This window comes from Salvia splendens, chromosome 14 (assembly GCF_004379255.2).
Source record: "Salvia splendens isolate huo1 chromosome 14, SspV2, whole genome shotgun sequence".
In the NCBI taxonomy this organism is placed as follows: Eukaryota; Viridiplantae; Streptophyta; class Magnoliopsida; order Lamiales; family Lamiaceae; genus Salvia; species Salvia splendens.
Genome location: NC_056045.1, coordinates 3,613,916 through 3,755,189, shown reverse-complemented (window position 1 = coordinate 3,755,189; position 141,274 = coordinate 3,613,916). Strand labels below are relative to the sequence as shown.

General features: G+C 38.1%; 15 protein-coding genes and 1 pseudogene across 19 annotated transcripts; 10 read left to right on the top strand and 6 right to left on the bottom strand.

Annotated features, from left to right (window-relative positions):
- The first annotated feature begins 9,890 nt into the window (after window positions 1-9,890).
- Window positions 9,891-11,224, top strand: LOC121765692. The gene is made up of 3 exons (XM_042161898.1): window positions 9,891-10,512; window positions 10,614-10,662; window positions 11,170-11,224. Exons 1-3 carry the CDS (start codon window positions 10,164-10,166, stop codon window positions 11,222-11,224), a joined length of 453 nt encoding a protein of 150 aa, XP_042017832.1. The 5' UTR covers window positions 9,891-10,163.
- LOC121765058 (cleavage and polyadenylation specificity factor subunit 3-II-like) lies at window positions 11,072-21,061 on the top strand. 4 transcript variants are annotated; one of them, XM_042161103.1, is made up of 14 exons: window positions 11,072-11,228; window positions 11,363-11,663; window positions 12,527-12,609; window positions 12,696-12,946; window positions 13,046-13,160; window positions 14,775-14,848; window positions 15,855-15,991; window positions 16,255-16,318; window positions 16,813-16,878; window positions 16,958-17,027; window positions 17,378-17,482; window positions 18,589-18,730; window positions 19,203-19,302; window positions 19,998-21,061. In XM_042161103.1, exons 3-14 carry the CDS (start codon window positions 12,585-12,587, stop codon window positions 20,742-20,744), a joined length of 1,896 nt encoding a protein of 631 aa, XP_042017037.1. In that variant the 5' UTR covers window positions 11,072-11,228; window positions 11,363-11,663; window positions 12,527-12,584; the 3' UTR covers window positions 20,745-21,061. The 4 variants fall into 4 exon arrangements, with proteins under 4 accessions (XP_042017037.1, XP_042017038.1, XP_042017039.1 ...); XM_042161104.1 differs by having other exon boundaries at window positions 11,074-11,228; window positions 11,321-11,663; XM_042161105.1 differs by having other exon boundaries at window positions 11,091-11,663; window positions 12,696-12,743; window positions 12,825-12,946.
- A 1,272-nt stretch (window positions 21,062-22,333) lies between these two features.
- On the top strand, window positions 22,334-24,586 carry LOC121766164 (acyl carrier protein 1, mitochondrial-like). The gene is made up of 2 exons (XM_042162516.1): window positions 22,334-22,603; window positions 24,163-24,586. The coding sequence occupies exons 1-2, from the start codon at window positions 22,409-22,411 to the stop codon at window positions 24,337-24,339; spliced, it is 372 nt and encodes a 123-aa protein (XP_042018450.1). The 5' UTR covers window positions 22,334-22,408; the 3' UTR covers window positions 24,340-24,586.
- A 2,684-nt stretch (window positions 24,587-27,270) lies between these two features.
- Window positions 27,271-29,379, bottom strand: LOC121763630 (10 kDa chaperonin 1, chloroplastic-like). Its single transcript, XM_042159689.1, has 7 exons — window positions 29,229-29,379; window positions 29,048-29,106; window positions 28,768-28,818; window positions 28,187-28,252; window positions 28,028-28,075; window positions 27,870-27,899; window positions 27,271-27,527 (listed from the first exon to the last, which is right to left on the bottom strand). The coding sequence occupies exons 1-7, from the start codon at window positions 29,314-29,316 to the stop codon at window positions 27,459-27,461; spliced, it is 411 nt and encodes a 136-aa protein (XP_042015623.1). The 5' UTR covers window positions 29,317-29,379; the 3' UTR covers window positions 27,271-27,458.
- A 603-nt stretch (window positions 29,380-29,982) lies between these two features.
- On the bottom strand, window positions 29,983-33,727 carry LOC121763891 (uncharacterized RING finger protein C4G3.12c-like). The gene is made up of 7 exons (XM_042159987.1): window positions 33,455-33,727; window positions 32,519-32,758; window positions 31,764-32,408; window positions 31,213-31,383; window positions 30,817-30,962; window positions 30,366-30,476; window positions 29,983-30,286 (listed from the first exon to the last, which is right to left on the bottom strand). The coding sequence occupies exons 1-7, from the start codon at window positions 33,590-33,592 to the stop codon at window positions 30,208-30,210; spliced, it is 1,530 nt and encodes a 509-aa protein (XP_042015921.1). The 5' UTR covers window positions 33,593-33,727; the 3' UTR covers window positions 29,983-30,207.
- Window positions 33,728-34,833: 1,106 nt separating this feature from the next.
- LOC121765754 (probable dolichyl pyrophosphate Glc1Man9GlcNAc2 alpha-1,3-glucosyltransferase) lies at window positions 34,834-38,332 on the bottom strand. Its single transcript, XM_042161969.1, has 4 exons — window positions 37,596-38,332; window positions 36,951-37,157; window positions 36,390-36,627; window positions 34,834-35,412 (listed from the first exon to the last, which is right to left on the bottom strand). Exons 1-4 carry the CDS (start codon window positions 38,322-38,324, stop codon window positions 35,048-35,050), a joined length of 1,539 nt encoding a protein of 512 aa, XP_042017903.1. The 5' UTR covers window positions 38,325-38,332; the 3' UTR covers window positions 34,834-35,047.
- An 11,791-nt stretch (window positions 38,333-50,123) lies between these two features.
- On the top strand, window positions 50,124-50,933 carry LOC121763842 (FCS-Like Zinc finger 3-like). Its single transcript, XM_042159930.1, has 2 exons — window positions 50,124-50,348; window positions 50,449-50,933. The coding sequence occupies exons 1-2, from the start codon at window positions 50,233-50,235 to the stop codon at window positions 50,627-50,629; spliced, it is 297 nt and encodes a 98-aa protein (XP_042015864.1). The 5' UTR covers window positions 50,124-50,232; the 3' UTR covers window positions 50,630-50,933.
- Window positions 50,934-61,557: 10,624 nt separating this feature from the next.
- Window positions 61,558-63,972, bottom strand: LOC121765843 (probable serine/threonine-protein kinase PBL19). Its single transcript, XM_042162105.1, has 5 exons — window positions 63,838-63,972; window positions 63,243-63,649; window positions 62,492-62,752; window positions 62,287-62,409; window positions 61,558-62,206 (listed from the first exon to the last, which is right to left on the bottom strand). The coding sequence occupies exons 2-5, from the start codon at window positions 63,591-63,593 to the stop codon at window positions 61,667-61,669; spliced, it is 1,275 nt and encodes a 424-aa protein (XP_042018039.1). The 5' UTR covers window positions 63,594-63,649; window positions 63,838-63,972; the 3' UTR covers window positions 61,558-61,666.
- A 6,495-nt stretch (window positions 63,973-70,467) lies between these two features.
- LOC121765691 lies at window positions 70,468-71,658 on the top strand. Its single transcript, XM_042161897.1, has 3 exons — window positions 70,468-70,698; window positions 70,850-71,065; window positions 71,365-71,658. Exons 1-3 carry the CDS (start codon window positions 70,468-70,470, stop codon window positions 71,656-71,658), a joined length of 741 nt encoding a protein of 246 aa, XP_042017831.1.
- An 8,858-nt stretch (window positions 71,659-80,516) lies between these two features.
- On the bottom strand, window positions 80,517-88,910 carry LOC121763405 (eukaryotic translation initiation factor 4G-like). The gene is made up of 11 exons (XM_042159415.1): window positions 88,755-88,910; window positions 88,424-88,653; window positions 88,075-88,196; window positions 87,555-87,716; window positions 87,329-87,387; window positions 87,179-87,235; window positions 86,020-86,802; window positions 85,505-85,894; window positions 82,486-85,409; window positions 81,245-81,442; window positions 80,517-81,163 (listed from the first exon to the last, which is right to left on the bottom strand). Exons 2-11 carry the CDS (start codon window positions 88,573-88,575, stop codon window positions 80,833-80,835), a joined length of 5,178 nt encoding a protein of 1,725 aa, XP_042015349.1. The 5' UTR covers window positions 88,576-88,653; window positions 88,755-88,910; the 3' UTR covers window positions 80,517-80,832.
- A 1,760-nt stretch (window positions 88,911-90,670) lies between these two features.
- Window positions 90,671-92,174, top strand: LOC121763623 (60S ribosomal protein L37a-1). Its single transcript, XM_042159682.1, has 5 exons — window positions 90,671-90,792; window positions 91,323-91,362; window positions 91,585-91,673; window positions 91,757-91,839; window positions 91,919-92,174. Exons 1-5 carry the CDS (start codon window positions 90,790-90,792, stop codon window positions 91,980-91,982), a joined length of 279 nt encoding a protein of 92 aa, XP_042015616.1. The 5' UTR covers window positions 90,671-90,789; the 3' UTR covers window positions 91,983-92,174.
- Window positions 92,175-92,574: 400 nt separating this feature from the next.
- LOC121763515 (casein kinase II subunit beta-1-like) lies at window positions 92,575-96,236 on the bottom strand. The gene is made up of 5 exons (XM_042159541.1): window positions 95,759-96,236; window positions 94,367-94,588; window positions 93,791-93,900; window positions 93,538-93,703; window positions 92,575-93,034 (listed from the first exon to the last, which is right to left on the bottom strand). Exons 1-5 carry the CDS (start codon window positions 95,991-95,993, stop codon window positions 92,904-92,906), a joined length of 864 nt encoding a protein of 287 aa, XP_042015475.1. The 5' UTR covers window positions 95,994-96,236; the 3' UTR covers window positions 92,575-92,903.
- Window positions 96,237-100,254: 4,018 nt separating this feature from the next.
- LOC121763216 (rac-like GTP-binding protein 5) lies at window positions 100,255-102,738 on the top strand. Its single transcript, XM_042159168.1, has 7 exons — window positions 100,255-100,629; window positions 100,755-100,842; window positions 101,158-101,267; window positions 101,378-101,441; window positions 101,868-101,932; window positions 102,126-102,191; window positions 102,402-102,738. The coding sequence occupies exons 1-7, from the start codon at window positions 100,471-100,473 to the stop codon at window positions 102,498-102,500; spliced, it is 651 nt and encodes a 216-aa protein (XP_042015102.1). The 5' UTR covers window positions 100,255-100,470; the 3' UTR covers window positions 102,501-102,738.
- Window positions 102,739-105,097: 2,359 nt separating this feature from the next.
- Window positions 105,098-108,061, top strand: LOC121763732 (tubulin-folding cofactor A-like). 2 transcript variants are annotated; one of them, XM_042159797.1, is made up of 4 exons: window positions 105,098-105,255; window positions 105,361-105,515; window positions 107,025-107,111; window positions 107,802-108,061. In XM_042159797.1, the coding sequence occupies exons 2-4, from the start codon at window positions 105,363-105,365 to the stop codon at window positions 107,901-107,903; spliced, it is 342 nt and encodes a 113-aa protein (XP_042015731.1). In that variant the 5' UTR covers window positions 105,098-105,255; window positions 105,361-105,362; the 3' UTR covers window positions 107,904-108,061. The 2 variants fall into 2 exon arrangements, with proteins under 2 accessions (XP_042015731.1, XP_042015732.1); XM_042159798.1 differs by lacking the exon at window positions 105,098-105,255 and having other exon boundaries at window positions 105,272-105,515.
- A 2,874-nt stretch (window positions 108,062-110,935) lies between these two features.
- Window positions 110,936-128,996, top strand: LOC121765690 (annotated as a pseudogene).
- Window positions 128,997-131,607: 2,611 nt separating this feature from the next.
- Window positions 131,608-132,729, top strand: LOC121764959 (carnosic acid synthase-like). Its single transcript, XM_042160991.1, has 2 exons — window positions 131,608-132,303; window positions 132,370-132,729. Coding segments are annotated over exons 1-2 (690 nt in total). The 5' UTR covers window positions 131,608-131,614; the 3' UTR covers window positions 132,371-132,729.
- The last annotated feature ends 8,545 nt before the right edge of the window (window positions 132,730-141,274 follow it).

The window sequence follows — 141,274 nt, the reverse complement described above, 5'->3', positions numbered from 1 at the left end:
CAAGAACTATGGCATGCCATTGTAACCAGCTTTAAAGCTAAGATCATGCAATACAAGCTCCAGCTGTATGATCTCTGAAGAGGATCAGATCATGCACATTTTAACACGACTTGGAGGAGGATATAGCATTACCAAATGTTTCTAATGAGTTTTGAATCAAAATCTCTTTCTATAAACTCCTCTGTGAATTTATCAGAGAAAGGAACCTAACTACAGAGATGGTGCACCACATTTCACAAGTGATGGAGCAAGGATCTTCAAACTTGAGAGGATGAGGAGCTCGTGGAGGCAGGAAACAAACTCACCTGTCAGTTATGGCTGACAAATGTTGGAACATTCAGAGCTTTGTCCCCAATGTTGCTCTGTTAAATGGCTAAGAAGAAGGATTATTTGGTGTAATGCTTGACGTTTATTACTTTCATAAGAGTCCCCTTTAAATAGGGTGAATTGAACATGTACATGGAAAGAGAATAACTTATTCTATACAAAATATTTTTGTCAATTTCCTAATTTAGAGAATTGGTAATTTTCTCTTCTTTCCTTCTTTAACACTCTCTCTCAAATTGAGTAGTGGGATCACCGATACTCAATTTGCCAAGAGCTCCTTCGAAACTTTTTGAGGTAACTGCCTTTGTCAATATATCTGCCAACTGGTCTTCAGAGCGCACAAATGGAAACTCAACAATGATCTTTTCCTTGATAAAATGCCGATCTACCTCCACATGCTTTATTCTGTCATGTTCAACTGGGTTTTCTGAGATACTTATTGCAGCTTTGTTATCACAATATAATTGGCACTTTCGAGGAGGAAAATCGATCTCAGTCAACAATTTTCTCAACCACAAAATCTCGGTCAAGCCACTCTTGATTCCTCTGAACTCTGCTTCTGCACTTGACAATGCGACCATTTTCTGCTTCTTGCTTTTCCACGTCACCAGATTCCCGCCTACAAAAGTAAAGTAGCCAGAGGTGGACCTCATATCCATTGGGTTGTCTGCCCAGTCAGCATCAGTATACCCATGGACTTCTAGATTTCCATTTTTCTTAAACACTACTCCATGTCCAACTGTTCCTTTAAGATATCGGACTATTCGCATCGCAACTTCCAAATGCTCAGCCCGAGGCTGATGCTGACTTACAACTCCTACAACATAAGCAATATCAGGTCTAGTGTGGGAGAGATAGATGAGTTTCCCAACTAAGCGTTGATATCGCCCACGGTCTGCCGATTCAGCTCCTTCTTTTATCTGCAACCCATGATTTAGCATGATTGGTGTATCAGCCGGTTTACACTCAAGCAGACCCGTTTCTACTAGAATGTCCAAGATGTATTTCTTTTGTCTAAAAAATATTCCTCATGGAGATCGAAGAACTTCAATTCCAAGAAAATACTCGAGTTCGCCCAAGTCTTTCATCTCGAACTCCTTGAAGAGGTTCTCCTTCAAGCTTTTGATCTACTCCACATCATCGCCTGTAATGATCATGTCATCGATGTACACTATCAAACAGGTAGTCTTTTCCCCAAGCTTCTTGAAGAGTGCTTGGTTTTAACTGTGTGCGCTTTTTAGCTAGGTCAAGCTTCTAAAACCTAGAGAATCCACTAGATCACGAGGTCTAGGAACTAAGAGGATCCTGGAAATCTTAGTCGTTGGACACAATTTACCACTTCAAAACCCTCAAACCGTTATACTATGAATTAGTATAGGGAAGCAGGGATCGATCCCACGAAGACAGATGCGTAAGAAGGCATTTAAGAGATTCTGGAAAAGGGTTTGGCTGCTGCCACGCAATTTTTGGATTGAGAAACTATATCTAGACTGGGGAATGAAAATTAGCTGACTCTAGACCTAGGAAACGAAAAACTTCATGCAAACATAGAACGGCATCATGACTTCAATATCTCAAATAAACTTCCTGGACCTAGCGAAATTACTACCTAATCTAGCTAAACAGAGCACGAACATGCAGTGGGGACCATTTCCCAAAACGGCAAAGTACGGATGAAAAGCTGCAAATAACTAACTAAGAATTTAACCAACAACGAACTGTATATCGTCTCCCGATTCAAACACGAACATGAAGAAAATAGAGCAACAATCCAGATTTAAACAGAACAAATCAAACCGGATGCGGAAAATGACGATTAACCGGAAAACGAACAGATCTAACTCCACTAGACGAAGCAAACAGAAACACGGAAATGAGACTTCAAATTCATGCACAATCGACCAATTCTGCTTTAGATCCACACGTCAGACGCTTAATCCACTCCGGATCTAAGCAATCCGAACCCAACTCCGATCAAATTCAACTCCATAACCTCTGATTTAACAAATCTACTCCAATCAACAACAAATAAACCACGATTCAACTCCAATTCCCCAGATCAAGTGCAAAAAGCATCTATCAAAGTAAACAACTCCAATCTCAGAATCAAACAACATCAGAACTCAGAATTAACACCATCATGACAGAAAACATAAATTCCATAGATAGATAAACAGGATTCAGCAAAATAACCAACAGCCGAGCTTCAAACAGCGAAGTCTCGGTAGAATTCTGAACAGAAAACGAAATGAAAGCAGGTAAATTGTTTCTTCACCCTACATGAGGACGGTGATACACGATAACTATTGAAAGTGAGCCCCGAAAACCCCCTGAATTTCCTGATCACCCAAGTATGTGTAGAAGTGTGTGAAAGTGAGCTGAGAGCAAAATGTGTAGTGAGTGATGATCATGAACGTTGCGTGCTCCCTCTTTTATAAGTGCGGAGGTGATCTTCTAGAAGCTTTTTATTGAATTCTTCGTTCTGCCCTTCAGCTTATGATCTTCCTCCGTCTGGCAATTTTCTTCATTTTTTGCTCACTTTCTCGCCAGTTCCCTTCGTCAGGCTATCTTCTTCCTTTCTTCCTGGGCCTGGCGACTTTCTTCTATACACCTGGCTTAAAATATGTGTTAGACCCCGTAAATTGTGAATTTTAACCCCTTAACCAATGCATGAAATTAGCCTTATCATCTGGGTATATCCTTTTGCCACAAGTCGAGCTTTATATCGCTCAATCGATCCATCGGGTCTCCTCTTGATAGTAAAGACCCATCTGCATCCAACCGGCTTCTTCCCTTCAGGCAGCACACATTTTTCCCATGTCTGGTTTCGGAGTAGAGCATCAATTTCCTTTTTCATAGCTTCCCTCCAATGCTTGTGTTTCATGGCCTCATCCGCCGAGTATGGTATTTCTTCCTCATCATAGAGTGCTTCCTCGAATGCCTGTGCCATTTCTGTTAGATGTCATTTCACCAAATTTGCAACGGAATATCAAGCCTTCTGGTTGATTCTCTCTGGAGTATGTCTCTTCGGTGGAACTCCCCTATTTATCCTTGAGGGTAATATATACCCTCCAGTGTCGGGATCAATCCCTTCAACTTCAACTGTAGTAGGTGTATCACCTGACTGTTCATCACCTGTTTCCTGACTTTCACCTTCAGCAGGGGAAGAAGGACTTACATTAGATATCAGAAGCGGAGAAGTAACAGGAGATATGTCACTGTCGGCTACGGTTTGCACTATATCAGAGACTTGCTCAGCGGAATTACGTACTACTTCCTCTGGTAGGTCCGCTTCTGGTACACTTGGCATTGACACCCAGCTTAGTGGGTCACTAACATTACTCCTAATATCTCTCTCACTCTCCCCCTGACCGCTAAGGTGGGCATAGAAATATTCAGACTCGAGGAAATCACAATTCATTGTGGTGTACATGCGATTAGTTTTAGGATCAAAACATCTATACCCTTTCTGGTTCACCCCATAGCCTACAAAGACACATTTAATAGCACAAGGGGATAATTTTGTTCTTTCATGCTTGGGTATATGAACAAAGATAGAACATCCAAAGACACGAGGTTTTAGAGAAAGATGTTGTGGGATATTAGTATGTAAGGCTAGGGCATCGAGAGGGGTTTGAAATTTTAGTATGTGAGTGGGTAATCGGTTCAAGAGGTAAGCGGATGTGGCAAGGGCTTCGGGCAAGAATTTTTTTGGTACTTGAGATTCAATGAGGATAGCACAGGTCATTTCTAGTAGAATTCGATTTTTCATTTCGGCTACTCCATTCTGTTTAGGGGTATGGGTACAAGTGGTTAGGTGTATCATTCCTTTTTCTAGGACAAATTGTTTCATTTTGGAGTTGACAAATTCTCCCCCATTGTCGGATCGGAGGATTCGGATTGGTTTCTGGAATTGGGTTTGGATTAGGTTATAAAAATGGACAAAGTGTTCAAAGACTTCAGACTTATGTTTCATAAAGTACACCCAAGTCATACGAGAGCAATCATCAACAAAGATAAGAAAGCATTTAAAACCTTGCCCCCTAGTTACTGGTGCGGGCCCCCAAACATCGGAATGTACTAAGGCAAATAAGGTTTCAGTACGAGAATTACCTAAATGATAAGAGTTTCGATGGCTTTTAGCTAAAACACAAGTCTCACAATACATGCTAGATTTTGTAATAATATTAGGAAATAACATTTGTAAATAACTCGGAGATGGATGGCCTAAACGTCGGTGCCAAAGCCAAGCTTCCCTGTCAGCACACCCGTGAGTTAGCATGGCAGCTCCTTTTTGAGCTATCTCATCCACATAGTACAACCCGTTGTTTTCAGTGCCACGCCTAATAATCTCTCCGGTCCTGATATCCTGTTACTGACAAAAATTTGGTTGCATTAGCAATGTACAGTTTAACTCTCGGGTCACATGACTGATTGACAGTAATTTATGGGAAAGCGAAGGAACATGCAAACAATTTGACAATTCTAATGTAGGAGAAATTTTCACAGTCCCTGCCCCCTTGACAACGGTAAATTCCCCACTAGCAGTTTGGATATGCGACAAGTGCGGTTTATGAGGTTTGGTTATATCTGACTCATCATATGTCATAGTATCAGTTGCCCCGCAATCAAAAATCCACCTATTATTTTTTTCAGACTCTGAAGATACGAGACAAGCTGTCCCGACTTTTTTAGTACTTGAAAACGGTTTTTGCACTCAATTGGGGAATTTTTTGAGTTTTCCAAGAGTTTTAGGGTTTTTCTATAATTTACAGAGAGCTGTGGGGCGGAAATTGGGATATTTTTTAAATGGGTATAAACTCTAATTTATCAAAACTTGGAGGATTAGGTTTTAAAGATTTTAAACCTAATTCTAATCCCCTTTTACCTCCCGCCGCCTCCTCGGTTGTCTTCTCCGATTCCATTCTGACTGTGCCGACGGTGAATTGAGCCGCTCCGGTTGTAGAAATGGAGAAACCAAACACACATACTACGAGATTGAGCTACACACACAAAGCTCACTCGAGCAACATGAACATATACCAACCAATATGAACAGAGACTGATAAAACCAAAGAGAGAGAAATGAACAAAGGAATTTTATTTGAATATACTCAATCAAAGATTACATTCGGTTACAACGTGCTTTTATAGCTGATCAAACAAGAAGGAAAAGAAACTAAAAAGTGCCAGCTCATTTGTAACTAATTATTCAACTAACTAACTAATTGGAAAATATCTTCCAACGGTCACCAACTACTTCCAACGGTAACTTGTTCTCTGCTTCTCACTTCGAGCTCTGTTTGATGTATTTCAATACCCCCCTCAAGATGGAGTGTACAAGCTGTAGAAACTCATCTTGCTCAAGATCCTTTCAAAAGCAGCAGCACCAAGAGGCTTTGTAAATATATCTACCAGTTGCAAGTCATTCTTGATGTGCATTGGTTTGATGACTCCTTCCAAAAACTTTTCCCTAACTGTATGACAATCTATCTCTATATGTTTAGTACGTTCATGGAAAACCGGATTCACACTAATGTGTACCGCAACTTGATTGTCATGAAAGAGAGGGACTGTCTTCTCTACTTTAACTCCAAAGTCATTTAATAGTGCAACAGCCCAAGTCACTTCACAAGTTGCTTGAGCCATTGCTCGGTACTCAGCTTCGGCAGAGGATCTAGATATGGTTTGTTGCTTCTTAGATTTCCAAGACACCAGTGAAGATCCAAGAAATAGACAGTATCCAGTCATAGATCGTCGAGTATCTGGGCAAGCTGCCCAATCAGCATCCGAAAAAGTGCTAAGTGTTGGTGTTGCTTTGCTAGAATAGAACAGCCCATGACCTGGTGTAGCTTTTATGTATCTCAATATTCTCTCACTTGCTTCCCAATGATCAACACATGGATTTGATACGTACTGACTCAGTTTATGCACAGCAAAAGTAATGTCGGGTCTAGTAATGCATAAGTATAGCAGTCTCCCTATTTGTCTCATATACTTAGAAGAGTCTTCCATCACATCACCCGCTTGCTGTTGCAATTATTTTGAAGGATCCATCGGCACAGAAGATGGTTTGCAACCAAGCAAACCTGCATCTCTCACTAAATCCATTGCATATTTTCTTTGGGAGACCATGATGCCTTTCTCACTTCTTGCTATCTCCAAACCAAGAAATATTTGGGAGCTCCTAAGTCTTTAAACTTGAAGAATTGACTTAGAAATTCTTTGAAATCTTTCATAACCTCAGGCTTGTTAGTGGCTGCCATTAAGTCATCCACATATACCACCACTGCAAAGAATAATGAACCCTCATTCTTGAAGAAGAAAGAATGATCTGAGGCTGATTGTTGCAATCCGAATTTGGCTAGTACTTCAGTGAGCTTCAAGTACCATTGTCTTGATGCTTGCTTCAATCCATATAAGGATTTATTGAGCTTGCATACCATTCTAGAGCTACTGTGATTGCCCTCCTCAACAAGAAGCCCCGGAGGAATGTTCATATAGATCTCTTCTTTGAGATCACCATAAAGGAAAGCATTATTTATATCCAGGTGATAGAGAGACCAGCCATGTATAGCAGCTAGAGCAAGGATGAATTTGACAGTAGTCAATTTGGCCACGGGTGAGAATGTGTCTAGAAAGTCAATGCCTTCTAGTTGAGTAAACCCCTTAGCTACCAAACGATCCTAGCTCACCTATATATGTGTGGATAACCTTCCCCCTTATGAGGCCTTTTAAGGGGTGAGTGATCCATTTCTAATATGGTATCAGAGCGGGCCCAAGTCTATGATGGATTATATCTCTTTATCTCTTCTCTTGCCTACCCACGTGATGGAAGTCCGATGTGTCATTCCGGCCCACAAGTGAGGGGGGTGTTAAAATTCATAATTCTTGTCCCACATCGACTTGTTAACGATCCTAGATATAAGCGAAGCGGATATATGGAATAACTGCTGATACCATGTAGAAATGGAGAAACCAAACACACATACTACGAGATTGAGCTACACACACAAAGCTCACTCGAGAACATATACCAACCAATATGAATAGAGACTGATAAAACCAACGAGAGAGAAATGAACAAAGGAATTTTATTTGAATATACTCAATCAAAGATTACATTCGGTTACAACATGCTTTTATTCAACTAACTAACTAATTGGAAAATATCTTCCAACGGTCACCAACTACTTCCAACGGTAACTTGTTCTCTGCTTCTCACTTCGAGCTCTGTTTGATGTATTTCAACACCGGTTGGTTTGGGTGGTGCATCCGCCAGCTGTTCGTAGCCCCGAGCGTATGCGGCCATTTCACGGTTGCCTTCAGTGGTGATGACAGTCGCTGCCCCTCCATCTGCTCCGACGGCGGCCGCGGCGTGGCCTTTGCTCCATGGCGGACGATTGGACTCTAGCTTGTGCTTGGACTCCCACCATTCCGGATACCCCAACCGCTCGAAACATTGATCCTTGGTGTGTTTTCGTTTGCCGCAGTGTGAACATTGCAATTTGGACTTGTCTTCCTCCATTCGCCGGTCCTCGGAGCGCCGCTGATTCCACCCTCCATATTTTAAAGAAATTTTAAAGGCTGAAATTACATATAACTTCAAAGAAATTATCCAAGCCTCCTAGCTCAACTGGTTGAGAAGGGATGCAAGGATACCGCGTCATCCTAGAGGTCGCGTGTTCGACCCCTGGGGCATAGTGGATTCACTGGCCTGACTCCAGAGCTAGCCTGACTCCAGAGCTTCGGGAGGTGATTAAGCCTGTACCCGTGCCTGGACCCAGGAGCTGGGGGAGATGAAAAATCCTGGACCCGTTCCTGCGGGGCTGGTGGACCCATTGGGTCCCACCTTGACAACGAAGCGCGTCTTGGTAAGACGCTTCACCTCCGACCGTTAGGCCGGAGGTCCGAGTCACTTCGGGGGTAGGTGGGAAACCACCGTCGATTCTCCTTTAAAAAAAACTTCAAAGAAATTAATCGTGTGGAGTAATTAATTTCTATCATTAAGAAGTAAGAACCAACAAAATTTAACTTTAAACAAAATGCAATACGAAATATAATTATGGTAGACATAATTTCTTTGACAGTTTTTGACAATTTTTTTAGTGTAGATCTACATTTTTGCAATTTCGTATCCAAAATTAATTTTTGGATGTAGATCTAAGATTTAAACTATAAAAATCAGAATGAGAAAAATACATCATTTTCAAATCAACCAAAAATAAAGCATGCAAAAATCGAACAAATTAAATTTATAACGTTAAACCTAAGTTTATTTATGTAAATGAATATTGGTATAGGTATAAATTATTTTCAAACAATTTTGTTTAAAAAATTGGAAATTTTAAAGGCTGAAATTGCAATGAAGAATCGAAGTGGGGAACGGCTGAAACGAAGAATCAAAGGAGAAAAGGGATAGTGTATTTTATTCAAATCATATGTGAATATATTTGTAAAATTTTATTTTAATATTTTGTTTTTCTAATTACACATTGTATAAAATTGCCATGTAGACTAGGGATGTGTATTTTTTAATACAATATGGATGATTCGATCGTCGATAACTTTTTGGCGTAGCATTTTATTCAAAAATTTGATAAACATTGGGTATTTTAGGGTAATGGCCCGATGGGACATTTTCTGCCCTTTATCCTTAAATGAATGGTTTAATAATAGATCTAAATTAGCGATTAAAATTAATTAATTATTTTAAATAATGAACTAGTAAATTTAATTGACTTATATTACATAAAATGACATATATTATGAAATTTAACATTATAATAAGTCAATTGAAAAAACGTTTAAGTTTGGAGGTACTGTACAATATATAAGCGTGTTAACTTGTGTAAAAAGCTTTTTGCCTTATCTGCATATACTTTCTTTCCTAGTTAAGTCATCCCCAACTATTTACCCTAAACTCAAACCCATTTTTCCACTTATGTCACATCAAACAGTAATTCTACTCCACCATTTACATCAAACTTAAACCCAAATGAATATTCCATATTTACCTACTTTTTTTACTTTTTCAATCTTAATTACATATTTATTAAAATTACACATTCACCCCACAACACTTTGCCAATAATTTTCCAAATATAATTAAATAATTTGATACAATTGTTTATAATAATATACTATATTTATATATATTAAATATTGTGTTATGTTATGTAATAGGAGTACTTACTAAATATTGTACTATTATTTAATTTATTGTATTATAATAATAAATATAATATTACAATTCATACTCAATAAAATAATTAATACTAATATTTTTGAGTTAAGACAAAATTGGTCCTAAACATATGGTCATTTTACCTTTTTGGTCCTAAACTTTATCTTTTGAATTTTTTGGTCTTGCACATATGAAAATTTAATCATTTTGGTCCTCCGTCAATAGTTCCGTCAATTTTTTGACAGTCAACGCGTTTTACCCAATTTTGACCAAATTAGAATCTTAATTCTGATTTTAAGTCACTAATTAATTCCTAATTCTTGTAACAAATATTATAAATCAGAAATAAATAAATAAAAAATAAAATGCCTTGTATTTCATTTTTTTATTTTCTGACCAAAACGGCATGTTCCCCTGGCCGGAAGGGATGCAATCCTCAATCCCCGAACTGACCTTCATCTCCTTGCCCGATTCCCCCTGAATCATCCCATGTTTTTCCTCCAGCAAGGTCACGAGCTCCTTAAGCAGCGCCCCGGCGCCGGCCCTGTCGCAGGCGGAGGTGTGGAGGCAGAGCGCGAGCACCGAATTTCCGGTGTCGGAGGAAGGTTTGGGATTCTGCCAGGAGTTGGTGTTGAGCTCGTGCTCGAGGATGAGGTGCAAGGGGGGGATGGGATTGGAATTGGGAGACGAGAATGTGAGAGGTGGATTGGGAATCGAAGGGGCGGATTTGGAGGTAGGGGGATTGGGGGGTGACGTAGGAGAAGGAGTTGGAGGAGGGGTCGAAGCGGAGCCTGGAGTTGAGGATGGGGTGGGAGGATTGGAGGCTTCAGAGGGCGTTTTCAAGGAGGGAGACGTCGGGGGCTTCGAGAAGAGGAGGGCCAGGACGGTGATTCCGGTGCCGGTGGGGATGGCGCGGCACCAGCTCAGCTCGGTGGGGCACACGGCGCGGGAGGAGGAAACCGACATTATTGATTCCCGACCAATCATGCTCTTCGACGGTACAATTAAACAACTATCAGTTTGATTGCTTTAGGAATAAATAATTTCAGAAAATAGTGTTTCATTTATTTGATTTTATGCATCTGCTTCTTTTGGTAAGGTGTGTGCAATGGAGGTGTGAAGATTGTTCGAGATAATGACAGGAGAAGGTTTGATTTTCATTTTATTTATTTATTTATTTCTGATTTATAATATTTGTTAAAAGAATTAGGGATTAATTGGTGACTTAAAATCAGAATTAAGATTCTAATTTGGTCAAAATTGGGTAAAACGCGTTGACTGTCAAAAAATTGACGGAACTATTGACGGAGGACCAAAATGATCAAATTTTTATATGTGCAGGATAAAAAATTCAAAAGATAAAGTTTAGGATCAAAAAGGTAAAATGACCATATGTTTAGGACCAATTTTGGCCTTAACTCCTAATATTTTATAGTAAATATAATTTCACAAATCATACAAATTAAATAATTAATACTAATAATTTATATAAAATAAAATAAATATTACTGTATCAATTAACTTTTTGAACTAAATATTGATGAAACCGTCAATATCCTAAAACAAATAAATACTCTGCATCATCCCCTAATTTTCTCTCTCTCCCATCGCCGCTATCTCTTCAATCTTCTCATTCTCTGTATTTTCGTTTTCAGGCTGCATCATCAAATTTTCTTCGCAAGTTCTTCAACCATCTACAACTCTCTATAATCAGGTAAGTCGTTTCTTCATCAAATTCTTCTTCTCCATTTTTCCGTTTCTGAACATCTCTCATCTCTCTTTCTTCTTCGAGTATCATAAAAAAAGGACTCAATTGCAATTTCGGATGAGTTTTGCGTCGTGCTACAGTGCCACTGCAAAGATGGAGTAATGCTGTTCAAAACGCAAAAAAAGGGCGATTTGGGATGCGTTTTGGAGTATGATTGGAGGTGTTTTTCACTGCAAAATTGCGTTTTGCCGATCGTTGGAGATGTTATAGGATGAATTTTGGAATTAAAAATAGAAAAAATCATTCTAGCGCTCTCTTTCTCCTTCCCCTTCTCCGTCGCTCCATCACCAAAGGCGCCGGCTCCGACTGAGCAGCGTTGCGGCCACCCTCCGGCCTCCACCTGTCCACCACATCGCCTCAGAGTGCCTCACCGTCTTTCAGGTTGGTGAACTAAATATGTGTGTATGAGAAATCGTAGCTCATAAATCAATTTGGTGTTGCTTTTCCTCAATATGCAATTTGAGATTGTGAGGATAGATAAGTTTTGGCAGATCAAGTAGAACTAAGCATTCTCTTGTTCAATTGTGCGAACAATTCTATATTACATTCAATTAGTTTTAGTAATAGGAGAACAGCAGCAATACAATAATCCAAGTATGTCCTTTTTTTTGACTTGGAGATTAAATTTAAGGATGAATATATACGTGGAATTTATATTTAGCCAACGATTCATAATCTGCTTTGTTTAACAGATTGTAGAATGTGGGTTTTAAGTCCTCATGACATCATGTAGAGTGGTGGTTCCGTGATCTTTCCAATATTATAAATAGGCAGAGAATGTTCGATGTATTTTGTTCACAGTGTAGCCTATTTATTGTATAAGAAAATATGATAATGACCTTAAGCTGGCTATATAGCTGTGCAAGTTTTGTTGCAATAGTTGTTGTCTTGTTGATGAAATTTGTTCTAAAGCTTATGTGAAGGGAGATGTTCTGACAGTCTTGTTTTTTCACTCCACTATTTTATTTTGCTAACTCTCTCAATTACAATTACTTGTTTCTCTTCATTACTTTTTATTGCTATCTCTTTTTTTGATTCACTTTTCCCGGGCCTTTTTAGTTTTATGGCTTCTTTCCTTACTATTCTTGATTGTTGGGTTGTGTTTCTTCTTTGTGTTTAGAAACTAACAGTAATATTTCGATATAGGTTGTGGCCGGAGTTCAAGAGTTATATTTTTAAACAGTTATAATTTGTTCCATTATGAATTTTATGGTGATGCTTTATTTTTATTCTTTCTGCTGCAGAGATTAAAAGTATAAAACAGAATTTTAGTGAACGGGTCGTGAGTGCAACTGCCTAGAGATGCCTATCGAATGCCTTGTGCTCGGTAACTAATTGTATTTAGTCGGGACACTTTCTAAACTTTCCTAGAAACCGTTTTATGTTTAATTAATTGTCCATGTAATTGGACAGGCGCCGGGCAAGAAGTGGGGAAGAGCTGCGTGGTTGTGACAATAAATGGCAAGAGAATAATGTTTGATTGTGGAATGCACATGCGCTACAAAGATCTTCGCCAATACCCGGATTTTTCTTTGATTTCAGATTCTGGTGACTTTACCAGTTCACTCTCTTGTGTGATCATTACACACTTCCACTTGGACCACATTGGAGCCCTTCCATATTTTACTCAAGTTTGTGGATACGAGGGCCCCATTTACATGACGGTACCAGACCCATAGTCATCTTATTTTCACTATAGCAGTCCCCTTTTCCTCAATTTTATGTTTGGCTTTTTAAAATTGAAACAATTTTTACTGCTGTAGTATCCAACGAAGGCCTTAGCTCCACTTGCGCTCGAGGATTATCGAAATATGCTTGAAAGAGGAGGAGAGAAAGCGCAGTTTACTTCTGAGCATATTGCAGAGTGTATGAAAAAAGGTACTCCCTCCGTCCCAACTAAATTGAGTCATTTCCTTTTTTAACGAAAAACAAAATATCCAATCACTCATACTTTATTCCACCATCTATTTTAGTCTCTCTTTATCTTTCTTACTTCATTCCTCTATCTTTGCAACACAATTTCTTAATCTTCGTGCCTAAAAGTTTTGTCTCAACTTAGTTGGGACGGAGGGAGTACAACCTTTTATGAACTCTCTATCTTTGTTTTGCCTCTTAGTTCAAGTTTATGCAAGGAAATTGTTGTTTTGCATCTAACAGAGTAAAAAAGTATTGAGGAGCAAATATATAGAATGAAAACTATAAAAACTAAAGAATTTGACCTAGAGAATCCAGTCCAGCCTGAAACTCAATTATGAAATAAAATAACAAATACTCCCTCCGTCCCCCAAAATTCGTCACCATTTGACCCGGCACGGGTTTTAATAAATGTAAAAGAAAGTGGGTTGAAAAAGTTGGTGGCATGTGGGTCCTACTTTTATATATTAGTTTTATAATAATATGTGAGTGTGAATGAGTTAGTGGAATGTAGGGTCCACTACCAAAAATGGTAAAAGTGAAAGGTGACAAATTTTTAGGGACGGACGAAAAAGGAAATAGGTGACAAATTTTCAGGGACGGAGGTAGTATAATGAATTAAAATCATATAGATACAGCTAATTAATCAAGTTGTTGGTCACTTGGTTGCCAAGGGAATCTGTGGCACATGTAAACTTGATTTGGGAAAAATTTACTAATCTGTGGGCTCATAGGATGAGATGCATATTGCTTAGTGAGCTATGGGTAGGAACAGTTCAGTACCAAAATAACATGACAACAATTCAGTTAAACTTAAACCACCTACGTCTTTGGAGTACTGTGCCCAAAGAAACAACTACGTATTTCACAATTAATAGTTACCTATGCATATCACAATCACACACACTCTACTGCTAGCAGATATTACACTGCTAGAACATTCGCAGAGCAGGCACAAAAGAATCTCCCACTTCATTGTAAGAGGTTAATCATTGGTTTACAAATGATAAAAATATACTTCCTTTCAACCTGTTGGCTGTTCTGTTTAGGTTTTGATTTGTATCACTTCAAATCGTTTTTTTTGTATGATTTTACTTGATACCTGATAATAAAAGGGCATACTTTTAAGATTACCTTCTCTGGGCATAATTATCAGAAAGGAGCAGAAATGTTTAACAGTTAAGAGCATTCATGTCAAATACTACTTGCATCATTAAAATGCCAACTGCATGCTTAAAAACTTTCTTTTTGAGAGGTCTTCTTTTTCTTGATAACTCAATTTGGTTTGCAATGTCATAACACCTTTTGTTTCCTCCTTCTCTCCTCAGTGCTAAGAACCATTTTCTTTTCTGCTTGGTGCCTCCTTAAATGATATTTATTGCTCAGTCATTCCCATCAACTATTTCGACAGGCGATCTTGTGGACCTTAGGTAATAGAAACACTAAATAGTTTCCTTTTCAGATACTATTTTAGTTGACTCCTGGCATGTGCTGTTTGATTGTATGCACATTTTATATCTGTTATTTTTAGTAATCTTATTGCTCTTTTTTACATGTGCTACGGCCGATGCAAACTAGTGACTGCAGTGGATCTAAAACAGACTATTCACGTTGATAAAGACCTTCAGATTCGAGCCTACTATGCAGGGCACGTAAGGCTTTAATTCCTTGCTCCACTCGTGTTACTAATTATTCTTACACACACACACACACACACCCCACAAACTTGTGCTACTTCTGCAAATGACCTGCAAGATATCTGTGTAAGGTTTATAATAATGTCATAATTAAAAATACCCAGCCTTCTCCCTCAAATTATATATTGATGTGTAGAGAGTCCCTTATAGTTCCAGTCCCTACATAATACCTCTCCATCCTCCCAAGGTAGATATCACACTTCCTTTTCTAGTTTGTCCAACAAAAGATTACACATTTCCTTTTTTTTGATAAAGTTCACTCTCACATTAATATATATACTTCCTTTTTATGTAGTGTTGTTTTGTGAGTTAAGTGGATAGAGGATAAAGTAAGAGTGAGAAATAGTAAGGGAGTGATGTTTCTATTTTAAGAAATGTGTCATTTAGGGTGGGACATTCCAAAAAGGAAAATGTATCACTTAGGGTGAAAAGGAGGACGGAGGGTGTCTTTTCTCTCTCCGTTTAACACACAAAACAACATTTTCTAAAATCTCGTGCCATCATCCAAGTGAGACATCTACCTTGGGACGGAGGGAGTATATACTAAGGATTCAAGTTTGAAGCAAGGCATTCTTTAATTCAACTCGTGAACCAAATGCTTAAAGAAGAAAATATCAATCACAACTCCATATTCTCAATTTCCAATATCTTTGTAAGCTATGAAGTATCAAATGGTGTGTCGAGAAACTTCTTACATGTTGGTTTAGTATAATAGTATATGTATTGGTTGCACAATTGAATGAAACTTGATAGGGCTCAGTCTTTCTGTAGAAGGTGCATGTCAGGATTTTGATAAGTATTTCATTACTAGAAACCTACAGCCTATCATGTTTTGTTCTATAACGGAATATTATATACTGGAACTTTTGCTGTCTACTTATTAGATGCTTCATCTATGAAATTTAGATTGTTCTTTGAATATTGTCCAATTTGGCTCAGAATTATTACACATTTTTCTCAGGTTCTTGGGGCTGCAATGTTTTATGCCAAAGTGGGTGATTCTGCTTTGGTATATACAGGTGACTATAATATGGTGCCTGATAGACATCTTGGTGCAGCTCAAATTGACCGACTGCAGCTGGACCTTGTTATATCCGAGTAAGAGAATCTCTACATGACTATACACTGACTAGAAATCCTAACTTGGCTAGGGATGCATATGAAATTCGCATGCTCTAGGACATTTTATGACTTGAACGAACTAGCTGGATTAGAAGATAAGTCGATAATTAGATGATTCATGAACTTCAAAGTGGCTTCATGTAGATTGGGGTGATGACAGTGGCTGAATACACTGCCACAGTTGGCTGATATTTTGTATCAAGTCTTCTTAAGATGTCCTCATTTTTTCCTTTTAACAGGTCAACTTATGCAACAACATACCGTGATTCAAAATATGTCCAAGAGAGGGAATTTCTAAAAGCAGTATGAATCTTACATCAGTTGACTTTTGTTAACATGATATGCTTTGCTCTTTTGTTATATACCTTTATACGCTCTTACGTATCCCTTGTCATCACCCATAAACAGATTACAATTTACTAGTTTTGGTGTTCTGCAATTATTCTTTCTTATCCTGAACTGAAGCAATTATACTTCAAAGTATTAAATAATAAATCTCAGTTATTCACGCATTTATTTCTCAAGGTTGCAGTTATGAGTGGCACTTGTTGAATTGGTATACTTCCTCTCTTATTATGCCTTCTACACAATATCCTTAAATCCATAAGTCTCCTCAGCCTTAGGAACATTTAGTTGCTAGGTACACCCGTGAATTGCTTGATGTGGGCTGGATGTTTGTCTAGGTGTTCCTTATTTCATGTGCTTTCCCCCTGAATCGTACTTCTGATATGATGTTTCTTTATTTCAGTGTGTATTTGGATATGCTTAAATCTACATGTGATTGATTTGTCTTGCAGGTTCACAAATCTGTTGCTAGTGGAGGCAAGGTTCTAATTCCTTCAAATGCTCTTGGGAGGACTCAGGTCTTTACTATTGCAGCATAAATGTAAATTAGTTGATGCAATTAATTTGTTCTGCATTCCTGATTAAATTATTCTTCAGGAACTGTGTATGCTATTAGATGATTATTGGGAGAGGACAAACCTTAAGGTGCCAATATACTTCTCTTCAGGTAACCCTTTTTGCCTTTATCTTTTTGTAATATTATTATGGGTTTCATCATGGTGTGCTTGGAATAAAGTTCTTGTGTGGGTCAAGAATTAGTGGGTGTTTGAATAGTATTTTCAAAATAAGGGTTTCTCTATCTTTGTGCCACCATTGGAAACAGAAAAGCATTCACAGTGTGGTAGGAATCTTCCTGTGAATCTCTTGGTTTGAGGTGTTATATCAATTCAGTTTAGCTCATTTGTTAATTCCGCCTCCACTCTATCAAACTGCTCAAAGAGTGGGCACATGTCCATGAAGATCAGCTTTTTTTTGTCACTTTGTTGGAAATAGCTGAGTAAATGCAAAAATTCTCAGGTTCGACCATACAAGCAAATCTGTACCATAAAATTCTCATCAATTGGGCAAGCCAAAATGTCAAGGATACTCATGCTAGACACAACGCATTTGACTTCAGAAACGGTAAGTCCGGCCAAACTCCGTATCTAATAAGAAGCAGCATGCATTTTTTTTCCAATAATGGCCTCAAGTAATATGCTGCCTTTTTCATCTGCTGAATACTATTTAATGATATTTTGTCCTTCTAAATGTACTGTTGGCCAGTAAATGTCTTGTTTTTGTGTTTGGATGTTATCCTTCTAAATGATATTAATGTTTTTGTCCTTCTATATGACATTAATGTCCAAGTAATTTTATCTGCATAGTTTTAAGTTTTGAAATTGAATTATAGAACAAGTAGCCATATACAACATTGATGTTTTGTGATCAAGAAATACAAAATCCTAGACTAGTCTTTTCAATAGGAGAAAGAATGCTTGTATTCTCTAGGCTAGCAAGACCCATAAAACTAGCTGGCAGCTCAACCCCAATATTAATTGGCTAATGTAAATAACAGATGAAGAAATGAGAGAACAATGGTCAAGCATCAAGCACTGCTACGCACTTGCCTTTGCTCTCACCTCTCCCCCGATTCTGCAACAACTCCTCGATCTGTCCTCCCTAACAGTCCTGTACTCTGTCCACAAGGCAGAAATCTGGAGATTGCCTTGCAAATTATTCCTCATCCGCCCATGTTGCCTCATATATCCTCTCCTTTCTCTGTCATAATCAATTATTATAAATTTTAATCCCACCATCCCCAACTTCTGCAGTGGTTCGGCTACAATACGAGAATGCCCAACCATAGCTACAATTTGGGAGACATGACACATGGATGTTTTGTAAGCTAGAGTTGTTGGTAAGGCACAGACCATATGCCCAGTACTTCACTTCTCTAATGTGTTTAATAACTTTGAATATAAGTATGAGGGCTGGGAGGCCTGCCATGTGCTGAATACTAAATGAATATGTTGAATATTTATTTTTATACATTTACCTGTTGGTGATTAAATTTCATTATCTTATTTTGAGATATTAAATGGAGTTCGATAATCCTTCAAAAAACTTCTCTAATTTTCATGATTATCAATGATTTTCTAGAGCATGGGTGTTATCTAAACTTGTGCAACCTGTGTAAATAAATATGTGAAAATACCTTATATAATCTACTCTGAATTGTGATGTTGCAGTCAGGAGTTTTGATCGTTCCTTGATAAATGCTCCTGGACCTTGTGTCCTTTTTGCTTCACCTGGAAACCTTAATGGTGGCTTTTCTTTGGAAATTCTCAAGCAGTGGGCTCCATACGAAGAGAATCTTGTCATGCTACCAGGGTATGATTGTTCTTTTCTAACATAAGTGATTTGCACTTCTACTTGTTCTGTTATTTTTTTTGGGGGGGGGGTCTGGTTTATTCGTTTTATCTGAATGAAGAAAATGCAGAAGATATAACAAAGAAGACATGATTCCACTGTTATGAATATAAAGTTTCTTTCGTTGCTAAACTATTATAAGTCGTTTTAGACAATCCATATGTACAATGCTTTTTTTTTGTTTTTTACTATGTTGAAGATAGTCGCAAGTAATGATAGGTCATGGCAGGCCTGCCCGCCATCCACACAAGAAAAAATAAAGTTTTCATGGAAGACCTCCTAGGGATTAGAGACATAGGGCTAAAGAGAGAGCCAAAAAATTATCTTTCGTGCATAATCTTGCATAATCTTGAATGTTATTAGTTCCGGTGCGTAAACTCGGGGGCGGTGCATGTATGCAACTTTGATCCCAAACTCTCTGTGTTTCCTCCAGATCTTGTTCGAATGGAATTATAGGAAGCAAATTGATGTCAGCCAAGATACCGACACAAATCAAGCTTGATGAGAATGTCAAAACCGATGTGCGATGCCAGGTTAAGAACCTTCCTCTTATGATATACTGTACTATTATTTTTTCCTTCTCTAATATCCCAAAAGGATGAAACCTTAGCAACATTTTTGTTTTTGCTAAATTATTTAGCATGCTTTTGTTTTAGATTTAGGTAGGGTTCGAAGTTTTAGTATTTAGAGTGTCGATAATCCTAGTATTAATGAATAGAATAGTTGTGTGTTGTTTGTAGATTTTTGTATGAATATAAAATAATTTTCAATAAAGTGGCTATTGTATAAGTATTAAAGTATGACATAAGTCATTTAAACCATAAATGTTGAACCTAATTTGCAATTTCGATTTGACTGTTAATTGCATAAAATTGAAAGGTTTGGTATTTATTTGCTACGCAGCCTTACAAGTTGGGTTGAAATTACAAATTTGGTCAATGTTTATGATTTAAATGATGATTATCCCATATTATGTTGGTAAACTAATTGGGAAGTTGTGAAATAATAAATATTTGAATGTAAACACTCATTATATGCATTTCAAGTTATTGTTTGTGCTTAAATTCAGACATTTAACTATGTAAAATTCAAGACCTTTGATGTAGAAGGCATAATGTTTGCAATTTCAGAGCTCCTTAACAAGCACAAAAATTTCACATTTTCTGGTGAAGTGCTTGTTAGAGTTAAAATTTGTTCTTATTTGGCCTTTCCCCAACCTGCTTTGCAGATTCATAAGTTAGCTTTTAGTGCTCATACCGATGGCAAGGGAATCATGGACCTTGTTACGTTTCTCTCGCCTAAGCATGTGCTGCTTGTACATGGAGAAAAGCCTAAGATGGCTGCGCTTAAAGAAAAAATCCAGTCTGAATTGGGAATTGAATGCTGTTATCCAGCAAACAATGAAACTGTGACCATTCCTTCAACTCATCACATAGAAGCCGGTGTGTCTGATGCATTTCTGCAGAGTTGCCTGACCCCCAATTTCAAGTTTTGGAAAACCAATGTTGGCTCGGACGAGAGAACACCTCCTATATTGCAGGTTCATGATGACCGAGTGGGTCAAGGGATGTTAACCCTGCAGAATCCTAGAGTCTTTACTCAAAACGAATTGAGGGACGTGTTAGGAGTAGAAAATCATCAAGTGAAGTTTGCTCATTGTTGCGCAGCAGCATATGATTCAGAAATTAGCCATGCTGCATCAGATTGGTCGCCTTCGACGTCTCAAAAGAATTCTTTGCTGCAGCTGTTGTTCGGATTAGTTTCCGGAGATTTTCCCGATTGTATTATGCATGATTGCCAAAAGGGCATTCAGGTTGGGTCGTTTGTCGCCTCTTTGTGCTCGAGGGAAGAATGTCCGAGCAGCAACTCGGATGCACTACATTTTCGCTGTACGTGGTCGGTGACTGACGAGGAACTTGCTTGGAAAGTTATTTCACTAGTAAAGAATGTCAAGTTGAGCAGGGAAAGCACTTGATTCTTTATGGATTTCTAGTGACGTTATTTAAAGCTCCAGTGTTCTTGATACAAAAGAAAAAAACAAACTTGGAAGGACTATACTTTTATGATCATTGATTTAGTGTCACTTCATCCTTGTTTGTCTAGCTTATTTGACATTTGTTTTATCGAAATTAAGTTCAAGAATATGTTGAAAACATGCTTTTCAGATCGAATCAAGAAATTCCTGGCAAATGTTAAACATGAAAACAATGTACTATTATGTGTAAAATGATGGTTTACTACTGCGTTATGATTTTAATAATTAATTTACTATGTTTTGGGTTATGATTCAAACCGGAAGTTTCTACATTTACTATATTTACCTGCATGATATTTTGCCAAATTTATAATGAAACATGAGTATATTTTAACTACAAATATGTTTAAATCAAGAAATTTTATTTATACGCATATAGTCCTGTATGTATATTTTAATCGATAAATGATAGCCCATATTACAAGTCATTAATTAAAATGAAGAATTTTTTAATTTATATATATAAAAAATGGATTTATTCTATTTTGATCCGTTAAATAAAAATAACCTCTTCTATTTTTGGTAACTTCTTTCTCTCTAATATGGTGGACTTTATTCTCCACTTACAATACTATAATTACTTTTTTTTCCTATTTATCTTTTATTTTACAAATTATGCATTAAAACTTACGGTGTCCCAAATGTATATTTTTATGAGACAGATGGAGTATATTATTTCCAAGCATAGAAAAAGGGTCTATTATATTTAAAATAAAATTTTAACATAAATTATATAGAGATTAATTTGGATAGACGAATCAAAATAATAAAAGAAATTATAGGATTCGACGACTGAATTATACTTCATGCATCCTGAATAAGTAGTCCACTTTTTTCTATTTTGGACTGTTCTACAAAATTAAACCACTTTCCATTTTAGTATTCTTTCTAATGAGGTGAGTCTCGTTCTCCATCAACAATACTCAAATTACTCCCTCGTCCACTAATAGTCGTCTTATTTTATCATTTTCGCTTGTCCAAAAATAAATGTCTCATTTGTTTTACAGCTTTTGATAATGAACCACACATTCCACTAACTTTATCTCAATCACATTTTATTATAGAACTAATAAGAGTAAATTGTCTGCAAAGTCATGACCTTTTTAAAATAGTTTGGTTTTTTCTCGTGAACTTTAATGTTGCATGGAAAGTCATGAACTTTACCGGACTGTAAATTTCTCATCCGATCCGACCTGATAGATTTCCGACACTAACTTACCCTCCATTATGGAATATTTTTCTATTCACTCTCTATTTTTTTTTCAAATTTGTGTAAATTCAAATCGAACCTACTATTTAAGGATGGGAAGAGTATTTTTTTCAAATTTTTCTATATCTTTATCAACTTTGCATTAAAATTAATGTCATTTTATTATTTTCTTGAGATGAATACGGCATAAAATAAAAGAAATTTAACAAAATTCCCCAAAGGTGGGCAGAGTGGGCTTTCTCCAAAAACCCTCACAATGAAAATACCGAGAATACCCCTCAACAGAATCCCCAAATCTAGTTAAGTGCTTCTACTCTCCAGTTCCAAATTCCCCTTCAAACATCTATCCTACTCAGCTCTAGCACGAGAAATCACCGGAAATTCGCAAGAGAAAATGGCGTCGGCGTTGAGATCCGCCATTCTCCGCCACATTAGGGTCCCCGTAACCCAATCCTTTGTCCTAAACGGATCCCGCCTGGCGACCGTCCGATCGATGTCGTCCCACGGCGACGATCACCTCGACAAGCAGGCAGTTATTGACCGAGTTCTCGACGTCGTCAAGAGCTTCCCCAAAGTCGATCCATCCAAGGTCTACCTCACCCCCTCCCAGTTTCTTCAATTATTCGATTAATTTAATAGTTTTCCGTTATTAGAATGTCAAGCACTTTGATTGCCTCGGTGCTGTTTCTCGATTTGTATGAGTGGAAGTTTCGAAATTAGGTTATCGTTGTGTATGATTTGTTTGGCAAGGTTGGGATACGTTGTGTTATGTAGTTCTATAATCATTGTTTATCTTGATATATTGGTGAATGGAGATATAGTAGTGAATAGAGATACGGAGCTCTAGGAATGAATATGCTGGATTTATATCAGGTGATTCGGATTGCCTGATATCGGCACAAATTCCTTGTCACATTTATAATCAATCATTAATAATGTGTTGATATCATTTTCAATTACTTTTTTTACTCTTTCGATGTTTTATTTATTTATTTATTGGATACATTGATGTTTCATAGTTATTCAAGTATAATTCGAGTGGTGTGGACGGGGATGTTAAAACTAGAAAGTGAATGGGAATTTTAGTATTTTGACCCTTTGGGTTGTAATTCACTGGCAATTAAGCATGTGTAAACTTCTCTTGGTTTGTTTGATGGTAATGCAGTTTGTTAGCTGCATTTGTGTGCTCTGATTAGTAGATAGGAACGTCAGTGACTGTTGAATACAATAAAAGCTTCTTCCTGTAACTTTCCCCCCGTGTTTTTCAAAAGAAGTAAAAACTTTGGATTCTAATACAATCTCTTGTAAGTGACCAATAGATTGTTTAGTCATCAGCAGATCGTATTATTTTATTATCGTGCCAGGAGGAAGAAGTGAACGAAGTGTAGTAGCGATTTGAATGATGCTTATTAATCTCAAATGTGCTTCAGATTATTAGGTCGCCATTGTTGTTGAAAGTATGACAGGATAGTGATGGATTTGTCTATATGTAAAAGTGTTCAAACAAACATATGTACACTGTTGGGGGGGTATTTTTGAAATGAACAGAAAACTCTGATATCTGGTTTTTAATATATGCTGTATTGTGGGAGTGTACTGCTTTACTACTAGATCTGAATAGCTATTGGCGCAAAACGAAAACATGTGACTTTTAAATAGAAATAAACAATACTTGTGCATAGATTTGCAATTGAATGGCTTCTTCACCTGTCACTCTGTTGTGTGTGCACATGCAGGAACTTCTGCATATGATTAGTTCTTTATTTGATCGATTGATTCAAATGTTGATAAAAGTATGCTGTTTAGTCTTTTCACAATGGGTTCAAACTTCAAACACAATGAATTGACCTTATTATCATTTATTTCATACCACATCAGGGATCATTTCTTTGAAGTAGCAATTTTCGTAGATACCATCATAATTTACATTTCTGAACTTTGTTGAGTAATCTTTAATCATAATTTTTGTGTTTTTCTGGAGCTTCTCGTTCATATTTATGTCCAGATTACACCCCTTACACTCTCTGTCAACTATTAGGATTTTTCTAATGGGATTCGATGATCTGCATTTCAATGTCTTTCATCCTGATATGCCATGCTGGAAATTATTAGCTGAAGTCTGACTAGTTTCTTTTCTAATAACTTCAGGTGACTCCTGATGTTCATTTTCAAAAGGATTTGGGTCTGGATAGCTTAGACAATGTGGAGATTGTGATGGCTCTCGAGGAAGAGTTTAAGTTGGAAATTCCGGACAAGGAAGCTGATAAGATTGACTCATGCCATCTTGCAATTGAATATGTTCATAACCATCCTATGGCTAGCTAAGATATGCAATGTTCCATAGTTTGGTGTTTTGATAACTCAAAAGCATGTATCCATCCGTCTTTGCACGGGAAATAATTTAGTCGTGCTTGAGATAAGATATCCCTGAGCTGGGGTTGAATGTTGGTGTGTAGTCTCTTCTTGTATTGTTTTTCTTAAGCTCATGTTGCCCTCTGCCCTGCTGCAGTGACGATGAAACAAAGTTATTGGCACAAAATTTATATCTGTTGCCAATTTGGCATATCCTTAATTCATTCCCCTTGAATTATTTACCTAATTTTACATTTAATTTCTGGTATTAAAGTTCTTGATTATGGTTAAATTTAATTTCTTAAGGGAGTATTCAACTTCTTCATAAATAACATGAAATCCGAATTTTATGCTTAGAGTTTGCCCCAAACTTTGTGTACGTTTTTATGTTTGTTCTGCCATAATTATTAGTTGGAACCTAATCTTTGCTACATTTAGGCATCAAATCCTCATTTACCATGATAGTTGGAACCTAATCTTTCTGAATAAATTCCGGGTGAGACTTTCTGACGTGAGAATTTCTTGCAATATATGCAGAGGATGAGTGGATAGTTTGGAAATTATGATAATTTTCGATAATAAGAAAAGTATGAAAATTTATGGGAGCATCTCCAATGGCGGATGTCTGGTCGGACATCCGCGACGGGCGACCGGGACGTCCGCCATTGTGGCGTGGCAAGTCGGATACGGACGTCCCGTAATGACGTTGGATGTCCTCGGATGTGCGGGCGACGGGTGGGCGGACGTCCGGGTCGGACGTCCGGTATTTAAATTTTTTTTTAAAAAAACTCTATATATACGACTCGTTGAACTTCATTTCATTCGCACCACTTGTGTTAACAAGTTTCTCTCTTCTTTTACTACAAATTTCATTTCTACTTAATGGAGAACGACAGGAACTCCCCCGCCACGAGCGAGTCGCAGACTCCGACGTTTCCCGCCGAACTGGAGGGAAACTCTAGCGGAAATGCGACAACGGTTCTGGCAATGTCGGGGATGGGTGGAATGGGTAGGATGGGTGGTATGGGTGGGATGAGTGGGATGATATCCCCTTACTGCAATATGTACAATTGGATCGGTGGAATGGGTGGTATGGGTGGTATGATGCCCAGGGTAGCGGGGATGGGGGGCATGACCCCAAATATGATGGGGATGGGGATGGGGATGGGGGGCATGACCCCAAATATGATGGGGATGGGTGGGATGATGCCAGGGATGATGCAGACCATGCCTGGGGGAGGGGGTGGCAGGGGGCCTGAACCACTAGCGGACGATGTCTATCGGCCGGTTATCGATATGTTGTCTACTGATACCCCCTCCAGTTTTGTTCCGCAGACTCAGTTCACCGGCGTGAAAACTTTCTCTTTTGAGGAGTTGGGGCTATCTCCAGTCAGGGAGACTCCCGATGATGTGGGGACAGCAGCAAGGGGCAGGGGCAAGGGCCGTGGCAGGGGCAGGGGCAAGGGGAAAGCCACGGGCTCTTCCTCGCGAACGGTGGCTGATGAGGAGGATGATGAGGAGACGGGAAAGAGGACGGTCTGGAGCGTGTGGGAAAACGTCGCGCTTTCGAAGGCTTGGGTTTCAATAGTCGAGGATCCCTATGTCGGTGCTAACCAGCATATTGACAGACTGTGGCATCGCGTCGCTGATGCCTACCTCACACACAAACTGGCTGGGGCGAAGTGTCGCGTTCCCGAACAATGCCGGAAACAGTGGGAGCAGTTGAGGCCTAAGCTTAGTCGATTTGCCGGCCTCTACCAAAACAATCTCTGCCAAGCAACCAACGATATGTCTGAGGAGGATGTGAAGAACCGTGCCCTGGCGCAGTACCCCGACAGATCTTTGAAGTTCAAAGATTTCGACCAGTGGGAGTCCTATCTCGTGGTGAAGGATTCCCAAAAGTTTTGTGGGGGTGTCGAATCGGGCTGGCAGAAGCGGACGAAGATCAACGCTTCCGGTGAATACAGCAACAGTGCTGGTTCGCACGAGCTTCCAGAAGCCGAGGAAGTGTCCCCGCTACCTCAATCAGACTCCCGCCGGCGTCGTCGCCCGATTGGGCAAAAGGCTGCGCAGCGGAATGCTAGGAGAAGCAGCAGCGGGTCGTTCGAGGTCCAATCGGAGGCCCCTGCTCCCCCAGAAGAGTACGACCGTCTCGCCCGCGCGCAGATAACGACTAGCTTGGTCCGGACCATGCATAGGTGGCATAGCACGACAGATCTTGTGTACAAAAGGATGTTGAAGGATGTCATCGATGGATGTCGGCGCGATTTGGGGATGCCACCCATTGGAGATGATGGCGCCGAGATTAGCGACGGGGACGACGGGGGCAGCCCGGGCGACAGCGAAGGCGGCACGGGCGACGGTGAGGGCGGCACGGACGACGAGGAGTGAGCCGAGTCAAAAATTTTATTATGTAATTTTTTCTTTTTTATTATGTAATTTTTTTCTTTTTTTTATGTAATTTTTTTTAAATGAAGCATTTGCAATTTTCCCGTATTCCGTGTCAAAATTATAATTCCGTTACGTATATTTGTGAATTTGTGATTTTTTTTATTGCGGGAAGTCCTAGTGGGAAGGGCGGATTGTGAAGGGGATGTCCTAGTAACGTGGCAGTGGGATGGGAAGTCCTAGTGACGTGGCAGGAGGTGTTTTTGGGAAGTCCTAGTGGATGTCCGAGTGGGACATCCGCCCACTGGAGATGCTCTAAGGATGAGTCATGAGTGGATAGTTTTGGAAATTATGATAATTTTGAATCAAAAGCTATAATTGGATGATTTGAATGCATGAAAAAACAAAAATACAACCTAAACTTCTCAATTTTACTTGGTTTATTTTGGGTGGAGAGGTGACAAGTTTAGAGGCAAATATGCGAAAGCAAATTTTCAATTCTCAAAAGATAACAGATAAAAGATAAAAGAGGGTTTCTCCCCATCCAAATGGAGGAGAATCTTTTATTGAATAAGACCTCATATAGTAACCATTGTCATTACTCAAGAATTCCTGCCTGAACTAGGCTATAACAATACATACTACTCCCTTGTTGCAGTCCGAGTTAAGCTTAGTCTTGCTTTCTTCTCCAGTGTGTAAGATCACTAGTTGACAACAGCCAGCAAGTCGCCAGCTTTGCAGAAACAATGCCTTGTGTCTGTTCCCAAATCAACCTAGTAGTAAACCACAAAACTTTATATAGTCTTCCATATGTCAAAATGCAAGAATCAAAGCAAAATTCAAAGCGAGAACACAGGATCTAATGCTTACTGCAATTTACAGACTAGTACACTAATATAGTGCGCAATTCAAATAACCGGATCCAGATTACAGCATTAACATGGTTTGTTTGGATGGGATATCCCAGTATGCAGACAGTGAAGCATCTACAAAGATGACTTCTTCTAAAGACAAATTAATACTTCTAAGAAATGAACCAATCCTTAATCAAGACAAGTGGAGAGATTTCACGAATATGCAAGTAAAACTTAGGTGTTATGAATATGAACACATACCTCATGTGCGTTTATGTCAGAGAAAAGCACCTGTACAGAAGGAAGTCTAATTAGTGTGGATACACAAACGCTTCACTTTAGGAAAAAGTGAAACAGGTTTCACAGAAAAAAAAAATTGACCGGAGAAAGTATACTAAACCACAACTCCTGAAACTTACCTTTCTTCCTGTTTGCACATCCTGAACCTCAGCTCCACGAGAGACAACCTGCACGGGAATTATGAGAGGATGTATCTCAGTTACAAGTATAACTTTTCATTAAGATATGCCATTCTAGCAAACCCACCCTCAACTATGAGTTTTACATGCTTTACATACCTCTCCCACAAGGTAGCGCTCAAACTTCACAGCTGATTTCGGCAGCAAAACTCCGCCAGCTGATTTCTTCAGTGAAAAAAGAAACCCCATTAACCAAATGAAAAGACAATGCATAATTAATGATTAATCCATACATGTATCATGCATATGAGCTTTGAATATTACTGCACTTTGTATCCCTAAAGTTTTTCAAACTCTTGACTGACTTAAAAGCGTCCACATTCAGAAAATATTATTATGAAAGATGATACGCTATCCACCTTGACTATGAAAACGAACTTATAGGGTTTGGACCAAGAGGAATCCACAATATTAGCAGCCTAACTCCAATTAAGATTAACAGAATCATATTCAGAATGTATGAAAAAAATTATCAATATGGTCTCTAATCTACAACTGCATAATATAGCAAAACAAATGCTTATCAAGTCAAGTGGTTGAAAATATATGCCTAATTGCGATGATGTTCAAAAAACTGTATGTTATCAACACGACTTCTAATTCTACAACTGCAAAAGCATATACTTATCCCCCAAACACTTACAATAACACAGAAGAAATCGAAGTAGGAAAAAAAATACCTCAGGAAGCTCCTCAAGACGGATCAAAACTCGATCAGCCTGTGGCACTACCTACACACACAAAACCAGAATCTTTCAACCCTCATTTCAACACAACACAAAACAAAAGAATTACAAAAGCAACTCTTGCTAGCAAAGTAAAAGCTAGACTTAAGCCGTCCCTATTTCTCCCACATTGTACCAAAATATTCAAATTCTGTAAGAATAAACAAATGTTGTATCAATTTCATTTAAACATTAATAAACACACTGATGTCATATACAGAAAGAGAGGGAAAACCTTAGCAGGCTCGTATGTCTTTCCGATCGCATTCACTCTCAGCGAGCTCCTCCGAAGACCTGTTCCAAAATTGCAACATGTTAAAACTGAAATGATGCTTAAATTGAAAAGAGTGAAAAAGAGATAAGCTTCAATTAGAGTAAATGTTGGAGAAACTGAAGGTGGAGAGAGAGAAAGTAACCAGTGCGTGTTGTATTGGAGAGGAGTTGGAGGTTGGGTTTGTTAGAGGTAAAGGGATTGGTTAGGGCAATGAATGAAGAAGACGCCATGGATAAGGAAGAAGAGAAGAAGAGACTGCGGCAGTTGCAGTGAGGTGTTGTACTTTGCGCTTAATGTACAACTTTGACGGAGTGAGCGCAGGCTATCATTTTATTCTGGCTTTAATTGGGCTTGGGCTTAGGCTTGGGCTTGGGCTTAGACATGGGCTCGATTTTTTATGTTAGATGTAAATTAGATTTGTAGTTATTGTAAGAGAAAAAAATATTATTGGATAGTGTACTCGAGCTTAAATAAATTTTCAAATCACTTATTCAGAGACTTATAATAAATAGAGTTATTTAAATAATCAATATCCTTATTAATAATTCAAAGTAAAAAAAGAATTAAATGACAAAGTGATAATTTTAGTTTTACTTTCCTCTTCAGTTCTAGCTCACAGTGCAGTGATGAAACTTGTTTAGCTGGATTTTGTTGTCGGTAGAAAAAATTCAACAATTAAAATTCAATGATATTATACGTCAAAATTCAAAATTTGTGGAAAGAGAAATTTTTTTGAAAAAATTCATAACATCAGAGGCACCAATATCCCTTTTTATTGTATTGGTCCAAAGATTGTGATTGGCTAAAAGTTTATATGATTTCAATTGTTTGCAATAAAATAATGATTTTCCTTTTGTAGTACCAATGATTCATATGTGCATTATAAACTAGGACAGTGCCAAATCTCACTCATTTCACCTTTCTTTGGCAACACACAAAAGAATAGACATGTTAGTGACATCTCCAACAACAGTTGATGACTATTATATTATATACAAAGCAGCACCATAGTTTTCATACTCCACAGATTCTAGACACACAACATATTTGAGTTAGCCCTTGAAAGGTATACAAGTAGCAACCTACTAGTATGTTTTTGTATATCTACAGTTGCATTTCTATTATGAGAATACTTGTGAGTTTGAAACGGAGCACTCTCCGCAGCCCTCACAGACATCATGTCTGCAGACTGGGCATACCCTGCTCGGCCAAAGCAAAATAGTGAGAAATCCGGGATCAGATACTCGCAGACGCACAAAGAGCTAAGGAACATACATACCTATTTACTTCTTTCAGCCATTTATCAATGCAAGGTGTGTGGAATTCATGATTGCATGGAAGGACTCTCAGTTTGTCCCCTTCCTCGTAGTCGGCTAAGCAAATATAGCACCTGCGGTTACAAAGACAATATATTATAGTTAACAGGCTATTTTTTTATTCAGGGTAAGGAAAATAAAATCTGAGATCATCCAATAAACTGCAATTTGGGTCGACAAGCACAACTCCAGTTGTTGAGCCGCGATGGCTTTTCTTGTCATTTTCAAGGCATCCTAAACTATGAGATCAATAGCTCTAAGGAACTATTGAAGAAAAGAGGATATCACTTGCACTATATCAAAGTCAGCCCTTTCTGATTCTGTATGGCTATGTCATAATCTTCATTTAACTATGAGTATAATTTTATCAGATTATGCAACCATGTCTTCCTTCTTCACAAGACAAAGACTTACTGTCGAACATCAGCGGAATCACTTTCCTCCTTTCTATTTTTTTTGTAATACTTGAGAGGGAATGCATCCACAACAGATTCTGGAGCAGGAAGCGAGAGAGTAGATAGCGAAAGTGACAGAGACTGATTATGAATTTCATCCAAAACCTGAGGAACAGAAATCAAGCAACTTCTCAGCTTCTCATAGAAATATAAGAGAAGAAAATTCTAAAATTCAGTCAGGTCAGGTCAAAATACAATTGGGGTCAAAGTTTCTTATTTAAGTAACAACTATCCCTTCTGCATACTAAAAAACAAATAGTTTGTTGTCAACAAAAAAATCAAACCAATTTAAACTAATGAAACAATTTATACCAAGGGATGACATAATGCATGAATCCATAAGTCAAGGGTCTACCTCAAATAATGCCTCTGCAAGTAGGATTATTCGTGAAATATTTGCAAGACTACTTGACTCTTCAGCTGTAAAGAATGAGTCACATGAGCATGTACCATCCAGATGAAGTCCAGATGAACAAAATGCAGTCTGTTCATCTTCCCCATCAATGCCACTTATTGTTTCTGAGTCCTAGACAAACAAATGATGGTGTGAGTATTATACATTAAGTTAGCGAGCAAACAACGCAGAGCAAACTAGGAATATGGAAACCATTCTTTGCAACTTTTCTGAATGAATATCTTGATTGCAGACACAAGGTTCATATCTTCATTTGCAGGTAGGATGGAGACGAGAACCACCCACATTCAGAGAAAAAATCAACTACGTTTTTACACCTCAAAAGAAAATGTATTTGTTAAAAATCTTAATCTATGTGATTCAGATTGCATTTGGATAGTTAATATGAAATCACAGGCATTATAGAAGTAGTGATTAGGAAAAAAATACAAGAAAAGAATTCATGGAACGTATAAACATAAACAAATTTAGCAAACAAGCGAATAACTTACCTCAGATCTCAACAGCCATCTCCTTTCATGTCTTCGATGAAGTCCTACACTGAATGAATCAAGATCACGACTGGCTCCATAGTAATGTAGATCACCACTGAACTCAAGAAGCCATCTGTCATGTGAACCTAAGTCACCAGCCAGACCAGTTGCAAAAACAAATGTCGGCGAATCAATGTTCCTTCTTAAGCTGCGTCTTGCCAAAGCATCCCAAAATAGCCTCATACTGTTTCTTCTAGTTTCATGACTGCTTACTTCAGCAATGCTACCAGATAAGGAGTTGGAAGAGATACTAACCAAATCAAGGTGAAGCAGATCACCATTTATCAAATTCTGGTCACTGTCAGACACAATAAACCCTGAACTAGAAGTTGTTGACACGTGAGCACGGTCATCTCCGGGGTATTCAAATCGTAGTAAAGAATCAGAGACAATAGAAAGAGACCTTGGATCAGAACTGTAGCCTACAGCTGCATTGTGGCTATATTCGACAATATCATTTGAATGCGGGTGGTGTTGAACAATGAGCCCCTGTGACTGATCATGTCCTGGATACATGGAAGCCGTGTCTTCAGTTATTGTATTGGCATCAATAAGTTCCGCAACATAATTGATCGTGTTATCAGAGATTGATTCTTGAGCAGGCTGTCAGACAATGCCACAATTTCATGATTAAGGTTCTACCATATATATATATATATATATATATATATATATATATATATATACTTTCGATCACAATATACTATACACACCGATTGTGGAAGAGTTTTGATATCTCTGCTTGACTGAACATTGACTAAACCAGATTCAGGAAAAGCTTCCACAGTGATACTGCTTCTGTCAGATGAGTCCCCATTTTCATATACGGATACTGTCTCTCCTGATTCCGATGTTAATACAGAAGAGGATTCTAGGGTTGAGGTTTGAGCATCGACTAGAGATAAGCTTTTAGTGTAGCAAATTGAAGTTACCACTGGGCCCTCTCCCAGCTCCTAGGAACAAAACGATTAACTTCCATACTAAAATCTAGCAGAAGCAATTAAACAACAAACTCATGGAAAATATCGCCATTAGATGGAAAATCTTGTAACATGTTGTACACCTAGAAACTGAAACACCATAATTTCATATATCAATTAAGATACTCTTCTATCCTCTTCTCCAATCTGCTGCACCACTTTCAATAATCTTTGTCTTAGATCTAACAACCATAGTTTTCCAAATTGAGTTCAGTTCTGAATCCCTACATGCAAATTGCAACAACTAATTTCCCAGCAAGATCACAATAGCTTCAAATCTCTCCTATAACAAAGTATAGTATTACGCAATTTCATATTTTTGTTAATATGAATATTTAGCCTCCAAACCGCTAAATTATTCCTCTACACCCTGCCCCAATTAAAAACCCTTCCTGATCAACAACATTAGACCCCTGCGTAACAGAATACGAACTTACGTAGCTAATCGATCATGGTACAAAAAAAATTCAGTCACTGAAAAATTAGCTCATAATTTTGCACATTTCAATCATCTGTTCAGCACAAAACACACAGCTGGCGAAATCAAAAGGTCAGAGCAGCTCACTCTAAGCAGTTGGCTCAATCAAGAAAGCATTATAGCTACAAGAATTGCATAATCAGAAGGCTACTGGTTTCAATTCATTCAAGAAATTTAAACAAAAAAAAAACCTGAAGAGTTGACTTGGAATGGAAAGCGCCACAAAAGATATTGGAGAGCTTGCGCTTAGTGCGGCGGAGCATGGACTCGCCGGAGCCGGATATGTTTGAGGATTTGGGGCTAAGGCGATGATTGGTGGCCGAAGCCATGAATGTTTGTGAAGGAAATGAGAGAATTTGTGGGGATTGGAAGGAGATGAAGGTAGTGAAATTCCACTCACAATTTCTAGCCCCTTTCCCTTTCCTCTTCCCTTTCCCTTTCCTCTTTGCTTATTTTAGAGGTAATTGCAATTTTAAATTCTATATTTGGATCTTGCTATAAATTAGATTTAACTTTTCAAATGACAAATATAGTGTTAAATAAAATATCAATCCTTTAATTCCTTTTCATTTGATATGCAAATTGGTGTTTGCTAAAACTATTATGGCCTCTTATAGTATTTTTTTTAGATGGAGCTAAAATTTGATATACTGTCAATGTAGAAATTCAAAATTGACAACCAGGTTTGAAGCATGTGATTTGGATTGTCATCCATTATTGTTAAATTCGTAGTACTGTGTCTGAAGGCATAGTAATTGAATCAGAAATTGATATATAAAGGTCAGATATTTGTAGTTTAAATATCACCGGTTTGAATTTCCAAGTTGAAAGGATGCTCAAACTCATCTCCAAAATTATGCAAATAAGTACTACAAAAAAATAGAAGACTGAGACATCATTGAAATTGAAATGATTTAAATGAAAAATAACGTTTTACTTTATATATGTAGCATAGACATAAAAGTAAGCTTTATTGATGGGTGTCTTTTATCGATAAAAATGATAATAAATCATTTATTTTAATTGAATGGTTGATATAGTATGATACAAAGTAGTAAATGTTTTCCTTCACCGAAACAAACTTACTATAATTATGAGAGATTGCAAAATCCAACTAAGAAAGATTGTTTGGCATCAAGAAGCATGTGACTGCAACTAATAAAACGTGTCTCGATCAGCCTATTGATTGTTTAATTATTAAGAAAAAACTAAAAAGTGTGAAGCAACACGCTTGCAGATTGGAATAAATTTTGTTACAATCATTATAGTACATTTTTTGTGAATTACTACTACTACTACTATATGTATAGTAGTAGTAAAGAGTTAAATGTGATAAAGACTGGTGAATTATAGAGTAAAGAGTTTAATGCAATAAAGACTTTTGTTGTACGGCAATTTATTTTATGTTGGAAGCACAAGTCAAAGTGCGAGGGCGAAATTAGGCCAAAAGATGAGAAAATAAGTTTGACAATGAAACTTCATTCCAGAAAGTCAAACCACAGTTTTTTATAGCTTGGCTCTTTCAAATTTATGCAGCATATATGGAAAATAATTAACATCATACACAAAATTGAAAAGCACAAGTAACATGTGTATATCAAAAGTTGAGGTTCATTGAAATGTAAAGTTGGTAGTAAGCTGATAAAACTACAAGACTACAACAACATAATCCTAGTCATTTGTTAGTTATGAGGCTTGAGATGATCACGGCGAGTCGAGCTTCGGGTGCACCCGGATGTACGGTGAATCCATCATAATTAGATCCTAAATGTGATTAATTGTTTCTAATTGGTCAAAACAATCTGTGTTAGTTGCCAAACCCAAGAGTACAACATCCCAAGTGCGCAGTATATAGAAATCATCATAAGAGGTAGAAAAGGAAGGGCATCGCCAAAAATGATGGGATGCAGAAATTGTCCCCATACCTCCACCGCTACTAAGCCGATCAGGTAAGATTTTCCGAACCACCCAATACGGAAAGCATTAGTTTCCGATTTGTTATCACCAGCAGGGTCTCTCATGGCGCTTGTCCCGGGAAAACGCGCAGAAAACCCATACAGCATCAGTACAGCATGTAGAAGCAGCAACACAACTTTAATTGGATACTCTTGTGCTTCAAACAGAAGAGGGAACAGCGAGTAGCAGGATACTGCACATAATGATAATGGAAACATGAGTAAGCTTGACACAAGCAATCCAGATTAATATTAGAAACAGCTACTAATACTATCAGACAACATCAGCAAGAAAAATAATTGCAAGCAGATGACTAGGTTACATCCTTAGGTTTGAGTAACTAAGCCTGCAAGTTGGTCGACAGCAAACCCTCCACTACTTTCACAAACCCATGTGAGTAGAACACTACTTACGTCTTTACTTATTATTTCACTAACAATTGGGAAAAAATAGGAAGATGTTTAAAAAAAGTGTGTGAGGCCTTCTGATGACCAACTGAAAGTGGAATATGTGCATCTACCCACCCATCACTGGGGCATATTTCCAAAGTTAAACCATTCCTTAAAGTGCAATCAAACATCTCCCTCAATTGTTGCGTACCCATTTTTAGATGATAAAGACTGAATCCAAAATAACACAAGAATCTTTCAAGTCCATTCACCAATATAGGCAAGCTAAATTTGTCAAGACAGCAGCATTACTTGCTCAATAGAAAAGCAACGTAACATCTTAGAGGTCAGTTACAAATATCTTGATGTAGATATAAGAAAACAAAAAAAGAATATTTGAAATTGCTGTGGCCTCTTCGGCGGAGAGTTTCTTTCTGTTCTTTCATCTTCATTAATCAGAAGTGGGATATCTACGAACGAAGTCACGACCTAAAGCTAGCCTATGGAAATCAATTCCTCTATTAGACTATATAACTTGTGCGAGCATTGAGTAACCACTATCTTAAGTGGACAAACCTACTAGTAGAATTTTATCTCGCAAAGTCAGTAAATTGAAGAAATAGGTGGACTCATACATCAACAGTGTCAAATTGCAGTACATTATAGTTATGTAAGAAAAATAAAAGAGTTTTAAGACAACTATTTGATAGATAAAGATGCATATTAATTTTCATATCAATCCAAAGCAGGTAAGCCATATATGTATAAAGATTAATCATACCTATGGACAAAAAGAAGTAATGCTTAGCATCCTCCACACTATTCAAGGACGTCAAAGCAAGTGGAATCACAAAGTGAAGTGACGCCTTTTCATGGACATGCCACCCAAACAGGAAACCACATGTATAAGCATATGATACCCAACTAGAGATCATCCTAGGTTGGGGATTCCTCCATGCCTTCATAAGACATGGAGAGATTGCCAAGAGCACTGTGATGAATGTTATAAGAGGGGTGATCTGCATTCATAGTCCATTTGATCAAAATTTAACTTTGGTATTTCACATAATTAATCTGCAATACAAATGAAACTAATATCACTTTTACATAACATTATTCAAGATCTAATATCCAACAAAACATATGAGTAATATAGAGAAGAAAAAAATTTGGGTGCAAAACTATGAATCCCTGAAGCCAATATTCTTGCAAGAATGAAGACACAGATAAATGACAACTACTTAGCGACTAAGTTCTTCATTGTAGGCTTAGGCACAATGGCAGCTTCTATAACTGAATTGGGATAATTGGTACATATAACAAAACTATACTATATTCTTACCGCGGGTAGAACAGAGAAAGGCGAGGAATCTCCAACAAGACCACCAGTGAATGAAGCTGCAGGGGCTTTGATACTGAAACCTAGTCGCGTAAACAAGAATCCTAAAGCCTTATCCAGCATTATATAGAATACCCAAAAGTTTGGAGCCCAGTAAGCATGGCAGAGTCCCCTGCCAAAAGGAAACATGCGTTGGAGAACATCTTGTATCTGCAAGGTTAAAGGTAGAAAAAACATACAATCTGTAAATGTCTATTTCTGAAATCAAGCAACTAATAAAACACTCCAACTGAATCCCATAACTACAGATCTTCAACCACATCTCATCCTGGATGGATGCAAAATTCAACACATCATAGGGCACATAGTAGCATGTTCTACTCTCAACTGGTGCCGTGAATTTTCAAATGCATCAAGAATCAACAAACAACTTCTCATAAATGGCATCTAATCTTAATTAGTGATGTATTATCAACTCACAACAGAACTCTATAAGGAGACTAGGAAATTCACACGATATTTAGAACAAAGAGCATCAAACACACCTAAAAGACGAGAAAAGAAAGATCTGGTACAGATGTATGCGTTTTCACATTCTACAACATTAACCATTAACAACTACTAGCATAAATTGAGACAAACATCTACCTGTCCATAGTACCAAAACGGCCCATAGGCTGCGGCAAAGACCGCCACGACTGCGGAACCCATAAGCACCAACCTCCCAAATCCCTTGACCAATCCACCCCTACAATAATACCTAAACAAATACACAAAATACACCGGCGCAGCCACCGCGAACAAATGCTTAAAACAAAGCAAAACCGCGAAAACGAAACCTCCAATCAAATCCCTCTCTTCCTCCAAAAACGAAATAGATAGCAGCAATATCCCCAACAGAAATCCATTGTACTGAAAATGCATATGATCCACGATCAACAACCCTGGCGCCCAAATAACCAACGCCGAGACCAAAAGCCTCTCTAAAGCCCTAAAATTCCTGTTCCTAGTCAATCTGTAGGCGGAGTAGACGAGAACGAGATCGGAGAGCACGACAGAGAAGCGCTGGAAGAGGATCACTGAGGAGGAGGCGTAATTGAGGCCACGGTGGAGGTCGGTGATGGTCGGATCGACTCTGGAGGCGAAGATGGAGAGGAATTTCTCGAAGTAGGCGAAGAAAGGGGGGTAATCAAGGGTCCATTGGCTGGTGGTGTCGGAGTACCAGCGGGAGAGGGGGAGGGAATGCGTGAGGGCGAGCCAGTGGCGGTGGACCTCGAAATCGGTGCTGTGGTAGGCCGGGATGAGGAGGAGTTTGACGGCCGCGGCGACGAGGGCCGGCCACCATACACCGCCTCTGTAGGTTGGGGATTTCGTCATTGTGTCCAGTTGGATAACTGAGAGTAGTAGACTCGTAGATCTACTAAGGGTGTCCACTATAAGACGGACACGCCCAATAGCTCCGCCCCAGTTTTTATCCATAGCCTCAAAATTTTGTGTCCGCCACTATGGTGGACACCTCCAATAGCCCCCAAATTTTATAATCAACTTTCATTTTATGTTTCAAGTAATTATGAACAAATTTATCGGGCTATACGTAATTAGAAGAAGCCGACTATACGAATTTAAAATAAAAATAAAAAAAAATACAAATTAAAATTAAAATTAGAATTACACACAAAATTAAAATTAAAATCACACACTACATTGAATCTAGTACAAATCACTACCAAGTTTAAACAACGCCCCCACCCCCCTACGTGCACACACTTCTTCAATCAAATCGGCTTGCAGTGTGTTATGTGATGTGGTCCTGCGCATATCAGCGAAGCGTTGGATCAAATATCCATTGCTCCGTGGTACGCCAATCTGGATCGGCGCGGAGGCGACACCGTGACTTGTACTTGCGCCCTCTTCCGGCGCCCATCGCTCTGCCGCAAATCCTTCATCTTCTATTATCATATTATGCAATATGATACAGGCTAACATAATATTCGCGACATCATCTTCGTGCCAAACTCGTGCCGGACACCGTATAATAGCTCACCGCGATTGGAGGACACCAAAAGCCCGCTCAACGTCCTTTCTAGCACTCTCTTGTTTGCGCGCAAAATATTGTTTCTTCGGTCCTACCGGTTGGCGGACAGTCTTCACGAATACGGGCCACCGCGGATATATTCCATCTGCCAAATAGTAGCCCCTACTGTACTGCGTACCGTTGGCTACAAAGCTGATTTCTGGCCCCTCCCCCCGGCACTCCTCGTTGAAGAGCGGTGACGACTGAAGAACATTGATGTCGTTGTTCGAACCTGCCACGCCGAAATACGCATGCCAGATCTTCAGACGATAGTCCGCAACGGCTTCCAGTATCATCGTTGGATGTTTGCTTTTGAATCCAGTAGTGAACTGGCCTTTCCATTCCACGGGGCAGTTCCTCCACTCCCAATGCATACAATCGATGCTTCCTAACATTCCTGGGAAGCCGTGCACCGACCCGTGCATATCCAGTAGGCGCTGACACTCATCCGGGTTGGGCTTCCGTAGAAACTCCCCACCGAAAATTTCCCGGATCCCCTTACAGAACTGCCTAAGCACCGTGAGGCCAGTCGTCTCACCCATCTATAGGTATTCATCGAACATGTCCGCTGGTCCGGCGTAGGCAAGCTGTCGGATTGGAGCGGTGCACTTCTGTTGTGTGGACAGCCCGATCCGGCCAGCCGCATCACGCCGGAGGGTGAAGCACCGGTAACGCTCCGCCAAATTCGCCGCTATATAGTTGAACAGTCGCTGCGACATCTTGAATCTCCGGCGGAATATCTCGGGTGGATAACGGGGGTTATCGACGAAGTAATCATCCATTAGACGTTGGTGAGCACCGACGTGGTCTCGTGGGATTGTCCGCCGATGAGTAATGGTGCGAGGGATCGGATCCTCCGCATCCTCCGTCAAATGGGCCGCTACCTCCTGGGCGGCCTGGTGTTGCACCTGTTGAATCAGAGCATTCCAGCCGTCTCTCCACAAATTGTTCATTTCCAACCCCAAATTGTAGTGAGAGAAATTTGTATAGATCTTGTGTTAGAATGGTGTGAAAATAATGAATGGAGTGTGGTGTATTTATAGGGGAATTGAAATGTAAAAAAAAATTTGAAAATCGGCATAGCCGCGGCGGTTGGCGCCGCCACTATAGGCGGCGCGCCTATAGCCGCGTCCACCCCCCCATAGCCGCATCCTCGCCCCGGAGTCGGCAAACGCGCGTCCGCCGCATACCGTCCCCGAAATGGTGTCCGCCCGCGGGGCGGACAACTCCGCCACTATAATGCGCCCGCCTACCGCCCCAACCCGCGGCTATAGCCGCGGGCGTCCCATAGTGGACACCCTAAGGGTGTCCGCCCACTAAGGGTGTCCACTATAAGGCCCACACCTAAATAGTTCCGCCCTAGTTTTTGTCTATAGCCCCATTTTTTTTCCATAGCCCCAAATTTTAGTTTCCGTCACTATAGTGGACACTAATAGCCCCAAAATTTTTATTTTAATGTTTCAAGCAATTATGAATAAATTTATCGGACTATACGTAATTAGAAGAAAACGACTATACGTGAAGAAGTTAAAATTAAACACTAAATTTTCGTAGTATTAAAGTACAGGAAAAATTATACAACGAATTCTACGTGTCTTTCCACAAATTGTCCATTTCTAACCACAAATTCTAGTGAGAGAAATTTTGAGTGATGAAGAGTTGGAATGGTGTGAAAATAATGAATGGAATAGGGTGTATTTATAGGTGAATTAAATTGAATTAAAAAAAAATCATCGACTACCGCCGCGCCGAGCACCGCTCCACTATAGCAGCCCCGCCTATTCGCCGCGTCCGCCCCGGAGTAGGCGCGTCCTCGCCCCAAACTCGCCGCATGCGCGTCCGCCGCCTACCGCCCCCATTTTCCTCGTCCGCCCCGGGACCGCCCCCGCCGGGGCTATAAGCGCGGCGATCCCATAGTGGACACTCTAACTGTTACTCTCTCCTCCCAGATAATTCGTTACCTGGTATGTGGCATGATTTTTAAAAATTATTGTTTGACTTTATTCAAATGAAGATAGGTATTGAAAAGGGTCTCATCTTGTTTCTTTTTCTTCTATTTTTATGCAAATCCTGAATTAGTGATGATTTGAGTATAATTAAATATTTTTATTTAATTTTTAATTGTAATTAGTGTTATAATATGCACAAAATTTAAATTTGTTGCTCAATTCCGCAGCTCAAAATTTTGCTGCTCAAAATTCTCAAAATACAAATCCGCACAGATTAGAAAAAAAATGACTCTTTCATACAACTCCACAAAATACAAATTCTCAAGAAGAGTTTAATCAAATTACATTTGGGGATTTTTGGGAGGGAAATCACAGTCCCACAATATTTAAAGCAAATTTTTTGAAGGGAACTTAGGAGGGAAATCTCAACTACCACTAACTATAAAAGGACTACCTACACAATAAAAGGAGAGTTTTAGAAGCATTGCCCTCAGAAAATTTTCATCATATGGCTATGGAGTCTGCTGCTGGAGACACTGTCGTAGACATTGTCGGAGATACAGACTCACGCATCATAGGAGTGGACACCAAAAATCTAATAGCTCAAAGTCTGCTACAATCGAGCCATCTAGGTAAAGTACCATATGGAGGTATTGTCAAGGCAACAAAGGAATTTGGAGTGAGCAGGAAGACAGTGCATAGAATCTGGGCAGATGCCAGAAAACAAATCCAGAGTGGAGTACCTGTGAGCATAAAAGATTGTGTTAAAGGCTTCAAGCGCAAGGATGAAATTCAGCTTGATGTAAACAGGGTAAGGGCTCTTTCAGTACTTGAAAGATCTAACATCCGCAAGATGGCTGCCAAGCTTGATTTAAGTAAGAGTTCAGTAGGCAGGATAGTGAAAGCAAATCATCTGAGGCCACACACATATGCTGTGAAGCCCCTACTTACTGCCTCAAACAAGTTAGCAAGAATAAAATGGGGTCTCACTCATGTTCAGCCTGTGGTGCACAATGGTATGCTCAAATATCACATAATGCACAATGTAGTACACATTGATGAAAAATGATTTTTCATGACTAAGAGTACGGATAGATACTACCTGCTGCCAGATGAAGAAGAACCATATAGGTCATGTAAGTCAAAGCGGTTCATCACAAAGGTGATGTTTATGTGTGTTGTGTGTAGACCATACTTTGTAGAAGATGGAGATATCATATTTGATGTAGGCATCCTTCCATTCACAACAAAAGAGCCAACAAAAAGAAATTCCAAGAACATACCAAGAGATACCTTGGAGACAAAACCCATTCAATCAGTAAACAAGGCAGTAATGAGAGAATGTCTAATTCAAAAGGTACACTGTTTTTTATTCCATTTTTTTATCCAACTGTAACAAATCACACATACTTCAGACCTCACGCAAGCAACAATGATGCAGATCGTACCAGCAATCAAGGCTAAATGGCCAGAGAACATAAGCAAGGAGATATTCATTCAATAAGACAATGCAAGACCTCACATCTGAAGGGGTTGGCAGCGGAAGCGTGCTTTCAAACGGAACACATAAAATTCTGATCTATTTAGCAGATTATTTAGACAAATTCTATTCGTGTAATTCTCACATGTATCATGCTCATAACTTGAATTTATGTGTTTTAGCACAATTAACACCTAAAACATGCTTGCTATGAAGTAAGCCAATTTACCTCGTTGATTCACTGAAGAATCGAAGATGGCTCGCGTCTTCTCCACATGAAGATCTTGAGGTCTAAACCACGGATCTTCTGACTGGTTCCCGCACTGTAATATGATATCAGTATGGGCTGATCTCACCAGAATACTAGGACTTAAATAAAAAAGAGGTTAACTGCTCACGGAGAGAGCAAAAATCTTCCCTCTTCTAAACAGAGAGGGGGACAAAAATTTTGGAGAAAATATTAAGTGTATTTTCTGTCTCTTTTTTTTTCCTATTTATATTTAGTCACATATTGGGCACAGTCAGGGATCTATGGAAAAATTTGGATATGGCCTCCCCCAATTAGCTTTTTACTAATTAAATTGAACCCATAATTTAATATAAGCTTATATTGGAATATTACGAGCAGTCACTACAGAAGTAATATTGCACTGTCCATCCAAATTTGAAATTACAAGTATTCTGGATTTTCATTTGTTTGTAGTTCATTTCCCGTGCTTAAGATAGAAACGTCCATTAATTAATTAATGTCTGCTATGAACTTAATTAATTAACATATTATCAACTCCAAGAGTGGACTTAGCAAGAAACGCTTATTTATTATTCATAGAGTAATCAAACTCCAACTAGCTAGGTTCCGAATAATAAAAACTTGTTTCAAGCTCCTCTTGTGGACGTTATCAACCGAGACTCACCCCGCGCACGATTCAATATAATAGCAATCCTAGCACCGCTAGTTATTAATCACTACTACCCAATGTACCAGGATCCTTGGGTTAAGAAAAACCCGCACCTATTGGTAAGTCAAAGTAGTACATAATCAATATCGTATGCTCAATGCTAACATACATTGATTAAGAAATTAATTATCAAGACCTCGTCTTTCAGTAGATAGCATAAAGACACCCGTCTTGCCGTTAGATCCAATTCAGTGCTATACCACACCAATGTCATCTTATTTCAGTAAGGCTTAGAAATATGCGGACTGACATTGCAACCTTTCACGATAGGTAGTCTAGGCCTATCTAGGTTGTGAAATTCTTATTTTTCTTTGTTCAGAACTGACCGTGTTACCTTAAAGAGGACAACGCCCACAACCAGTCTACTAAAACAAAGACTTTTGTTGCGTTACTTATATATTTAAATATGCAATAAACATTCATTAAATGTAAAACATAACAACATTATGACAAAAAAAATCTGTTGCATCCATTGGAAAATAAAAATATAGAGTTTTACAGTATTCAATCACTCGAAAATGTGATTTCTAGTATACAAACTCTAACAGCTCGTTGCATCCAAACTCCTCGCCTCTCCAAAATACCGAGCACCTATTGGTGCTTGCCATATTCCGACCAAATATAGGTGCTCGCCACTGTCGCGTGGTAACCATGGTTAGTTGAGCAAATCGCCGAGCACCAACAAGCACTCGGGGAAAAATGCCGACGAAGCATATACCGACCACCTAAAGTGGCCGGAATGTGCTCGGTAAAGGATGATATGCCGAGCATTTTCCCCTTAATGCCGACCACTTTGGTACTCGGTAAACACCTCCTTTTTGTAGTGAAGAGCTGCCATTAATTATACTTGATTTACAGTTCGCCAACTGCCATCTTTCTAAACATGAACACACACACGACACTCTCTTTATATGCACGACCTTAGTCAACGAATTCGAACGTCGTGTACACCACCACACCGGTTCACAGTACTCATACGAAATCTTGGAATTTACGGAGGAGGACGAAAGCACCACCACCCCCATCCCCATCACCCCTTCCATCCGTTGACAAAGTATAAGCCTCTCCCGTACAGCTCGTCGGTCGAGGGTTTGATCTTGTTGTGGTGGCCTTTTTGCATGTATGCAATCCGATCACTCGTGAGTACGTCATAGTTGCTATTTCGGAGGAGATTGATCTTACTTTTGATAGCATTAACTTGCACTATGCACATGAACATAGGGTGCATTGGTGCGATCCTAATTACGGATTAGGAGTTAGCTGAGAAAGCAAGCAATATAAACTAGTTTGGACTTTGGATAGTCCCGGGTCACGGATGTAAAATATACACTCTTGAAACTGGTCAGTGCCCGAGCCCACCCAAATTCGATGGTAAAAGCAAATGCGCATCCCTAGGGAGGGAGATTTACTAGGTGCAAGATTTAACGAATATTTGTTACTTTGATCTTGAAAGCGAGGTTTTTACTAGTTTCTTGGCTCTGCCTCATCTCAATACAATTCGACATAGTAATTACCGTTATGACATGAGGAGACTATATGTTTTGGAGGACTGCCTATGTGTATGTGGTTTTGATGACAATCACAACGCCCCAATGTGGATAATAAGCGGAGATGGAGATTGGAGTGTATTGAGTATATTTCCCCCAGTCAAAGTGTTGGATGACATAATCTTGATGGACAATGGGTGTGGTAAACGATATTGCTACGCCACCAACAACAACAAATTAAAAAAAAATTCATGTTTTGGCGCTTCTAATCAAGAGACCATCGCATGCCTTGTCAAGCCAACCTTTGTTTCACTCAAATCCTTGTTCCAACACCAAGATATCATTCTCTCCTTTTAACTTTATGTATTTTGTCTATTACAACTCTTTGGCAGGTTTTTATTTGTTAGTGTTAGGGGCATTATATTTTTGGAAATTTCATGTTTTATTATGCACTAGTCTCATTTGAATATTTTCCGCATTAATTAGCACATAAAGAATTAGTTTTTCAATAAAACTTATTTAATTGACTCTTGATGAAATCGGATCATATTTTGTTTTTATTGTCTTTAAATTATAAACTACACCGAGTAACATTTTGAACATGTGAAAGTGCTTTCTAAATTATGTTCCCCAAGTTGTTAAACATATGTCAATCCCTTGTACTACTAAAATCATAGTACTCCCTCCGTCCCATGCTACTCGCACTTTTCATTTTAGGCCGTAAATTTGGGATTGATTTTTTTGTGTAATTAAAAAAGAATTTTAGGTGTAATGAGACATCACTTAATAAAAGAGCTCTTAACTTAAACTAACATATTAATTAAATGCATTAATTCTAACTTAAATTATAAATAGTGAAAGGACTTTGTGACGAGCCGAAAAGCAAATATGCGAGTAGCACGGGACGGAGGGAGTATTATACAAGTTCATAACTGCCGTCACAAATTTCATAATAAATTGCAACACGTTTTTATACATACATGACATAATACAAAAAAATACACAAGTAAAATACCAAAGGAATTACACCAATCACTTAGAGCATCCACAACCGTGCTCTTGCCAGCGACACGGTTGTGGGCCCGGGCGGTACTATTCATGTCTGCTCTCTGGCAAGAGCACAACACCCACAACTGTGCTCTTCCGCAAGGACGAGTACAATTAATTTAAAATTCAATTAAACAATAACATTTCCATAATATTAAAATTCATTTAAAAACCACAATAAATATTACAAATGACAAATAAAATTAAACATTACATAATTAAAATCCTAAAAATGAAAAATTATATAATTAAAATCCTAAAAATTAAAAATTACACAATTAAAATCCTAAAAATTAAAAAAACCACTACTCGTTGCCGAATTTGTTCGTAGTATTCTTGTTCGTAAGCGGCACGATGTTGTTCGTAGTATTCTTGTTCTTCGCGCTCCGCTTCCGCCATGAGATTAGTGAAATCCATTTGATGTTTTGAGTGAAGGTTGAATGTTTTGATAGTTTGTATAAGAATTATGAATGAGAGATGAATGAGAGATGAATTGATGTGATAAATGAGTGATGAATGTGTGTATTTATAGATGATTTTGGGAAAAAAAATAAAAAAATTCAGAAAAAATGGGAAAAAAACAGCCATATTTTTGGGATTTGGAAAATATTTTTTTTATTTTTTAGCATTATTTATAATTAAATACCGATTTTTTTTTAAAAAAAAGTTTGAATGCAACGGCTACGCCGTTGCCCAATCCCGTGCCGCCACGTGTGCGTCCGCTGGCACGGACGTGCTCGATACATCGAGCAGCGCCGTGCCAGCCGCGCGAGCGCAGCGGCGGCGGATGGCGTCCGTCGCCACCGCTGCGCATGCTCTTACATTTAACAAGAGTATGGCCTGGAAATTAGAGCCCGTATAGTCCTCCAGCTGGGCTGGGCCCACTTGTGCATGATTTTGTTGATCCGGTGCTGGAGTGGGACCCATCCGACGTAGCTCCGATGTGGGCGTATGAAAAACGACAAATACTGTGGGGACTCTGATGCAATTGATCTATGCTAGGGCCAAAGCGTTTCCGCGTTTCCCAAACTGATTACCTTTTCTTCTACTTTTGCCCCCCAAAGTTTATATAATTAGGTTTCTTCCCCGATACACCTTTGTATTCCCAACTCCAATTTGCACGCACTTTTAGGTCGACAAGTCTAATTAATAGATACATGCACTAACGGGCACACGCACACCCACGCCAAGCCAAACAAAAAATCTTTTTTTTTTTATTACTATAGCATTATTTAGTCTTTAATATTTTACGTGAATTATTTAGCAAAAGTCTATGTTATCACAATGAAATACTCCCTCTATTTCGCAAACACTCCTTCAACCACAAGATTTTGAAAAAATGATATGTAGTCGCGCGTTGAACATATAGTAAACTTTTCTTTTGTTTTTCTACTAAATAATATCAATTTAATTGGGTCATTCCAAAATTGAATGTGAATCACGACATATAAGGCGTATGTTAAACAAATTTTTATATCAGCTCTTGAATATATAAGATATGATATTTATGCTCTAGAGTACTATTTTGTACTCCCTCCGTCTATGAAACGTTTGCTTTTCAGCACGGGATTTTATGTAGTATTATTTTGTGGGTTAAAGAAGAGAGAGTAAAGTAAGAGAGAGAGAAAAGTAGAGACCAAGTTATTTATATAAAGAAACGTTTCAATTTTAATGGAACAGCTCAAAAAGGAAAACATTTCATTTTTAATAGGACAAGTGGATTATGTAAGGTATGGTTGAAAATTTCTATCACGATACGAATACACACAAAATGAATGAGTTAGTGTAAAATATTATTGTGGTCGTATTCTTATCAAATCAATCTCTTTATCATGTTCGTGTTGTGTTTGTATCCTTATCATGTTCATTATTATTATTTTTTGCGTCAAAGACTTGCATGAGACATCAAATGGAAATTATACTTTCAGTGTCCCATTTATATACATTTATTTTTAAATAATAATAAAATATATTTTTTAATATGTCCATATATATTTTGATGATGAACTATTGCAAAGTAATGAAATAGATAATTTATTAGTACATGGGTTAAAATTCAGTTACCAATTGTGAAAATAAATCTATATAATTGTGATGGATGGAGCTAGAAAGTGGATGATTCTTTTCATCCATAATATCATTGCATAACATTGAATATTAGTAATTTAAAAAGTGGATGATTCTTTTCATCAATAATTATTGCATAAAATTGAATTACTACTATTTTTAATTTACTAGAACATTTATAAGCAGCAGACTATAAAGAAAACAAATGCATGTCTTTGTCATGACGCTCAAATATTAAAACCACAGATTCTAGATGGAATTGCCACTTGTCCAAAAAAGATGAAATTAATAATCTTGATGAACCTATAAAGGATTACCCATGAACAAGGGACTATAGTGCTCAGGGGCGGACACAGGTAAAGGAGAGGGTAGGACTTAAGCTCTTACCAAAATGTTTTTTTTGGTGTTTTGTACTGGTATATTTTTTGAAATTTTTGAAAATTGTCTTAAGCCCTTACTATCTGAATACTGTAGAAAACTAAATTACTGAAAACTAGATGATTAGTGGGGCTGAACATAACCTGAAAATGAAAAAAATTACAGGAATAAACGTAATAATGGCGGACGCTAAACGGGGAAGAAGAAGACTAAGTCATTAAACATGACTAATATAATATTATTTTAATATTATTTGCAGTATTAAACTAGTAGTATTAGTATTACACATGTTCAATTTTCTTCAATTTTCATTTTACTTCTAATTCAATAAAGTAAAATTTACTATTTTTAACAATTCATTATATTATAAAATTGAAAATATGCAAAAATATACTATGCGCTCTGCATTGTTAAATTTTTGTGATACAGAGTAGTATTAACTAAATCGGTTCAGTTTACCTATTTAATTTGAGTTTATTTTTTATGTTGAGTTTATTTTTTATTTTGAGTTTATTTTTTATTTTTTTCAAAATAAACTCCTATATGAAGGAGGAAATTGGAAATTACAAATAAACTCCTATAGAAAGGAGGAAATTACAATTGATGTCAAGAGAGCTCGAACTCGGCACTTCATACAATAATGTATAAGCTCCTTGCCACTAGGACAAAGGCTCTGGACTATTTAATTTGAGTTTAAGATGAGTTTGAGTTGCTAGAATTGTTTAAAATTTGATTTAAGTGCTATTCCGCTTCTAAAGTTAAATGTGAATTTTTTGCATTTGAATACTATTATTTATATTTTTATCCTCTAAAAATAGACTAATTTTGAAATGGTTTGCGTTTTAAATTTTAATGTATAATTGGTAAAAATAAGAGATTCATAAAGAAAAAGTGATTAAAATATCGTTATAGAGAATGAGACACGTCCCATTAAAAAGACAAAAAAGTTTTGTTATTTAAGGATGATCTCATTTTAAAAACGACCAAAACAAGTTATTTTAAAAAAAATTCTCCGTCAGCCCCCGACAGTGCTATAAAGTAGAAAGTACAAGTTGCTTACTTTATTTACTTGAAAACCAAGTACAAGTTGCTTATTTTATTTACTTGAAAACCATTTTTGTCCGACAGATGCAATGCATTGTACTAATTCTCTGCCACAGGATTCAGGCCCTTGGATTTGCTGAAACTGCCACTGGTTTTTAAAATTTCTTAAAAAATTAATTAATCATATTCCAGTGGTCCAACCTCATATTCCAGTGTTTTTTTATGGACAATACAAATTTTATGTGGAACTATTATTACTAGTATATGTTAAGTGTAAAAAAAATAGAAATAATAAAATTTATAGTAGTAAGTATATTTTGTAGTTGTTTCTAAAATAGCAAATTTTGCAATACTAATAACATAATTTTATTGTTAGTATTTTCTCTAAATACAATAATTTGGCTAAATTAAAATTTAAAACGTATACTCTATTCATAAACAACTGTGGTGGTGCTCTATCGCATTTAAAATGGTTTTTATTTTAGTTTATTTTATTTTATTTTATTTTATTTTATTTTATTTTATTTTATTTTATTTTATTTTATTTTATTTTATTTTATTTTCACTCAATTTTGCTAAAAAATGATTATTTTAAGTAGATTCGGTTAGCTGTACTAACTGGTGCATGTGGTCCAGAAAGCACTCAAGCTTTGCCCTCTCATTTCACTATATAAAACCACTAACACTCCACACCATCTCTCCTCCCACAATTCTCCCCCAAAAATTAACGCCACCGCCGCCCCGCCCTTGAACCACCAATTCCTCCGCCGCACCAACGCCGTACAACTAAAAAAACAAATATGAGGCCGTCCGCTTCTCACTTCGCCGGAGGAGAATACTACCAGCCTCATTTCCTCGATTCCTGCTTTCTCTGCCAGAAGCATCTCAGCCACAACAGTGACATCTACATGTACAGGTCGGTTGAAATTCCTCAATTTTGATAAAATTAGATCTCGCTTTCCTTCAATTTCTAGGTCAATTTATTCACCTAATTTTCCGATTGTTCCGATCTGCAGAGGAAACGCACCTTTCTGTAGCCAGGAATGCCGGCAAGAACAGATTGAGATGGACGAGGCAAAGGAGAAGAGATGGAAAATCTCTTCGAAGAGATCTAACGCCGCTAGACAGAGCAAGGATTCAACCACGGAATCCGACACCGATAAAGCCGTGCGAACAGGAACCGTTGCTGTAGCCTAAACCCGAGATTTTATAAATACATACCAAGATTCAGATCTCCAAATGCAAAATGAAAATAAAGGAGAGTCGTATGGGAAAAGTTTGATATTTTCTCCAAATTCCTGATCATGAATGGAATTACACTGGTGTTTGATTCCTGATCATGAAAGGAATTACAGTGGAGTTTGATCTGTAAAGGAAAAAGGAGGAGAGAAGATCCTGTTGTTACAATTTTGATTTTAATTTTAATTTTAATTTTAATTTTGTCATTTCTGTAATGTTTATTCACTTTTTTCGTAAATCAAATTAGGTTTTGATTTCTCTATGCTCAAAGGCGCTGCAAATGGATTCTACGAAATACTTACAAAACTTTATTAATTTAATGAATTTTCTCTCACTCAATATATATTTTGATTGATTAATTAATCTGCCAAAAGGATTTAATCTCGTCGATATACTAATTCACAGAGATCAATGAAAAAGGTCATATTTTTTGCCATTTAAGTATGGAATTTATCGGTAAAAAAGAGCAAATTGGATTTTAAAATTACTTTACTTGTTATGGTTTATCATTTCAATATGAAGTTTTGGCATAGCTTGGTACCTAAAGCTATTATTATTATTATTTGGAGAGTTAACTTTTTTATACTTGATTTAAGAAAATGATACAGTGAGTAGTATTAAACACCCTTTTACATAACACTACATATTATGAAAATAATTGTGGGTAATTAGAATGATGTAATAATGCACGCAAAGTTTTCGGTTCCCTTGCATTAATACTCTTTTACTAAAATTTAAAATGGTTAGATACATTTACTTCATTCATGAACTGAGCGGTTAGATACATTTACTTCGTTCACGAAATGAACATGTTACAATAAAATGAGTTATTTAATGATTCATTTACGTCCATTTATTTAGTACATGAACTACATGATATTTTCGAATTTGTGAACGTGTAATGTCGAGTTTATTTTCTCAAATAGATTGTAAAAAAAAGTGAATTTTAGGACCGGTTATAGATGCTAACAGTAGGTCCACTTTGAAAATTACCTTCATGTGCTCAAAAACACATAAATAAAAATGAAAAAGTGAGACTTCTGTCAGAAACTTCTAGGAAGCACTATGGAATGACCTCAATTTTATAAGATCATTTTATGTATGATTTTGCCTAAAGTTGTAAAAATATTCTCCTTAAAAGTTGTACTGTACGAAATAAATAAATTAGATTCTTGTAGAGCCCAATCAGAAGATACCAATTATATGAGCAAATAATTAATTATTAATAAGAAAAGAGTTTAAAGGTGGGACACGTAGTAGAAATTTGTGACATCGACATTAACTTTAAAGATTTGTAGATTAGGGGCAGGCCATATTATTCCGTTGAGTTAGGCATATCTAATGGAAGTAACTCATAAGAAACTTAATTATGAATTTGATAATAAAACACAGCTAAATTAGTAAAATATTTTTTTCTAATCAATAAATTGGAAATGTTAGGAATTCCAATCACTATAAGGTAGATGGTGAAATACTATTGATCCTTTTAAAACAAATAATTAAAGTACTATGAGCTTTACACTAATAATGACATGACAGAGTAATTTACTTACAGTAAACTCAACAATTTATTTTTAAATGGATTTTCGAAATCTCCATGAATAGTAAGTAAACACGGAGTAATTATTTATAAGGAATCTAGATATTAATAGAAAATTTATTAAACTCGAAACAAAGTACTTGATCGTGTAATATTCCAACGTGTCAATTCTTACAAAAATTGATTTATTTTTTAATGGCTTTTCAAAATCTTCATGCATAGTTAAACTATGTATAGAGTAATTTATTTAGATATAAAGAATCTAGATATTAATAGAAAATTTATTAAACTCGAAATAAAAGTAATTAGTCATATAACATTCCAAAGTGTCAATTCTTACAAAAATTGATTATTTATGGGGTCTTCTCCCATCACATTGAAGAGACCAAAAGTCGTTCAAGAAGTTGTGTGTCAACATACTTTATTTTAATCATATTCCAGCTGAAAACTAGGGGCATAAAAAGAAGTGTTGAAAACGTCAAGGTCATGAATGTCCAACATTATACATACTATAAAATATAAATCCTTCTAGAATTAAAAGATTAGTCAAATATCATTAAATGATGGACCTGTTACTTCTGCAGTACTCTATTTTCTCAATTAATGAATATATGAATTTCTTTCTTATAAAACAAAATACACTTCTAATTCGTATATTTCAACCCTCCATTTTTGAGATATGTGAGTTCAAAAAAAAACTAGCAGAATGCGAATTACAAATTTTTTATATTGATTTTATTAATAATTTGTTAATAAAATGCGTTAACGGAAAGTGAAATTTATTTATCATTTTTAGTAAAAATGAAATAACACTTTTATTGATGAACAAATTGAAATAACAAAATGAGGTTCTGATTAGTGGACGGATGGAGTAATTTGTCTTAGATTCCGTTTAGGAACATTATTCTTCCAACCAAAATAACTTCAATTTGTTCAAATAACAAATTTTGATTAGTAAATATTTTCTTAAATGATTAGCTCAATAATAATTAAAAGTGTCAAATAGTTAGTTTATTGAGTTATTACGAATCTTGATTTGATTTATATTCACCAAATTTAAAATTTAATTCAAATTAAATTATATTATTGTGTTATAACTTTAAAGAAAAATATACATTTAAAGGTTATAACTTATGTGATCAAACTTTAGTTAGAATCAATTACTAGAACAGATATATAACTTGGGGATTATTTTACGAGAAATTCTATAGGTATATAAATTCTAGATGGGTCCGTACACTGAGCAACATCTCTATGTGTTGTTTTTTCTCCGTAATAATTTTTTATTATATAGTCTGTACTAGGCATGCACAAGGGTCGGGAACCGCCGGTTCCGGGCCCGAACCGGCGGGTCAAGGGTCGAGAAATCCATGAACCTGAACCGGCCCGCCTAGCTCCCGGCAGTTCCGGTTCCGGTTCCGGTTCAAAAAACCGGCAGTTTACGCGGCGGTTCAAAACCGACGGTTTTCGGCTTGAACCGCCGGTTCCGGGCCGGTTCGACGATTTTTTTTTTTTTTTTGCATTTTTCAACTTTTCAATTTTAATCAAATTACATTACACTTTTCAAGTTTGTTTTTGTATGAAAGGTGAGTAAATAAAATTGAAAAAAATACGGCTAAAGTTGCAATTTTATTGAAATTGCATGTTTACAAATTACACGTTACAAGTTACAACAATTACAAATTGAAAACATATGGCGGTCTTGAAGTCTTAAACAAAATTTAAATACAAATGAGACTACTAGTGAAGAACTAATTACAAATGACAAGAAACGACGTTGAAGTTCTTAAACGTATAAGTGTATTATATATATACTCTTAACCGGCGAAGAAGATCTTTCTACATAACTAAATTAAGGACACCTTTAGCAATTCAACTTTAAATGTTGAGTTTCGTCTAACAATCAACAATTATAGTAGAATTGTCAAAAGTTTCCCTCATTTAGTCGTATAGAGAAATATACTTCATCGACTAGAGTATATACAAATACAATTATGTAATTGTATTTGCATATTTTTAAAGTAGGAATTAATGGGAAAAAAAGAAATAAAAGAAAAAGGACTTGAGCTCAACTTAAATTAAAAATTTAAGTTGAAGTGCCTACGTATCCCAATTGCTCATTTGCATTAGGGAATCAAAGTCCACGTAGTTCTCTTACCTTACTTACCTATTTGGCTTGGCCGGCGGCGGTTGACGGTTGGCCTAATCTTCATCCCCGGTGAATTCATCTTGTGATCCCTCTTGACGATCATTCCAATCATTTTCTTGTTCTCGGACGTCAGCTTTGGCTCAATCATCAAGTAACATCACGGCTTCCATATTTTTTGCCGAGAGCTTACTTCTTGATTCATCCAAAACGCGCGAGCCAACACTAAAAGCGGACTCGACGGTGACGGTGGAAGCCGGAACAGAAAAAATCTCCTTGGCCATTAAAGCAAGGATGGGAAAATCTTTCTCGTGGGTTCCCCACCAATCGAGGACGTTGATTTGGGCGGGAGGAGTAGGACCTTCATCACCAAAGGAAAAGAGTGATTCAAAATATAAATCTAATTCACTGACCATACCTGAGGACCTTCCGCCGGTGCTGTAGTTGTATAGGTCGGCTAGTTGGGATTGCACGTCGGGGTCATCATAATCGGCTTGAAATGCAAAGCCATAGTTATGTTGTGGAGGAGGGGGTCTTCTGACTTGGTGAGTGGTGTTATACTTGGTTTCATATTCGGTGTAGAGAGAACGCAAGTTATACTCGAGGTTTTGTTGCACAACTGACCGGTCCGGGAGGTTTATTTGAAAGGTTTCTGAGAGGTCGACTCCAAATTCTTCACTGGTATCCGATTGGATTGCTTGAAGGGGACCAAGATCAATTGAACTCAAATTGTTATAATAAAAATCTAAAATTCTAGAGGTACCTGCTAATTTCCATTTTGGATCCAATACCTTTGCAATCAAAAACACGTTAGGAATCTCACTGAAATACTTGAGCCATTTTTCAATCATATAATACAAAACGCACATTAACTCGGGAGAAGAGGAAGCATTTTTCATTGCAGTTTTAAAACCAAGGGATATGTACATGCAATGCTCCAAAACACGAACAACAGTGCAATAATAAACACCCGACAATTCAACAGTAGCATTTTTGAAATATTTGAACAATTTAAATAAAGCCAAACTGTTATCCCAACAACTATGTGAAAGATATAAATCACGGTAGGGGTTAGTTCTATAAAAATCACATAAAACATCTTTATGTGTCAAAGTAGAATTCAGACAATCATATGTCGAATTCCATCTATGAGACACATCCATAGTAAAATTCGTGTACCTGACATTCTTTTGATGGCAATATTTCTTCCATGCTTTGCCAATAGCTGGCTTTTGATGGATTAATCTAACTGCATTTCTAATAGGAGAAACATGTTTTTGCCATAATTCAAGCGCATCCTGTACACATAAATTTAAAATATGGCAAATGCATCTTTGATGAAAATACTTACCTCCAATTACCGGTGTACAAGCCGCAATCAAATCTGCAATACTTGCGGTGTTGGCAGTTGCATTATCAAAACCAATAGAAAATATATTGTTGCATAACTGAAACTCATTCAACACTTGTATAATCAAAGAAGCAATTTCGGGTGCAGTGTGTGGATTTTCAAATTCTCTAAAACCAATTAAACGCTTGTTCAAAGTCCAACTGTTGTCCACAAAGTGAACCGTAATACCCATGTATGAATGACGGTTAAAACAATCCGTCCAAACATCTGAGCAAATGTTCACCCTGTGGCCCATGTTAACTAAATAACGTGATAATTCTACCTTTTTCTCCAAGCACTGCCGAACGGTAGATCGTTGCACGATCATTCTACCTATTCTTTTGATTGCTACATTCAACCCACTTTGCATAGTAACCTCAAAACTTTTGTCATCAAAAACATTAAAGGGCATATGCTTTATAGCCGCCCATCTAGTCATTGTATCATCAAAATTCTTTTTATCATATTTAAATAGAGGCGCACCTGACGAACCCGAGCCGGCGGGTTGGAAGTTTAGTTGGCTTTGGGTAGAGGCAGTGCCGCATTCTACCGGATGCTTTGCCACTAAATGGCGACGGAGGGTGCCATATCCACCACCAGCGGACCATTTGTACACTTTATCGCAATAGTTGCAGTAAACATGAAAGTCCGAAGTCTCTTCTTGAGAGTTCGGATCGTGAGGACTTGGAATCACCACCGGGACCTTCTTGTAGTGTTTGATAAAAATGTCTGATTTCAAAGCTTTTGCCGTGTTAGTGGGTGCAGGGGGAGGCATCTCCTCATTTCCGCCGGTGCTAGAAGGAATACGAGAATGCGATCTATCCTCGTTGTTGTCCGAGTCCGACGATATAGTAACGTCGAACTCCTCATCTTGTTGGGAACGACCTCCCCTACCCCCACCTTGTTGCATTTCAGCAAGTAGCATGGCGGTCCTATGATCTTCTTCCATCTACAAATATTATGTACGTAGAAGTTAAAAGTATGAACGCAAAAAAAAATTAATGAAATTTTGTGCATGTGAATTGGAAAACAAATTTTTCATTACTTACTTGCATGCGTTCGGCTGCCAATCGGGAAACCTCTTCCATAACATCTCGACGACTAGGTCGTCGAGATGTTGAGGGACGCGTAGTGCTTTGATCTTGGGCTATTCCCTTGCCCCGATCACCACGTCCCGATCCACCACGAGAAGAAGACATATTGAATATATTGATAAATGAAAAGTAATATGGACTTGGAATGAAATATGTATGAAGTATAAAAGAAGTGGTAAATTATGAGCACAACAAATATAGTAGTGAGTAGAAAGTGTAGAATTAAACTTGCGCAATTAGAGAGAATGAGGAGAGAATATAGAAATGGAGATTGAGAATGAAATTTCGAAAATTCAAGGAATGGGGCAAGGAATAATGAAGGAGAAGTGGGGGTATTTATAGGAGTAAAATTGGATGAATTTTTTTTTTTTTTTGAAATTTTGAAATCTGCCGTGAACCGGCGGTTTACCGCCGAAACCGGCGGTTCAACCCTAAACCGGCGGGTTCGCCACGGTTTGCGTCAGAAAACCGCCGGTTTCTGACCGAAAACCGGCGGTTTATGACCGGTTTTGCAGGCCTAAACACTGACCCTACGACCTAGCCTCTGAAAAGTTGCCGGAACCGCTGGTTTACCCCGACAAACCGCCGGTTAACCCCTCAACCCGGCGGTTTACCCCGCAAACCGCCGGTTCCAACGGCTATCCTAAACCCCTACGCGAACCCTACGAACCCCTAACCTACGAAACACTGTTCGATCCTTTGAACCGGCGGTTCAAACCGCCGAACCGCCGGTTCACGGTTCAATATATTGCCGAACCTGAACCGGCCCTTCCGACCCTTCAACCCGCCTGCCGGTTCAAACCGCCGGTTCCGGGCCCGGTTCCGGTTCATGAACCGGCGGGCCCGAACCGGCGGTTAACCGGCGGGCCGGGCCGGTTTGTGCATGCCTAGTCTGTACTATTATTTATTAATAATAATTACAAATTTGATGTTCCAGTTTTAATTACTATATAATTAACTAATTATTTTAATAATATAGAAAGTGTCCAATTAATTAATCAAATTTGGAACGGGTACATTCTAGACGACTATAATATGTTATGGAAATTTTCCTCACTTCAAAGAGGAAATAAATAAAAAATTTGTTCAAAAAGTTATAGGCCGACCTTTAGGTCACGGGTTCGAATCCGTTAGGTCGGAATTTTCTTTTATTTTTTGGTCAATGTTAGAGAAATTTTAGTACACTACTTTTAAGACTAAATTTCAAAATTTGTAAGTAAATTTGTTCAAAAAAATCTTTTTGATTCTACGCATTAGTGAGATTAAGGTCGTTAATAGAACTTTGGGAAATCTTGATGGTTGCAATTAACCTGGATCCGACCACGTAAAAGAATTTGATGCGGCAATTGTGGTTAGGTACTTGGTTAAGCATACTCTTGTTAAATATAATTGAGTGGTGCAATTCCTTTCGTTTTTTACTTGGTGTATTTTTTTTTTGTATTATGTTATGTATGTATAAAAATATGTTGCAATTTATTATGAAATTTGTGTTGAGAGTTATGAACTTGTATATATGATTTCGAAAGCTCTTTATATGTTCAAAATATGTTTCAATTTTTAAAAGTATAATGCCCCTAAGTAACACTAGTAGTAATAGACAAAGTTAAAAGGAGTAAATGATATCTGTGTTGGAACAAGGATTTGAATGAAACAAAGGTGGGATTGACAAGGCATGCAATGGTCTCTTCATTGGAAGTTTCAAAACATAATTATTTTTTTTGGAATTTGTTATTGTTGGTGGCGTAGCAATATCGTTTGCCACACCCATAGTCTACGAAGACTATGTCATCCAACACTTTGATTGGGAGAAATATACTCAATATACTCCAATCTCCTTCTTCGCTCATTATCCACATTGGGAAATTGTGGTTGTCATTAGTATCACATACACATAGGCAGTCCTCCAGAGCATATAATCTACTCCTGTTGGATGGTAATTATGGTGTCGAATTGTATTGAGATGAGCCGGACATGCAAAACTGGTAAAAATGCATATTAAATCTTTCTGCTCATGCACATTTGGTTTTACCATCAATTTTGGGTGGGCTCGGGCTTGCCTGCCCTCAACTGACTAGTTCCAAGGGTGTATACCGTAAACTATCCAAACTAGTTTATATTGCTAATTTAACTCTATTATAAAACCATTCATTTAAGGATAAATGGTCGACAATGTCTCATCAGGCCTTTACCCGAAAGTGACCCAACGTTTATCTTATTACATTTAATACCACGTTTTATTTTTTGAATAAAATGTTCCACAAAATTTATCGACATCATATCATCGACATTCAGTCGAAAATACAAAATATTACTATTCGGCATCGAATCATCCCTAGTCTACATGGCAATGTTGTATGATGTATAATTGACTCTTATTTGTTTAAATCCGATTGTTAATTATACCATGAGTGTAGAGTTCATGGTCCTTGTTTATCCGAGGCTAATAATGAGTAGCATATAGTAATCTTTTATTTGATTTGTTTAAATTTCATTTTATTTGTTTAAATCCTATGCGTTTGTTTCGTATAAAACGAAATAGCCCTAAATTGACATCAAATCATTTATTTTATTTGCTTAAATCATAGTAATAGGGTCTTGTTTATCTAAGAACAATAATTTATTTAGTATAGAATGAAGAGTACAAACCAAATCATTTATTTTATTTGCTTAAATCATAGTAATAGGGTCTTGTTTATCTAAGAACAATAATTTGTTTAGGATGGAATGAAGAGTACAAACTTATCTATATTTATAGGCATTCCTTATTTTAAAATTTTCTACTCTATTCTTTTATATTCTATATATCTAAATTTTTTTCCATGAAAATCTATATATATTCTACATATAAAAGAATTCTATATCTAGACAATTCTATAAAACTATCTACTTATTCTAATACCTAATTTTAGATAATTCTATTACATAATATCTAAATTTAGATACTTGAGGTATTTGGTTTTTGCATATGTTTAGAAACTAGAAACTAGAAACTAGAAAAATGCTCGATTTAGTGCATATTTCGTCAAGAAATGACGTGATTAAATATTGATCTCTATTAATTTGGTATTGCGACCATTCTATGTAACATATGTAGAAAAAGAGCTCAAATAGGAAAAAATAGGGCGAAAGATGAAGTGTATTATCGGGTTTTATGCCTCGATTCTTTAGTCAATTCTATATCAATTGAAGGATTTGATGAGTTTGTTGGAAATGTGCATGAAAATAGGTGAAAACGAGCCAAAAACACGTTATCACTCAAGGCAAGGTGGACTAATGAAGAAAGCTAGAATGTCAATAGGAATCGGCCTACCAAGATGACATCCAAACTCTCTTTAAACACCACTATTCTCTTCGTCATCTAAAGAATTTCACGTGGGTACCTCGCACGTGTCAATCGGAGTCCAATAGAGAAAGTTATGGTCATTTTATGAAGACTACGCAGAGCAATTTCAATCCAACGAGTCGCTCAGTATCGCTGGGAGCACACTAAGCGACTCGCTAGCTCAGAACAAAATATTACTGAGCAAATTGCTAGAAAAAACCATCAAGCTTGATAAAATTTTGCCAATTCCACAATTTTAAAAAATGGTCAATTATAGCATATTTTAACATTATTCTCATTTGTATCATATTAAAAATTTTTGACGTGTTAAAGTGTCTTATTATATTGACATGACACGAACACGCACACATCAATTAATGAATTTTGGTCAAGCCTTATTGGTTCGTGTCTATAAGAACTTGATAATTTTTGGGTTGTTATCGTTTTGTTATCATGACGTGTCAACCCATATTATATCGTGTCATTAACGAGTTCGTGTAAGGTGCTAGTCGTGTTCGAGTTTGAAGATAACAAGTCAGGTTCGGGTTGACAGTTTCTTTAATAAGTCAGGCTTAGGTTAGGCCTGATTGGGTTGGTCGTTATCAGGTTGACCCAATAACGACTCAACTCGCATGATTTGCCTCTCTTAATGAAACCCTTGCAGTTCGGTTCGGTTCAATATGTAGTTGATATATCTACACAGTTAAAATTAATTAATTCATGAAACCTTCAAAGTTGAAGAGGATCGATGTGCCTTCTGCAAGGAGGAATCATGATCCGTTGAGCATATCATCTTCTGCTGCAATGTACTATTGTCATTGTCGATGGAACCTCCTATTTGTCTTCCCAAAGATCCGGCATCTTGCCTCTTCTCTCCTGGATGGGTGGCCCGTTCCGAAATTTTGATAAGAGGATGTAGATCGCCCCCTCTTGTATGTGACTGCGTGGTTAATTTGGGACATTAGAAACAAAACCGTTTTTCAAGGATTTGTACCCAATTTGGAGATAGAGAAGAAACTTATCTTGTGGCCTTAAGGAGCTTGGATGACAGGTTGGTGGCCTAATTTTCCATTCTCTCCAAGCCAAATGCATGATGCATTGAGCTTCATTAAGTGGGCAAGAGATATGAAGATTGAAGGCACAAAGAGTAAGAAAGTCTGAACTTGATAGATCAGGTATCTTGTACTACGGCCTGCGGGTATTTTTGTTGTCTCTTCCCTCCTCTTACTTTGCTTTTTATCTTTTTCCTTTGTTTTTGGAGCATTGTTGGTATGAGGTTATTTTTTGTTTTTGGTTGTTGGACGAAAGTGCTAGTTTTTTTGTTCCAGATGTGTTTATTGCTCCTTTATTGCTCCTTTTTTGATATATGAAAAAAAAAGACTTAAAAGATCGCGTCCCAATAAGCAAAATTTATTAACAGAAAAAAGAGCGCCAACCAAAGGAGCTTATGATAGGGACAGAGTGATGATACGAGTAAATATATTTGTAAGTTGTTGATATCTATCATGTCACATTAGCCCTCTGCATGATCATGAACCTCCTTCTACTCACTCCACCAATGTGTTCACTAATCTTAGCAAGGTGCGCAATGCGCCTCTTGGCCGACTCCGATGCCCCCATCGTCTTCGCAGGAGCCTCCTCCTTCGTTGCCTCGTCGTCTGCATATTTTGCGGGAGGGCTCTCTACTCTTGTGACCTGCACTATCTGCTTCAAGGTCTCCACCACATTGCTCATCTTCGGCCGATCCTTGGCACTCTTCACCAAACAGGCGTCGGCTAGTTTGGCGATCTTTCGAGCTGCACTCAAGGAGTAGTCATTTTGGAGCCTTTGGTCTAGAATGATGCCAAACTTTTTGCTATCAGCAGGGTACTGCTTCACCCACTCCAGCAGTTTCTGCTCGGATTTGGGGCGGTCTCGTTCCAGAGATCTCCTGCCCGTTAAGATCTCGTACAGGACAACTCCAAAGCTCCAGACATCGCTCTTTGAGGTCAGGTGCCCGGTCTCTATGTAATCCGGGGCAGCATATCCGTATGTTCCCACAACCTACATAACATTGCTCAATTAGTTATCCAACAATATATGTAAACACTCACTGTTCTATCTACGTATCCGTCTATCCATACCGCAGTTGAAACATGACTATGTCCGGCTTTAGGGCCCTCCCGGGCCAGCCCAAAGTCCGAGAGCTTCGCCTTGAACTTGTCATCCAACAGCACATTTGATGACTTAAAATCTCGATATATAACCTTCACAAATTGAAGTAAGCAAGCATCAACAGAAATGCACAGACTCGTCTTTTAACAAGCAACGAAAAACTTAGTTGTCTACCTGAATTTCTAACTCTTCATGAAGATAAGCCAATCCCTGACCAGCACCAAGCACTATTTGCAGCCTAGCATCCCATGAGAGTGGTGGATACACCTTGTTGAAGAGATGGTCTTCCAAACTCTTGTTTGGCATGTACTCGTACACGAGCAGCCTCTGGATTCCTCTCTCGCCATCCACAGCACAGTATCCGATCAGTTTCACAAGATTCGAATGCTCCACGACACCTAAGAACTGCACTTCGGCCTCCCATTGTTTATGACCCTGATAGCAATACACACACCAAAGCCTTAACAAAGATAGATCTAAGAAGGAGAGTTCATCAACAGAGTTTTCAAACATATAGTTGATATCTTTTACACATTACTACATTTAAACTGCATCAAAACTCTGCATATGCCATAGTCAAGATGATGCTGTGGCATCTTGTTTTTAATTGATTCTCACCAAGAACCAATCTTGACATGACAGCTAATCAATTTTGGTGGTTTCAAGTTTCAACACATTAATTGACACTTCTACCAATCTTCAACTCTTAATATGGATTTTAAAATCAATTCACATTCTCAACCACAAATATGAAGTATAATTGTCAAAATGCACTTCCAAAAACTCAACTAATCTGCCAAAAAAAGCACCAAATGAAGCCAAACATACAAATACAACCAGTAGGGCCAATCAATCAGCAAGAGACAAAATCGGAAGAGGAGAGAAAACGAAAGCTCTGAAAAGGAAACAAAAATCTTTGACAGACCTGAAAGCCATCCCTGTTGAGTTTCTTAATAGCAACAACAGTAGGATCAGCCTTTCCCTCAACAGGTTTGATCGTGCCCTTGTAAACACTCCCAAAACCGCCTTCCCCAATCTTGAGCAAACGGCTGAAGTTGTTGGTGGCCTGCCTCAGCTCGGAGAATGTGAAAACCCTCAAATTCTGAGCTTTCTCGGAGTATAATTCGGGTATGGTGCGGGGCGAAGTGGCCGAGCACGAAGATTTGGTGATCCTATCGGGTTCGGAGATGTCAGATTTGGCGTCGTCTTTGAGAATTGGAGCTGATTTCTGCAGTCTGGTTCTACTCCTATCCTTGAAGTAGTAGAAACACTTCATCTTTTCCCCTTTTTGTTGAGATTCAAATCATTCCACCTGAGCTGAAATCAAAATCCCTAGAAATTGAAGGAACGTGATTAATTATTGTTTGTAACATAATAAATCAATAAATCGCACCAACAGGTCCAGAAAAGGAGAGAGAGATAGAGAATTATGAGTAGATGAAGATTTGAAGGGAATGGAGTTGTGATTGAAATTTGAATGGATAATGAAGAGGAAACAGGAAAGGGATAATGAACGTTACCAGTTTCTGAATGCATTCATTTCGACTGGGTTCGTTTCAAGTTTCAACCAACTCTCTCTCTCTCTCTCTCTCTCTCTCTCAATAAACGTATAGGAGAATTTATTTATCTGCCGTGGCTTGATTATACATACAAACATGTGAACGTATAATATATGGAATTGTCTATTTTTCTCTCTCCTATGTGGAGTTGCTTTCCATGATTTATTTTGAGATACAGTGGAGACAACTCGAGAAAGGAGGGCATGTTGATTATAAAAGAATTCTAATTTCATTTTTCACTTATAATAAAATTGGAGTCATCAAAATTAGTATCTCCACAATAGTTCTCTTACTTTATAAATGATTATTTGACTTCATAACTTATTAAATACTCCATATAATTATATTGGACCAAATTAAAATATTATACTCCCTCCGTCCACGAAAATTAGGATACGTTGTGAATGACACATGTTTTAATGTAGAATTGGTAAAGTAAGAGCATCTCCAATGGCGGCGAGGGGGTCGGCTAGCCGATTTCCGGCGCTCGCTGGTCCGCTCGCAGAACCATTGGAACCAGCGAGCGCCATTTCGGCGATAAAATCAGCGAGCTCTGGCCGATTCGCGAGCGCTTGCCGATGCGCTCGCCGGTCTGCTCGCCGCCATTACAGGCTCAGGATCGGCGAGCAATCGGCGAGCGAATTTAATGTTTTTTTAAATTTTCGAAACACTATATATACGCGTTTGTGACATATCGAATGCATTGCTGATATAATGTACGCTTGTATTATCATGCACAACATGATTGTCGAAGATGAAGGTGTACGACTGACTAGCTGGGCCAACGACGATAATGAAGCCGGTCCAAGCCACGGCATAGCCGCCCCCAACGTACGAAATGGGGTCCCGCACGATGAAGCCGGCCTCCTCCAAGCACATGCCGACATGCGCCAAACGGATGCTCATATTCGACTCCAAAAGGATTTAATTGAAGAGTTGTGGGCGCGGAGGATTGCACGACGTTATTTTTTTAATTATGTACTTTTTTTAAATGTACTTTTTTTAAATTTTAAATAAAATAATTAGATTTTCCCATATCTGTGTCGTAAATTTAATTCCGTATTTTGTGTGATTGTCAATTATTTGTTTTATATAATTAGGGGTGATGTGGCTAGGCTATTGCTGGGCTATTTGCTTGTGCTGATGATGTGGTAGGAGAATTTTTAGTGCTGATGATGTGGCAGGAGGAGTTTGTGGCTGAGCTATTGCTGGACGAAAGCCACTGGAGATGCCCTAAGAGAGAATGAAAAAAAGTAAGAGAGAAATAGGGTTAGTGGAATGTGAGGTCCATATTATTAGTAAGTGAGAATAAGTGTAAGTGGAATGTTGGGTCCATATTATTAGTAAGAGATAAGAGGGAAAAGTAAGTGATAAGTTGTTAAAAACTTTTCATTTTTAAATGTGCTCTATTTTTCGTGGACGGAGGGAGTAATAATTAAATCACCCATTTTTTCATGTCCAATTTTGCTTTTTTGAAGTTATAAAATCATATTCAGAATATTTGACTGGATTTATAGGAAAATGCTGGGAATTTTATTGTAGAGACATCGTTGTGCAAGCTTGTATCATGAGTCGAGATGTCACTCAAAGTTTGGATCTAAACATAATTACATGTCTGAAGGTCAAGAAAATGAATATGAAAATGGTATTCAATTAGTTTGATTATTTTGATATTGATTCGATATATTCCTAACTAAATCAAAACTGAAATAATGTGTATCCGTATCTCTTCTGATTCCACCGGCATCAACATCCGCTTATTATGCAGAAACAAAGAAACCTAATTCAAGGATTTTAGGTTAAGTTTTATAGTAACAATTATACTAGTACTTAATTCACATAGGTAATTTTTAAGGTTGTTTTTGCGGTTTTTGCTTGCGCCGTCTCCAAAAGTTGGTGGTGGTTATGTGACATGACTAAAAAGTCAAATTAAAATATTTACTAGTATTTCAGTTGTAATATTGTACTCTATGTTTATGATTTCTTCAGTGGTTAGGTCGATCAAGAAATTGGACTTAATTAATTGGCACGCCAATATTATATTTATAGCAAGGTGTTAACCAATACTTAAATAGCAAAAATGTTCACCGCCACTCTTGCAAATATTTAAAATATTATTGGAAATTAATAAAGACAGACCATTATGGTCAAAGGTGCTGTTTATTTCCACATAATTAGTTAATGAGAAGTGGTGACTGGTAACTTTCATTTCATGTGGGGGGTGTATGGGAAAGTCAATATGTTTTCTGGTCTTCCACAAAAATTATTCATTAACTTGTGCTGCTCCAATTTTATGATTTTAGGGTACATACATGTATAATTAGCTATGTTTTTTTATTAATTAAATAGCGTATTTAGTTAGAAAGGATCTTTGGAGCGCACTCACATCGTCAATATCAAAATTTTAAAATTTATATATATATTTCGCCCCATGATGTATAAATAAATAGTAGATTCTACCAAACACTTTTGACTTGATTCTAATGTTCAACTTAATTAATTAGGCAGTAAGGTAAATTCGTCTCATTTGCGTTTTATATTAATTAAACACTTTTTGGGTGTTAATTCGTCTCATTTGCTTTTTATATTGTGAAATATTGTATATATGTGGATCACCACCCCTTAGTTCTCATCCGTTTAACTTGTTGACATTTTCCCCCTCGACTAAATATAAAATTTTGTTAAGATTTATTATTGGTATGTTGCGATTGGAAATGTTTGTGTGAAGAAAATGTTTGTAATGGAAAAGGATCAAAACAATGAAGTCTATACAACCTTAATATTTTTTGGTATAGCAAATACTCAAACGATCAAGGAGATAGGGGAAGTCGTCGGGTCTTTCGAGCATCTAATCCCATGTACAACGATCTAACTAAAATATTGTTCGTATTTCTTTTAAATGCTACCTTGTGCATTTGCTTGATGTAACCTTTGAAATCTACAATTTGTCCTGAAGATTTTCTACTATCCAATCTTGAAGGATCTCCAACATGATTAATATTACCGTTTGAGCCGATGATCAAATTCAAGAAGTTAGGAGTGAGCAAAAAAACCGGAAACCGAATATCCGAACCAAACCAAACCGAAATTTTTGAAATTAGGTTCGGTTTTGAAAATACAAAAATTTTGATTTTTCGGTTCGGTTCGGTTCGGTTCTGGCGAACTAAAAAACTGAAAAACCGAATTACTATAATTTAAATAATATTATATATATTCTATTAATTTAATATAATATATAATATATATTCTTTTAATATATTCTGCCATATAATATACTTATATATATTATTAATTTTATTATATATATATATATATTCTATTAGTATATGTAAAATAAAATAAATTATATATATATATATATATATATATATATATTAATACATATGTTTTTTTTTCGGTTTTTCGGGTTTTTCTGTTTGTTCGGTTTTTTTAAGTTCGGTTTTCGGTTTTTTGATTTTTCGGGTTCGGTTCGGTTTGGTTTGTTTTTGGAACTAAATTCAGTTTTTCGGTTTTAGTTCGGTTTTGGCAAAAAAACGAACCGAAACCCGGATGCTCACCCCTACTAGGAGGAGCAAATCTCCACAATCATTTGAAGATCAAAGATGCATTCCGAACATAAAAGTTATGAGTAAATTATAAATTTATTTTATAATTAAATTTTTTTATTTTATATATTTATAGTATTAATGAAATCTTAATTAGATTTTATTAGGATAGTTTTGGACTTTTGGCTCGAGCTTGCGGCTCAAGGATCAATACGTTATTTGCTGGAATTGGTCAGGACTTGACCAAATCGTAAACGCACTCTACCAGATAATGTTAATTAACATGAATTAAATGACAAAAAAAATGTAGTGAGAGTGACATATTGATGTACCAAATTAACATGAATTAAACGATAAAAATGTATTAAGAGTGACATTGATGTACCAAAACAAGCCTATTCAAATTTGGGCACATTTCATTAAGTAGTTAATGACTAATGTTGCTTAATTAATTAATAAGTAATTCAGATTATATTGTTGAATTCGCATGCAATTTGATTCAAAGTTGTGTTTTATGTAACTGTCTATTATAACTAACATACAAATACATATTCTACCTATTATTCCATTTCTTATTGTATATGGAAATGAATATTAGTATTTTGTGTTCGATCACATTGATGTAATAAGTCTTTCTATTTGCTTAAGCTTCATGATTTGTAAATTATTATCTCATGTTCGCAATAATCTTGGTGCTATTCTCATTGATAAGTTAAAAGGAATATTGGGTTTTAAAACCATAAACTTTGCCTAATTTGGTATTTCCCATGAACTTTGACATTGGTCAATAATATCACAAACTTTGCATTTTGTTTGATATTTCTCAAACTCACTCAAATAAGATATTTTTATCAAAATCTTATTTTACGTAAGCAATCGTGATACTTTTTATGATATTTTGAGCCACTTTTTAAGCTCATAACATATAGGATAAAAAGTTACGTTGAAAATCACGTTGAGTTAATTGTGTCAAGTACGATAAAAAGTCTCTTAAGTTAGTTAAATATAGTACTCCCTCCGTCACCAAAGAATATGCATTTGGGGTCGGCACGGGTTTTAATGTAAAATTGGTGAAGTAAGAGAGAGATAGGGGGAAAAGTAAATAAAGTATTGTTAGTGGAGAATGAGTCTCACCCCATTAGAGAGAATTTTTTTTTTCAAAATTAGAAAGTGCATATTCTTGTGGGACGGACTAAAAAGGAAAGAGTGCATATTTTTTAGGGACGGAGGGAGTAATAGATATGCAGTGAGAAATACCAAACAAAGTGCAAAGTTTGTAATATTATATACTAATTTTAAAATTCGTGGGAAATACCAAATTTTAGGCAAAGTGTATGATTTTAAGGATCAATTTCCCTAATTTAAAAAGGTTGAACTACTGAATTTATATGTACATATATAATATATGTACATTTAATATTGATGTCATAAACATACAAATATAAACTTAAATCGACACGTCACTAGTCAAGATAGATTCTACTTACTTCATTTGACTTAATAGATCTTTTATTCCTAGAAAATATTGTTACCAAACCTCGTGGAAGTGGTAATTTTGACATACTATTGGTTTATTTGTTGTTGACTTTATTATAATCTTGTTTTTGCTTCTAATTTTATTGCATGGTTTTAAAATTCAATACTGACATGAAGAAATAAAATGATAAAATACAAGCCTCGTTTTTGGCGATGTTGATTAATTAAGCTTTGCATTTTTCTGTGTTGCCACTATATATTTATAATTTGTGAGTGTGCTTATGTTTCTCGTTGAAAATAGAACAATGTCCCATATTTCAATTAGACAGTGGATTTGTAACAAGTAATAAACTCTCAAGTATAAGTTTGTTGTCAAATTCATCTCTCTTTTAGGTTCAAATTCATTCCTAAATTAATGATACAAATAACGGGGAATTCAGTACAATATATGAAACTTTTTACAAAATCATCTATTTAAATCACTGTAAAAATTTATCTTTTAAGCAAATAAACATTGAGACACAATTACTAGCGTTTGAATTTTTTTTAAAATAACCATAATTTAAGACGCAAAAGAAAGCGTCCTAAGTTAATGACAAATTATCTTAATCTTTTGCTTTTTTAGGGCGTTTCTATTTGTGTCCCCTAATTTTAGTTGAGACACCAACAATAAGGATACTTTATGAAACATTGGTAAAATAACTAAACATTCGTGGATCTAAATGGAATTTATTTAGTTATATAGGGAACATTCGAATCTTTGGTATAAATAATTGCACAAATCTGATCTGTAAATTTAGTCTAGATTAAAGAGTACAATATGCCTTAGGACTCGTTTTATGGAGTGGAATACGTAGGGTTGGAAAAGTTATCCACCATATTTTGGCCGTTTTATAGAATGGAAAAATAATTCCGGTAAACCGGGATTCACTCCTTTGACCCGAAAAACATATAGGTTGCACAATTGCGTACTATATTTGACCCGATTCCGGCAGTTGAAGGTCGATTTGCTAAATTTGGTTGTATGTGTTGCCGATTACTTGTTGTATTGTGTCGGAAAATATGTAGATTTGACTGCATTGATGTTGAATGCTCAAACGTCGTAGGTTCTTCCTAGAAATTCCTAAATACCCAAAGTTGAAACTCTAATCACTATTTTCATTTATGATTTAAATGTATTTCCCAAAAAATTATGTGAAAATTTGCCCATATGGAATTGGTTTTATGTCTTATTTTTCGGATCTCTAGAATGCTATTATTATGTCATTTGTTGTTCACATAAGCTAATCAAAGCTGGTATATTAAAATCAGATATTGTGTTGGGTCCATTGCTGATTCAGCTTCGACGAATGCGAATGTGATTCAGTTGGTAGAGGATGTTGTGCGTAACTATCGATTTGATACTATTTGTGTGATACTGATTGCACTTCGCCACCTTGCACGGACCCGACGCATGAATCGAAGACGAAGTAGAGCCACCTTCGCACGCCTAGGTCGAGTACCCGATCAAGTAAGACACATTAATCGGCTCGTCGGAGTAAGTGATGTTACTTGCTTGGAAAATCTTAGGATGGACCGCAACACCTTCGGGAGGCTTTGTATAATGCTGCGTCAAACAGGGGACTTAGTTGATGGGGAGTATGTGATGGTGGAAGAACAAGTCGCGATGTTCTTGAGTATTTTAGCACATCATAAGAAGATTCGGGTTGCTAAGTTTAATTTTTTGAGATCAGGCTTTACAGTTTCGCACTATGTACATGCTGTCTTGCAAGCCGTGCTAAAGCTTCATGCATCTTTCTTGGTTACACCCGAACCCGTGCCTGGACTTTGATGTTAACAGGTGGAAGTGGTTCAAGTTACGATACCTTGTGTTCTCTTTTGTGCAATACTTAATCTTAGATTTCTTTACAAATTTGTATGTCTAACCTCCATCATATATTATCCAATTGTAGGGGTGCCTTGGGGCAATTGACGGGACATACATCAACGTACATGTACCAAATGCCGATAAGCCTAGGTATCGATCCAGGAATGGTCAAATTTGTACCAATACATTAGCCGCGTGTGATAGACGACTGAGGTTTACTTATGTCTTGGCTGGTTGGGAGGGCTCGGCCGCTGATGCTAGGGTTTTGCGTAATGCCATCACTCGATCAAACGACTTCAAAGTACCTAAAGTTGATTTTTTTTAAATAACTTAAATCATGCACACCTAATTTGCTAGTAAAGATCTGACTTTTTATTACATAAAATAGCATTGAATGAGGATGTGATTTCAGGCAACTAATACTTATGCGACAACGGCTACGCTAATTGCGATGGTTTCCTAGCTCCATATAAAAATGTTCGCTACCATCTCAAAGAGTGGGGTCCAACCACAGAAGCACCACAAAATGCACTCGAAATCTTTAATATGTGGCATACAAGAGCGTGAAATGTCATTTAACGAGCTTTCACTGTATTGAAGATGCGTTGGGGCATTCTACGAACTGCCTCATATTATCCTGTGAAGATTCAGACATGGTTGATCATAGCTTGCTTTCTACTCCACAACTATACAAGATCAGATATGCCTACAGATATAATCGAAATGACTGAGAATGATGAGTTTACTAATAATGAGGAGGCAGATGATGATGGTGTCCTCGGGGAATTTGTTGATAGGGTGGAACCTTCCCCAGCATGGAATGATATGCATGATGCATTGGCAGAATCCATGTGGACTTCAGTGAGATACTGTTCACCTCTTGAATCTGTGTAGATTCAAATTAATTTGACTCTTCTATCTGTTATATGCATTATGGTGTTGTTACTTACCCAAACTTATGGTCTTTTATTTCCATCAATTCCTGTAGTGGGCGAATCAAGTTCTATGAGGACTCAAACTGTTTGTTGTTGTGTGCTGCTGAGATGTGGAGATTTGTTATAAGGAAGCTCGAGCACCCTATGCATTTGTAGCGTTTATTTTGATTAATCTCCAGTTTTTAATAGGAAAATGTATTTTGATTCCAGATTTTCTGCCTTTTAAACTGACATTGTCGACTTTCTTGCAATATATTGATGCACATATTTATGTATAATCAGTGGCGAACGCAGAAAAAATTCTTAAGATGGTCTTAACCATGTAATACTCCCTCCATCACAACAAAGTTGAGTCGTATTTCTTTGTGGGTAATTTATTAATAAGTTGAGTTATTTTCGTTTTGACAAAAAAGAAATGTTAACCCCTAATATTTTAAAGTCAAACAAAACAAGCATAAATCAATCATTTTTAACAAATTATAAAAATAAGACCAGTAATAAGTAATTTTAGTTAGTACTAAGAACAAAACTAAGAAGAAAAATTGTACTACTTAATTAAAATTGCTATGATAATTTTTTAAAAAGTCAATAGACTGCACCACTTTCAATAGCAATTACCGTCACTCTTTAAAAGGCAACTTAATTAATATGGATTATTACTAGAGCAACATCGTAGTTCACTTTCTTTTTTACTTCTTATACATAATTTATATTATTTGATTCGTAAGCAGGTACTTGATGAGACTAAATACATTAGCATTAACTTCATATGATTAAGAGCCTACATATCGAATACTTGATGAGCTAAATATATTTACATAAACTTCATATGATTAAGAGCTTACATATTGATTACATCCAATGACGGATGCAACATGCCACGTATACAGCACAATCCCTATTTAGTTGCATCCTATACTACATAGTGCCCAAAATACAACAGAAAACAAAAAAAGACCGTCACCAAATATATTTTATATATCATATACGTACTAATATATGGTTGTCACTCTCGGTAATCTAGTCCGAGAGAGTCCATCTTTCGTGCAGACATCTAGCGCTTAAACTTGTTACCCATGTTCAGTGGGCTGCACGATGGGCATGATTCGCGACTGGGGTAGACAACGGCGAGAGGGCAAGTGTATGTGCCAACCGCGGAGTAGAGTGTCCACCTTTGGCATCATATCCCCTCCTTCTTCAGGACATGGAACGTAATAGTGAGGAGGCTCCCCAATAGCTGATTCACAGTCATCGACTTCCAATGCTTCATTAAACAGCTTACGCCGAACTTTAGTGTCCATGAAAACAGGTGAGTTCACTTCTTCGCTTTGTCCACCGGGGGAATGAAGAAGATATGTCGAATCTGATATGATGATGACCGTTTTATCACCTTCAACCTTTACATCATCGAGCCCGAAGAGGGAAGTGAGCCGCAGGAACTCGGGCTTGTCCTGATAGTAGTAGGCACCAACATCCAGATGAATCTATGTTTTGAATAATAATGTAAAAAATTAGTGAAAACAACTTACATGAAATGATCATGATTAAATTTTTTTCTACAGATATAATACCTTCAAGATTTCCTTCCATGAGGTCTCTATGGCTTCAACAAATTTCCATTTGAAGTCCCACCGTACTCCAGGGAAGGCAACAAGAGCTTCGAAGGTATGGTAAATTATCTCTAAGGCTTGTACCCTATCTTTCAGGTCAGTCGGAGTAAGCTGGCATCCTAGCTTGCGTTTGATCCGTACACCAGCTTCGAAGAGGGCCTGATCAGGCACGTATGTCCCTAACCAATGTGGGTCAGTGTTCTTCATGCTGAGGGCAGTCGTTAGCAGCAGGTCATCTGTGTTCGGCGACCACTTTCCTTTGTAAAGAAAACTATCTTGGGGAGGGATATCCATGATGAATTGAAAGAGTGGAGTGTGGATACATTTGATCTAATGCGATGACTTTATTTTATAGAGATAGTAATGAAGCCACAACAACAACAAAAGTATTAAATGGGGATGGAGATAGCATGATTGACATATTCCTACTCACCAATAAGGCAGTTGTGGAGCACCACATCAGAGAATTGAATTCGCCCAACAACCTACACACAAATTAAGTGACATGGTCTAATTAAATGATCAAATCTACTACAATATTAAAGATAATATGGATGAGAGTTAGCTATTAAACTTATAGATGAAAAGGCAGAGAGTTGTTGAGTAGATTTAAGCTCAACAATTAATGCTTACTTAAAAATGAATTTATATCACACGGTGAATTGCAATTCCAATTGAGAACCCTACATTTCATCTCTATCTTCAGCTTCCATTTCAATGTTGAGGGTCACCGGACATGGAGATTGTGATCACTGCAAATTCCCGAGCTTCCTCAAGTGGTTCGACAGCAACAGCAACGTCGACAGCTTAGTAAGTATTCGATTCTTTAAAATTAGTTCGTCATTGGAAACGGTAACATTTACTAAACACTCTACTTTTCTCTAGCGTCTATCTCCACAATGGGTAAGAGATTATGGTGAGGAGTTGTCAATTAACTGTACTCTTGCCATGCCGAATGGGTTAAGCTGGCTTGTGAGAGTGATGAAAATCGTTGGTGGGTGCTATTTCGGAGTTGGCTGGTCTGATTTTGTCCACGACAACCAAATCCACAATAAGGACTTCTTAACATTCACGCACGTTGGTAGTGGCGAGTTTCATGTCCAACGTCATGACTTCATGACCGGCTGTCCGTTTAGAGCTGACTATGATGGTACACATTTCTTGAAGCAAAAGCTTGCCAAAGCCACAACTCATTTAATATTATAAGCTTTCTTTTTTAATCTAAGATATTTGTTATTTCATTAATCTGGATTAATCTATGAATGTGAGCATGAGGTTGAGCCAGATCTAGATACATCGGATGACTATAGCCACTCTGAATGTGAGGCAGAGGAAGAGCACCCATCTTTTGTTGTAGTCCTCTCGAAGTCGGACATAAAAGGAAGCTTGGTAATAACTGCATAATACATTACTCTTCATTTTTTGGTCATACATAGTTTGTCAGATTAATATTTTAAAAGATGTTTTGCACTCAGGATTTTCCGTTGGGATTCTAGGTCGAACACATTGGCCTTGACTCCTTACAAGGCAACATTTTTTTCATGGTTGACGAGAAGATCTGGAAGGTCAAGGTATCCAAGCACAACTGGTTGAGAAGGGAGGCAAGGATACCGCGTCATCCTAGAGGTCGCGTGTTCGACCCCTGGGAGGCCCATCTTGGGGATTAATTTTCCTGGGGCCTAGTGGATTCACTGGCCTGACTCCAGAGCTTCGGGAGGTGATTAAGCCTGTACCCGTGCCTGGACCCAGGAGCTGGGGGATGTGAAAAATCCTGGACCCGTTCCTACGGGGCTGGTGGACCCATTGGGTCCCACCTTGACAATGAAGCGCAGCTTGGTAAGACGCTTCACCTCCGACCGTCAGGCCGGGGGTCCGAGTCACTTCGGGGGGTAGGTGGGGAACCACCATCGATCCTCCTTTAAAAAAAAAAGGTAGCCAAGCACAATGACAAGATTCGCGTCACCCAGGGTTGGTCTCGGTTCGTGAGAGACAACAAACTTTCAGAGGGAAACCATTGTCACTTTCATTTGGTTGATGTCACACTTGTCCACTTCTGTATCTCGATCGAGCGTGAAGAAGCACTGTCTAGGTAAGGGTATCTACTAGTACTAGTTCTCCTATATTTTGTGTTTGTGTTCAACTTCTACTAATGACTCAGTAGCCTAACTTTGGTGAAATTCTTTCACTTTAAATTTAGGAATGTGCATGTAATCCATCTATGCTTTAGTTTCCTGATCTGGGTTTTGTGGGGAACAATCTTTTGGTATTGTACTGCATTGCTCATTACATATATATATATATATATATATATATATATATATATATATATATATATATATATATGGTGTTTACCAATTTAATTAAAACTAAAAAGGTGGCAAACTGCATTAAATAGATATATTTTACAAAAGTAGTAGAGTTTTTATAAGCCATCTTTCATACAAAAAAGTAGCACTCTATAAGGTGCTAAACTTGATGGCTTAATGCAAAAAAGTAGCACACGATTAGGTGATGCAGTTAGATAGGAGACATGAAGTTCATAATATTAAACTAGCCACCATAAACTAGACCTATTACCCATAAACTATATGCTTCATAACTTGAACTTCTCCAAGGCACGCCACACATAAGCTTCCCTTTCTCCTGGTGGAAGGCTCATGAAGTAGTTGAGCCTCTCTATCTTCTTAAGTATGACATCAGATGCATCAAACACTTGTCCAAGAGTGAGCCCAGGGATAACTCCAATTAGCTCAAACAGCTGCTTTTGTGCTTTCTCGACATCGAATTCATAGCCGATGCGACTTGCCAGATGCTCGAGACGAGCGTTTGTGTCATCGTGCATCTTCGCAATAACATCCACCAGTCCTTCTATTGGATCAGCCATCTTGCGCTTCTTAGCAGAACGAGTTGTTGACTGGCTTTCCCTCCCAGAGCTGTTAGTACTTTCTCCAACCGCATTAGGTGGCCCATTGTCTGCCCCTGGATCTTCTCCAAATAGGTCTTCGTGGCTCACAGTCAAAGGACTCCCCCTGCCAGGTTTAGTGGATGGTGGACAAGAACCAAATTCATTTGGAATGTTGCTCGTATCTCGAATCTCATCACCGATGGCTCTGTCCTTTCCAAACACAATCTTCCAGTCATTGTAGAGCGGCCATGTCTTATTACGTAGTAAGCGAGCACTATTGTCAGCCAGTCAAAAGGATACATAAATTAGCAACAGGGGATGAGTGAGTGTAGGGTAAGTTATGAGTTCTACCTTGATAATCTGATCCCATTGTTCTTCATCCCAATCGATTTTGTAGTCGTTATGAACATTAAATCCGAACCCACTCCTGGCTAGGACTAGTGAAAGAGTTCCATATGCTTTCTTCCAAATGTGGATCTTGGATTGGGTATGTGGATTAGCTTTCAAATCGCTCAGAGGGAACTCTTGACGCAATGAATCTTCTAACTTCTGAAGGTAACCGGATCTAAAACCATTGTCGGACTTTCATCTTGTTGCGACCAGTTCCTTCAGTGTGGCGAGTAGAAATGCCTCCTCTCGGTCGGTCCAACCGCGGCGTGTGCGGTCAGATTTGTTCTGTTTCCGTCCTACACTGTCAACACAAGCTATAACAAGGATGCACAAGGTAAATGGTACACAACATCGCCCAGCGTGCCTCATTTTTTACACAGAACATACATGGATGTGAAATAATATACTCACCTTGGTTTCCGAAACCTGCTTGGCTGCATTAAATTTTCCATAACAAATGAAATGAAAATTACACAATCTATGCAGCTTGCAGCGTGAATCAAAAAAGAAACCACTCCATAAAAACTAAACTATGAATAAAAAATGAATAAATTCGAACATATTAAACTAAAAATAAACCAAAATTCTTCAACAAGATGCTATCATAAAGAACAATATTTAAAACTAACATGATTAGCAAAAAATAAAATAAAAAAAAAACTGACCTTGGCCGTCTTTGGTGTTTCTCAAGGATGCCAAGAGTCAGTAGGCGGGAATTGTGAATTGTTAGCTAGGACAGATTGTTCATTATAGAATGTATCCACATAGGGGATTACATGTATAAAACGTGTGTTAGACTAAACTAGTCCATTAACCCTTTCTATAAAACACGTGGTATGATTGGATGCTAACATATGTAATCCACATTTATAATCCATGCCACACAAATCCAAACCACTCCATAAAACGCGTCCTTACTGTAATTCGTTTAACCAACTTCTAGATTGAAGAGTTGAGCATAAAAAATATAACACAGATTTTGTTGTTTATTTCTTGAAATGCACTTTAAATGTTAGGTAACCTAGAAACCCAGCCTTTGCGTGTCAACTTTTGGATTTGATTTTGGCTAGTTTTGCAAAGAATTTTCTTCTCCCCATATAAAAAAATGTTGGGGATTCACATTGTGGAAATTTCACAAGTATACACTAGTCTTAATCTCTTACTTTCATCAACAAAATTGAAGTCATTCACATTGTGGAAATTTGAAATTTCACAAATATTAGCTTTTCTTAGAAGCAAGCAGGACACTTAGACCATCCACAATGCCGCCCAGCCGACCGCCCAGCCGAGCGCCGGCGCTGGGCGGTTCGCTGGGCGGTCTATTGCAGTCGCCCAGCGGGCGAATGGAGAGAGAAACCGCGCAACGCTGGGCGGTCGCGTGGCGCTGGGCGGTGCGCTGGGCGGTCCGCTCGGCGCTATTGCAGCGCCCGGATCGCCCAGCGCACCGCCTAGCACGAAATTTAATTTTTTTTTTCCGAAACACTATATATATGCGCTTTGCTCGTCATTTTCATTCGCACCACTTGTTTTAACGAGTACTCTCTCTATCTTAATTTCTGTACAAGATCAACAAGGGAAATGGATCTCAACAACGAGCCTAGTTCCGGGAGTAGCGGGTCACAAACTCCGTCGATCCCCGTGGGAAGTGGATGGGGTCAGATGCCCGGGTACTACAACATGTACCCGTGGCAGCAGATGTTTTCCGGGATGCCAACGGGAGGGAGTCCGCCAGGGGGTTTCCGGCGATACCGGGGTGGGCACCCAGGATGCAGATGATGCCCGGGGGGATACCGCCGACACAGGGGACTCCGGGGGTCATACCGGCTACACAGTGGACTTCTTGGGGGTCCCCGGCGACGGCGGGGGATGTCTATCGCCCCAGTTTAGATTTTTCGACTGGTTCATCGCACACATCGACCCAAACGCCCTTGGGGTTTGATAGTTTCTCCTTAGATGACTTGGTGTTTGATACTCCCGGAGCTCCGGAAACTCTCGCTGAAGGGGGGCAGAGCGGGGGCGTGGCGCCCCTGCGAAGAAGGGCAAGAAGAAGGTCGGCGAGTCGTCGCAGCCGGGTGAGGAGGAGGTACGGACGAGGTGGACGGACGAGGAGAACGTCGCGCTCTGCAAGGCGTGGGTGAGTGTTTGCGACGATCCTCTCGTTTCGAACGAGCAGAGGATCGTCAACATGTGGGGCAAGATAGCAGCAGCCTACCAGAGATTTTGCCCGGAGGGGAGGCCACGCAACGGGGAGGATTGCCGGAAGGCTTGGAACCGAATCAGGGGTGCGGTCTCCCGATTTTCGGGTTTGTACACCAACGCACTCCGCATGATGAGCAGTGGCCAAACGGAGGAGGACTGCAGGAGAATAGCTGAGAAAGCCTTCCCACTGAAGGGGGTATACAAGGACTTCACCTACTGAAACTGCTATCTCGTGCTGAACGAGTCCGAGAAGTTCCGAGTAGGTGTCGACTCTGGCTGGCCGAAGAAGCAACGACTGAACTACACCGGCAATTTCAGCGGCAGCAGCGGTGGTTCCCACGACCTCCCTGAGACGACGCAGGAGTTCCCCACGCCGCGTTCGGTCGGTGGCCGACCTCGCCCGATGGGGCGCAAGCGCGCTCAGCGGGAGGCGAGGGGGAACGCCGGGGCTTCCCAGGAGGTCCAGTCGGCATCCCCCCTTGGCCAATCCACCGAGGATCTCAAATTCTTCGCTCGCGCCCAAACGCGCGCTTAGTTGATCAAGACGATGGCCGAATGGCGGGTGGCGACGGATCCCGTGGATAAGAGCGTGCTTCAAACCTTGCTCATGAGCCTGCAGGACGAGTTGGAGGCGGCACGGAGGGAGACCGGCGGCGGTGGTGGCGGCGGCGATGGTGGCGACAGCGACGGAGGCGGTGGCGGCGGAGACGAGGAGTGAATTGGCACTCCTTTTTATTATTGTTTTTTTTAAATTAATGTATTTTTTTAAATTATTGTACTTTTTAAAATTTTAATATTATTATTAAACTTTTCCCGTATATGTCTCGTAAATTAAATTTCGTATATTGTGTGATTGTTAATTATTTCATTTTGTATATATTTGTTAATAGTGATGTGGATATTATGTGGCTAGGCTATGGCTGGGCTATTGCTGGGCTATTTGCTTGTTTTGATGATGTGGCAGGAGGATTTTTAGTGCTGATGATGTGGCAGTGGCTAGGCTATGGCTGGGCTATTGTTGGGCTATTCCTATTGTGGATGGTCTTAAGGGATCTTTTTCATCATTTGAACCTTTATTCAGGGCAACATTTTGATATTTTGGTAATAGAATATCTAAGTATTATTTCAAAAGTAACAACAAATTACATGTATAAATATTGATGAATTAAGCTAATCAAGTTTAAGGGTCATAGCCACAATCAATATTAATAAAATCAAGGGGTATTTTGATAATTACAATTGGTTCGAATCCTTAAGTTTCCGATTCTATTCTCCTCTCCTCTCCTCTCCTCTCCTCTTTATTCCTTGTAATTGTCTATCTTGCATCACTCTATCTCACCCTATTTCTAAGTTTGAATCTCTCCCATGGTCTCTTGGAATCTGGAAAATGGATATTCCAACGACATCAACATGAAATGTTTAAAGATTTGGAAATTGGAAACCTTAAAAATGGTTTGATGCAGAAGACCTAGGTTGCGTGAATATAGGCACATGCTTGTTGGTTTCACTCCAACAATTAATTTATTCTCACATTTAGTTAACCAATTTTTTCCAAATCTTTTTGAGGATTTTATTCTGAACATTCGTCAATCATCAACTTGTTCACACAAATTTAAAAGGGATGTATGAAATGTCACGTCATGTATTTATATAATAAAAATAATTAATCCGATCAAGGAATATCATTGCTAACAAGAAATATCATCAACATAATTAATAACAAAAAATAATTGTATAGCAATTTTACGTCATCTAATTTTCATAAAAACAATATTATATTTATATCAAATTAGCCACAACAAGCAAAAGAAAGGATGCTCACCCAATCGAACCTTTTTGATAATTCTGTAATCGACGACCTGATTTTGTCAAAATAAACAAGAGGGGCAGTTCCTCCACAACGGCCAGCAGATATATATTATATATAGATATATAATATATTTCTGAAAATGTAATACTACCTACCTTAGACCAGAACCAAAAACAAGAATTTCTCTACCAGGCCCGATCCGATGAGCATCGTTGTCTTCTAAATGAACTTATCTATTCTGCATGACCTGTTCGAGCCTGGAGGTCTGAACTTCTGTAGCTGCAGATTCGAGCTTGACCAAATCTCATTCAGCACAGAATCCCCTTTCTCCGATTTGATTGTGTCGAAGATGGATCCCACCACATCTGCTGCAATCCCTGCTTCTACAAGGCTACCTTGCTCTTCTCCACCTTCGTATACCAACTGCCCAATTTCAGAGAGCGAAACGACATTCTCTAAGACGACTCTAGCAAAAAAACGACCAAGGAACTCAGCTGCTCTTGGGGCATCATTGACAGCATCCTCCAAGACAGCTAGAACAGATTCAAACCTGTGAAGTGATGATAAGTCAGATATCAGCATTGGGTACTTTTATGTAATAGTGACCATCCCAAAGCATGTCGAGACTTACCCTTTGACGAGCTCAGCCTCACTTAGCAACCCATCTTGCGACTTTGAAAGGTTAATAAGAAGCTTTGTCAAGAGCTCCCTCTCCATGTCTTTCCTCTCAAATGAATCAACGAGCCAGATAGATATCATTGAGGGATATAAGCCTGGGGCATTCAAATCCTTGATCCACAATGCAACTTCATTCTCATCTCTTGTTGCACTGGGGAAAAACAGAGTGAATTCATCTTAGCAAATTACTGAAGTGCCAACGTGATAATCTCAATCAAAATAAAACCACCACACCAACAACATTATGCATATATCATACAAGAATATTCAGGCAAAAGAAGGGTAAGCATCAATCAGTTGACCACAAGATGGATTTGCTGCGTTCCACGTGTTTTTTTGTAGGGAACTGAGGGAAGCCTAATATTGAAGAAAAAGTAAATGTTCCTAGACACGATCATAAGGGACACTGATATCAATCATTTCTCCATCGTCATATTATGAGTTTAATATCAACATTTCGAGTAGTTTGAGATTTAGGTAATGTATTACCCGAAAGTTCAAAGTTCCACTGTAAGCCATCATGCATACTTTTGACACAATACAAACCACACTCTCTATATTAAAGACTCGGCGCATGATTCAACAGGTGAGAAGCCAATGCTCAAAACTGGCCTTCAAAGATATTCCGAAAATGTCATATCAAAGTACTCTAGGATGCCCAGCAATAATACATATATACGACGAAAATTCATCTTCCTAAGAAGCTAAAGAATAAAAAAGAAGTAATAAAAATGATATCCATCACATAACATGGATTAGGAGTTTCCAGTGTTGGTTTTATCTGTTCGGAAACTTCAACATAGATCACACCCAGAAAGATTCAGAAGATTGAGACATAGAGAGGTCAAGAACACACAACAAGACCTCCAGAGATATTTTACATACAAGAAGACCAGAAGAGTTTCGAACCAAATTTTTAGTTCATTTCCTTTTGTTGTCAGATGCTGATCCATCTGTGTGTCTCTCAACAAATTATAGTCAAGATGTGTTAGGAAGTACAATATGAAATAGTTACAAACGAGCCTGATTGCTGTATATGTCTAATACTTAATTATGCAATTTCACTTCTAAATTTCAATGAGAAATCTAACATTTAGTGCAACCAACTTAATAAACATCAAGAAAAGGGGAGTGGGACAGGTTGATTATAGCATAATAAAACAACAAACTTCCAGAATAGGGACACATAAATACCTGAAGAATTCTTTAATAGTCTTTATCGATTTTTCCCGCAACTGCTCTTCAGTCCACATATTTTCAGTGCTAGTTGGGAGAGCACCACGAGCAGGTGGAGAAACTGGCAGAGATTTATCAATGCGATCTGTGTTTCTATTTCTATGTGTAACATTCCTTTCTAGGTCATAACTGGATGGAGCAACAAACCTGTCAGGCACATATCTTGAAACGTGATCCTCTCTTTGGCCATAAGCTGCCCGTTCAGGAATAGAACTGAATCCATTTAGACCAGGGTCCACCCTGCGTGTATCTCCAGGACTTGATATCTCAGCCAAACGAGAGCTAGATGCAGATGGCTGACTACCAAACGCCATTCCTCGGACAAGACCACCTTGTGGCCCAAGGGTTATGGAATCATCACCAAGGGGTCTTTGAGGCAGTGGAATAGACATCGTCCTGTTCTCATAGGAATGTCTCTCATCCATCCGAGCATCCTGAGAGCCATGACCACGTAGCTGTGGCCCACCAGGACGAAAACTGCTGATCTGTGGACCTGGAGGAGATAACATACTAGGAGTTCTAGGAGCAAAATCCATAGACGGACCCCTTCTTATTGAGCCACCAATGCTGGATACACGACCAAGTCTGCTAGTTTGAGCATGCCGTTCTTGTGCAGCATCTCTGTGTACCTCCTCAATCTTTTTAGGACCTTCAACTTTCCTCCGCTGCTGCCACTTATTCTTTCTGAGATCAATAGAATCTCTCAGCATGAATCTTACCCGGGAAGACAGCTTCATATTATTGGATAGTTGTGCCATGATGTCAAAATAAGCATCCATGTGGTCCTTTGCTTTGGGATGATCTATCATTACACCAATTGTGCTCATTAATTTGCACAGAGCTTCTATGTTTTCTTCATCGGGATTCTGATACTGACCCAACAATTTATTAATGCACCCGTGCATTATTCTTTCAGTCAACATCTTCTTCTTGTATAATTCTCCAATTAGTCTAATGTTACCCAACATCCGTCTCCTAACACGCAGTCTCTTCTCTTCTCTCTCTTCTTCGGTCAGTTTACTTTCACCTTCGTCAGCTTCATTTGCCTCTTGTTCTTCTCTTTCTCCTCTCTCAAATTCTTCCTGGCATTTGTTCAGGAGTAATCTCTTGAAAGTGATTCTTTCATTGTCCACACTCAATTCAGGCAAGCCCTCAGCAAGGTGAAAGCAGAAGTCAGCATACATCTCACAGAAGGTAGGCTCCATCAGAGCTTTATCAAAAATCTGCGAGATGACTCCAGAAAGTGTAATAACATTATCGATGTTGACTTGCTGAACTTGCTGGAACAGTTTCTCAAAATTTTGAGGTGTAAGTTTGTTCAATATGCCCTTCAACTGTCTCTGTTTCGCTTCTTCCTCATCAGTAACCTTGCCTACTTCATACTTCTTCTCAGCTTGGTGCATAACTGGGGTTGGTGTTTGAGGAGGAGGCATCAATCCTTCCGGGAAAGCAGTTCCCCGCTGCCATCTATCAGATTCGGAGTTATTTCTTGGCAATACTCCATGAGGACCAATGGACTGCATTGGCCCTGACAAGATTCCCCCTGCATGCATGGGTGTTTGAGGTCGTGGATTCCTTAGAACACCGTAATTACCGACTTGCCCAGGTCGAAAACCAACAACATTATTCGCAAATCCAGCATCTGCACGCATATCTCCTCGCCCTGACATAAGTGGACCAGGAAATTTGTTCCATTTATCCTCATCTCCATAGCCACTTGCACGGCGATCTGGTCTAAAACCTCCAGAAGCCCTGTCAATGTTTCGTCCAGGACTAGGATGTGACTCACGCATATTGACACTGGAAACCGTCACTACATCTGCTACGTCTGAATTAATTTCAAATCCTTCTGGAAGATCAGTGCATTGATCCGCGAATTTAAGAAGGAAATCTCGGGAATATCTTTTAGTCGTCAATCCATTTTCATCTACATCAGAACCTTGATTTTCATTCTTTGAACTTTCAAAGTGCGAAGAAATTTCAGCAGCATCTTCCCAATCATCTGGCTCAACTTTAATCAGAGGAGGTTTCTCACTTGGAAGGTCAATCTCTCTAGAGATTTCAGAGGATGTCTGCTCTTCAAAGCTCTCTGCAGAGATCTCAGCATCTTTCTTGTCTTCAGGGCCCTTGTACGCCATATAAAGATCAGAACTGGTACCAGCAGCTTCTGCTTTCCTATATAATTCTCTTTTTTTCTTCTTCCCTCTGGGTAGAGCACTTTTAGACACACTTGCATCTACCAAGACTTTATCCCTGATACTCAAGGACGTTGAGACTAAACTGTCACTGTTATTGTCAATATCTTCATTATCGGGTTTTGATGCATCAAGACATTTTGTGTCTGCTATATAAGTCTTACCATCCTGTGCAGATAAACCATTCATTGACACAGGATTATCAGCATTTTGACCGCCTTCTATATTATGGGAAGATGCAACATAATTATCAGCCATGTTGACATCATCACTGCAACAGCCTAAAGACTCTTCCGGCTTCTCTGTCCCTTCCAATAGACCCCCTGTGCTGGATGTAATTTCTGTTTCAGTGATATCCTCAACTTCACATGTTATTTTCGGTGATTTTAAAGAAAGAGACTTCAACGATGTGTCCAAATGGTCTTTATCAAATTTTAAACTCTGAGATGTGGCTTGTCCTTCCCTTTCTGCAGTTATCTCAGGCTCAGATTGTCTACTATTTACATTATTAGTTCCAATGTCCTCACTTGTCAAGTCAACCTCAGATGTAGCAACAGCAGTTGATAATGATTCCTTGGAAGTTTCGCAGGCGAAATTGGTTCTAGGCAATGGAGATTTTGTGTTAACTGCTTCAGCTTCCAAGGATCGAGAAATCGAACTAGAGAGCGAGGGTGGTTGGCTGCCAACCTGAAATATTAGGGTAATCTAGCTCATAAATCATGAAAAACATTCTTAATGTGGATAGTACTTTATAACTGGATAAACAAACAGACATATCATACCTGATCCTGCTGGCCCGGATTGAGAGGTTCACTACGTATATCTTTAACTGAACCTGGCAAGACTACTTTATTTCTTGCCTCAGTAGCAGTGCTTTTTAATATTGATGCAGAACCATCCATAGGAACAAAAGCAGGAGCCGTAGTGTTGCATGCATCGCTCTCCACATTGATAGAACCTGATGATGCAGCAGATGTAGATGACACTCCTACACCAGGCTTAGAATGTGGTGTAGGAATCCGAGATGATGATTCAACTTCCTTTTGTGCACGAGCACAATCCTCTCCAGATAAAGTTAATGGTTCGAGCTCTACCTTCCTCACAGAAACTGAACTTGTACCTGGTAATGGCTCTTTCTCCCCATGAATGCCAAGAGGTGGCTTAACTGTCACCTGCAGTAGATGAGGCGAAAATGTCACAAATTAACAAAAAAAATCACTCAATCCTATCAAGGCATGGAATTTTTGCATTAAAATAAGTAGAGCAAAACTAGCCTAAAAGAAAACTACCAACTAACCTGATTGTAAGACCTTGGTGGTTGAGAAGTGGGTGGAATCTGGCTGCTGCTCAATGGAACGGAGCTAGCAGCAGGAAAGTAGACAGGGTTTGTGTTATAAGAATTAGGATAGAAATTCATCTGATGATTTTGAGGAAATGGTGGGAGAGGCTGCGATTGAGGTGGCATAACAGGATGTAATCTAGGAGCAGGCGAACCCTCCAGTCTCAACTCTTCATGAGTATCTGGATGTGTAATCTTAACAGTTTTCCGAGAACCGCCGTATTTTCCAGCCTGCTGCTGAGAAAACTGTGGGGCCATATTGATTCCCATGTTACCCAACTGAGGAGGTAGTTGATGAGTCATCGGTGGTGGAAAGTTAAAGTTCTGTCCTTGCATCATTCCTTGAGACTGCATCGGATGTGGCTGGAGACTTGAAATAAACATTGACTGCTGCATTTGAGGATTCCCCATAGGTAGGGCCATCTGCATTGACAGAGGCAATGCCCCTGGCATGGCTTGAGACTGAATTTGAGGATTGGGACCACCAAATGGAACAGAAACCTGTGGCTGATGAAATGGCATTTGCATGGGCATACCAGGCCTAGCATGTATAGCTGGCTTCTGGATTTGAGTTACAGGTGGTGCAACAGATACCTGAGTGTCCCTCTTAGATCTGGAATGTGGGTGAGCTTCTCGAGCGGTTGTTTGGTTTGGATTTGGAACACCTGCATCCTTCTTTACAGCTGGTTGCTTGGGCAAGGGAATTGGCACAGGACCAGCCCCTAATAAGGTTTGGCGAGCCTGAAGTGAAACTATCAGATTAGCAAAACATACTACACAGAAGCATAGCTATCATAATGTTGCATTTTGCAAGTTGTTAGAAATGAGTAATCTTTAGCAACAACCCACCAATAAGTCCAAGAAAAAGTTTCATATAATGATGCATAAAATGACGCAGTTCCTGTTAAGTAGACAACACCCTCTGGTCTAGATTGTTTCTTTTCACTTTTGCAGACATCATTGAAGCACAATCTCATAAACCCAAAAAAGATTTGCATTATAATGCGCGAGGCAACTCTCCATCATGAAGACATCATACAACTCTATCCTTTACCATCTGTTAGCAACTTCTGGAAGCCATGTGAAAATCAAATATAGATTATAGAGAATGTCTAACCTGATCCTTTTTCTGCTCATCCAAATTTGGTGGTGCAGAGCTTGTTCTAGCAGGTATCTAAAAAAAGAAAGGCACCTTCTGTAATTAGAAATTGGAGTTTGAGGACTCAAACAATAATATTGAAGGGCCCTCCACAGAATTCTGCATTACCTGCATACAACCAGGACTTATGGAGCCGAACTGCAGGCCAAGCGGCGCTGCTGCATCTCCTGAAACATGGAACAAACAGAATATCAAATGAAAATCGAAAAAACAAAGACAAAGACATGACTGTTACACTGAGTAACTAACATACTATTCTCAATCTTATTTTTAGAGTATGTCAAGAGTCATTTCAACTGCTAAAAATATACTGTGCACTAACAACATGCCATACCTTTAGTAGGTGTTTTAGGTAACTCAGACTCAGGATTAGCAGCAGAAACATTAGATGTTGGAGCTGCATTTGAAACATCAGAAGACGGAGATCTAGGAACAGTTTGTGTGGTCTTTTGGGCAGGAACTTCTGTCAGCTTGACATTGGTAGGTGTGCCGCTAACTGGAGATACCCCAACCAAATATGTAAAAGGACAATTCATCAGAAATAAGAACCAGTAAGTTGGTAACTTGATAAGCAATAAAACCAAGAATTCATGGAAAATTACGTAAATAATGAATAATGATGATCGTTGTGTGTGCATGATCCTTAGAATTAAACCTATTCAATATAATGTTCCTCGAACATCAAAAAATTTATCATCTTCGATAACCACCATCTATCCAACCCTAAGGGTCATACAAATAAACTCAACTTGTTTCCTGGAAAGAATAAGAAAATAATAGTTTTCAATTGCCAGCACTCGGCAAGTAGCACTACTAATGAATGTAATATAACAACAAAAATCCAAGTCACATACCATGAGTTAGCTGCTGTTCTTGAGGACCATTATGGAAAGCATGTCCAGCAGAATCTGAACCCACATTCGGGCTTCTTACCCTCGGACCACCTTGGGCATTGTTGTTATACTTCTTATTGAAACTGGATCACAGAAACAAAACAAGACATCAACCCATCATCCAACAACCAAACACATCCCCGCACCCCTCGAAACCCTAGCTCCTAAATAAAAAAAACAGCCACTTACATTCACAATCATCGTCTACCAACAAAAAACACATAACTTATCGCACATGTATTCAATAAGGGAGGAGCAAGAAAACAACAAAACACTAGTCTAAATTCAATTCAATCTGAGGAAGGCATACCCGCGGCCGGCATGATTCGAAGGGGCGCCGCCACCGCCCTTATTGGAGGCGCCGCCCTGGAACTGACGCTGCTGATTGGAGCTACCGGATCGGCCGGTTTTCCTGTACTGCGTGGAATCGCTCCTCTCAGCCCTTGATTGATTATGGGACATAAATCCTAATCTTTTATGGCCAAAAAAGAGCCGCTTTTCCCGAAATTCAGACGAATTTAACACCCCGCGAGGATCAACCTATCAAATAAAAAACCATCAGAATTAATAATATGTCGCACATTCAATTAGAGAAACAATTAAATGAAATTAAATCGATCAAAATGCCAAACTAATTGAACCTGTAGCGTGTGAGAGAGAAATTAGGGTTTCTAGTGGGAGAGAGGAATGGCGGGAACCATGCCCCTGGGTGAACAGTTGGGGAAGATGAAAAGGGTATGGAGAAGGAGAGAGAGATGAAGAAAAAGAGATGAAGAAAAAGAAGAAGAGAAAGAGGTGAAGAAGGTGGGCACATAATTCCCATACAGATATACTCCATTTAAGTAAATAAATTTTGTGTTATTTTTTAATAAAAATAGCTCAAACCTTAATTAAGTTAATTAAGCTGCTAATCTTTTAAGTTTTAGCTAATTTTATACGTGAATGGGATAGAATTAAATAATTAAAATTTAGTAGATAAAAATACAAATTGTGTAGACAAAATTCCTCGTGGATGAATGAGGACGTGTGGTTTTCTCTATTTTTGATTTTCTAAATTTGTACTTGGTAAAAATTAATGAGCAATACAGGTGCTTTTATAGTATGGATGTGATCTACTAGTTGACTAAGGAATGGAATTTTTTTTTATTTATTTCGGATTAAAATAACATATTAATGAGTCTATAGTATAATAAAAATCGCATTAAATTAAAGGGAAACTATTAATAATCCTCCACCTTGATTTTTTAAGCGGTGTTCTTGAGTGCTTTCTATTGGATATATTATTTACTAAATTGAGTTAGAAAAAAATATAATTTCGGTCAAGAATCTTGAGGGATTAAAGTAGATGGTTTGTAACTGATCATCTTAGGGCGTCCGCGCCATCCATCGTCCACACCCATTGCGGGTGCGCGCCATAGGGCGCGGACGATAGTCGCGCCCTATACTTCGGTCGCGGAGGATAGCGCGGAGGATAGCGCGGACGATAGTTATCGTCCGCGCCATCGTCCGCCCCATTGCGGCTGTCGCGGACGATGGCCATCGTCCGCCTCATTGTGAACAGTTAAATTAATTAAACAAAACAATAAAATGATGATGTGGCGCGCTATAGGGCGCACCTTAGGGCGCCCCACTGCAGGTAGGGAGGTAGGAGGATAAAACTGCTGACGTGGCGCGCCTTAGGGCGCCCCATTGGTAATGCTGTTATCCTCTGTTATTTTGGTTTGATGATCTCAAAATTATTCGGTCTATATTTATATTTATTATATATGCTCAATTATGACGAGTTGATTACTATATTAGAAAAGTAATTGTGTGGTGCAGCAATTAAAAACTCTGGCAACAGAGATTTGCCGATGTGCTCGTGATAAATTTCGTCGCTGATTTGTCGAGCAAATGACAATGTTAAACAAAAGTAGGCACCACTAAAATGTGATTTGTGTGATGATAATTTTTTTAATTTTTTTCACCCTAAGTTTATGAAAAAGTGTACTAAAATATGTTATTTTGTTTCGTTTTTTCTTATCCATCATTTGCTTATGATAAATTGAAAAGATTGTATCTATAAACAAATCCTCAACACGAAACCTATAATATAGATTATCTAGTTCATATGCATTGTTTAAATTTCACGATTAATAAACTAATAATTATATATATCTCAAAAATTGGAAATTAATACTCCCCCGTCTCCAAAAAGTATGAACTATTTCCTTTTTCGTCCGTCCCTAAAGAGTATGAATTTTCTAATTTTAAAAAATTCAAACAACATACTACCCCACACATCATTTTATTTACAACGTATATCATTACCATTAACATTTATATTATTATAATAATGTGGACCTCACTCTCCACTAACATTATTTTCACTACCATTTCTCTCCATCTCTCTTACTTTTCCTCTTATTTATTAAAACTCGTGTCGAACTCAAACTTCATACTCTTTGAAGACGGAGGGAACGGAGGTAGTATAAGAAGCTATCTAAATTATTTTGAGAAAACATTGAAGCAAAACAATACTGCATCATAAAAGGGCACAAAAAATAAATGGATCCAAATAAATTGGGCTGCAGCCCAATCTTCAATAGGTTTTATTTTTCTTTATAATCACTGCATTTTCAATTAGGGCAAAATCAAGCTTCGCTCCGCCCCACCAGCTTCCTCTCTCGCTCCACAATGGTATGCTTCTATTTTCTCTTCGTCGCAAGCAGATTGTTTGTGTTTTACTTTATGGATTCGTTGTTATTCAGATTAGTCGATTTCCAAATGTAATTTGATTTGCTCGCTTTGTGATTACGCGCTTCTTGTGTATCGATTTGCGTTGCTGTTGTTGCTTGATTTGCATTGTACAACTGAGATGCACATTTCTTGGTTGCGTAGCTCGAAAATTACGAAAAATTGGAGTCAAGAGTTGAGTAATTTTGTCTGGTGTTGCGAATGTGTGTTCTTTCAAATTATACAGGAAAAAAGGTTTTTTGCTCATTTCTTGGTCGTCTAGCTAGAAATTTTTTAAAAATTGGAGGCAGAGTGAAGTAATTTTTGGTTTGCGAGTGTGTGTTCTTTCAGTTCTGTTGAAAAGGTTGTTTGCTTTGATGTATCATTGATTGATTGGCTATTTCATCGTTGCTGAAAATTTCTTGCTATGGATTTTGTTTTGCACGAAATATGTCCAATTATTAACGCTTATTCACTTTAATCCATATGTACAGGCAAAGAGAACCAAGAAGGTCGGTATTGTTGGGAAATATGGTATGTCGAGTTCTGATTCTTTTCCACTTTTTCTCATTATTCTCAATCTTAGATATAAGACGATCATTAGTTTAGTTAGTGTATGCCTAAGAGAGATTAAGGGGGAAATTAAATTATGCTACTACTTAATTTGTTTTTGTTTTTGTTTTTGTTTTCTGTGATTTGACTTGATTTCTTGATACTACATTGTGCTAATCCGGCTAATGCTCCATAAAATTACAGGCACCCGATATGGTGCTAGTTTGAGGAAGCAAATCAAGAAGATGGAAGTCAGCCAGCACAGCAAGTACTTCTGTGAGTTTTGCGGCAAGGTATGCAGTACGAGTAAAATACATGGTTACTGCTTTACGGTATTAGTATTTCCTACTTATGTGAATGCAAATCATATGTGCAGTACGCCGTGAAAAGGCAGGCTGTTGGCATCTGGGGTTGCAAGGACTGTGGCAAAGTGAAGGCTGGTGGTGCCTACACAATGAAGTAATTTCCCTTTTCCTGTGCTAATGGTTCTCTTTGTGCTTATTTTTCTTATTCTGACTATGGTTCTTTTGCATAACAGCACTGCCAGTGCCGTGACTGTCAGGAGCACCATTAGAAGGTTGAGGGAGGCCACCGAGAGTTAGATATTAGTGAAGACTAAGATTTATATGTAGTGAATTTTGGCTCTGAATTGTTATCCTTTCTTTTCTTTCAATCACAGCAAGTCTAGACTTTTGTGTGGAACCTTACTTTTCTTTAATACTGAGGTTTATTTGTCTAAACCGCAGTTGTGACTCGATTTTGAATTAATTTTATTAATCATGCATGTTTGTTTCTTTTGGGTTTTTCTTTTTTACAACAGTTTCTTGGATTTCTATACTGTTGTGCACAGTTCGTGAAATATTTATAAGTAAATTCATTTTCAAGAATTATACTCGCCTATTCTATAAAAATATAGACCTTTTCTATTATTGGTGAATTATTTTCCATTAAAATGTCTTTATCGATATTAAGTACTTGTCCAGTGTAAAAAATGAAAGACAAACCTTCATTCGTTGCACCTTTCGTAGTGACACGGTAGAAATCATATGTGAACATGTCTTGGACAACCCTAGTCTACAAAGATAATGCATTTTGGGGTTAATTTGCCTTGTAAAGAACACTACGTCTACATGAGTAAAAATATATAGTTCATTTTAGGGCTAATTTGTCTTATGAGGAAGACTACATCTAACATGGGTAAGAAAATATAGTGCATTTTGAGGCTAATTTGTCTTATAAGGAAGACTACATCTAAACGGGTAAAAAATATAGTGCTGATAAGTATGCACACAGGAACTACAACCAGTACTTCAAGCATTTCTCAGCCTGGAAAAGAAACTAGCTTACATAATGACAACTTGCTTCACAGAGGCTTTTCTCCTTCAATCAAACAAATGTGTCATTCAATCTTGATCTTCAGCCCTCTCCTGCCCTGTTCCGAGGCCATTTGGTACACCACATACACCGAATACAAAACATTTACCCAAGAGATAAATTCTGAAAATGTGATGGAGATTTGTTCATCAAGGCTTGTGCATCTTGAACCCAAAAACTTTGGGGACATAGCTCTGCACAGGCTTCTGTGGCTTGAGGTGCCCATAGGTCATCAAGAACAGATGAGGGAATGTGGTGCCGAAATACGCTCCATCAATATCTATGCTAGTTAAGGAAATCATCACAAATAAAACATGATTTTCCCACAATTAACGTACTTGCATAAATTTAAGGTCTGATTAGTTGCTCTATGAAGGCGTGTGCAGTTATATCAGCACCTGGTGCCTCAAGTCCAGCAAAATCAGAACTTGTTTATCCTTTTCTTGTTGACAGTAAATTTTCAGGCAGTAACCATCACAGGAAGAATGCAAACAAAGATAAACTCTAAACTAGTTATGCAGAGGGAAAGAAACAAGATAAGTCAAGAGGTGTTCGAGGATGTTTCACTTACTGCTCTGAGCTAAGCAGACTAAGTTGAAAACTGTGGATCATAAAGAATGCAGAAATTTATAAAGACACATTATTAGTCCCTAGTTAACAAATTTTCGTAATGCCATCAATGGATGTAAAAGTGCATGGGTAGTAAGGAAGAGTGAGGATGCCCAAACTAGAATACGAAAAACTTAAGATAAAAAACTTGAAAGAATCAGAAATTAAGGATACTGCCTTGATACTTGGATCGGGGATAGAAAATATCTTCGCATTTGGGACAGTATATTTTCACGGTACTAGAGCGTGGAATGTCTGATTGTCCAACGGGGAGACAAGGTTGTCCACAGCAGTAAACCCTTGGACATCTTCCAAAATCATAGTTCTTGTACTTCTCTAACTGTTTTAAGTTGCAACTCGACAAGTTGGATACAGTAACTTAAGGACAAGGAAGTTAAGACAAAAGCTAAGTAAGTAAAGAGTATACCATTGCTGCCGTTCCTTTCGAGGTTAAAATGTACCGGACATGGATAAGGCCATAGAGCATTTCAGCAGCTGACTCGACCAGTTCATTTTGCTCCTCAGTAAACATATCACCTACATATGTTCCAAATTGGAGATTGTTAGCAATAAAACTATTCTTTTGCCACTTTCAAAAGGTATCACATGTGACACCAGCTGCAAGTATAGAAAAAACTCCAAACCAAGGAAAGACAGAAAAAGTAAACCCAACTTTGGCAACAGTGAGAAACAATAGAAGGAGGCAGCTATTCATGAAACTTACAAGGAAACACAAAGAGTCCACTACACACTACACAGACATTCATGCAGCTATCTGGAAACACATGATGACTTCATCATTAACCAAAAACAAAATTCCACCAGAAGTAAGAAATGAACATGGCTATTAGAATTCATGTGAACCAGACTATTTCAGAATGAATAAATTTCGTCAATTGGTTACTAGTTGATCATTAACTCAGGCTTGCAAAGGACAACACAAAAACCACATTCTCAAAGAACAACGAGGCCACTGAAGGATGCAAACATATAAAATGCCTACCATGAGAGGATTCAACATCCAGAATAAGGTCAAGTGCGTAATCATAATATGGAACTTGACTGCTCAACCCACAAAGATTAAAATCATCTTGGATATAATCATCATCAACTTCACAGAAGAATTCATTTCCACGCAAGTTGCAAAACCATGAAATCCAAGATGTATCATCCCCATCAGAACCACTGACATCAGACTCCTCTTCACTGTCTGTGTCAGATTCATCTGCAAGAGTAATATATAAGCAAAATTACTTTTTTATTCAAAGATTATATATCAATACTGTATGTGAAAAAAATTAGCAAATAGATCTCCAACTTCAAATCTCTAAGGAATCGGTTTACTCCAGTTCAAATGGATCTTGTGAATGAAGATAATAATGAACAACAATATTAATTACATCAAAATTCCATACAAAATTCCATATATTCCTCTTTTCAATCAAGCTACCAAGTGAAACCTTAACAGGAATAGCATGCCCTTTCTGTGGAGATCAGTCATATTCTACACACCTAAAGACCTGAAATGATGCCCCGCATACTACAGATAACTCAACGTTGTAAACGAACCAATCCTGAAAGTCTTTATTTCTTCTCTTGACTGATAGCTGAAATTTAAGGACATAACCAGAGGATTTATAATGTTATTGACTGCCTGACATTCTGTCAATAGATCTTCAAAACAATCCAAGTGACTGGCATACTATAAAAATCCTCCTAAAGTCTGCTTCAAATAACAATGTCGAGTGTTGGATAACCATTAACATTCTCAAAAACACTCCACCAAGAAGGAAAATAGAATGAATGAGCACAGCAGAAATCACATAACTAGAAACCACCCCCAATTATACAGTTATTAGCCCCAAAACCGCCTAGCAATCATATAAAGCACTTTATGCAAAACATACCCAACCAAAGATTACGGTTACAACGATAATACATGACTCCAAGAACTTCATATGCTACATTTACCCAGTAAAAATAACTAAAATTTTAAAAGTACTCAGTGGAGCAGCATCAGTCTGCCGAGCAATTGTATCTTCTACCTCCCTTTGGATTAGTGGCATGGCCTCCATGTAAATTTCAATAAGTGCATCGAGGATGTCATTTTTGTCCGGGATTGGATCCATTTTTGTGAAGATATAATTTTTGTGGGAGAGATTTGATTAAATGAAAGTGAAATGTGGTTCTATTCATAAAATTTTGAATTTAGAATACAAAATTTAATAAAATTCGACCCCCCTATCCCGGCGGCGCGGGGCCGTGCCCACAACGGGTGCAAACCCTGGCCTCCGTCCTACCCGTCCACTGCAGATACCTTATAGCACATCCGATATAGGCAAACAACAGCCAAAAGGGGGAAAATGATAAAAAACAAAATCGAGGAAAAACGTACCATCCGAACACTTGTTCTTGTCGGTAGTGAGGGTGGACGAAGATCGATTGTTTCTAGGGTCAATATGCTTCCCTCCGGAGGCGGATGTGGAGGGCTTGGCGACGGCGGAGCCCTTGTTTTTGGAGGTGGAAGGCGAGGACTTTTCCAAATGTTTGTCCAAGGCGTCGTTGATTCGCTTCCGATCCAATATATCTCCGCCCTTGAACGAGCCAACACCTCCTCGATCTCTGTACATGTTAGGAAACAGGGGAAAAATCGAATTGACCAAAATTGACAGAGGGGTATTCGATTTGGAATCAGAAATCGAAGATTGACAGGGAAAAGGCTTAGATTTGCACAGTGTAATGGTGTGTGTGTTTGCGAGGCGGAGAAAACTAGGGTTTCTTTCTACGCTACATCAAGAGGAGAGATAGCCGCAGCTTCGATGCTGCTGTTCATTTTTCATGTTTTTCAATTTGTTTCTTTTCCAGGTATTTTGGTTTTGAATGTTTTATTTGTCTTTTATTTATTCAAATAAAAAAACTGATTGAATATTCAATTTTCATTTGTTATTTTTCAATTTATTAGTATTTTTTTTCCTGTTCAAGATTAATGCATTTTCAATGCGGATAATGACAGTACTTGTGAGTTTAAAAAGAATTGTCGCATTTTGTGTTTGGAAATTTTGGCATATTGATTTCTAATTTATTGAATTAGACTTATTTTTCCATTGTTCACCCCTACTGGACTGTGGACATAATTTGGGACACTAATTGTTAAATAAGAGAGGATTTTAACTCCATTTCTTAAAAGGCGTTTTTATCATGATTTCATAATTATCTTTTTTATTAAATTTCATTAGTGAATTAACTCTGCTGCGTCATCGATGAAATTTGAGCTTATTGAATACAGTAACAATAAACGATGTCGCATATGCAACAATAGGGCTGGATAAATATATCGAAAAAATGGTATATCAATCGTATCGTATTGAAGATTATCAAAAAATATCGAATTTTTGGTATACCTAAATTTTCAGTACGATACAATACCGTATCGTAAATTTTCGATACGATAACGATATGAATTTTCTTATACCGCGGTATACCGTTTTATATCGAATATCTGATATATATCGATATTATCGTTATACCAAAATATATTGAAAAACAATATGTATTGAATTATCAATACATACCATTTATACTGATTATAACAATAATAGTATAATTTATTTTTTAAAGATTAAAAATTTAAAACTATAAATAGATATCCATTTAATTCATTTATATATTCAAAAAATATTTATTGGAAACTCTAAAATCATAAATAGATATCCATTTAATTTCGATATACCGTTCAGAACGGTATACCGAAGTTCGGTACGATATATCGAAATTTCGATACGGTAACGGTATAGATATTATCCATACCGAAATTTTGATAAACCGAAACTTTCGATACGGTAACGATATGAAATTCTTTCATATCGATATTTTTGATATGATACGATACAAAGTTTTTGGTACGATATATCGAATCGACCCACCCGCAACAATATCAATGGCTAGTAATAGTACTATCTAGATTAGTGATTTGAGTGTTGACTAGATTATACATTTAAGTAGCCAAATTAATATATCTAGATGCCAAAAAAGTGACGAATAATTTTATTTTTATTGAGCCACAAAAAAGACTAGTAATTATATTTATAACACCAAATTTAATATCCTAAAAAGATGAATAATTTTACGTATTTTTTTCTTCTATTTATCACATGCCATCACACTGGCTTTTATACGATGATACAAAATTCCAAAAAAATTGTGCAAGAAATTCCATTTCCATGTTTCGAGTTCGAATTTTTTAGAAAATAATTTCTCTATAACTCGACTTTTGAATATAAATTCGCACAAAACAGTTGTGTGTAGTTTTCTGTAAGTTTTCTTTTGCTTGAACTGTTTTGTAGAAACGCAGTAATTTATTTGGGTTTATTTCTTATTTATCAATATGAGTCATTGATCTGTACAGACATGATATTTTCTTGTGCCAATAGAGAGTTAATAAGATCAATAATTTGGTGGAGAGTATGTGAGTGGAGAGTTTAATCAAGGAGATCTAGCCTTGAGATATCACTTTAAAATTTCCAAAACAAAGTGAGATTCATAAATAATGATGAAATTAAAAAGAAAAAATTGAGTTGTGGTTGAACTTTTGTGGCTCGGTTGTTTGTATTGTGGCAGGAATTTCAAATGAGTGGTGAAAATATATTAGAGCTGTGGTTAAATTTGTGGTTTGGCGCAAATGATGTTAGAGAAAAAGAAAATTATTCAATTTTATTGTACAATGCTCAAATGCATGCACTAGACTCTGAGTCAAAATAACAAAATGTACTTGTACAATTTTCTCTTGCTTTTACTTTTCTGAGTTTTGTTCAAGCTTGTTCAAATTGCATACTCTAATAGCATCAGATAAGCAGTGGTGCGGAATTCCCAAAAACACCTCATGTCATGTTATACGGACTTCCCACTGCATTGCCACGTCATAAGGACTTCCCATTGCACAGTGGCAGACATCCCCAAGGACTTCCTGAAGGACTTCCCACAATTAAAAAAACCACAAATTCACAAATTAAACAATTTACGGAATTAAAATTACGACACAAATAGGGAAAAAAATTCCATCAAATAAAAAAAAGAAAAGTGCATTTCACCAAATTAAAAAAAAACATTTCAATAATTAAAAACTACATCAATGACGACCCCTCCGCTGCCATACTTCTTCAATAATATCGTTCTGGATTCGAACATGGGCTTGTCTTTGGCGCATGTCGGCAAATGCACGGACTCGATCGACATCGTCATGGGGTATCCCCATGCGTACATTGCTAGTGGCCACGCCGTGGCTTGGACCCGCAGCACCAGCATCATCATTGGTCCAATCAGTCAGTGCTGGACCTTCATCTTCGACAATCATGTTGTACATGATAATACATGCGTACATGATGTCGGCGATGCTGTCAACATACCACAGCCGTGTTGGACCCTTCACTGCCGCCCATCGAGCCTGGAGCACACCAAATGCTCGCTCCACATCTTTGCGTGCTGCCTCCTGGCGACCCGCAAAATATATCTTCTTTTCATCTGCTGGGCATCTGATCGTCTTCACAAAGACGGGCCACATAGGGTATATCCCATCCGCCAAATAATAGCCCATATTGTGCTGGTTGCCGTTGGCGACGAAGTTGACGGTCGGACCAACGCCCATACACTGCTCGTTGAAAAGGGGCGACGACTGGAGGACGTTGATGTTGTTGTTAGACCCGGCTACTCCAAAATAGGCATGCTAAATCCACAACCGGTAGTCAGCTACCGCTTCAAGGATCATCGTGAGATTCTTGGCCTTGAAACCAGTAGTGTACATCCCTTTCCAGGCAGTGGGGCAATTCTTCCATTCCCAGTGCATACAATCTATGCTGCCTAACATCCCTGGAAACCCGTGCTGATTCCCGTTCATATCCAGCAGAGCCTGACAATCTTCGGGGGTAGGCCTCCAAAGATACCTATCCCCGAATATCTACCTAATGCCCTGACAAAAATACTTCAGGCAATCGCGGCCAGTCGTCTCGCCGATGTGGAGGTACTCGTCGAACATGTCGGTCGCGCCTCCGTATGCCAGCTGCCTGATTGCGACAGTGCACTTCTGAATCGGCGTGTGGCTGGGTTGACCAGCCGCATCCTCCCGCACCCTGAAATACCTGTATCGACCCTCCAAAGCGCCCACGATGCGCAGAAAGAGCGGACTATGCATCCTAAACTGTCGCCGGAACAGGTTCTCCCCAAACCGTGGCTCCGGTGCAAAGTAATCCTCATACAACCGAGCGTGGGCAGCGAGGTGGTCCCGGGGTATTGTAGTTCGACGATGGATGGGTCGAGGTACCGCCGGCGCCATGGCCGCTTGTTCCTCCCTCTCCGCTGATTCCCGCACACGTGCATGAATCAGACGCATCATGTGTTCATAATGCCCACCACTACCATTACCACTACCAGTCATTCCGGATATATAAAAGAAATGTAGAGAGAGAAACTTGTTAAAACAAGTGGTGCGAATTAAATGCAGTTTAACGAGCCATATATATAGAAATTAAAAAAAAAAATTAATGCAATAAACGAGAATTCCGCCCGGACGTCCGTGGGAGTCAACGCAATGGCGGACGTCCGCACGCCCGTCGCGACGGAATTCCGCGTAACGCCGCGGAACTGCGGTGTCCTCGGCGGAATTCCGTATCCGTGCATACCATGCACAATGGCGGACGTCCGTCATGGAATTCTGGCACACCGGTTGGAATTTCGCCGGGACTGGCGCTATTACCGATGCTCTAATTTGAAGTTGTTAAACAAAAAAATATAGCCATTCACCCACTCATAGCCGCACTCATTTTTCCCTCTCCTAGAGCTCAAAATAAAGTGAAAAAAAATCATAACTTTCTTGCTCATTCTCAACAAAATCTATAGCTTTGCTTTTGACCCCCCCCCCCCCCTCCTTATGTCCCTCCACTTCCACCCTCTCTCAGATACTCCCATGGCGTCACCTAATTAGTACCCCAAAACATAGTGAGAATGAAAAAGGGAATCTTTAATTTCATCACTTCAAAATTCTCCCACACTTCCACTCTCTGAATCCACAGCAAGTTCTTGAAAATCCCATTTGCTGATTTTTGATATGTAGTGAGAATGAGTGCTAATAATAGTACTACTAGTAGTGGCGGCGCTGCTGCAAATGCAAATGCAAATGCCACAGCCACCAAATTCATCAAATGTGTCACTGTTGGTGATGGTGCAGTTGGGAAGACATGCCTTCTCATCTCCTACACCAGCAACACTTTCCCAACTGTAAGTGTAGTTGTAGTAATCAAAGGGGCTGTTCTCATTTCACTTGGGATTTCAGTTTCACTTTTGTTTGTCACTGCTTTCTTGATGTATGTCTCTTTCTCACATAAATACTTTTCTTGTTTCAGGATTATGTGCCTACTGTGTTTGATAATTTCAGTGCCAATGTGAGTGTTGATGGGCAGACTGTGAATCTTGGCTTGTGGGATACTGCTGGTATGATCACATACACAAATTGATTCCATAATTGTTTTGTTGTGTTATTCACTTGACTATCTTTTGCTTGATTTGAAAATCCAAGACTTGATTTTTTACATGCTTTCTCCCATAAAAATCTGATCTTGAATGTTTGATTTGCCTTCCAAATCTTGAAGCACAAGCATTATTATTCATGTTTAAAGTTCATCATAAAAAAGAAAAAAAAGGGATCTTTGCTTTTCCTAAAAGATGGAGAAATCCATGAAAAGGGCATGTGCAAGAATGAGGCCTTTTTCTCTTTTGTTTGGTTAACTAATTATCTTGATATATCAGGCCAAGAAGACTACAACAGATTGAGGCCTCTGAGTTACAGAGGGGCAGATGTTTTCCTCCTGGCTTTCTCTCTCATAAGTAGGCCAAGCTTTGAAAACATTTCAAAGAAGGTAAAAAATCTCTTACCTCCTCCTTCATCTCCCAACAACACAATCCATTGTCAGTTACTAACTTTTTTTCCCCATGGATTCTTTTTGCTTTCTGCTTCTTGTTGGTGAAGTGGGTCCCGGAGTTGCGGCACTATGCCCCCTCAGTACCCATTGTTCTTGTGGGGACAAAGCTAGGTGAGAGTTCTTCATTTCACTTGATTGCATTTCATTTCAAATATACTTGTTGCTCATTGTGTTACTTTGCTTTCCCTTAAAGTCTTCTCCTTTTTCTGTTTTGTATCTTGGGTAGGGTTCCCACATTATTTTTTTTGAAATGTTGGATTGGAAAGCAATTAGCCTCTAAACCTTTTCCTTTTCCTGTTATGAATTCCCACTGTCTTTCCTTCCTATGCTTACATGTCTTTTGAAAAGAAACAAATTGACAAATGTCTACCTAACTTTACACATTAGAGAAGTGTAGCATCAATTGATGTAGCAAAATAATTAGTAAAACGCAAGTTCATATTAATACTCACAATTTCATGGTGTTAGGCTCAACTATAGCAATAAGTATGACATTGTAGTTTGAGTTCCTCAAATATGAGTATTTGATCCCCACAGATCTAAGAGAGGACAAACAGTTCAAAAAGGATTATCCGGGAGCAAGCACTATTTCGACAGAACAGGTATATAGTCTCACTCAACGCGCTGTACCTTCAGTTGGTTGAGTTCCTATGACGATCAACGATACTCTTTTCGAAGATTTTAAGAATGAACATGCACGAAGCATGAAGAGAAACGCCCTTTTCGTCCCATATACATAACCTAAAAATCATCAATCACTTTAGTGTTTCACTATTAAGTTATCATTGTTTTTAGGGTGAAGAGCTCAGAAAGCAAATTGGTGCGGTGGCCTATATCGAGTGCAGTGCCAAGACGCAGCAGGTTTGCTATCTCCGTACACGTCTTGAATGTGTTTGTCATAACATCTTGATGCTGCATTTTGTCCGAGTGAAATGAAACAAATCTCTTATGCCTTCATTCAGTCCACACTCTTAAAAGAAATATGTGAACCGCCCTAATATTTACACACACACAAACACATGAATTTAAATGGGCATTACAAAAGGTCTGTTTTTTTTTTTTGTGATGCAGAATGTGAAGGGTGTGTTTGATGCAGCGATAAAAGTAGTTCTACGGCCGCCTAAACTCAAGAAACACAAGAGAAGGTATACATCGTGTCGCCTACTTTGACAACGGAGAAGCACTGCTGAAACTCAAATTCAGAACCATATATGTTCTACTGTTTTCTTCTTGCTAATGCTTTCCATCTCGTTTATGCTTATATTCCCTCTACCTCCCTTGTGATTACACATGCTGGTATTCATTTCTCGTTCTAAGGAGCTTGTCTGGTTTTTATTATTACACCCCTTATATCTATATGTATGCATTAACTATTATGTGTATATCATGTTACTAGTTTTTCTCATCACTGATACGCAGCTGAAAATACACATAAAAATTTCAATATCAGCTTGTACTAGTATTAGATAATACAAGTACACCTAAAATTTTATGGTCCTATTATCAAAGATGATCTAATTAGTAGATACACAAAACTCAGAGACTGCAGGGTGCAGCAAATTTTATGTGAAATCAGTACACAAATTTTACGTTATATCTCTTCATCACAAATCATTCGACTGAGCTTAAGATCTGCCATGTGTATATCCAGATAACTCAAATCATTTTTTTCTCATCTTTATTACATGAGTTACTTGCTCATATTCAATTGATTTAACAAAATACTAGTATATCTTTTATAAATAGAGTGTTCTCACAATTTCTTGATTAGAATTTTGATAAAGCACTTAATTTCTGTGTATTTGATGTGTATTTTTCGAGCTTAATAACACACAAGTAAATCAAATAGCTCTAAAATTACAACCTTTTTGCAAGAGTACAGATGTAGTTGTAGTAAAAGAGTATCGAACCACAGGGAGACATATGATTATTTAACTTGAGATTGATAAAATAAAAATTGATAAAGAGATGATAAAACACACAAAGATAAACAAAACACAAACTTTAAAAAATAGGATATGAATAAAGCATTGCTCCTATATGTCTCGGGTATATGAATTGGGATACTTTGATGGACTACTACGATCAAGACTATGCTTAAGAGGATTAAGTTTGTTTTACACTCCCTATCCGTTGAATACTTAAAGGGAATTGAATACCTAGGATAGGCTGAACACGTCTCTCAAGTTCTACTCTCTAACCTATCACCACTACTAGGTCGCATAGCAAGCTTTAGATTAGTTTTTTCAATTGTCAAACACGATAATTAAATCATATTAACTTAATGCCCACACGGAAGCGCAGCAGACACCAAACCAACTTTACAGATAAAAACTATCGATCCACTCGAGACTATCTCTCTGAACAAGTATCCAATCTCGAGTTCCTTGCATATGAGTAATGACCAAAATCTATGCTAAAGAGGTAATAGAATAATGGCTACAAAATTCTACCTATCTAGATGTCTCAAGATTAGTAGAATAATTAAACAATTCATAAACAATAATCACACATAAATTAAACCATAAAAGTCATCAAAGTATCCAACAATTCACCCTACAACATATTCGGAGCAACAAAGGAGATCTAGCCAAACATACTAAAATGAATTACACCAAAAGAACCGTGAACCGTGAACTCCTTGGTGTTCTCCAACTCTAGATGATGGATGATCTCCCGAGTGATGGTTTTGATTGTTCCTTCCTCTTCTCCTCTTCTTCCTCCTTCTCTCATCTCTCCACAAAAACCTCCTTCATCCAATTGCTCCCTCTCTTTTCTTCTTTCCCGCAAAACTGCTCAAAACTGACGAAGAAACTGCCAATTTGCAGTTAGAAATGAACCACCCGGACGAATGTATTTTTAAACCAACAAATTCACCCGACCGGGTGATAGAAATTCCACCCCTTCTGGACTCCTCACGCCCCTCGAATCTCACCCGACCGGGTGTATTTGTTGGTGCAAAACTCACCCGGGCGGGTGGTTTCCACTGGAGTCTCCACGCCTTGAAGAAGCAGCCCGGGCAGGTGGTACGTTGGCTGCCCGATCGGATGGACGCCAATGCTGAGTGAAAAGGCAAATAGGGGTTCTTTCTAGGGTATTGAGCGTGCACTTCCGGTGAGTCTCCGGCGAAGTTCTGTCCTCCACGCTGATGGGTGCTGAATTTTTGTGTTGTTACGAAATGCACCCCAAGTGTTCGATGAAATGCCTCAAAGAGGATTATGTACTTGTATTTTACATAGCACACCAAGTGTTTGATAGAATGCTTGAATGAGCTCCAGCCAGCTTTTCGCATCCTAAACTTCGATGAAAACACGATTTGATGAGTTATAATTTACATAAGAATGTGTAGTCTAAAGGGAAAAAATATAGAAAATATGCTTTGCATCAGTATTACTTCATGTGGAAAAATCTAACGACTAGTAAATATTTGATTTATAGATAGACCGAAAAGTAAACTATTAGCATGATAAAATTTATTATCAATTTAAAAAATATAAATGTAGTACTCCCTCCGTACCTGGAACATTATCTACTTTACATGAGATTTTATATAATTTTATTTATGTGTTGGATAGAGATAAAATAAAAGTAAGAACGAGAATAAAGTAAAAATAATAATATTTTTATTTTAAAAAATAGGTCAATTAGAGTATGACATCTAAAAAAGAAAATGTGTCATTTTGAAAAGACAAATATGAGTAATAAAAAGGAATGTTCAACAATATTAGTTCAATATGAATTATCTTTACATGAACGATATTTATTTAAAAAAAACAGAACAACAATTATGATCTTCATTTAGTACCATAATCACCAATTTCATTTTTCATCAACGTTAAAATTTATTTTGAATAATATATTGTCGCTATTTTTTCTCGATTTCAGTCTAGTGCTACTGAAAGCGTAGATCTCCCGCAGAAATAAGGTTATACATCTCTCCCTCTCCATCTCCCTCTCTCGCTCTCGCTCGATCTCTGGTATTTACTTTGTTGTTGAGAAGTAATCCCGGAAACTGATTTCAATTGTACAGCAATGGCGACATTGAGGAACTTGAAGATAAAGACGTCGACGTGCAAGAGAATAGCCAAGGAGCTTCACTCTTATGAGAAAGAGGTCGAAACAGAGTCTGCTAAAACCGCCGATATGAAGGCTAAAGGCGCCGATCCATATGATCTCAAACAGCAGGTAACCCCTGCCCTAAATCTCACTCAATTTTGCTAATTACTGCTTGGTTGGGGTTTTTTTCTTTCTCCAAATGGAATGTAAAGCTGGTTTTTATTTGTTTCATAATGCTAACCTAAAATTGTTGATTCAGTTACAACTAGAAATGTAATGCTTGATTCTGCGTGTTTGAATTTTGCTGATTGAGAAATTTATGTGCATAGGTTGTTTTGGTCGATGTGGCCTTTGATTTGCTTGTTGTTGTAGTTTCCCCATCTCAAGTTTTAGTTGCTAATTTTCTACTTGTATTGTTTTTGTTCCGTGTTGATTTTTGACTTGTTATTTGCATAATAAGTACTCCCTCCGTATTAAAAAAATAGGAACATTTGAAACGGAACGGGTTTTAATGCACAATTGATAAAGTAAGTGAGAAAAATTGGTAAAGTAAGAGAATGGAAAAGAAAAATTGGTAAGTAAGAGAATGGAAGAGAAAAAGTAGTAAAAATAGAGTTAGTAGATTTTGGGGTCTATGTCCGAAAATAGAAAGATTCTAAAGTTTCTATTTTTAAGGAACGCTCCAAAATGGAAATAGTTGCTATTTTTAAAAAAATGGAGGGAGTATATAATTAGTATAAAGAGAATGTAATGTACTATCACTTAAATAGTAGATTCTGTTAAAAATGAGTGGTTTCAAAGGTTTTTTTGCACGTGGAGAGAACATATTCGAAATCGCAATGGAAAAGTCTCTGAGAGGAATTGCAGAAAAAACATAGTTCTAACGAATGATCTTGGCTGTTGACAAGGTGGAATCATATTGTGGTCTAGCTCCATCTCTTTTGTTATACTTAGTAGTACTAAGAAGATGGGATATGTGCTGATTTGTGACTATTGACTGATAATAATAAAGTGTATACAAAAAATGTACTATCGCCTCTCGTCTCTCCACGGAGAATCGGCGCCGTCGGCCTCGGCTCCGTTCGCTGTCTCGCTCCAGCAGCCACTACCCATCGGAGTCCGCACGGCTATTCCTGTTGTCCCGTTCATGAAACTAATTAAGTCCTCTAACTTCTACTAAAGCTTAGTTTATTATGTTCGAGTTTCCGGGCAACAACTATGTGGTGCTAAGGTTTTGAATATATGTGCTTGCTCCCAGGAACGAGCTCGAAATACTTAACTTGAATATGATTTGGACTAAGAACAGTTTATGAATTCCTTGTTGTTCTGATTTGTTCTGATGGAATTTGTTCTGATTTGTGATTATTGAGTCTTCATAGATAATAAAAAATGATTGACAATGATGCATGGAAAGTGATATGTACTGAGGAAAAACTTCATTTAACATGGACCTATATGTTTTGTGCGTTGTGATTTCTGGTTCAATCATCTTATTATTAGACTGCTTAGAGTTCTCTAAGTCAATTTTTGGTTTTGCTTGCTTAGAAGAATCTATTAATCAAACCAAACCAAGTATGCTCTTTTCTGCTGTTTCATTCTTACTTATTTATATCTTCCATTTTAATATATGACTATCAGGAAAATGTTCTGGCTGAATCTAGGATGATGGTTCCTGACTGCCGAAAGCGTTTAGAGGCTGCTTTGAGTGATCTTAAAGGAACTTTGGTAAACAATCATCTTAGAGTGATAACATAACTTATCTGCTGATGAAATTTCATGTTGGTGCTGATAAATCTTTTAGCCTCCGTCTGTCTAGGGATATAATTATGATCTTTATCTTTAATTGCTGATACACTTGCATTTCTGCGACATGTGAACGTCTTGGTTTCAGGTCCCTCTCCAATCTAAGTTCTCTAACCTGTGAATGATGTGTCTCTGTTCTATTTGACATTGAAAAGCATGTGATTGAGCATCTGAGCCCTTCATGAGCTGCTGTCTTTCTGTAGTAAAATGCAGATGTTAAATCAATCTTAGATTTTTGTTTTCATACGTTCAGTATTATAGTAGTTCAAAAGTAATGATTCAGGACGATGAAAAATGTGAAAAATGTTCCTGATCTGAGGCTTAGTTTAACAAGTAGTGTATGTAGTTCAAATTGTGAATACCTTAAGAGCTTCTTTTACATGAATTAGTACCAGTGACAGAATGTCCATGCTACACAGTACAGTTATACATTACTACTAGGTCGCGACGAATTCGCTAAGCTAGTAACTGATTTCCACGTGCTCTCCAAAAGGATTGAAAGAGAAACAGCAAATAATGATCCCTACAAACCCATGACGGGATGATATATATCGAAATGCCTGTTTCTTGAATTTGCTTAGCAAAACTTAGTATTCGAGCTAACTGCTGCAGGTCGAACTGGAGGAGTCTGGGCAAAAGGAAGGTTCAGAAATTGATGATGCTCGGATCACCCTTACAGATGTTGAACAAATATTTCAATCTTCAGACGCTTAGTTGAAGAGTCGGGTTTACTCAATGTCAGACCGGTTTGTTTATGTATTAGCTCTGCTGTGATGGATAATGAGTACTCAAGATCTTATCTGTTTTGACATATGTAGTGTGATCATGTTTTAATATGAAAGCAATGGGGATTGAATTAGCTTTATCTGATATATCATCTGTAAACGAGGTATCGGAGTGTGTGTATTTTGTCTGCAGTATGTGTAATGTGTGCAGTGTGTGTGTATATTTTTTATGTTGTGTGTGTATTTTATGTATACTTTGTGTAGTATATGTATAATGTGTGTAACGAGTGCAGCGTGCGTAGTTTGTGTAGTGTACGTGTAGGGATGTCAGATCAACCTGGACATGATGGACCGATTAGCCTGCTATAATTAAAGGGTTAGGGCTGAAAAACTACAACCCGATTCTCGTTCGGGCTAGTGGGTTAAGCTGGTCAGCACAGCGGGCTGGTGGGCAGACCTGCTGGCTGAACAAAAAAAGTAATACTCCTACTTGCTCCACCCCAATTAAGTTGGGGCAAAACTTTTGGACACGATGATTAATAAAATGTGTTGAATGAATTAAATGAAAATAAAATAAATAAACGAGAGTAATAAAGTAGGAGATATAAGAGAGAGTAAAGTAAATAATGAAATAAATTAAGAGTAATTAGATGTTTTGCTCTTGTCGAAAAAAGAAATGACTTAGTTGAACATCCCAAAATAAATACGACTCAACTTAGTTAGGTCGATATATTTTTTGTTTTTCACTTATTTTTCATATTTTATGTGTAGTAATCTTTCATTCAAATCATTCATCCATATTTTTTTCTTTTTTTCCTCTTTGAAAAGATATGTCCTTGAATAAAAGATGGACAAAAGTTTGTAATGGTTCCAAACTAAAAAAAGGTCAAATACGAATTTTCTATATATATAAATGTTTAAAAATTGATTATATTACCTTGTTTTCTTACGCATTTGATACTTTTTCTTATATCCACCTTATATTTTCATTTTCTATTTTTAATTTGTGGGTAATGTGTAATATATGTAGTGTTTGTATTTACAATTTCAATTATCCACTTCAGAATAAATTCAAATATTTTATAATAATAAAAATTTAATTTAAAATTAAAGATTTCAATCCAATTCCAATTCCAATTCCAATTCCAATTCCAATTATAGACCTCCAATGTCATATGATCTCAGATTTTAAGCAATTGTTTTGACATGAACATTTTTCGCATTGTTATTTCTTGACCATTACACGGCCGTATAATATGAAAAAAGTAGAAGTAGGATGAACCGCGCTGCCTGCATAGTTGGAAATGTGGAAAATTTTGAGGCAATAAGCATATTGAATTACTTTTGACTGATTTTACGGCATCCACAGTGGGCGCCCTAAGGCGCACCCTAAGACGCGCCCTGCGCATTTTATTTTATTTGAATATTTAAATAACAAAAATTGAAAAAAAATTTCATTTCATATATAAAAATTAATACATTATAATACGAATTAAAAAAAATCTGCAAAATCAACGACGGCGGTTACAGGCCCACACTTCTTCAATCATGTCGTTCATGAGTTGTGCATGGTCTTGTTGGTTGCGCATTGAGGCCTATCTAGCTAGAACCTCGTCGAAGCCAGACGACAATCCTCTAGCGGGGGGCTCGGTCGCCGTGCTGGACGAGCTAGATGCACTGTCATCATCGTTCCACTCGGTGATGCTCCCACCTTCATGCTCGACTATCATGTTGTGCATGATAATGCACGCATACATGACGTCGGCGATGATTTCCTTGAACCAAAGACGAGCCGACCCTCTCACAACGTTGGTGAGCTGCCGCGTGGTCGCGTCGGACAGACGTCCGACTTCGAATAGGCCTGCGGATCTGTTCCGCCGCCTCCGCCGCCGCCGCCTCCTCGCGCTGCAGTTCGAGTAAGCATTCCGCCATGGCCTCTTCAACGGCTGCATCTAAGGCTGCCGAGGTCTCCGAGTGCGAACTACCCAACTCTGATGAGCTAGAACTAGTGGTGTCATCGTCGTGGTTCATTTTGGTATGTGAGATAGGTAGAAGTGTGAGAGAGAAGAGAAACGAGAGAGGCGAGATGTTCGTATGAACAAGTGAATGAGAAACGAGGTTTAAATAGAAAAAAAAAATCAAAAACGCGTGGCATCGTCCGCGACCATCGTCCCCCGATCCCGCAATTGGGCGCCCGATGGAGCGGAAGATGGCCTATCGTCGGCGCCCATCGTCCTCCGAGCCCACAATGGTGCGGACGATGGCGCGGACGATAGGCCATCGTCCGCGCTTCAACCGCTGACGATGCATCGGGAGTGGGCGTAGGGCGCGGGCGATGGCGGGCACCCACAATGGGGCGGACGATGGCGCCCGCGGACGATGGCACGCATCGGGCGTCCCATTGTGGATGCAGGATGCCCTTAGGGCATGAATAACCCCGTCCCCATTTCCGGCCCCAAGTCCCCTCCACGTCACCATTCCTCTACAATTGCGGCCCAGGCCCCAACTGCTCTAACCCTGCAGGCCTCAACTAATAAATGACACTATTCACAATTTCAACATATTTAATTCATAAACGCAATTCGTTGAACAATTGAAACCGGGAAAATGCATTGTTCATTAGAAATTAACATTACATTACTAGACGAAGCAAATTTAAAATACTAGAAACCCGGGCCACGACTACTACTTCTTCATTTGGGCTCGAAGGTAGGCGATCATCTCACGGTGCAACTCGAGCTCGTCGTCCGACATCTTCGTTGTGTCCCTCGCTGTCAACTCCGTCAGCTGGCTCATCCGCCATGTAATACTCATCTCCGACAAAGTATCGGACATCTTATCCAGAGACGAATTGGTCGGCGGTGGCACCATAGCGGAGTTGCTCGCAGTTGCCTTCCCCTTTGCTTTCCTCTTGGCCGCCTTTATTCCCGTCGGGCGGCTCTGAATGCTAGGAGAGGAGCCGAAGACGTCGTCGTCCGTAACGTTGAGGTCGATCGCCGGACCTCCTTCGAGTTTCCGGAGATGGAAACTTTGGTTCTCTTCGCCGCCCCAGTTGCCGCCGGCTCGACACCGCTGGTGTACTTCGGGCTCTTCTCGACGAGCTTCCAAACCTCGAAGTACTTGAACGCCTTCTTCCCTTCAGTGAAGAACGCATCCTTCTCCTTCTCGACGAGGTCCGCCTCACTGTGCCCGCTCGGCCACATCCGGACTACGTTGGCCCACTTTCCGTTCCACTTGCTCATATCCGCCTGGACCCGGCCCCAATGCTTGCGCAGCTTCACGTAGCTACGCTCGATCGACCCTTTAGGACGGCCAGCGTTATACTTCTGAGCAATCCGCTCCCAGAAAGCCTTGCCGGTCTGCTGGTTGCCGATGATAGGATCCTCCGCGACGTCGATGTAGTTCCTCGCAAGCCACATTGTCTCTTGCGGACCGTACTTCTTCGGCCCATCCTTATCGCCGACCTTCTCCTTGCCCCGCTCTTGAGCGGGCTCCATCTCACTGAGCTCGAACTCTTCGGTGTTGACCGGCGATGTTACGTCGACGTTGCTACCGACTCCCGGACTAGGCTGTGGCTGCGATGGTTGCGACCCCGGTATGTACCAATTGTTCAAGTTAACGAACTCCTCCATCTCACGTTCATCGCTGTTGAACCAATCCATTGACGCTGAAATAAATGGTATAATAGAGATTGAAATGGAATGCACGTAAGATTGATGCACAAATGGAATGCTCGTATTTATAGACACAAAATCAAAAAAAATAAAAATAAATTGGACTTGCAGCCCGGCCCGAGAAGCGTGTAACGCTGGGCCGGGACTTGCGGATGCTGCCCGTCCCCCGAATAACGCTGTCCCAGGCCGGGCCGCGGGACAGGCACCAGGCCGGGATCGCGGCACGGGGACCGGCCCAGGCCGTGCCGCCTCCTCCTCCAACGTGCGGGACGGGCTGGGACTCGTGATTTGCGGCCCGACCCTCCGCGTTATTCATGCTCTTAGTGCCTAAAGTGACAAACATTTTTTCTATTATGTGATATGAGATTGAGGTGACCTAAGTTATAGGGTATCAGAATGTGGCTGCTTGTAATTTGGAATGGACAAAAATGCCTTTAGAGCATCTCCAGTAAGACTGGACGTCAAATAGCCCTCACATAGCCTTCACACTGCCACATCATCAGCACTACAATTTATCCTGCCACATCAGCTTGCCACATCAACTGGACATCAAATAGCCCTCACATAGCCTTCACACTACCTATCCACATCACTAATAACAATTATATAATTTAATTTACACTCGTATCAACATACGGAATTTAACTTACGAGACAAATACGGAAAATTCGAATAATAATGTTAAAATTTCAAAAAGTACAATACTTTAAAAAAATACATTTAAAAAAATTACATAAATTTACATAAAAACTAACGCCTTGCAATTCTCCGCGCCCACAACTCTTCAACTAAATCCTTTTGGAGTCGAATATGAGCCTCCGTCTGACGCATGTCGGCATGTGCTTGGAGGAGGGCTTCTTCATCGTGAGGTACCCCACCTCGTACGTTGGCGGTGGCGACGCCGTGGCTTGGACCGGCTTCATTATCGTCGTTGGCCCAATCAGTCAGTTGTACACCTTCATCTTCGACAATCATGTTGTGCATGATAATACAGACGTACATTATATCAGCAATGCAGTCGACATGTCACAAATGCGTTGGTCCCTTAACTGCAGCCCATCGAGCCTAAAGCACACCAAATGCGCGCTCCACGTCCTTTCACGCCGACTCCTGCCGCGTCGCAAAGTAGGCCTTCTTCGCATCTGATGCGCACCGGATCGTCTTCACAAAGACGGGCCACCTAGGGTATATCCCATCTGCCAAGTAGTAGCCCATATCATGCTGGTTGCCGTTGGCGACAAAACTGATGGCCGGACCGACGCCCTGGTACTGCTCGTTGAAAAGGGGCGACGAGTTGAGGACGTTTAGGTCGTTGTTCGAACCGGCTATCCCAAAATACGCATGCCAAATCCACAGCCGGTAATCAGCTACGGCCTCGAGGATCATCGTGGGATTCTTTCCCTGGTAGCCGGTCGTGTAGAACCCCTTCCAGGCAGCAGGACAGTTCTTCCACTCCCAATGCATACAATCTATGCTGCCTAACATTCCCGGGAACCCATGCTGATCCCCGTGCATCCGCAGCAGATTCCGGCAATCTTCGGGGGTAGGCTTTCGGATACTGATCACCGAATACTTCGATCACGCCCTGACAGAAATACTTCATACATTCGATGGCAGTCGTCTCACCGATGTGGAGGTATTCGTCCCACATGTCTGCCGCCGTGCCGTAGGCCAACTGCCTGATTGCCGCAGTGCACTTTTGAATAGGGGTGTGGCCGGGTCTGCCAGCCGCATCGTGCCTGAAGCGGAAATACAGATATCACTGCGCCAAAGCGTTAACAATACGCATAAACAAGTCCAGCCTCATCCTAAAACGACGCCTGAAATGGTTGGCGTTAAAACGCGGCTCCTCTGCGAAGTAATCTGTGAACAGGCGCTGATGTGCAGCTTCATGATCACGATCAACCACTTGTCGACGGTGGACAACTGGTCGTGGGCGAGGTGCCGCCGGCTGCATATAACTCTGCATCCATCGATCAACCTCACGGCTCGTATAGACATCTAGCTCTTCGTTCATCATACGCTCGTACTCATCCGCATCCCCACCACTACCACCAGCATTACTCATTTCTTAAATTGATCTTGAACAGAAAGTAAGGTAGAGAGAGAGTACTCGTTAAAACAAGTGGTGCGAATGAAAATGACGTTCAAAGCGCGTATATATAGTGTTTTCAAAAGAAAAAAAAAAATAATAAAATCTGACGCCGGTTTGACGCCGATCCGGGACCCACAATGGCGCCGTGAGGATCGGCATCGGAACCGGCGTCATCGCGCGAATCGGCATGGCCACGCCGATTTTGATGCCAATTTCGCCGACGCCGGTTCCAATGGTTCGGCGTCAGAACCGGCGTCGGCGAAAAATCGGCGTCGCGATTTTGACGCCGTTACTAGAGGGTTGGAGGCATTTTTTTCCTAAAAAAGTTTGAAAAAAAAAATTAAAAATCACTTTATATGTAAATACATCAAAACCTAGGGATTTTCAATGATACGTCAAAAGATCGAGGAAAATGTGCATTGATCAAAACAATTGCTTAAAATATGAGATTGAGGTGATATAAGTTGCATTACAGTGGAAATTTTGAATGGACAAAAATGTACATCAAGAATTTGTGGCTTTTTTGTCTTAAAAAAGTTTGAAAAGATGAAAAAACACTTTATATGTAAACACGACAAAATCTAGGATTTTTTCATAATAATATTTTTTTTTGGACTGCCAGTGGTCGAATTATCGAATATCAAATTGGAAGGACTATGTATGTAGTTCATTTTTTAAATTTGATATAAAATGATGAAGACCAAGATGTTAGTCTTTTACAATTACAATAATGATATTCTGTTTAGCTTTGGATGGAATGAATATTTTAATAAAATGATATTCCGATGAAAGAAAAATGATGTTAATATTCAACAATAATGATATTTTGTTAGATTAAAATTTATAGTATTATTTTGCTTTTGATGGAATGATGCTTTTCAAGAATAATGATATTGTGTAGAATTAAAACATTCTTTGTGTGAGTTGGCCAAGCGATAGAGAGGTTAATAATGTCCGAAGCCAAAAGTCTCGGGTTTGAGTCCTCAATGGCATAACCTTTAATTTATATTCATTTAACCATCCAAAAAAAAAATTCACATTATTTTGCACGCTACTACCTTTGAGGAAAAATGATATTATATATATTATTTTTTTTCAACAATGATAATTTTTTTCATGTGAAACTATGTAGTTATGTTATACTATTATTTAAAATTCTTATAAAATTATCTTTAATTTGAAATATATATGTTGTGAAAAATAATTTAAATTTATCGAGTTAGGTAACATTTAAAGTTTTGAGATAATAATTTTAATAGAGAAAGTGATTACTTTAATTTATTACATAACTGCCTAATAATTTTTTGTATGACAAAAATATCCTCAAAATGATATAGAGTTTTAATAAAAGTGATATAAATCGAGAATAAACTTAGATAATTTATTTTCGAATTTAATAATCTAAATTAGTTACACTTATGATCAGTTGAGGGTCTCACTTCTCCTCATTTTTTAGATTTCTTTCGTTATCTCCATGGCAAATGTTATACTATGAAAGTCGTCTAAACTGACTTACGAGTAGTTAATTTCAATATTCAAGATTCCACCGTTCCACGAAATTATTTATAATTTAAACGATGATAATTGAGATGCATGATTATGAACGCCACATAATAATATATTAGTATATTATTACTACTATTTTAAATGTTGAATTGAAACCGCCATATACTTATAACAAGGGTTGTGTCATTTTCATATACTATCAATTTTGTACCTTGATTAGCTTGCTCATAATCGAGGGTATCTATTTAATTTTCAAATAGAGCCATTTCAAAAATAATTAAGTCAATATTAAAAATATTACATGAGAATCGCAAATAAAGAATTCCCTTGAAATTATTTTTGTCTTAGTACGTGATATACTCTCTCAGACTCTCAGTTCCATAGTAAGAATCCTATATATTTTGCTATTCCAGTCCGTCTCATAATAAGAGTTCAATTTCACTTTTACCATAAATGGTAAATTGATCTCACATTCCAATAACTTATTCCACTCACATTTTATTAAAAAACTAATATTATATATAAATGAGATCCATATTCCATTAACTTATTTAACTCACTTTTCTTTACATTTCTTAAAACTCATGTCATATCTATCAACATATCTATCATATTATAACAATATAATATATGTAAAAATATAAATTAAAATATGGACTTATGCAATCAGTTTCCCCATTTTATTTTCTCTCATATTTTTTCATTCTCCACTTTAACTTACAAAACATGATTATACAAAATCTCGTGTCAAATAAGAAATATTTCGCTTAAGCGGGACCTGAGGAGCATTACTAAAATATGAAGTAATTTTAGAGAATAATATAACTACCGCAAATATGATTGAGATTCATATTATTTTATATAAAATCAGTTAAAAAGAAATTTTATACTATCAGATAGTTGAATATTATTAGATTAATAAATCAAATGGAGTATCTAATTGGTGTTTGTTAGTACTCCTATTAATTAAAGCATGCACAACGGTGGACGCCGGCCCCGCGTCCGTCCGTGCCAACGGCAAGGACGAGGCTCGCCGCCGCTGGCACGGCGCTGCTCGATGCGCCGTGCCAGCGAGCAGGTGACGTGGCGGCACGCGATTGGGCAACGGCATAGCCGTTGCCTTTGAATATTTTTTTTATTTAAAATTCGTTATTTAATTTTAAATAATGATAAAAAATAAAAAAAAAAAATTTTCCAAATCCCAAAACATGGCCGTTTTTTTGTCCGTTTTTCTGAATTTTTTTGATTTTTTTTATTTCCCCCCCCAAAATAATCTATAAATACACACATTCATCATTCATTTATCACATCAAATCATCTTTCATTCATCTCTCATTCATAATTCTCATACAAACTATCAATACGTTCATCCCTCACTCAAAACCTCAAATGTATTTCACCCATCTTATGGCGGAAGCGGAGCGCGAAGAACAAGAATACTACGAACAACATCGTGCCGCTTACGAAGCATACGACGGTTGGCCAGAGGATTGAGACAAGACACACAATGCGCGATACCCGAACCCACATTCAGCTACAAGAAGACCTAATCAAACACATGTGAGCGAAATTCGGCAACGAGTAGTGGTTTTTTTAATTTTTAGTATTTTAATTATGTAATTTTTAATTTTTAGGATTTTAATTATGTCGTTTTTATTTTATTTGTCATTTGTAATATTATTTAGGTTTTTTTAATGAATTTTAGTATTATGAAAATGTTTTTGTTTAATTGAATTTTAAATTAATTGTGCTCGTCATTGCGGAAGAGCACAACTGTCTCTGTTGTGCTCTTGTCAGAGAGCAGGCAGAAAAAGTGGGCCCGGACCCACAACCGTGCCGCTGGCGAGAGCACGGTTGTGGATGCTCTTAATAAGATAGCAGCGGAGTATTTGATTTGACTCGAATGTCTCACTTATCGGCATTTTTGAATTTTCAATTCTCCTCTCTTATAACAAAAAACCTACTACCTTTTTTAAACAGGTAGCCAAAACTGACTAGGGGTTGTTAATTAAAAATTTTCACACTCAACTTATTAAATTTATGTATAATGGACGTTGGAAGTTAAAAATAATTTGTGTCCAAGTTATGCACATACATTATATACTCCAATCACGACCAATTGATTAAATAAAAATTAGACAATTTCTATTGAGATTTATTGTTTTTTACCAATACTTTACAATTGTATATATATGTTCAGGCATATTGACCACTCATTATTTATAATTTTATCTTTACGTAACATTTTATAACGAGAACGGCGATTATACAAGCAAATATGTAAAATGATGAATGTATAGAATCTTGGCCTGATTCTAGCATTTTTCATGAATTCTAAATGTGATTTTAAGTATCACATAACTTCATAAATCGTGCTAATTATTTTCGGCTGGTCAATCGTTCGACCTGGCTGGTGATGTGGATTAATTTTTTAATCTTATTTGGCACAACTAATCCTACATGTATATTTTTGACGCGCATAATTTTAAAAAATGTAAGCATGCTTCTTTTCTGCCAGAAACTGACGTCGTTTGTCGTCGGTGTGAAGGATTGGCAGTAAGAAGTTGCAGACATAAAATGACGTCGACTATGAGCGGAGATGGGGTGAAGAAGACGACGAGTGTGAGAGATGAAGTGAAGAATGTTGTGAATTTCTTTCTTTTTTTACTTTTAAATTTTTTTATTAAAACACGGTGGCGTTTTAGTTAAAATCCGGCGTGAAAACGTAGATATGCCGACTGCCACATCAGTTTCAATTTGATTGGAGAAGAGTCTAGTCAGGTCGGGTTGGGGAAAAATTAGCACGTTGTGAAAGTTTGTGTATTTTAGACCACTTTTAAACTTCGTGCAAAATATCATAATCGAGCACAAATTCGAGATTTTAGGGACTGATATCCCTTTTATAGATACTCCATTTGTCCCCCCAAAATAGACATAGTTTTTCTATATTTGGCTGTCCAAGTTTTGAACTACTAATAACGTGGATTCCACAATCCACTAATATTACTTTCACTACCTTTTCTTCATTTATCTCTTACTTTACCAATTGAACATTAAATCCCGCGCCATATATAATTTTGATTAATTTTTTGGGACGATGAGTGTAATTACAAACAAGTTGAATGTGAAACACCAAATAACTTGGGTTGACTTATCAGTGAAATATGCAAAGCAATGTTTTAAAAACCGGACCAGTGAGTGAACCGGCAAAGCCACTGGTTCATGGTTCAACCGGTCCAACCGGTTTAATCACTGGTCGAACCGTTATACTGTTATAAATGTGTATATATATAATTAAATAATATACCAAATATTTTTAATTAAGTGAATGATAGAATATATAATATACTAATAGTATATCCCAAAAACATTACACCTCCACCTATAAAAGTTTAGTGAATAATATAATTTTATTAATTTTTTTATCAATAAATATAATTAAATATATAAATTATACTAGTAGTAAGTTATTGTAAAAAAAAATTTAATATTTATGTATAAAATAAATAATTTCATAGTATTATTTTCAAAAAGTAATGTGGCAAAATAATATTATACATAAAGGTATATGAATAAACATAAATTAAAAACATATATTTAGTAAATACTCCTAGTATATAATCAAATAGTAGTAAACTTTAAGTATAATTAATCACACCTTCATAATATATATATATATATATATACGTATTATACAAATAATAATAAAACTATCAGTAGTAAGCAATATATAAATAAAGTGGATGATAATTAAATATCATAATTAGTATTACTAATTACTTTGCTATTAAACACGAATTATTAGTTTATATATAAAAAATATTTCGTGTTTAACATATAAAAATAACTTATGTTCATGTTATTACCAAGAAGTCCTTGTGGTGTAGTGATAAAATTGTTAATAAGTTCACCGGGAGGTCTTGAGTTCGATTCCTATCAAGGCTGAAATTTTTAAAAAATTTTTGAAAAGCATTTAAACCGGTCTCCGGATCCCGGTCAGACCGGTCCGGCCAGCCGGTTTCGGCGGTTCATGGCGGTTAAACATGTCACTGGTTTTATAGGGCTAATCGGACCGGACCACTTACCGGTTCGCGGCCGAACCGGTCGAACTGGCCGGTCCGGTTCGGTTTTTAAAACATTGATGCAAAGTCATATGAAAAGTCTCCGGTCCCATACAACGGCTGGATAGCTAGGTTGTATACTTGTTTCTCTTATATGCAAAAAATTGTCATTTCAAAAGTAATTAAATTATAGTACTACTATTTTAATAAACTAATTAGAAAATACAAAATAATAAAATTGCTTATAATAACATATCCACCTATTTTTTGTTGGGTCTTTTTTGTTGTCGTGCATGGAATATGCAGCGGAACATACAACTTTAAAAAGCATCTGTAAGAAATTTCTACTACTTGTGTAAACAATTTTCTATCTTTCTTGTGAAATGATTGAATTATTCAATTGAAACCACTACTTTGGAGATCAAAATAGGGAGTATTAACTTATTAAGGCTTATTACCACTTTTCTATATTCTTGTGAGAATGTTTTTTTTGACTTAATGGTAAAATATTCTCATGAATTGTATGACCAGACTATGCAACGATTATTTTGCGCATCATTATTTTGATGCAACTTTCTAAAAAGTCACTCTTAAATATATACTACATCATAAAACACTCTCATTGAGTTCTTGTTCAGTTGTTCTGTCCATTCAACAATTCATCATTAATTATCTTTGTTATTTTGTGGTCTAAAATTTTTAAAGATGTGTCGTATTGTGACCTTGTTTGTAGAAGACGTAATTATCTTTAAAGAAACGTCACATTCCTGTATACGTATAGTTTTATTAGGATCTCCACAAAATACCATTTTCACTTTTAGTTTCTATGACATCAAAGCATTAAAGAGAGAATGATGAAAGTAATCATGATCAATCGAATCATATCTAATAGTGTTTGATTTTTTTTCTCTTGGATACTCCATTTATTTGTAACATATCCAGAGTGTCCACACCAATCAAATTCTATATGATTTGAATTAATCAAGAAATTTTTTCCTTAGTGTGATCATAAGATTTAATAATTTTGTCACTGTAAAATGACTGTAATTTATCCGATCATAAGCTTTCAATATATGGTTACTTAGTCAGGATTTGATAATATATGGAAAATTCAACCCTTTCATTGATTTTGAACTTTGAAGTTATAAGCAGTATGATGATGTATTCATTGATAATGAATATACATGTAATCAATTAATATAGTCAAAGACTGAGAAATATTCGTCCATTGTCGCTATTAAAAAAAGTGCTCTATGTTTGACCCGTTTATAATTTGTTTATCAATAAATAGAGAACAAATACATATGTCACACAACACCACAAAGTCAACCAAAAATGGTGGCATCTTTGTTCCTAGTGTAAAAATCATGGATTAATTATGCCCGGTCAATGGATTTTGACCAAATAATAAATGTGACGAGACATTTAATTTTGTGAAATTAAATGACATAGCGTCGATCTACCTTTTACGTAGATAAATGTAGTATATTCACTTTCTCAAATCCGATTTCCGGTGAGTGAGAAATAGTGGATTAAAGTTGGAGCTTAGGGAATAATTAACTAGTGTTAATTATCCCACATTGGAGGATTACCACATCTTTTAATGTGCTTAAATTAAGTGCCTTTATGTTACTTAATAATTATAGTGGACCAAGATGGGTGAAAGAGCCCACCCGCGCGCACACGCGCGCGCTGCCGCCGCCCCGCCCGCCCCCGAGCCCATGCCCGTGCTCGCGCTCGCAGGCCGCGGGCCCGATCTTGATCTTGATCTTGGACTTGGACTTGGCAATTGGTCTTTGGGTGGTCTTTGGGCTTGGTGCTTGGCCCAAACTAATCTTTTTAGACCACCGCCGAGTCAGCAGTCCAAGTGGCTTGACACGTCGTCAAGCGAGGCACAGTCACGACTGCCACATAAGAAATCCACACGCTAAAGGCACACGCTCGTAACCGCCGGCGGTTACGAATCTGCCATGATGAGCCTTCATGGCTTGGTTGACCCTGCATGGTAGCTTGGCCTATAAATAGACTAGCCATTCCACTGCATTCTACACACAATTCACAAGCATAAGCTCTCTCCCTCTCTCTGCATAGTTTTTCTGTCGAAGCTCTGCCCTCTCCTCCATCCAGTTCGCCGGAGCTCTGCTGATTGCGGTGCTGCATTAAAAGAGACGTAGCCGTTTTACCTTTGGGGACGACACGCCAAACCGAGAGCACTACTGGGGCGTATCTCGTCTTGCGGGAAGAGGCCTCCTCGACTCGGCTATCATACTGGTTTAGTTGTTTCGATTTCTATTGTAATTTCATTAGTTTAGTTTCTCCTTTTCTTTCTTTTGGGTTGTATTACGCCATACTGTTATCTCTTGTAATCCCAGAAACCAACACCTAGTTTTTTCCTTAGCCTTCATAGCAGCATGGGCTTTAGGTTTACTCTCGCGGCGAGGCCGCGGCGACAATTTGCCTCCGTGGCCCAGTCCCCTCCCGATAGTCGGAAATATCTTCCAACTCCGCGGGAACCCTCTTAAGTCCTTAGCCGATCTCGCCAAAACCTACGGCCCCTTGATGTCCCTCCGCTTCGGGACTCAACTTGTTGTCGTCGTCTCCTTGCCCGAGGTCGCGATGGAGGTACTACACAAGCAAGGCCACACCTTCTCCAGCCGCTCCCTCCCCGCCGCAGTCAACGTCTACGGCTTCAACAAGGCCTTGTGGACCATGATGCCCACTGACTCCGCCCCGTGGAAACGATTCCGGAAAATGGGGAAAGAGAAGCTCTTTTCTAACGAGGTAATACGGATATATTTATTTATTTTATACCAGTTTGTTAGACGATATGAATTTTACTGCATAATTGGTAAATTAAAAGAAATTAAAAAAAATGATTAAAGTTTTGTTAGTTGAAAAATGAAGCCCACCATATTAGAAAAAGGAAATTAAAATAAATAAATATAGAAAATGTTTGGTGGACGGGTCAAAATAAACAAAAAACTGTTCCTAATGATGAAGAAAGTAATTATTAGGGGTTCAATTTGATTAGGTTTATTTTTTTTTATAATATCCCCTTCGTTCCATGTTACTTGATGATTTTTTTTGATAACGCCAATGCTTATCCATCAGGCGCTTCATCAAACGGAGGGACAACGTCAGGAGGCGTTGCGAAGGCTCGCCAAGCACGTGCGGGGTTCAGTGAGCGGGGCGAGGTGATGAACGTAGGGGCGGCGACGTTCACCACCATGACCGACCTTGTGTTGTCGACCCTCTTCTCGGTCCATCTCACCGACTACACCACCCCGGATTCCACCATGACCAAGGAGTTCAAGGCGAATGTGAATGCCTTGTCGAGATATATTGGGATTCCGAATATTTCTGACTTTTTCCCGATCTTAGCGCCATTGGATCTGCAAGGGATTCGACGGAAGATCGGGCATCATCTTAAGAAGCTGTTGGATTTTGTGGACGACTTAGTCGACAAGCGAAAGCTTGAACGGATGGACTCCGACTACCGCAAAAAGAACGATTTTCTCGACACACTTCTTGACCTTGCGGATGGAGCTGAGTACGATTTGACCAAAGAAGAAATCAGTCTTCTCTTGGTGGTGAGTATTATTCTCTAAGTAAGTAAGCATTTCTTATTGGACATGACATTTGAATCTTTGATATAATGAGTGGCAGCCGTGACTGTGCCTCGCTTGACGACGTGTCAAGCCACTTGGATTGCTGACTCGGCGGTGGTCTAAAAAGAATAGTTTGGGCCAAGCCCCAAGCCCAAACACCACCCAAAGACCAATTGCCAAGATCCAAGTCCAAGTCCAAGTCCAAGATCAAGATCAAGATCGGGCCCGGGCCCGAGGCCCGAGGCCGCGAGCGCGAGCACGTGCACGGGCACAGGAACGGGCTCGGGCTCGGGCGGGCCGCGGCGGCGGCGCGCGCGTGTGCGCGCGTGTGGGCTCTTTCACCCATCTTGGTCCACTATAATTATTAAGTAACATAAAGTCACTTAATTTATAAACATTAAAAGATGTGTTAATCCTCCAATGTGGGATAATTAACACTAGTTAATTATTCCCTAAGCTCCAACTCCAAGCTTTAATTAAAAGCTAATTATGCCCAACTTTAATCCACTATTTCTCACTCACCGGAAATCGGATTTGAGAAAGTGAATATACTACATTTATCTACGTAAAATGTAGATTGACGCTATGTCATTTAATTTCACAAAATTAAATGTCTCGTCACATTTATTATTTGGTCAAAATCCATTGACCGGGCATATTTAATCCATGATTTTTACAATCCCCCACATGAGTGGAAATAGCCAAATGCATATGCATGCAGACACAAGCTCAACCATCGAGAGGTATATAAGCATAAGGATAGGTAGTTGTTGACTTTGAACCCTCCATAGTCGACACCATCGGATACACAGGCGGCGTAGCGCGATGCTTTGAACTAATTCCCCACGGCGTGCACCGAGACAATGATGTTAACGCTTAAACACCTCAACCTCATCCGTTCTCACGTTTTGTGTCCATTGCGGTCTTGGACACCACTTTGGATTCATAAGTGTGTTTTATGAAGAGACCACACTTCACACTTACATAGGTGATTCTTAGTCAAGTACCTTGCCATACTTGGTCTCTTTGAGAACTCCATCTCTTTGAGTTTCTTAAGAACCATTAGAAGTCATAGACTTGGCCTTTACCACTCGGCAAGTTCTCCAACACTCTATTGCTCTCTAGGGAATAGATATAGTTGAGTGTTTCTCATGAACTCTCATAGCTTAGTTGTCCCTTTGAACCAAGTTCTTGGGATCTCCAGTCATCATGGTTGGGTTACCGCTATGATAATTCTTTAGTTTGTGGATTTCAAACCCATTCCCTCTAGCAACTTATTCATTTGATCACGGTTTAACCCTTTGGTTAGCGGATCCGCTAGATTATCTATTGACTTCACATAGTCAATTGTAATCACGCCAGTTGTGATCAAATGTCTCACGGTGTTATGTTGTCGACGTATATGTCGAGACTTACCGTTATAGAAACCATTGTTTGCCCTTCCAATAGCCGCTTGGCTATCGCAGTGGATTAGCACTGGTGGCACTGGCTTAGACCAACATGGAATATCTTCAAGGAAGTTCTTAAGCCACTAGGCTTCCTCACCCGCCTTATCTAAGGCAATGAACTCCGATTCCATTGTTGATCGGGCTACACATGTCTGTTTTGTGGATTTCCACGATACAGCACCTCCCCCAATAGTAAAGACGTATCCACTTGTTGAAAGTGAGTCTCTATTATCGGATATCCAATTGGCATCACAGTACCCTTCAAGTACCGGGGGGTATCTCGAGAAGTGTAGCCCAAGATTTTGAGTATGTTTTAAATATCTCAAAACCCTCACAAGAGCTCTCCAATGCTCTTTGCTTGGATTGCTCGTGTAACGACTCAACTTGTTCACGGCACAAGCAATGTCAGGTCGAGTGCAATTAGTCAAGTACATAATGCACCCGATGACCCGTGCATACTCTTCTTGTGCAACGGGCTCGCCTTTGTTCTTGCTCAAGTGAACGTCGAGTTCAATTGGAGTCTTAACCGGCGCGCCATCATAGGCTTTGAATTTATTCAATATCTTCTCAACATAATGTGATTGTGTTAAGATGATTCCATCATTCGTTCTTAGAATCTTCATTCTAAGAATTACATCGGCTAGACCCATGTCTTTCATATCAAAGTTTCTCTTTAACATGGCCTTTGTATCGTTAATTACTTGAGTGTTGCTACCCAAGATTAACATATCATCAACGTAGAGACACACTATAACATGACCGTTATTAGTGCTCTTGATGTAGACACATTTGTCGCACTTGTTGATTTTAAACCCATTTGATAACATCACATTATCAAACTTCAAGTTCCACTGCAATGGCGCTTGTTTCAATCCATATAGGGACTTTACGAGCTTGCATACCTTTTTCTCTTGTCCAGGTACTACAAACCCTTCGGGTTGTTCCATATAGATTTCATCTTCTAGTTCACCATTCAGAAACGCGGTCTTTACATCCATTTGATGAATCTCAAGATTGTGCAATGCAGCAATAGCGAGAAGCACCCGGATAGATGTAATCCTTGTTACAGGTGAATAGGTATCGAAGAAGTCATGTCCTTCCTTTTGTTTAAAACCCTTTACTACTAATCGGGCTTTATACTTATCAACTGTTCCATCGGCCTTAAACTTTCTTTTGCATCCTAAAGGTTTCGCACCTTCGGGCAAATCAACCAACACCCATGTGTGGTTTAGCAAAATTGAATCAATTTCACTTTGAACAGCTTCTCTCCAATGCAGCCCGTCTGGGCCAGCAAAGGCTACTTTTATCGATGTTGGTTCTTCATCCAACATGAAAGCAATGTAGTCAGGACCAAAAGTTTTTGGTATTTTGACTCTATTACCACGTCTTAGTACTGTATCTTTTGGATCGGGCCTTGCACGCTTGCGCGATTCAGGTTCCGCATCCGCTGATTTAGAACTAGTGGCTTCTTCTTCCACTGGTTTAGAACTAGTGGCTTCTTCAATTCTTGTCTCAGAATTGGTTGAGACTTTTTCCTTGTCTTTGCAAGGAAATGTATTTTCGAGAAATAAAGCATTCCTCGACTCAATTGTTGTTCCTACTGTGATAGTCGATATTTCAGACTTGTGAACAACAAATCGATATGCACTACTGTTAAGTGCATATCCAATGAAGATGCAATCAACCGTCTTAGGTCCGATTGTAACTTCTTTGGGCGGAGGAACCATCACCTTTGCCAAACACCCCCACACTTTAAGGTATTTGTAGGATGGCTTCCTTCCCTTCCACAACTCATAAGGAGTGACATCTTTTCCTTTGAGAGGGATCTTATTCAAGATATAGTTGGCTGTCAAAACAGCTTCCCCCACATGTTATGTGGTAATCCTGAAGTTAGAAGCAGTGCATTCATCATCTCTTTTATAGTTCGATTTTTGCGTTCTGCAACACCATTAGATTGTGGTGAATATGGTGCAGTCGTTTGATGGATTATACCACTTTCGTTGCATAATTCCTCAAACGGGGCTACATATTCGCCTCCTCTATCGCTTCGAATCGTTTTGATTTTACAACCAAGTTGATTCTCAACTTCGTTCTTATAATTTTTGAACGCTTCTATTGCTTCATCTTTACTTCTTAAAAGATAAATGTAGCAATACCTTGTGCAATCATCTATGAAAGTGATAAAGTACTTTTTACCACCTCTTGTTTGCACCATCTTTAAATCACATACATCCGTGTGAATTAATTCAAGGGGTTTTGTGCTTCGTTCAACCGAATGAAACGACAACTTAGTCATTTTTGCTTCAAGACAAATTTCACATTTATCTTGAATATCCAATTCATTAGCCTTTAGTAAATCTAAATTTACTAATCTTTTAATGGCTTTAGAATTTACATGTCCCAATCTACAATGCCACAAATTTGAACACTCAGTCAAGTAAGAGGAAGTAGATGCTTTATTTTTATTAGCCAAAGGCTTTGCAACACTGCGAGTTGCCACACTAAGCTTGAAAAGCCCATCGGTTACATAACCTTTTCCGAAGGGATTTTCCAAACTTATACAAAGTAAACCTATCAGACTCAAATACAAGTTTAACCCCTTATTAACTAGTATTGATCCTGACACTAGGTTCTTGCGGATGTCCGGGACATGCAGCACAACCTTCAAAGTGATTGTGACGCCAGACGTCATCATGAGAACCACGTTACCAACGCCGAGGACTTCGGACGATGCTTGATTCCCCATGTTGATCTTCCTCCCTTCAGAACAACATCTTTTGATACCACATCTTGAAGTCTGATCCTCCAAACTTGGGTGGTTTCTCGGCAGGTGGCATCATTCTTGGTGCCAAAGGTGCCGCAGTTGGTCCTTAGAAGGAACCAATTTCGTTGCCCCCGAAGGAGCCAACAACTTGGTTGGGCATAGAGCCCCCCATGTTCGTGTTGGGCATAGTGCCCCCCACATTCGTGTTGATCCCGGAAGATCCAACACCAGTATTGAGCCCGAAGGCACCAACACTCGATCTATTAAAGGATCCGAAGGAACCACTAAAAGTGGAACCAACCGAACCACCAAAGGTGGAACCAGTGGACGCCCCGAAGGGGTTTCAGTTTAGGAGGTCTCTTCCCGCAAGACGAGATACGCCCCGGAGATGAGATACGCCCCGCAAGACGAGATACGCCCCGGAGACGAGATACGCCCCGGTAGTTTCGAAAGTTTTAGTTCAGTTTAGGAGGTCTCTTCCCGCAAGACGAGATACGCCCCGGTAGTGCTCTTCGGTTTGGCGTGTCGTCCCCAAAGGTAAAACGGCTACGTCTCTATTGATGCAGCACCGCAATCAGTAGAGCTCCGACGAACGGGATGAAGGAGAGGGCAGAGCTTCGACAGAAGGACAATGCAGAAAGAGGGAGAGAGCTAATGCAGAGAATGCTTGTATGTGTGTCCTAATGCAGTGGTATGGCTAGCCTATTTATAGGCCAAGCCACCATGCAGGGTCAACCAGCCATTGAAGGCTCATCATGGCAATTCGTAACCGACGTCGGTTACAGGCGTGTGGCTGGAGAGTGTGGATTTCTCACGTGGCAGCCGTGACTGTGCCTCGCTTGACGACGTGTCAAGCCACTTGGATTGCTGACTCGGCGGTGGTCTAAAAAGAATAGTTTGGGCCAAGCCCCATGCCCAAAGACCACCCAAAGACCAATTGCCAAGATCCAAGTCCAAGTCCAAGATCGGGATCGGGCTCGGGCGGGCGGCGGAGGCGGCGCTCGCTTGTGCGCGCGTGTGGGCTCTTTCACCCATCTTGGTCCACTATAATTATTACGTAACATAAAGTCACTTAATTTATACACATTAAAAGATGTGTTAATCCTCCAATGTGGGATAATTAACACTAGTTAATTATTCCCTAAGCTCCAACACCAAGCTTTAATTAAAAGCTAATTATGCCCAACTTTAATCCACTATTTCTCACTCACCGGAAATCGGATTTGAGAAAGTGAATATACTACATTTATCTACGTAAAATGTAGATCGACGCTATGTCATTTAATTTCACAAAATTAAATGTCTCGTCACATTTATTATTTGGTCAAAATCCATTGACCGGGCATATTTAATCCATGATTTTTACAGGTAGAACTACTACTCCATCCCGACAAAATGGCAAAGGTGAAAGCGGAGTGTTCTTGGAGATAAAAGCATGGCGGAAGCATCAGACATCTCCAAACTCCCATACTTGGAAGCCACAGTGAATGAAGCGTCCCTCCCTCACCCCTAGTAGGTCCACGTGAAGCGAGAGAGGAAACACGGGTAAATGGTTGTGAACTTTTGGGCAATTACTAAAGATCCCAAGATATGGAAGAATCCCGAGATGTTTGAGCCTGAAAGGTTTTTGGGTACAGGTATAGATTTCGAGGGCCAACATTTCCAGCTAATTCCATTTGGATCGGGGATAAGAATTTGCCCTGGCTTGCCACTAGCTAGTCGTATGTTGTTCTGCTTGGTGGCCACATTGTGTCATAACTTTGACTGGGAGCTTCCAGGAGGGTTTGAATCCAAAGTAATCCAGAGAGAAGATGTGTTTGGACTATCGCTGCAAAAGAAACTCTCCCTTACGGCCAAACCTAAACCCATCAAGCTTTGATGGATTTTGAATTCGTGTTGCTGAATAAATGTACGAATAAAATGTGAAACACTATTGTAAGGTTTCCTTGTCATTATATAAATCACTATCATTACATGAAGCTCGCAAGTTGTGCCAAACATCATTGAACATAAGTTTTGCTTCATTTTATCTTCATTTGCTTTTCCTTAATCATTCCTTGATTCTTGCCTTTGATTGAGATCTTCTTTCCAATACAACTAATAAAGTAAAACTTACACCATTCTCTTGATTTTTTTTATTTTATTATTATTATTATTATTATAATAATTATTATTACTCCATCCCACTCTAACTAAAATATTTCTTAATCGATATACGATTTTATGTAGTGTTGATTTGTTAGTTAAGTGGAGAGAGAATAGAGTAAAGATAATAAAGTAGAGAAAATTATGTTTCTATTTTAAAAAATCTTCACTCCATCCAAAAAAAATAGTCTCATTTATGGACGACACGAATTTTAATAATTAATTGACAAAGTATGAGAGAGAGAAGAAAAAGTGGAAAAAATATGAGAGATAACCTTTCTATTTTTTAAAACGTGACTATTTTTTGTGGACATCTCAAAATGACAAGATGAAACTATTTTTTGTGAACGAAGGGAGTATGTAATTTAGAGTGAGATATCCAAAAAATGTGACATCTAGAGTGAGATGTAGGGAATAGTATAAGATATTGTCTATTTCAATTAGAATTATTACTTTATTGTTGCTACTATTAATATATACTCCATCCGTCCATCTGTAGTTTCGTATTCCTTTTTTGGTTGTCTCACTATAGATGAGTAATTTTTTTTGACAAAAAATATTTTACTCTCTTCATCTCTCTACATTTTTCCTTTCTACTTTATTCTTCTTTTACTTAAATCATTTTTTCTTAAATTTCGTGCCGAACATAAATGCCTCTACGAGGGATGGATGGAGTACTGTATTTGCTTAAAAATCTTGTGTGATGGGAAGCACTTATAGTAATAACGCAAGGAAAGTGATCAAAACACAAACTGATCCCACTACAAAACAAAGGCTGAATCCTGAATCCTGACCATGAGATTTGCCAATATGATGATCAATGGTTAACCAAAAACATGAAATGACATTATTAATCAGTTTTATTTCATTTTATAAAATCCAGTTTTGAAGTCATTTTTAGATCATTTGATGTTATCCTTACTAAAATGATCTAAAAACAAACTAACAATAACCTAAAAATGGCCTCCCTATATTTGGTTCTGCGTTTTGTATTAAGATTAAATTTTTGTATAGATCACAACTCAATAATGTACAATAATCTACTTATGATTAATACTGCATTTTTTTTATCAAAATAATTTGTTATACTGAGACAAATTATCTATTCGTTGGTCGTTATACATTAGTATAATGAGACAAATAAAATGTTTCTATTTTAAGAAAGGTATCATTCAGAGTAATATCCAAAAATTAAATGTGACACTTTCTCTATTTCAATTCACAAAAAAAAATTATATACTTCATTCGATTTCTTAAAATAGAAATTATTTACTTTTGATCTATTTCCTAAAAATAGAAACTCTTTATTTTAAAAAATAAATCGCACAATCCAGTAGCACTAATTCCACCTAAGGAACCACACGGGACAAGCCCTCGACCCCTCCTTATACTGCCCAACTCCGGCCAGTCTCCGCCCCAGAACGAGCCTCTTAACTCCAACCGTAGTCTCCAGACTCCAGAGTTACCGCCGCAGCCGCTGTTCACTGAAATCGAAAATTGAATTAGGAATGAGAGGATAAAGAATATGGCTTATTTGTTTTGGTCCATTTATATTATTGTTGGGCTGCTATTTATTTTTGGCATTTTGGGCTATATTAAACTAAACTAATTAATGATGCCCTAGGCTTCATTAGCCCAATTCCCAAACGAATAATCACGCCTGGAGTTCCAAAATCGATTAAGCTCTTCATTAGACACTATGTGTCTTGCACCTTGCCATGTTTGAGAGTATTTTTTTCAATAAAACTTATTTAAACAGATTTGTTGCGAAAGTAATATACTATTAGGAGACAATGGATACATGATATCTTAATTGTTTACACCGAGAGAAATTTTCCAAAAAATTAGAAACAAGACTATTCTTTAGCGATTTCAAAACATGGCTACCTACCCGTTGAAAACAATTACTCCTATCATTTAGTGAGTTGTAAAAGTTGTTCAGGCATTACATGTAAAATTAAAATTTTTAATATTTTTTTGAAAAAATAATTCAGCCCCGGCTTAACATAAATTCTGGTTTAGTCACTGACTAATTTCACCAGCGTTTCTTTTTAGCTCTTTCTCGTAATATCAGTTTTACATTAAAATATGTGTACTTTATTATGGATGATTATTTTTTGTTGACACAAGGATACTTTTATGATATCCATGTAATATGTTTGTAATGCTAATACCAAATATGACACATAATAAACAATTTAAAAAAATCTGAATTTGAAACTCCATTTTAACAGTGGACAAATTGCACAAAATTTACTTTTTATATGAAAAGTCTTCGGTCCCAAGCAGCGTAGCTAGTTGGGTATGTTGTATTTTACTATCAACATGACTAAATTGTGAATTGTATCAATAAACGAAGATATCCATCCACTTTTTTACAACACAAAAAAAAACCAAATATGAACGATCTTGTTCTCCTTATCGTTGCCTTGATAGCACTATGGGCTAGCGTTGCCCTCTCACGGCGGCGGCGAGGCCCCGGTGCCAAGCTCCCTCCGGGACCCCGTCCCCTACCGATAGTCGGCAACATCTTCCAACTCAGCGCGGAGCCCCACAAGTCCTTGACCGAGCTCGCCAAAACCCACGGCCCGCTCATGTCCCTCCGCCTCGGCTCCCAGCTCGCCGTCGTCGCCTCGTCCCCGGACATGGCCGCGGAGATTCTCCACAAGCGCGGCCACGCCTTCTCGAACCGGTCCATCCCGGACGCAGTCCGCATCCACGGCTTCGACAAGGCCTCGTGGAACACCATGGCAACTGACTCGGCGGGGTGGAAAAAATTCCGCCGGGTCGGGCGGGAGCAGCTCTTCTCTAACCAGGCACTTCAGAAAACGGAGGGGCAGCGCCAGGAGACGCTGAGGAAGCTCACTGAGCACGTGCGCGGGTTCAGCGAGCGGGGCCAGGTGATGAACGTCGGGGAGGCGACGTTCACCACCATGACGGACCTGGTGTTCTCGACTCTCTTCTCGATTAACCTCACCGATTCGGCCGCGAATATGGAGCTCAAGGAGCATGTGAATGGTATCACTAGGAGTATTTTCATGAAATGGCGTTACGTTTATACACAATTAAGAATTGTCCCTCCTAAATAGTAGGTACTCCATATTTTTGGTATAATTCCATTGCATGCCATTCTAACTAGTTTACTTTACCTTAGGACATAATTATTGCAGGAGCCGACACAACAGAATGGGCAATGGTGGAATTACTACTCAACCCTGATAAAATGGCAAATCTCAAAGCTGAACGTAAGAGTGTTCTTGGAGATAAAAGCACTGTGGAAGGATCCCACATCTCCAAACTCCCATACTTGCAAGCCACAATCAATGAAGTGTTCCGATGTCATCCGGTTGGGCATTTCAATCGAGGGCCAACATTTCGAATTGATTCCATTTGGATCAGGGAGAAGAATTTGCCCAGGCATGCCACTAGCTAGTCGCATGCTATTTTGCATGGTGGCAACGTTGTGTCATAACTTTAATTGGGAGCTTGAAGGAGGAGTTGAATCCAAACTACGACAAAGAGAAGATGTGTTTGGACTAGTGCTGCAAAAAAAAAATCCCCCTTATCAAGTTTGATGGTTTTTAAGACTTGTATCAATTAGTTTTGTACGTGCTGCTCAATAAATATAAAAATATAAAGTAAAATACCATTGTAATACGGGTTTTTGAACCTTATTAAATTTATCAAATTAAACATGTTCATCATAAACTCTCAAATTGTTCATCCTAACAGGTAATTTTATGAGGATAAATCTCAATTTGTCCCAAAAAGATATCATTTGTATATAAAAATAACGACCTAGTATGATATAATGATCTTCATTGCATGTGTGTTTTCAAATTTAACGTATATAATGAGCTAAGGGTAATGCGTATAATATAAAAAATGTGTGCATTTTCCATCAGCCGTAAAATTGACCTCTTTTGCCCTTTTGTATATATAAAATGAACAAGGAATAAATAAGATCTACACCATTCGATTTTTGATCTAATGGACCACATTTAGGGCATGTTTGCCTTACCCAGATCCTAAACTTAAGAAATGAAATTTGAATTGAATACAATGATTGTTTATTGTACAAATTATAACTTGATGAGTTTGCCATTCCTGAAGTTATATTTTTTTTCTACCTCAACCACATACATGCCATTTTTCAGATATGATCTTAAATGACAAAAATGGCATTCACTTTTTTTAACCAAATTAACAATATTTCTGAAAAAGAGAGGTATAAAATTTTGCTTTTATTTCTTGGTCCATTCTCCTATGAAGAAATGGAATCCGATGACTTTTGCAAGAATTGAATTGTGTTAATTTCTAAGTGAATAGTGCGGGCCGACACTCATACCATGGGACGCGGATAATTAGTTCAATAAAAGGCAAACCCTATGTTTTATCCAGATTTGAAGTCGTTTCTTGCCATTTATAGGAATGCAAACATGCCCTTCGCCTTAGTTTTGTTATAAGAGCTAGATTCACAAAACCCTACTATAAATGTATAATCAACCGTAAACTATATTTTTCCTATAAATTACAAACTAAAATAAGGACTATTGGATTTCAGATTTGATGTCAACAGATGACAAAAAACATTAATAAAATAACAACACAACGTCAACTGTTGATATCAAATTTTTAAATCTAATAATAGTCCAGATTTTAATTTGTAGTTTGTATGAAAGATGTAATTTGGAGTATAGTAGGATCCACCCTACCATACTGTTGATCTTCGTCAATAATAATTTTAGTGTAGTAACTATTAATCGTGAAATGGAGGATCCATTGTATCTAGATTTCTATAATTTTCACATGCAAATTTATTATTAATAATGAAAAATAATGTTTACTGTAATGAAAGGCAACATTATTTTCAATTTGTTACAAATCATTATTGATGAAGATAATATTGTTATCTTTTTTTTCTGATTAAAAGCAAAATTCAATGGCATTTTCAATTCGATATAATATCCATATTGATGAAAACAACATCAAATTTCTCTTTTCAGTTAAAAATAAATTCAATATCCTCGTAAATTTACCTTTAATTTGATATATACATTGTGAAGAACATAATTTAAAATCATAGAGTTATGTAAAATTAAAATTTTTGAGATAATATTTGTGAAAGAGAAAATAATTAGCTTTAATTTGTTGCATAATGACATAATAAACTGCACAATGTTTTTTTCATGTGGACAAAAATATCCTCAAAATGATATGGACTTTCAATGAAAATGACATGAATCTAGATCAAACCAAGATCATTCATTTTCAAATCAAATTAATAGTTTAAATTAGTAATTGAGTTATGAATGGGGAGTTTTTAGGATAACCATACTGTATATACATTTGAATGGGTCTCACTTCTCATTTTTTATAGTCGTCTAAACTGACTTGTGAGTTGCTAATTACAAGCTTGCACAGCCAACTTATTATAAAAATAATGCAAGAATAATTTGTGTACTAGTGGTGCATGAAACTCAATCCATGACCAATAAATAAAATAAATAACACACATTTATTGTATTGACCACTCATTATTCTTAAAATTTTATCTGTTGTGATATCCAACTTAAAATATTTATTTGAAAACTACGTATTCAGACGCATACTTTGAATTATGAACGTATATTACTTACTAAGTTTGAATGTGAACCACCTTATAACAAGTGTCGTATCATTTTCATATAATTTTGTAACTTGATGAGTTTGCTCTTAGTCTATGAGGGTATTTTCTCAAATAGAGCCATTTTAAAAATAATTAAGTCACTTAGTCTATCAAATAGAGTTATTTAAAAAATAATTAAGTCAGAGCCACAAAATAAAGGAATTGCATTTCATTGGATAATAAGTCCACCTATTTCAGTTGATTCCATAGGAATCCTTCCGCCCGTCATTTATAGTTTAATTTGACTCGACACAAATTTTATTAAATTGTTTGAATTTGTGAAGAAAAATAGAAAAGTAGGTTTGTAGAATATGAACCAACTTTTTTATATTGGTTTTATGAATGTTAGTGTAATTATTTAGTTAAATGGTTGGGTCCAATATCTAAATGGTAAAGTGCAAATGAGATTTTAAATCGCAAACATATTGAACAGCAAAATAAAACATTTTTTTTTATTTGTGGAAGGAGGAAATAAGTATTATTGAGGCCACTTTTCTAATTGATCATAAGTTCGTTTATATGTGAATCCACCGTGCAAGCTTGGTTACTACTACTATTTAGTTCAATGATTCCTTGAGTGGATTTCTGTATTTTGTAATGTGGTGATTATTTCGGATTTTAAATAGATTGTATCCAAGAATGGAGGTATTTTTAATAGTCAGTCTGTAGTAATTTGCTGCAACCTTTGAATGGAGCAGAGTGACATCAGTAGGAAGAAGATGAATAGTTAATAAATATTTTAAAATCATTAGGTGGTTCCTATTGCCAACAGATGAATGGTAGATCATTGGTCAATTGTGATGGCACCTATTACTCCATTAAACTAACCTTAAAACATTGAATAATTTGAAAATTATCATAAAAATAATTAATTAAGTATGAAGGGGATTTTGTCAGACAAACTTTGTCAGTGTATCAATTTAGGTACTTAGCATTTGATGTAATATTATTTAAACTACTTTTTCATCTATTTCAAATTTTTTGGATAAAAATACTCTTAAGCAGTCAAGCCTATAAAGAGCATTTAAATCTATTTTTAATTTATCTTTCTTATTTTTTTGTCACTTTCTTCCTTCTCCTTTTCTTTTCTTCCCAATTTTTTTTCCTTCTCTCTTTTAATAAAGGGCAAAAAAGGTTAAGAGATAAATTAAATATTTTTATAAAGAAAAGAGAATAAATAGAATGAAATGCCATTAATGGACTTAAGGTATTTTCATCTAAAAAAGTTTGAAATAGTAAAAAACTAACTCAATTAAACTATATTCTATCAAAGTTAATGGATCCCAAAAGATATTTTTAAATGTTACAAAGCAAAATTATGTCTTAGCAAAGTTCGCGAACCAAAAAAAATGTTCCCTCTAATTAATTTAATACTCACTTTAAAATTTAATATTTCGAAAGTTGCAAAGTTTTAATAGAATAAGAAGAAGAAAGAGAGAGGAACGAAAAAGAAGAAAAATCATAGCCAATAGTTGCAAAAAAAATACTCCCTTTGTCCTATATATTTTTTCGCACTTTGACTGAGCACTGGTTTTAAAAAATGTAATGGAAAGTGAGTTGAAAAAGTTAGTGGAATTTAGATCCTACTTTTAATACTCCCTCTGTCCCATTATACTAGCGCTTTTCATTTTGACAGTGTAAATTTAAACATGAATAATTAGTGTAATTAAATTAGAATTTTACGTGTAACGAGACAACAATTTATAAGGGAACACTTAATTAATTCCTTATCCTTAACTTAGTCCGTGCTCGCTTAACAAACCACCCCTTACTCCTTTATAAAATAATTCTATTTGCTAATTAAATGTCATAATTTTTACTTGAAATAGAAATAATACAATTAGTTTGAAACAATCATAAAATGAAATGCGCAAGAAGCATGAAACAAAGGGAGTATTAGTTTTATAATAAAATGCGAGTGAGAATGGGTTAGTTTAATACAGTCAAAGGGAATATGAGGTCCATTACTAAAAATGGTATAAAGTAAAATGCGAGAAATTTTATAGCGCCTACGGAAATGAAAAAATGAATTTTGGAATAGAGGGAGTACAAAAATGGTTTGACAGATGTTGTCAGCGTGTCAATGGACAAAACCGCCATTCATTGGCTGGAGGCATTTTCATCCAAAATATTATAGCGTTCATAATTTTGCATTATAGTATGTGCCAAATGGAAAGATGAGATTCAAACTATGTTATAACTTTAAGACTAGTTATTTTTTAGGATTATTGTTCGCGAAAAATCTTCTCTTTTGTGGATGACAAAGAGAAATATAGTTTCATTCTTGTGATAATGCGTAATTGATAAGTATGAAAGATAAAAAGAAATATGAATAACAAATGTGAGATGTGAGGAAAAACAGCTATTTTTTTATAAATAAAATAAGAAAAAGAAAAATGGATTTATTTTTCGTGAATGTTGGAAATATTTTTCTATGATATTCACTTAAAATATTTACTTCGCGAATATCAATAAAGGGTCATGATCTATAGCAAACACCTCTTAACCATATAACTAGAGAACAAATAATAGCCACAAGATCAAAAAAATCAAGGGCTAGTATTAATTTTTGAATTTAATGAGATATTAGTTCCCTCAATCACAAATTTACTCCACAATAATAAGGCGGGGGTATAATGGTCATTGCACATCCAAAATTAGATTACATCATTGGCATTTGAAAAAGAAACCGCTTTCTTCTCTTCTCCTCCTCTTCCTTCTTCTGCAAAATAGTTCTCAGCTCTCCTACCGTCGATTCGTCCGATTGAAGAGGAATTCGATTGGAAATTATCAATATTTTCGTGATTCAAGTGACTCTCTTTCCCCGACGAAGGAATCTGCATCGGTGTCTCCAACCATCACTCTTCCAGCGGCCAACAACACCGCCACCGTCAACAAGGCGGCGGCGGCGCTCCGGAAGGAGCTCATCGCGGTGATCAAGGAGAAGAAGGAGGCGATGGCCAAGGGCGGGCCGCTCTACGACATCTTGTCGCACATGATCGTGGCATCTGACCCCGAGCGGGAACACACAGATCTATGATATGATTTAGCCTGCATTTCCCAATTTATCTTCTGTTTTTCTTAGTTTTGATTTCCTTTAATTAGGGAATTAACATTAGGTGATAAGCTATCGTTGCAATTTTTATTATGGGATGTAGTGTAGTATTTGAATTTTGTGAGATTTTAGCTATGCATTTCAGATGTAACCCTTTTCTGTTTCTTCTTGCTCTGATCTAATTATAATATCAATGTTGAATTGTCCCAAAAATAATCATGCTAAGAGTGAAGAGTGAAGTAAAATCATGCTAAGAGTGATGTGTTTTGTAAACAAGAGTGAAGTAAAATCATGCTAAGAGTGATGTGTTTTGTAAACAAGAGTGAAGTAAAACCTGAGTAAGAGTGATGTGTTTTGTGAACAAGAGTGAAGTAAAACCTGAGTAAGAGTGATGTGTTTTGTGAACAAGAGTGAAGTAAAACCTGAGTAAGAGTGATGTGTTTTGTGAACAAGAGTGAAGTAAAATCCGAATAAGAGTGAAGTGCTTTGTGAACAAGAGTGAAGTAAAATCTGAATAAGAGTGAAGTGTTTTGTGAACAAGAGTGAAGTAAAATCGGAATAAGAGTGATGTGTTTTGTAAACAAGAGTGAAGTAAAATCAGAATAAGAGTGATGTGTTTTGTAAACAAGAGTGAAGTAAGATCAGAATAAGAGTGATGTGTGTTTGTGAACAAGAGTGAAGTAAAATCAGAATAAGAGTGAAGTGTTTTGTGAACAAGAGTGAAGTAAAGTCATAATAAGAGTGATGTGTTTTGTAAACAAGAGTGAAGTAAAATCATAATAAGAGTGATGTGTTTTGTTCTTTCCAAAGCACCCTTAAAATTTAATTTCAATCTTAAACAAATTCTCATCATTTGAAATTTCGAATCCAGATGTAATTGGCACACTTTTTCCATCAAGTAATTGATCTAAAAGTATGTACTATTTTCGACAATATATAAGTTGGAAAATTGTTCAAATAGACGGTTTTTGACAAATAAAAACCTTGAAATATTGCATATGTCGTGATAAAAGTAATACAAATCATAGTTATAATTAAATAATTTCTAAAGTATCATATAGAACAATGGATTACATATTACAGTATTGAAGTAAAATCTGAAGACTTGCTTCATAATCGCCATCTTCCTCCTAATCTCCATCACCGTCATGGCCATTTTCTTCGTGACGGAGACCCCTCAAGCTGCGACGGAGCCAGATCCGGCGAAGAAAGGGAAAATCTTGGTGTTTGGGGAATTATTCGGTGCGCTGAAGGAGCTGCCAAGGCCGATGTGGATCGTGATGCTGGTGACCGCTGAAGGAAACCGCTTAATTGATTTAATTCTCATAATGTAATTTACAAAAATACCCTTAGTCTATTTTATATAATTAATATAAATAATATTTGTTCCATTAAGATGTGTGGCTGAGATTTGTTCTCTAGTTATACACTTAAGATTAGTTATATCTTGATCACTACCCTATCAATAAATATGTAACCATTTAAAATGATACGTGTGTTGTGTTAAAATAAAAAATGACACGTAATAAATAATTGAAAAAAACTGAATGTGAAACATCATTTTAAAGAGGAAAAAGGAAAGTCTCCGATCTATGTGGATTTGTCAAATAGCTTAGAGCATCCACAACGGTGGTAGGAGTGAAGGCCGTCGTCCGTGCCAGCGGCGAGGACGAGGACCGTCGCCGCTGCGCTCGCGCCGCTGGCACGGCGCTGCTCGATGCATCGAGCAGCGCCGTGCCAGCTAGCAGGTGACGTGGCGGCTTATGATTGGGCAACGGCATAGCCATTGCCTTTGAATTATTTTTTTTATTTTAAAAATCGTTTTTAAATTATGAAAAATGATTAAAAAAAATCCAAATCCAAAAATATGGCCGTTTTTTTCCCGTTTTTATGATTTTTTTTATTTTTTCCTCCCAAAATCATCTATAAATACACACATTCATCATCCATTTATCACATCAATTCATCTCACATTCATCTCTCATTCTTAATTCTCATACAAACTATCAACACATTTATCCCTCATTCAAAACCTTAAATGGATTTCACCCATATTATGGCGGAAGCGGAACGCGAAGAACAAGAATACTACGAACAACATCGTGCCGCTTACGAAGCATATGTCGCGGCGAATACCCCCGCTCCTCCTCCTCAACGAACCAGATCAAATCGGCGCTACATTCATCGTGACCGGGAGGGAGCCCACGAAAGGCTCGTTGCCGACTACTTTGCCGACCAGCCGCGGTTTCCGGCAGATTACTTCAGGCGCCGTTTTCGCATGTCAAAGCGCTTGTTCATGCGAATTGTCAGCACATTGTCCGCACGTGTTGAATTCTTCCAAACAGGTCCAGATGTAGCCGGCCGGCAAAGTATCACGCCGTTGCAGAAGTGTATGTGTGCCATCCGACAACTCGCTACTGGGCAAACGACCGACATCTTCGACAAGTATTTGCATATCGGTGAGTCCACTGGAATCCTTTGTCTAAAGAATTTTTGCGATGACGTTCGTTCAGCTTTCGGGGTGAATTCCTTCGGGCACCCACCACCGATGATTGCCAACGGTTGCTTCGTCTTCACGAATCAGTCCATGGCTTTCCCGGAATGCTTGGCAGCATTGACTGCATGCATTGGAGGTGGAAGAATTGCCCGACTGCTTGGAGGGGGCAACACTTGAGCGGTCACAAAGGCGGCGGCCCAACGCTTATCCTTGAGGCGGTCGCCGACTACCGCCTATGGATTTGGCATGCATATTTCGGCGTTGCTGGATCCAACAACGACTTGAATGTACTATATTCTTCACCACTCTTCACTGATGTGATGAATGGTGTAGCACCGGCGATCGACTTCACCATCAACGGAAATAGCTACCACATGGGTTACTATCTCGCCGATGGTATCTACCCAAGGTGGTCGACTTTCGTGAAGACGTTCAACAACCCGCACGACCTGAGACGGGTTCTTTTTGCTCAGCGTCAAGAGTCCGCACGGAAAGATGTCGAAAGAGCTTTCGGGGTCCTTCAAGCCCGATTCAACATTGTGAAGTCCCCGGCTCGGCTATGGTACGTGAATAATATCGCCGACATCATGTTCACGTGTATTATCTTACACAACATGATTATAGCCGACGAAGGGCCGAGGGCGGCTAGCTTCTACGACGAGGACGAAGCCGGAAGCTCAACAGCGAGGTCTCCCCCACGCCGAGGCGAGCATACGACGGTCGGCCAAAGAATCGAGACAAGGCACACAATGCGCGATACCCGAATCCACAATCAACTACAAGAAGACCTAATCAAACACATGTGGGCGAAATTCGGCAACGCGTAGTGGTTTTTTTAA

What these genes read in the sequence shown, in the direction of transcription:
- LOC121765058 (XM_042161103.1), top strand. Translation starts at nt 12,585, where the DNA reads ATGCCTATCGAATGCCTTGTGCTCG. An exon ending in AGGGCCCCATTTACATGACG is followed by an intron (nt 12,947 to 13,045) that starts GTACCAGACCCA and finishes TTACTGCTGTAG; the next exon opens with TATCCAACGAAGGCCTTAGC. An exon ending in AGAGGGAATTTCTAAAAGCA is followed by an intron (nt 16,319 to 16,812) that starts GTATGAATCTTA and finishes TTTGTCTTGCAG; the next exon opens with GTTCACAAATCTGTTGCTAG.
- LOC121765843 (XM_042162105.1), bottom strand. Translation starts at nt 63,593, where the DNA reads ATGAAGTGTTTCTACTACTTCAAGGATAGGAGTAGAACCAGACTGCAG. An exon ending in ATGAAGAGTTAGAAATTCAG is followed by an intron (nt 62,410 to 62,491) that starts GTAGACAACTAA and finishes CAATTTGTGAAG; the next exon opens with GTTATATATCGAGATTTTAA. An exon ending in ATAGTCATGTTTCAACTGCG is followed by an intron (nt 62,207 to 62,286) that starts GTATGGATAGAC and finishes AATGTTATGTAG; the next exon opens with GTTGTGGGAACATACGGATA.
- LOC121763842 (XM_042159930.1), top strand. Translation starts at nt 50,233, where the DNA reads ATGAGGCCGTCCGCTTCTCACTTCGCCGGAGGAGAATACTACCAGCCT. An exon ending in AGTGACATCTACATGTACAG is followed by an intron (nt 50,349 to 50,448) that starts GTCGGTTGAAAT and finishes TCCGATCTGCAG; the next exon opens with AGGAAACGCACCTTTCTGTA.
- LOC121765692 (XM_042161898.1), top strand. Translation starts at nt 10,164, where the DNA reads ATGAGGTGCAAGGGGGGGATGGGATTGGAATTGGGAGACGAGAATGTG. An exon ending in ACCAATCATGCTCTTCGACG is followed by an intron (nt 10,513 to 10,613) that starts GTACAATTAAAC and finishes TCTTTTGGTAAG; the next exon opens with GTGTGTGCAATGGAGGTGTG. An exon ending in CGAGATAATGACAGGAGAAG is followed by an intron (nt 10,663 to 11,169) that starts GTTTGATTTTCA and finishes TTTCGTTTTCAG; the next exon opens with GCTGCATCATCAAATTTTCT.
- LOC121763623 (XM_042159682.1), top strand. An exon ending in TCTGTGAGTTTTGCGGCAAG is followed by an intron (nt 91,674 to 91,756) that starts GTATGCAGTACG and finishes TCATATGTGCAG; the next exon opens with TACGCCGTGAAAAGGCAGGC. An exon ending in GGTGGTGCCTACACAATGAA is followed by an intron (nt 91,840 to 91,918) that starts GTAATTTCCCTT and finishes TTTGCATAACAG; the next exon opens with CACTGCCAGTGCCGTGACTG.
- LOC121763891 (XM_042159987.1), bottom strand. Translation starts at nt 33,592, where the DNA reads ATGGCTTCGGCCACCAATCATCGCCTTAGCCCCAAATCCTCAAACATA. An exon ending in ATTCCAAGTCAACTCTTCAG is followed by an intron (nt 32,759 to 33,454) that starts GTTTTTTTTTTG and finishes TTTTGTTCCTAG; the next exon opens with GAGCTGGGAGAGGGCCCAGT. An exon ending in GATGGCTGTTGAGATCTGAG is followed by an intron (nt 31,384 to 31,763) that starts GTAAGTTATTCG and finishes TTGTTTGTCTAG; the next exon opens with GACTCAGAAACAATAAGTGG.
- LOC121766164 (XM_042162516.1), top strand. Translation starts at nt 22,409, where the DNA reads ATGGCGTCGGCGTTGAGATCCGCCATTCTCCGCCACATTAGGGTCCCC. An exon ending in CCAAAGTCGATCCATCCAAG is followed by an intron (nt 22,604 to 24,162) that starts GTCTACCTCACC and finishes TAATAACTTCAG; the next exon opens with GTGACTCCTGATGTTCATTT.
- LOC121763216 (XM_042159168.1), top strand. Translation starts at nt 100,471, where the DNA reads ATGAGTGCTAATAATAGTACTACTAGTAGTGGCGGCGCTGCTGCAAAT. An exon ending in TTGAAAACATTTCAAAGAAG is followed by an intron (nt 101,268 to 101,377) that starts GTAAAAAATCTC and finishes TTGTTGGTGAAG; the next exon opens with TGGGTCCCGGAGTTGCGGCA. An exon ending in GCACTATTTCGACAGAACAG is followed by an intron (nt 101,933 to 102,125) that starts GTATATAGTCTC and finishes CATTGTTTTTAG; the next exon opens with GGTGAAGAGCTCAGAAAGCA.
- LOC121765754 (XM_042161969.1), bottom strand. Translation starts at nt 38,324, where the DNA reads ATGACGAAATCCCCAACCTACAGAGGCGGTGTATGGTGGCCGGCCCTC. An exon ending in CGTTTTGGTACTATGGACAG is followed by an intron (nt 37,158 to 37,595) that starts GTAGATGTTTGT and finishes TTAACCTTGCAG; the next exon opens with ATACAAGATGTTCTCCAACG. An exon ending in CTTTCTCTGTTCTACCCGCG is followed by an intron (nt 36,628 to 36,950) that starts GTAAGAATATAG and finishes CTATGAATGCAG; the next exon opens with ATCACCCCTCTTATAACATT.
- LOC121765691 (XM_042161897.1), top strand. Translation starts at nt 70,468, where the DNA reads ATGGACCGCAACACCTTCGGGAGGCTTTGTATAATGCTGCGTCAAACA. An exon ending in AGCTTCATGCATCTTTCTTG is followed by an intron (nt 70,699 to 70,849) that starts GTTACACCCGAA and finishes ATCCAATTGTAG; the next exon opens with GGGTGCCTTGGGGCAATTGA. An exon ending in CTCGATCAAACGACTTCAAA is followed by an intron (nt 71,066 to 71,364) that starts GTACCTAAAGTT and finishes ACTGTATTGAAG; the next exon opens with ATGCGTTGGGGCATTCTACG.
- LOC121763405 (XM_042159415.1), bottom strand. Translation starts at nt 88,575, where the DNA reads ATGTCCCATAATCAATCAAGGGCTGAGAGGAGCGATTCCACGCAGTAC. An exon ending in ACTATTAAAGAATTCTTCAG is followed by an intron (nt 81,443 to 82,485) that starts GTATTTATGTGT and finishes GTTTTTCCCCAG; the next exon opens with TGCAACAAGAGATGAGAATG. An exon ending in GAGGCTGAGCTCGTCAAAGG is followed by an intron (nt 81,164 to 81,244) that starts GTAAGTCTCGAC and finishes ATCACTTCACAG; the next exon opens with GTTTGAATCTGTTCTAGCTG.
- LOC121763630 (XM_042159689.1), bottom strand. Translation starts at nt 29,316, where the DNA reads ATGGCGTCTTCTTCATTCATTGCCCTAACCAATCCCTTTACCTCTAAC. An exon ending in AGACATACGAGCCTGCTAAG is followed by an intron (nt 28,819 to 29,047) that starts GTTTTCCCTCTC and finishes TTGTGTGTGTAG; the next exon opens with GTAGTGCCACAGGCTGATCG. An exon ending in GTCTTGAGGAGCTTCCTGAG is followed by an intron (nt 28,253 to 28,767) that starts GTATTTTTTTTC and finishes TTTTCACTGAAG; the next exon opens with AAATCAGCTGGCGGAGTTTT.
- LOC121763515 (XM_042159541.1), bottom strand. Translation starts at nt 95,993, where the DNA reads ATGTACAGAGATCGAGGAGGTGTTGGCTCGTTCAAGGGCGGAGATATA. An exon ending in CAAGAACAAGTGTTCGGATG is followed by an intron (nt 94,589 to 95,758) that starts GTACGTTTTTCC and finishes TTACTCTTGCAG; the next exon opens with ATGAATCTGACACAGACAGT. An exon ending in GGATGTTGAATCCTCTCATG is followed by an intron (nt 93,901 to 94,366) that starts GTAGGCATTTTA and finishes GAACATATGTAG; the next exon opens with GTGATATGTTTACTGAGGAG.
- LOC121763732 (XM_042159797.1), top strand. Translation starts at nt 105,363, where the DNA reads ATGGCGACATTGAGGAACTTGAAGATAAAGACGTCGACGTGCAAGAGA. An exon ending in CATATGATCTCAAACAGCAG is followed by an intron (nt 105,516 to 107,024) that starts GTAACCCCTGCC and finishes TATGACTATCAG; the next exon opens with GAAAATGTTCTGGCTGAATC. An exon ending in GTGATCTTAAAGGAACTTTG is followed by an intron (nt 107,112 to 107,801) that starts GTAAACAATCAT and finishes TAACTGCTGCAG; the next exon opens with GTCGAACTGGAGGAGTCTGG.
- LOC121764959 (XM_042160991.1), top strand. Translation starts at nt 131,615, where the DNA reads ATGAACGATCTTGTTCTCCTTATCGTTGCCTTGATAGCACTATGGGCT.